The sequence below is a fragment of the Chelonia mydas genome, chromosome 9, assembly GCF_015237465.2.
Source record: "Chelonia mydas isolate rCheMyd1 chromosome 9, rCheMyd1.pri.v2, whole genome shotgun sequence".
NCBI classification, from domain to species: domain Eukaryota; kingdom Metazoa; phylum Chordata; order Testudines; family Cheloniidae; genus Chelonia; species Chelonia mydas.
In genome coordinates, this window is record NC_057855.1 from 10,233,175 (window position 1) to 10,377,353 (window position 144,179).

General features: G+C 40.8%; 1 protein-coding gene across 11 annotated transcripts; it reads right to left on the reverse strand.

Annotated features, from left to right (window-relative positions):
* Positions 1 to 6,852: 6,852 nt before the first annotated feature.
* On the reverse strand, positions 6,853 to 114,664 carry SOX2 (SRY-box transcription factor 2). 11 transcript variants are annotated; one of them, XR_006283978.1, is made up of 7 exons: positions 114,092 to 114,664; positions 95,498 to 95,793; positions 50,287 to 50,564; positions 17,702 to 17,842; positions 12,435 to 12,611; positions 11,403 to 11,473; positions 6,853 to 9,532 (listed from the first exon to the last, which is right to left on the reverse strand). XR_006283978.1 is itself a non-coding variant. In XM_007059069.4 (4 exons), exons 3-4 carry the CDS (start codon positions 38,094 to 38,096, stop codon positions 36,256 to 36,258), a joined length of 978 nt encoding a protein of 325 aa, XP_007059131.2. In that variant the 5' UTR covers positions 38,097 to 38,272; positions 50,287 to 50,564; positions 95,498 to 95,757; the 3' UTR covers positions 36,124 to 36,255. The 11 variants fall into 11 exon arrangements, 2 of the variants coding, with proteins under 2 accessions (XP_007059131.2, XP_037765154.1); XR_006283976.1 differs by lacking the exon at positions 17,702 to 17,842 and having other exon boundaries at positions 11,104 to 11,473; positions 114,092 to 114,662; XR_006283975.1 differs by lacking the exons at positions 50,287 to 50,564; positions 95,498 to 95,793 and having other exon boundaries at positions 11,104 to 11,473; positions 17,702 to 17,835; positions 114,092 to 114,661.
* Between the last annotated feature and the right edge of the window lie 29,515 nt (positions 114,665 to 144,179).

The following is a 144,179-nucleotide window of genomic DNA, read 5'->3' on the forward strand; positions in this document are numbered from 1 at the left end:
TGTTTGCGGTTCTAGTTGGGAAGAGAGCAGTCAGATGCCCAGAAATGCCCCCCTTGACAGGACTCTAGCCAGAAGTCCTGGGCATATTTCAGCAACTCTCTTCCTCTGTGCTCAGTAAGCACAAAATTAATGTAATTCTATTCCTTTACCGGTCATTGGTGCTGATAGCAGAGAAGAAAGAAATGGGCCTCTGTGCTAAAAAGATACTTTTTAGGATCTATGCAGGTGCCAGTCTTACCATGGGCACCATTGTCACAACCTGGCACTTCCACTAGAGGCAGATCTTAGTGATTTCCTAGAGAGATCCAGCAGTCCTTTGGTGGCTAGTTGGTTGGGACACGTTTTTGTCCAAAATGAATTTCATTTAGTCAGAACACAACAGCACTTGGCATAACAGGGTCTGGATCTATGACTGGGGCTCCACAATACAAATAACTAACAATCATTTTTGTTCCAGGCCTGAAATTCATTTTCCGTGATCAAAAGCAAACACATCAAGGGGGTGAACATGGCAAATCCAAATACAGCGACTAATACGCCAAAATAGTCATGAGTATATTTTCTCCACTAATTGTCCAGCTCCTAATATATGCAGTGCTATAAATTCCACTTATTAGACCCATCTTAAACGTGTGCGTATATACATTTTAAAAGGGAAGATAATGGTGAAATTAGATATTTATTAGAGATTAAAAATAGAAGAAAAAATCCAAATAACTTTGCCATAATTTTTTCTGTTTTGGGCAGGTTTTTTTTTTTTTTTTTTTTTTACTAATAAAACACTTTTTAAATCTTCTAGGCAGCTCTACTTCCATAAACATCCTTTTGAACGCTCACGAATATGCTATTCTCTTACCCCTCATGTTTAAGTAAAGTATAGCTCCATTACATTTCTCTGTCTCCTTGCAGTCCATGTGACACTTTGTTTACCCGCTGCTCCTTTAGATATGTGTAACGGCCATTCCACAGCAGGCCAACTTCTTTCAGAACCCACCACATTCTTATGCTGGAGTCTACAGTCGCTGAGTGGCTGCTTTTCTTTCCCTATTCAGCTAGTGTCTACATTTTTGGTTCAAAGTGAAACTGTCCCAGACCTCAGAACCTCCAGAAAGCAAAACTAGGGAAAAATCAAGAAACAGACACTGAGGGCACTAGTGTATTATCAGAAAGAATTTCAATGTGCCTGGCTGCCCAGCAGCAAATTAGAAAGTTTTGGCTCCTAAGAATGAGTTGTGTTGTTTGCTCCTGCACACTGCAGCTGCTCTCCCCCTCCCCCCCTTTTTGGTGGTTTATTACACACAAGCTACTAATGAATGGGAGCCGCTGTTTTACAGTACACCACGCTTACAGGACTTATCTCTAGGCCTACCACAGATTTGACTGATCAACAGCAGGGCTCCGCCATCATAATTCTTCCTAGAAACAGGAGGATAAAAAGGGGTTTGTTGGAGGTTGGCTGGGTCTGCAGAGAATCCTGCCTGCAGGGCCTGCTGATGCCATCGCTCGCTGCTGTGGTCTTTGGCCTAATAAGGTACAGAAACAAAGATTGTTCACTTGTTCAAAAATACTGAAGTACCCGAGTGACGGAAAGTGGAGAAAGCAGGGCACTCATCCAAGTGGGATTAAGGCCACAAGTGCAACTTTATAGGGCTGACTGGGTGGCACAGTGAATATCTGCCACTGAAAAATCTAGTTCAAACATAATTTATGACATGTCATTCACAGTCAGAGGTGGCTGTCATTAAGAGTTAAGTGTTGCATTGTGTTCAACTGATTCTGATAAGAATTCTGTAAGCTGCTTATATGTTATCATAACTCATGAGGAACGAGTGAGAGTGAGCGGGGACACACGGCAGAGCGGAAATTGAAATGATTCGCCACTCTGCCGCAGGAGCAAGCTGGTGGAGAGCTGGATTGCTGCGGCCTGGGTGTAAGGTAGACTGCACACATCTAAGGGATTCTACAGTGGAGTAGGATTTAAGGGCCTGATCCTGAAAATATTTACTGCCAGGCATAGGAGCTGAGTCAGTATTGGTGTTGCAGCCCCTTTGCGCTAGCCTGGCACAAAAGGACCAAAGAGCAGGCGTAACTTACTAACACCCCCACACACATCCAATATAGGAAGCCTATGCCTGGTGCAGAGCTGGCACCCCCAGGTCTGCGTTGCATCTACAGGAACCCTGGGCAGTATGGAGGTGGATTGATGGCATGGCCAGGGTGGACCTGTACTTCAGAAACTCTATACCCCCTTTCCACAGTATGCATCCGATGAAGTGAGCTGTAGCTCACGAAAGCTTATGCTCAAATAAATTGGTTAGTCTCTAAGGTGCCACAAGTACTCCTTTTTGCGAATACAGACTAACACGGCTGTTACTCTGATACCCCCTACAGTGGCCCGTAATGGTCATCATAGCAAAGGTGTGACTTAGGGCTGCCTTAGCATGTGCTGAGGGCCAAACTGGCCTCTCTAGCTCCTGACGAGGGGAGGCCCAAACTGCTATTCCTCAGTCCTGTGCCGTGGTAGTGTGCACTATGCCCAGCAGTAAGTGTTTGCTGGACTGGGCCCTTAAGGGTATGTCTACACTGCAGTAACATTCCTGCAGCTGGCCCACGAGAGCGGACTTGGGCTTGCAGGGTTTGGGCTGAAGAGCTATAACATTGCACTGTAGATGTCCAGGCCTGGGCTGGTGCCTGGGCTCTGGGACCCCGCAAGTGAGTTGATCACTGCAGGTGTAATAATGAGGTGAGGATAAAATGATTCTCTGAAGCGTCATGCAGGTGGCCACAAGAGTACGGTAAGAGTAGAGCTGGGGGAAATAGCCATATTTAGAGTCAGTAAGTTCACATTTGTGAGGCTTGCCAAAACTGGAGAAGAAAGTGGCTGTGCCCCCAAAAGCCACATGTTCTAGCTGGTTAAGCACCCCACTTACATAGCTCACAATTGAATGGAAAGGCAAGCAAAACAACTTGCTTTGCTGCCAACAATATTACTGAATGAGGGGAGGGATAGCTCAGTGGTTTGAGCATTGGCCTGCTAAACCCAGGGATGTGAGCTCAATCCTTGAGGGGGCCATTTAGGGATTGGGGCCAAAAATTGGGGATTGGTCCTGCTTTGAGCAAGGGGTTGGACTAGATGACCTCCTGAGGTCCCTTCCAATCCTGAGATATTCTATGATTCTATGAATGGTTTGACCAGCAGAGCTTTGAAGACATATGACAGTCTCCTCCATCACAAAGAACCCCTGCAAAGCTCCAGTTAAGCTAAATGGATCTGTCCCAGTCTAACTCAACCATATAGCCAGACTAAAAAAAAAGTAAAATTATTCCTAAACCCAAATCTTTCTAGATGTGTAGGGTAGAGCACGGATGTAATAAGAACAACTAGCACTTACATGGTGCTGTGCCTTTTCAAATATGCTCCTTCAAAAGCAACACGTCCTTCAGCTCAATTGTTGTAATTCCCTCCTAGTAGGGCTTCTTCAGTGTAACTTGTTCAGCCCGGCTAGAGCGACCATGATCATCTTATGCTCACCGAGGCTGCCTGTCAAAGGGGTGGGGGTGGTTTGCTTTTTAAAGCCCTTAATGGATCAGGCCCTGGCTATGTTCAAGACCTCACCCACCAGGCCAAGGCTTAAGGAAATTTGTGCTCAGACGCCATTGCTTTTACTTCCCACCATTATTTAAGTCAGGCAAGGATCACAACTTTGCCATGCTGTTGCCATCTCCATTTCATTATCTCCCAATTACATTTATATTAATAGCCACTCCCACCCCTTTACCCTGTCTTTACCCCCACTTTTTTCAGCCCTTCCTGTTTTTATATTCTTACAGAGTGGTCTTTTGACTTCTCTCTGATATTATATGAGTCTGCTGTGCCTTGCTCTGAGAGCTTTGACACAGGGGGCAGGGATGCCTTAGAATTAAAAGTATTATTGTAAAGTGATTTCCAATTATTAACTAATCATCATAACAACCTGGTGTGGTAGGTGAGCATTATTATCCCTGTTTTACGGAAGGAGGCAGTGAAGGTCAGTGCAGCAAGGGCAAAGAGTGGGTCAAGTATAGGATTAGAACTCAGGAGATCTGATTCCTAGGTCTGCGCTCATATGCTAAATCATCATTAGAGGGTTCTGCCAAATCCCACTTTTAGCCAGAGGAGGAGGAACCTGTAAACATCGTTGTTGCAATATATCGTTACAGGGAAACAATAGTGTGTACGTCCCCAAAATGCAACTTTGTCACGCTAATACGGTATCCCCAATATGACTGATGATCAAGGGTCTCCTATCTGCTCATAAGCCACTTAGGATATTGTCTTCAAGAATCCTGCTTCCTGTGTTCCTTGTAGAAATGCAAACACCTGACTCTGAGGCAACAGGTGTGTGTGTGGAGGGAGGGGATGTAGGGTCACATCCCCGCCACAGATTTGCTGTTGGCTTGTACTGAGCAGGCTCACACAGACTGAGCATGCTCAGTAACACTTCTGAAGGTGGTTGCCCTCATGCTGGCCCCCACACCGTCAGCAGGCACAGGTCATCTCTGTACAGTGCTGTATGTATTCCTGACCCTGAGTTCCTTTGAGACTGCACTAGTCAGCTCTTTACCGCACAGAAACCTTGTTAACCAACGTTTTTAAAATGGGCGCCTCATTTGTGCCAGTGTCCTGCTGCAGGGGAATCAGGAAGCGAAAGTATTGTATGTTGGGGGGACACCATCCCAAACCGATGGAAAGGATATATTGCAGCTCTCCCTCCGCGTTACCCTCGCTGTGCTAATATGTATGCATGGCCCAACCCTCAACCTGCTGTTTGAGGTGTCACCTGCTGTGAGTGCTGCACAACAGCAAACCCTATGAACTCAGGAAGTGGTAAGTTACATGATGGCTGCTTCTTTCATGAGCATGCCGGAGGATAAGATGGGAATCTCCTGACTGCACCTCTGGGCTCCCAGCACACCCACACAGAGGCAGCCATAATTTGCCCCAGTGTGTAGGAACGCACATAGACAATTACACATCCAAGCATGCTTATGTACACAGAATAAGTAATTATTTGTAGAACGACATCGGTGTGTGCATTTATCTATTGTGCATTCAAAACAGTGTGTGTGTTGGTGAGCATGTGTGTGCACATATCTGGATCAGAGTTAAGGTGAAATGTTCATATTTTGATGGGGGTAAATTAGGTGCCATTTTTTCAAAAATGAATATTTTTATCACTGATTCCTAAGCCCCTAAAACGATTCCTGTTTTTGCCACTCTGACTTCTACCTGAGTACCTGAAGTATAGATAGAGTAGTAAATTGATTGTGCTTCTATATATAAGGGACAATGGAAGATCAAAGCTAGTCCAGAACTTGCATTTTGTAAAACTGAAGCTTTTGCAAAATGTAAGATTAATTGCAGTTATTTCTCTTTTAAATCCAATGGAAACTGTTTTCTTGAAGCAAACATTCCACTTTAGTGTTTGTAAGGCAGATCCTGTAGCACTGTGCTTGTGCATGAGAACCTGAAAAAGAAATTGACTAAAATATCATGATAAAAAACTGAAATTCACTAGACTATTTCCAGTGTCCAAATAGAGAGCAATGCAAAAAGTAAATATGAAAAATATTCAAATAAATATTTTTAAAAGTAATACTACGTTTTAATAATCCAAGTTATTTGTAACATAAGAGAATGTTTCTTTAGTTTGACCCACCAGTGACACTTTCAGTTATGAGATCAGAATTTACTAGGATTCTTATCCACTGTGTTCATAAGCTAAACTGCCAGTTGCAAAAGAAAATGCAGCTACAACAAATCATTTTTGATAATGAACAGTTTAAAATTTACAAAGAAATAAGATCTCCTTGAAATACTGCACTATAATTCACTTGAAACAATACTATTTAAAAGAACAGCGAGTATTGTATTATTTCTTGTATGACAGAACCACTCTCCAAAGGACAGTTTCATCGTTTAATTTGGGCATCAAGAGATTAAAAGAAAAGTCACATTTTCAGTTGCGTCTCTTTTTTTCTAGGCAGTGAATTTCTTAATAAAACAATCTTTTGCAAAATGTAAAGCAGCAGCAAATTAAGAAAGGAACTAGAATCAAATTTGCTAGGCAGCGACACTACCACTTTAACAGTTTCCCACTGTATTTGGTTTTAGTTGCCAGAGAAGCCTTGTTCAGCCTATTTGGGGGCCCCATGAAATGCTGCAAGCACTACTGAAATGAGTACTTGTCTTTTGTTGTGCTGCATGCTAGCCCCATACAGTGCTGAGCTGATAAATCCACTTTTTCTAACACAGGCATTTTTCAAACAAAACTGCCATGAGACTGATGAGTAATGCCAGCTTGCCAAAAAAAAAACCCCACACACACAACCTCTGTTGACAATGACAACTGTTAAATTCACATAGTCACAAAATGAGATTTGTTACATAACTAGAAACTACAAGACTGTGCAAGAGCAACTAAACAGCAAGAGAAATTGCTAACCAACAATTAGATTACTAGGAACATAAATAATACAATTTGGAGGTGTATTAGCTTGCTAGCTACCATTATAAAAGTAGCACGCTGCTTGGTATATACAAAGGTTATTGGGCCCTTGAGAACATGCATCATCAATCGCTTTGTAGTTTTGTTTAAACAAAGCTGGTGTGAAGGGGGAAGGGAGAATATCTGCACTGCCTTATATGATGTGAATACAAGGGAAACAAAAAGCCAGATGACAATATCTGTATGGAAGAAGTGGTGTCCTAACCCTAAAAGACTAACAATGTGTCTCAAGAACTAAAATAAAGTAGAGGGGACACTTAGGTTGATTTAGTTCTAACAAAATAATGATAGAATGAGTTCCCTCTTACACAGCACCTTTTATTCAATGATCTCAAAGCACTTTATACAGGTAAGCATTATTATTCCCATTAGGGAATAGGGATAGAGAAACTGAGTCACGGAGCAGTTAAGTAATTTGCCCAAGGCCAAACCCAAGGTGAAACAGGAAATCAGAGGCAGAATGTGGAACACCACCCATGTCTCTTGACTCTCCACCATCTGATCTAATCATTGGCTCACACTGCCTCTTACTGCAATCAGTGTTTCTATAATTGTTTTGAAAAACTGTAATGAAGAAATATGGGTCTGGGGCAGGTTTCAGGTTGGGAGAAGAAGAGTCACTGAAAGATTCCAAACAATGGCACACTGTGGAGTTGGTGCTACAATCCAGGAAAAAATATCAGTGCTGGGAAGATGGAAATGCCTATAAGATCCTGCCAACCCACCCATGTTGCTGTGAATGCCAGAAAAGGGGTACTGAATATGGTTGATCTGGAGGTAAATCAAAGGGGGGGAAACACTGGCTGTCTTTATTAACAGCAATTTAAAAAAAAATCCTGTAATTAAACCACTAACCTCAACTTAAGTAGAACTTTTATATATCTAAAATAATCTATACTTCCATTGTATATGCCCAAGGCATAATTTACTTGTGTTACATTATAACGGGGATTTTAAAGTTTGTTTCCTGATCAGGATTTAACATAATGGTGAAACAGCACACGAAGCTTTGCATTAGAAAGTGTGTGTATAATGGCTATAATTCAAATGAGGGCTAAGCTTATATGACATGCCCTCTCTGACTCACTTCATCGGATGCTTATGCTCAAATAAATTTGTTAGTCTCTAAGGTGCCACAAGTCCTCCTTTTCTTTTTGCGGATACAGACTAACACAGCTGCTACTCTGAAACCTCTCTGACTGAAACTCTCCAACTAGTTGCAGAGGGTAACACATCCTTTATAATCTTATATGCAATAAACTAGGTTATGCACCATCAGGATACACAGCTAAATCACAAACCATCAAGAAAAACAGAAGTTAAAGTTTCAAGGGCCGGGTCAGTGGGTTAGGTTGTACATAATGGCTACTCCATGGTATACCTTTGACAACATAAACAGAACATTAAATTGCACATCTAACCACAACCAGAAATAGAAAATACTTCCAATGTGAAACATAGCCAAGTTAATGTTGCTTGTTGGAACCTTAACTTCTGTGTTTCCTGACTCTGGGCTAGATGGTAGCAGGCTCTTAAATGTAGCACAGTAGGTAGGGAGGAGTACCGAACCTCCCACTATTCGGGGCACCTGCAGAAGGGCCAGCCTGAACTGTAGCTCCTGTGTGGAGGCTGCCACTACCTGATATAACCCATGCTAGAGCCAACCCAACATGAGGTGGGGAAGGGCAGGGAGTAGGTGGGGCACCATGGCTCTGCCTACCCCCTACATGCCAGTCAGCAAAGCTGGCCAGCCATGCGCCAAAGATATAGGGGGAGTGCGGAGAAGGAACTGTGGCACCCCTTCCATGATGCTTCCCTGAGCGCAGCCATCTCTGGGAGACATGCTGCCTCTAGTGGTTCCCCCAGGGCAGTGCAGCTCTTTACCAGCCCATACTAAATGCTATGGTTAAATGCCACAATCCTGCCCCTGGTGATTTTGCAGTGTTTCTATAGCTGTGTTGGTCCCTGGATAGTAGACACACAAGGTGGGTGAAGGAATATATTTTCCTAGACCCACTTCTCTTGGTGAAAGAGACAAGCTTTTGAACTACATAGACCTCTTCTGCAGGTCAAAACCTTGTCTCTTTCATCGACGGAAGTTGGTCCAATAAAAGATATTACCTCCCCCTCCTTGTCTCTCTTGGTGTTTTTGACTGTTTATCCTTAACTTTTCATTAAGCCTGTTTGTGTATATAATTCCCTTGCTTTTTGAATTAAATAAAGTGTAAAGGAATAGCCTATACTTAATAAACTATTGCAATGGATTCATCGTGTTTTGAAGTTCACATTGCATTGAAGTAAATGGCATGAAGGAGGTTAGAAATTCTCACCTTTGCTGCTGCTAATATTTGGTTGGAGACGATCTATTATTTGTATGCATGATGGCTGAATCTTCACTATGGAAAAAGATAAAGGGCTTTTTTCTCCACTTCCTGTGTTTTCATTTGTATCTGTGCATTTTATATCCACTTTGCTCAGGTGCACATGACTGCATGACGTGAACAGACAGACGATAATCAGGCCCCAACTCGATTTTGTTTTAAGGAAATGTCCAATTTTTCAGGTTATTCTAAAATGCAAGTAAAATTGCAGAGAACCAAAGATCTTGGTATTCACTCATTTATTTCCTGTGCCAATTATTTTTGCCTGTTCTTGATGGTAAGGCTGGGGCAGGGGTTGGGAGAATTTTGATCTGTGTCCCAGGGAAATACTTACATTCTCCATCATGCAGACCGATGTGCTTGTTAGGCGGGACAGGGAAAATGTAGAATCATGCCACAAAGGAGATGAGGATATAGTAAGCTCTGCTAAAAATCATTTGACTGCTCATAACTCTCATTTTTAAATATGTTTTCTGTAAACCAAGCAAAGGCACTAGTCCTCATTGCAGAGTATGAGCCAGATTCTGCCAGTCTTGTTCCCACAAGGAGTCCCTCTGAAGTCAGTGGGCCTTCTCATGTCATTAAGTTGTTTTTGCTGTAGCCCTGTTTTAAAAAAATGTGTGGTTAGCATTCACTAGGAAAACCATGAGAGCATTTACGGCAGACTTCAACAGGCGCAGGATCAGGCCCTAGCTTATTTGGGGCCCAGCTCTGCCTCCTTTACTCTCCCTAAGTAGTACCTTACTCCACACCAAGCCCAACTGGGCCAGATTCTGCCACCCTTATGCAGATTGATTAATATCTTATTCCACAAATGTTCCACTGATTTAGGGTGACCAGATGTCCCGTTTTTATAGGGACAGTCTGGTTTTTTGGGACTTTTTCTTATACAGGCACCTATTACGCCCCACCCCCGTCCTGTTTTTTCACAGTTGCTATCTGGTCACCCTACACTGATTTCAATGGAACTATTTGCAGAGTAAGGTACTATTTAATGTGAGTAAAGGCAACGGAATCTGAGCCATAGTAACCAAAGGGAGCATTTGCAGAGTAAAGCACTATTTGTTGAGAGAATCAGTCTCAGAACTGAGCCTTTGGGCCAGACTCTGCAACTCTTACTTGCATTTAATATCTCACTCTTTTGGCATCTCCAGTGGCCACTCGAGGGGTAAGGTACTAACCAAACGTGAGCAAGAATATTGGAAACTTGCTCTTAGTTACTAGGCATAGCAAGAATGATATGGAAAAATATTCCTGCTGGGGTGAGTTTATTTAATTTTTCCTAAGAATGGGACAAAATAGTTACACAATTTACTTTCCTCACAGCAGTGTTAAGGTCACATATGAAATTTTAAGAACATTGTTCGACTTGGTAACTGTACTTTTCCTATTCCACATAGTCCCACTTATGCAAATGAATAAGGATTACTCAAGTGAGTAAGGGGTGCAGAATGGGTTCCTTAAAATAGTAATAAAATAGGACAGTCTCAGTAGGAACCCAAAGCAAAAAGCTACTTGCTGAGCAGCTCAGGATTATATACTTTGTTACCTCTGCACAGTAACAGCCCCAAGAAAATTCTGCATTTCTTCCAGTCTTCAAGAATATTTCTTCTTGTGTATAGGTATGATCTTAGCATTGTTAGAATTCATATGTAACCAGATTTGTGGCTTGGCTATTTGTTTTACAAAACAGCAAAGGACATAGCCTTTGAAACCAGCAGGCCTTTATTACAGGCTATTTTTGCATGTTATTTAATTTCCTTCTTTAAATAAAAAATTGCATCTATTAAGATTATTTTGAATCTAAAAAGGCCGCCCATATTAAAGAAGTTACTTCCTTAAATAAACAACCTGCTGTTTCTGTGGTGTTAAGAAAATATCCAGTCTTTATAAACAGTGCCTATTTGGCTACAAATCAGCCAGCCTTATTTACATATTTGAAATCCAGATGCAGAGGAAATACTAGGTTTGCTTTGGAATATACAAAGGGCCTATTTTTCACATGTTAACATTCAGAATATTTAATATAAAATAGCATTGGGGAGAGGGGAAAGGCCTTTGCTGAAAAGGTTTATAACAGAGGTACTTAATGCTAATACAAACTTTTCACCAACAAGGTTTTTTAAAAATTGTTTTTTAATATGCTTTTAATGACCTCTACTCCTCTTACCTACCTCCTTGCTTCCAAAATTGTTTGTACTGTCCCCAATAACACTCAGTGGAAAGCTGTCATTCCTGGCTAAATCCTTACTTAGGTTGGATGCTATGCCTCCGTTAGACAGGGTCAGAAGGTCACAATCGATTTTGGAGACCACCTGGAGAGTCCAGGCCGTGAACTGACTCAAAAAATTTATATCAGAGCTGGAATGGCCCACCTCCCAGGGCTAGGCCTGGCCTACCACTCCAACTGCAGGATGGGGCCTGCCAGGCCCAGCTCAGAAAGAGGCCAGAGTTGTTGACCCTGTTAGCTGACCTCTTCAAACTTCAGGAGAATTTTTCTGGCAGTTACCACGGTGACTGGGCGCTCCAAGCTTATCCTTCTTACTGAAAAAAAATTAAGAAGAAAAAAAAAAATGTTAAAACCTACCTTGTAGAGATGCCTATCACGAATCAAATACATAAATGTTTTAATTGTTTGCTTCTTACTTGGACAACTCTAGCTTTAATTATTACAGTCAAACTCATCAAGAAGGCAGTTAAGCTAAATAAAGTTTTAATGTGCATAAAAGTAATGTTCAACATATCAAATGAGCAGCATTTCCAAAGCCAGTGTGCCATAAATGATACCCCAAGGGTTTAGTGTGGAAGTATAACATTTATTTTCCATTTTATATCTGTCTTCAACCTACCAGTATTTCTTATTGATATCAGAACAAATTGAGAAAAAGATCAAAAGAGGAATCTAGTCTCTCTTTGGCTGCTATTCCCTTTGAAAACCAATTGTTTGATTAAAACATCATTGGCTATTAAACAATGTATTGTTTTAGTTTCTTAAGTTGAAAACGTGATCCATTTCATCTATAATGAAATATTAGTTAGGGAGTGCTAAGAGAAGTTGTCAGACAGTGTTAATGTTATTTATTTAACATGTCTTTCACACGAACTATTTCTCAATTAAAAATTTACCAGGTAAGCAAAATGTCTTGTTGTTGGGGGAAAATGCTTTAAATATGATATACTGAAGGGTCAGAGAAGACAGCAAACAGCAAACTAAGTGTGTTCTTTATTTATAAAACAGTGAGCAAGAAAAATATTAACATTTCTCCATTTTCTGAGCAATATCACATTATACATGAAGCTTATATGTAAATATATGTCTCAGATGTCAACACCAGACACAGAATCTTACTGAAGGGAGCAAAGAATGGTAAACTATGTTATATGTGCAATAAAATCCTACTTTAGGGCTTCTGGTGGCAAACTGTCAGTCAAAATCCCTACTCCTCATTTCTGGAGTACTGTTAAACAGGTTTAATGATTGCAAATTTAATGTTTTGTCTGGCACCTGGTTTTGAAGTATCTTTTTTTGTTGTTGTTTGAAGAAAATAAAATATTAATATTCAAATTGTTGCTCTACAGCTGTTACACACTCATTTAACTGTCCCCTTCCACCTCTGATGGCGATAAGGCACTGGGTGTAAAGCTGAAGAGGTTTCTTCAACATCAGGATATCCTTTGGACTCTACGAGTGGAAAAAAAGGGAAGGAGATTTGGTTTGAAAAGCAAGATAGAGTTATATAACAAACTCAAATGTCTTTTGTCACAGTTTCATTTTTCATCTCCACTGGGGAGGAAAATAGGCAGATGTGTAGTAACCTACATTTTAAAAAAAGTGAATACAAGAAATTTAAAGGACTATTTTAACCAAATCCTCTTTCTTCCCTTCATAACCTGATTCAGCTGCTTCAAAATGTTCGTATGCCAAAAACGCCATAATTTTTTTAATTGTAATAGTTTCAGGTAATTTTAAATTAATAATTAAAACACCACCTCAAGATTCATTTCCAAGGATATGTTATAGAAATGATCAGTCTTTGATTAACTGATTTTTGTATTTTTTTATTGTAGATGTGTAGGGTGGTTTTATTTTAGTTTTTGTTTTTATGTGCCTGCTACAATGTAACAATCAACGGATTGATTAATTGACTAGTGAGAAGAAGGAACAGAGCTACAGGGCTGTTGAGTTTTTGTTTTTTAATCTTTTCTTTCTTTTTTTTCACATTCCTGATGAATAGCACTGTACATGTAAACATGTGGCTTTCAATTAGGTAGCATGATTTATGAAGTCATGCTCAGGGCTAGCCAGGTTGGTGACTCAGAGGAGACTATGATGCCAGCTCATTCCCTGGTGATAAACACTGACTGTCCTTCCCACAGCCAGGCACCCTTGGCAGCCTTATGAAAAGACCTTGTGGTTGGCAGAGCATTGAGTGCTAGCGCAGGAAATGAGGTCCTCTCCGGTTTAGTACAGAGATGACTGAAGTTCCAGAAGGCTGTAAGCAAAGCCAGAGTCTCCTGAGTCACCAACTTTAAACTATAGGGGACTCTACAGTTCTCAGTTTGAGCTGGGCCAAGAATCCTGCTTTCCTTGCAGCCCAGAATCTCCCATTGATTTAACTGAACACTTTGCAGACTGCAGGAATTCATCAAGAGAATAAGGGAGACATGTTATTTGTAGGGTGGAAGGTCATGGAATTTCTATCTCCCGCATTCCTCCCACCGAACTCCCTCAAAAATCTCTGGTCCCGGACTTTATGCTCAGGAGCGTTCCAGCCTGGGAATGTATGTCTTTCCCTAGCCCCTATAGAATTTTCTGTACTTTGCATTATGTTTTGCTAACTATATTACAACAAGCCGTTTATCTCGGTTTATAGCTTGGGGACCTTTCCTATGGCCTCCCTTCTTCCAGGAATTTCACATATAAATCACGGGAAATAAGGAAATCTTTAAAACCAAGTGGGCAGCATTTTGTACTGTAGGTCACTCAGAAACCAAGACACATGAACCTGCAATTGTGGAACCCAACATTTTTGTAAAAGGCCCCCCAAACAAGCAAATAACCCCCTGGGAAGAAGCTAAAATCTCAGGGTGCATTAGCGAGTGAGGATTCTGATGGGGTGGGTGACATTTTTCAGTCTAAATCCCCTCCGTGCTATTGAAACAATAATATTTAGACAATGTGGAGCTCAGATTATTGCTCTAATAAATTGTTTTTATTGGTTCATTGTGGCAAATAAGCCCCCGATTGATTTGTCTCCTAATCAGCATGGAGAATGCACTCCGCTGTAATTAAATCCTGTGTAACAGGGCACTCTGTGTTCGCTTGTCTCTTAGCTTGCAGTGGTATGAAATACAGGACATCAAACGGTATACTGTACGCGATAGGCACCGTGCCAGCCCAGGGAACGATTATGCTCGCTTGCCTTTAGTGTGGTTACAAATTAGTATAGCTTTACGATGCATGCAACAGCGTGCATCGCATGGGAGCAATATGGAAGTTACTGGAGACGGGAAATGACCAAAGATAAGGTCTTGTCTCGCTCCAATTTCCATAAAGGTTTGGCCGCTTGAAAGACTTTAAGTTTCCTAAAATAGCTCTGTGAGCATCTTGTATGGCATCCCTCTCTCCCCTTCTCGATCACCCGGTGAGAACTTCAGGCATCCAAGAAGTTTCCTCTCTGTCCATAATCAACTTTTTAGCCGCTAGAGAAGCTAAATTCTCGTTCTTGCTGGGCTCTGGATGGTGCTAGAAGCTAGTACAGAAAAAAGGGGGGGTGGACGGAGGGGTGCAAAAGACCCTCAAGAAGTAAACCAACTTCCAGATTCAGTTCTCCTTTTCTCCTAGGCTCTGACAACGGATCTGCGCACCAGTTACAGGTGTTATTTGGTAGCGTCACCTGAGGATTCCTCCCCAGTCCCCATTTGTTTGCTGGTCTTTTCCAACACACCTCTTCCCTATTTGATTCCCTCCTGGGGATTTCTTTCCATCACGAGAGCCAAGTGATTTTTTTTTAACCTTCTTAAGCAGTAGATGCAATCTCGCAGTAATATAAAATATAAATCCGGAAAGAGAAATGGGATTTTTTTTTGAAGGGCTGATCGTAAACACAAGTTTAAAAATCCCCTGATTTTGCTTTTACGTTAACACTTCGATGCAGCCTTTTAATGCAACATATTGGATGTAACCGAATCGGAAAGTTCAAACAACATGGACGTGAAGTTTGTTGTCCGATTGGAAACATCCTCTTGGGAGTCGATTTCTAGGCCTTTAAAATGGTTTTGAACTTCCCCAGACTCTCACACCCATCCCCGTCCTTGCATACATCCATTTAACACACCTATTGAGCACCTCTCTCTCTCTCACACACACACACACACACTTTGTATCCCTATAGACCAAGCTAATACATCCAAACAGCAGCAGCACGGAATAACACGCTTCAGGTTTAGACACAAAAGTATATGCGAATAAACTGTAAGTGAAATTAACTAAAGCCAAATAATCTCCGGGGGCGGGGCGGGGAGGGGGGGACCCCATCCCCACGGCCCAAGTCAGTGTCCAAGGTATTGGGAGCTCTCCCTGTTGATTGGAATGGTCACTGCTTTAGGGTGATTGAGGACAGATTAATGCTTCTATACATTAATGCTCTTTTCTTTCTGGCTGCCCTGCTCTGACTACAGGGAAGCAGGCCAGCGGATAATTACTCCTCAGTGCAATCCTCAGAGCTGGCCTAATCCGAAAGCTCAAGTGCCCGTAAGTAAAACTTCGGGAAAAGTTATTGAAACTGACAAATACAGGGTGACAAATAATCAATAAAAGCCCAGTTCGACATCCTTTATTGTTTTCAGGCACTAACAGCAAGTAATGAAACCTCTGCGAGGACAGAGGGAGGGGGGCAGCTAGGGACTGGGAGCTTGTCTTTTCTGTTGGACAGTCCCCCGTTAAAGAACCCGCAGCATATGCAGGCCGGTCACTCATTTATCAATCTCAATAAATGACGGCCTCAGAAGGGCTTCCCCCACGTTTGTATGTGGGTCCCGCAGCTTCAATTTAATTTAATTGGGATCACTTTAATTCTTGTACCTGGCTACCATGCACATAAACTAATATTTAATATTCTGTGTGTACATTGTAGCTACCGCGATATATAGATAACCATATAGATAGAGAGTTGATCTATAAGTGTATTGGACATACACACAGACAGTTACTCTCTGTGTATATCTTTAATTCTCTCTCTCACACACACACGTATTGAGAGAGACAGAGAAAGTTGTTTGCCCTGGACGTTTTACAGAGCTATAGCAACCTAACACACTATATTCCTAATTAAAATTTCAGTCCTTAATCTCCCTAGATTTTCAATGTGGTAATTTCTGAAGGTTTATAAAAGGACAGTGTGAAAGCGGAACTGGTTCTGTCGCCTTCCCGCTCTCTCTGTCTCCATGAATTAAGTCCTGATCTATCAGTTTAAAGACTACATAAAGTTGGTTCACTTTCAGAGCGGGATTTATTTTTGTTAAACTGGAGGCTTCTCGTGTCTTTGAGCTTTTGAGCTGTGTAAATGAACTGCAGTGTCACATAATCGATAGGGAAAACTCAGCTGTCACAGATCCTAAAGCAGCCTCTTGCTACAGCAATAACGTGATTTGGCATTTCAAAGTTTGGGAACGTGCTGTCTGGGCGTCTAGGGGTCGGTGAAGAATATCTAAACAGAGAGATGGAGGCTGTCTACCGGTGCAAACCAATAACGAGGAGCTGGAATGACCAGAAATGCCAGTTTACCATTACTCCCCCGCTCCACATACACCCCCTCCACACTCTCTCGCACACAGATTCATCACTATGTTTTATCAAGCTCTTCCTGCCCAGTTTGCTTGCTGCCGTTATTTCACCAGTAAACACTTTTCCAGCAGCTTCCAAGCTTTTTGATCCAAATCAAACTCAGGTGCAGTCCTGGGCATCGGGATTTAAACAGCGATTACACCCAGAACAACCCCAAAGCCCTGTAAGAATGTATAGCAGCGCCTGTTGCCCATCTTCAGCAGACCACTGAGTTAAAAAGAAAAACCATGAGTGAAAAGAAACAACAAATCTCCCAGGAGCCAGGAATACAATGCGGGTGACACTTGGTTAAATCACAGACTCTCTCCGAATCCTTCAGGAGTTTGAACATGATGAAAATCCAAACCTCTTTTCAAAGCCAACTTTGGCTGACTTTCTATAGGGCTGCTGTTATGCAACATATTCCCATATACCGCGTAACCTTCTGCGCCCTTGACATCACATAGTTGTTAGTGTCATTAGTAGGGAGAATATGTTAATTCGACCATGCATATCAGTGTATTTTAATAGGACACAGACAGATAATCGTGACGTGCTAGATTATAGAGCAACACGAGAGAATATTTCAGAATCGGTGAAAGGTTACTCTCTGAAATAATGATCTAGTTAGCGTGCGGCGAGAGATCCATGTAATTCATAGTTAACGCTCAATGTTCACCGGCCATATCGCCTTGTATCGCAACACTGAACAGCACAAATGTTTGAAGATAAATTTATGAAAGAAGCAGACCTTTGTAGGCAAAGATTTTCCCACTGAAAATGAGATGTTTAACTGGCTATTGGTTGAAGAATGGAAGTGTAGGAATTGAACGTTCAGTACCATTGGCTAACTGTTGTCCATAGTTCATTGCCTATACACACACCAATACTTATCTCTGTATATACTCACATATACTTACATAGATGTACACAAGAAAGTAACTCACCTAGTGTGTTCAGATATAAAGGGTTTTAACTTCATATTAGGAAGCTCGCTCAGAGGAACGATAAACTTCTCTTTGGTCAGGCCACAGTATTTGATCGTATCTTTATTTTATGTTTGTCCCCACCACAATGGAGCCTGTAGGCTGAATCGAGAAATAGGATTCAGATCGTTTGATCTGACACGAGGAAACTTGCGTTTGTAATATTATAACACTCTAGAGGGAAAAAAATCAGACCACTGTTGCTGAGACAAGGAGTGTGCTTAAGTACCACTATGTTTCAATCCCCATTTGGATATAATTTAAGTCTCCTCTCGTTTACAGTAATACACGCTCCAACCCTCAAGCTGTCCAAAAATGGGATTTAATGAGGCCGAGTTTATACACTTATATCATTTAGAGGATTGGATGTAGCAGTAAAATGACAATTGGTACATGTGTAGTGCAAAAGAGGTGAAATCCCATCCAGGGACCAAGTTGCTCATTTCTGAAGGAGCTGTCATTTCCAGCAGGGGGGACACAATGAGAAGGCCAGGAGTGATGGAGCTCTGATCTCCATCAAGGAGAGATAACCACCTGATTAAAATAGGCCTCTTGTTCTCTCGTTACTCGATCGTCGTGTGAACTTACCTTATTTACAATTATAGGCAATGAGTGAGTTCCCTAGATTGCAATACACCTATGGCTTTGGTTTACCCCGCTTTGTTATCAAGATCATCTCTTGGACAGAATTCTGGACAACTCACAATAAAGAAGCAAAACAAATGCTCACAGGGATCCATCTATCTGTCTATCCAGAGACATATATACACATACCAAGATTCATTCAGACACGCATGTATAGTTATATCATTGGAAATGGAACGAGTCAATGCTTAGATGAAATAACTACACAGCTGCTCCAACCAATTTAAATTACTATTGTATGAACTGGATCAAAATAATCTAATGCTTTCTGGGGATTGGTTATTTGGTTTTATGAAATACCATATATTTTTTTAAAAATCCCTTCCCGGGTAGATTTGACCATTCTTTTGATAATTTCTTTTTTCCGGGTCAGTCTGGATCCGGGGCGTTTGACCAATTAAACTGGACCGGGATACACATCTATCCTGAGATGTAATGTACTTGCTTCTCCATTTTATTGTTAAATGGCCCAGTGTGTTTGCCGGATTATTATCCCACCACTGCTTGTGCATTTGTCTCTTATGTCTCTAGTGTCTGTCATTACACAAAGCGTTCTGAAGAGCTCATTTCAAAAGACAGAGAGTATACACTTACTATAAAAGTCATTAAATTAATATGACAAGCATAAAGTTCCTACGTTATAATTTGGTTATAGATCTGAAATCTTCACTGCTAGGATGAAGACTACAGCGAGGCACACTGCAAAGTTAGGACGATGATCTGCAGTGTACAATATGGGAGGATTTAGGAGGAATGGCGGAAAGGTCCTTGTTTCATCAGCCTATTGGTTGGTAATTCACTAAGTGGTAAGAAATTATCTTTGTTTTTCCTCCCACCCTTGGCGAGGATCCGATCAGGAAGTCTTACAGGGAGGTCTTCGACACAACAGGTGTCTGTGCATGTGACCAAAAATTATCGATGTATTTCATGTTCAAGAATATCTAATCTTGAGCAATGTATATACAGCACCAGCCATGTAACAGTCAGCTCGCACAGGTAGGAAGCAAACGCTAAAATGCAGAGTTGTCTTAAAAGCTGTCGTTGACTTTTTGTGCAATTAGAAACCCTAATCAATCCAACTTTTCAAAATAGCTTCCTCTGCGGGAGAAGAAGTGAAAATCCACTCCTAACTGAGACGTGTCTCCATACTACTTTATCACACTAGTCTTAGAAAATACACACAGATTTAGCAGGGGCACATTTACTGCCCTGGCATGGTATGGAATATACCATTTTGCATCAGGATCAGAGCGTGAACTGAGTTGTCTGGTGTTCACGAAGCGCACCAGAGTTTGTGGACGCCTTCCATTTACCTTCTCTTCTTTAACCGTTTTAATTATCAGCACGGACCTGTTGGTCATACCTACAGTATCCACGTCCCTTTTCCAGGCACCTCACCGTTGGTTTCTTTTCCCCTGCATGTGCCTGCTATTCAACACTTGCTACCTTTGCCATTAGCGTCCTAGAGTGACCCCCATGGGTATATCTGAAAGAAAGACCCTCTGCATTCCAACACTGCCTCCTTACCAAAGTAATAGCAAAGGGACCCATTCAGACACATGGACCACACCGAAGCATTAATTAGGCTGATGAAACCCATAGAAATGTATGGATCCAGCATAATCGAGTTTCTTCTACGGACGATAGTTAAGGAATACGTGAGCAGCTGGGAGAATAGGAAGTACTGTTAGGGTGAAGTCATGCATGTAATTGAGTATATTTAACATAACCATTTTAATGATCGGTGATTAAAAGTGCATCTACTTAAATTGTATACCTCTGCAATTTGTCCATATCAACTTTAGAACGGTCACAAAGAAAAGGTCGTCATATAAATTTATAAACAAGATCCCTTACTGGCTAAGCATCACTCCAGCAGGACAGATCCGCTTTGGCAAAGGGGGAGGGGGAGGAGGCCTTTTGCTAGAAAACAGCTACACCAGTGTGATATTAATTAATCACTGTTTTGGCCCTAATGCAGTCACACTATTAGAAGTGCATAATAATTGAGTTTGCTTTTCATCGGCAATTATTTATAACAATTAGATCACTCGAAAAATCCTTGGGGTTTTTTCACGTATTAAAAGAGCTGCTTCTCCGTGATTTGACAAGATTTTTTAATTTTAAATAGGAGGTTTCCCCGCAAAATCTTGCCAGCAATCAAGCAAGGCAATGATCTGGGGTTAAACTTCTCCTTCCGTTTAACTTAGTAGTATCAGAGTTTACATACTGGCGGGGGACGGATGGGAAAGACTTGGGGGAAGACAGAGATGACGGGCATGTATGTGTCTCTTTGCAGGAGATCCCCACAGAATGGGAAATTAGCAGTTGAAATCTGCCAGTGGGGACTGTGTTCCACAAAGCCCACGCGTTTGGAAGGCTGAGTTTCTCTCGCTTTCCTATTCACTCTGCCCAGGCTGGATGCAGCGAATAAATAGATTCATTGTGGAGCCCATACACAAACCAACCCACCCCAGCCCACCCCACTCCCCCGCCCTTTATGCTTAAAAAGCATACAAATCTGCAATCGCTTTGCACTAAACTTTCCTTCTCACTGTACAACGCCTGTTAGAAGGAAGGGCGCGCGCGCACACACACACACAAAAATATACATATAACAAGAAGACAGGGTCCATGCTGGGCAAGTTGACACCAGGAATCTACTAAAGGCAGCACATTTAGCCTCCTGAGCGCACAGATTCGTGTCCCTCTCTTTGCCGAAGATAACGGTTTCAAAGTGGCAAGATGCGTTCAGACTCTTTGCTAAAGGTTGGCATGAGGGGAGGAGGGGAGGGTGAGAAAGAGCGGTTCATTTAAGTTTATGGAGGAAAACGTAAATCAATTCCTAACCCCCTTCTTTCCCTCCCCCCCCCCCCAGTATAGCTGTAAGGGGAATTCCATTTGGAGACATTCCATCAAACCCAGCCCTCAGTTTCCCCATCAGAATCTTACACATCAATGTGTGTAACCTATAAATACTGAAGAGACGAGCCGGGCCAGGGCATTATTCTGTGCAAGAGAATTTGCAACCTTGAAAGCATATTTTTCTTCTGGCTATGGTGGCACTTAGACGGTAATGCGGGCAGTGAAACTGGGGAGATTTATATCTTTTGGAAAGTAGGACGAGCCAGATGGTAATAGCGTCATTAACAAACAAACTTGGGATGTGCAAGTGAAGCTTGAAATTGGGAAAGAGATCTGGAGAACAAAGGGGGCTGCTGTTGAGAGAAAAGCCCCTCTTCTGCCGGCCAAAGCTAAGGGCACATTCTGGAGGGGCTGCTCCTACCCAGCGCTAGATAATAAACGAGGGCTTTTTCCTCCCCTGTTGTGACTGAGAAAGGGCAGAGAAAACTTTTGCAATAGGCAAATGTGGCATTTATTTATGTGTAACCCTTTGTCGTCTCAAGTGTCCCAAATGGGCCTTTAATTCAAATCCCCGGTTTGCTAGGGAGCGATTGAACATCCAAGTTTATTTTATAGAAACAAAGCGCCGCTTGTGCAAGTTTAAGTGCCGAGAGTTCAGTAATTATTGTAAAGTTGTTAATAGTATTAAGTCAATATTAAAAGAGTCGCTTTTTCTGAGGTGGGGAGTGGAAATAGCTGCCAGATTTCTGCGGTTCTCTCTGAATTTTGTTTAGCATTCTTGCTATTGGGGGGAGGTCATGAAAGCCAAACACCACCATACAATACTTGTACATAATGGCAATATCCAGTGCACCGGGTATAGACATAGTCTATGTTTGTATTTATAGACAGTTTACAGTTGTGTTCTATGCCATATCTAGTTCATCTTAATAGTTTCATTCTGTATAATACTTCGAATGCACCGTTTATTTATTCAGCCACCCAGCACACCGGACTTCCACTCACGGCTTATCTATCCTGCGTTCTGTGGGAGTGTGGCATGTGTAAGGACTTCAGTATTTGTGAGTGTCAGTCCTACATGCGTGTATTACTCACCCACAGAGATCAGACCTACCCTGACTCACGGGAGAGTCCATAAGTACGGTATACCCCAGCCTGTACAGCCATCCACAAGGCATATTACAGATAGGAGGGGGGATCTCTATTGAAATATTAATATCCCCCCCCGAAAACAATATAAATACTAGGAGTTCCTTAGGAACCCTCCTCCCTTAAGTATTAAAGTTTTTCCCCTGAGTAGACTTGGTGGGTATTAGATGATCAATAGTTTCATAGTTGCCTGTTAACAGCTCCTAGCTGACAGACATCTGCCCAAGCTTTAGATTTTTATTTATTTATTTTTTAAAATGTACTGGAGATCTTTCAAAGCCCCGAGGACTTACCCTTAAGGCATTATTCAAAGGAAAAAAACCTGAGACTGGCGGTTCGTCACAGGCAATTGTAAAGGGTTTCAAAGGGCCGATCAAACGAGCTGGAGAGTAATCTACATTAAAGTCCGGATGGCAGTGTTACAACATGCACCTGCAGGGTATTTGCTGTCCGTGCCCCCTTACAGAGCTACAAATCACCATTAGAGAAAGCTGCTTAAGCTTCCTCCTTGCTTCTAGAAAGACTTACTCGGGCTACTTCACTTTGATATTTATACATCTTGTTATTGATAAGTACGGTAAAAAAAAAAAAATCCCCCACCCCACCCCCAACTATTCCTAGGCACTTGCAGGCATCCCACAGAACTCTTGTCAATATGGGTTTTTTCTGCAAGACTCAAACGTCTCCTGGCCACGCACATATGCGTATGACTCTAACATTATATCAAATCGATTCCCGATCTGTTTTGCAGAAGCTTCTCGCTCACTTTTGCGAGTGTGTGGCGTTGTTGTCTTTCCACTTGATTTGCTGTACATTGAGCTGCACTTTGACTCTGGAGAAACTGGGAGAGGGGAGAGATGGTAAATGATAACAGACAAATCACACTGAAAAACCTGTGTGTGTGTGTGTGAGAGAGAGAGAGAGAGAAAAGTGCATGGGAAATAATGGATGTAGAAACAATAAAAACGACAAGAGCCTGCTAGATGCCAAGATACGCACATTTATTCGCAGTTTAATGCAACAGAACCTATCAATAGGTCGGTTCTCTTCTCTCCGCACTCAGGCACACGGTGTAACCGAGGAGACCAGGCAGAGGAGGACGTATCGGAACGTTAAATGTCCGGCCGGATTTTCTCACAGTTGCGGGAGGTGCAAATATGGAAATGAGCTCATTATGGAGAGGGAGTGGCAGCCAGGAGTCCCCCTCCGCTACCCCCCAACCCTGGATCATCCAAGTATGAAATAAACAAACCAAATGCACAGAGCACCCACTACAGCCAAAAAAAATTTTTTTTTAGATTTCAATGAGTATTTAGTCTTGTTTGTGTCTTGGTAAGTGATCATTAGTTTTAGCAATGCCGCAGTGGTTACTGGGCTATTAACTATTTGCATGCTAGCAGGGACCTCATGGCTGTTTACAAGTTATCTGGAGACTCAGTCAGTACAGATTAAAAAACAAAACAAAACAAACCCAGAACAAATCGCGATTCTATTTTTAATTTTAAACTCTGCATTCAGCTCCCATTTTCTAGACCTGATCCAAAAGTAGCTGCATTTCGCCCCCCCCCCCCCCCCCAGTTTATGTCAATTTAGGAAAGCAGAGTTGCGAAACAAAACAAACAAAAAAACAGGGAAGGTGATTAACACGTTAGCAAAAAAAGAGACAACATTCAAAGTGCATTGTGAATCGTGTGAAATGAGCTTTAGAACGCACAATACAACTGAACTTTGGTTCTAGGGACTCCAAGTGCTTCTATCTTTGTTTGTTTGTTTTCTGCCTTTTTGATACTTTAAACTGAGTGGATTTTTGTGAGGAAATCTGGTGGCAAGCGGGAGGAAGAACAGCACTTTAGTTAACTGTAACGATTTATTTGAAACGTATCCAGCGCGCCGTTTGGTGTGGCTGGCTTGGCTTTGCTTACAAGCCGGTAGTTGCTGGAAAAACAAAATGCAGTGGTACCAGAGACTGTTTGGGACCCCCTCCTACAATGTGCAGGTGACAGCTTGCCTAGGTACGTGGAGTGAGTGGTAAGCGTGTGGTGCTGAAATTTTAAAAAGTGCCCTCTCTGTCTTGACACATAAGAGGATTTCGCTACGGTTATTCTGATCGCTTGTTATGTCAAAATTTGCAAACAAAAGGAGGCAAAATATTCTGGACTCTGTATCTTTGCTCCCTCTCCTTCCACCCCGGGATGTGGTGCACTGCGAAGAAGAATGCTATACATCACCCTTAATCTCCTGCTGACTGAACTCAGTGGCGCATCAAAGCTCGCATTGTTTAAAGCTTGGGGTGAACGAACAGGACTAGGCAGAGGATTGCCAACTCCTGTTGGGGGAAAGTTTTCCAAATAAACTATTTTCGGTGGAATTACATTTCGGGGGAGGGGGGGGCGATGTGTCACCCCCGAGGAGCTGTTCCCAACCAGGTACTAGTGCCAAGCACAAAGAAACACACACAGAAACGCGTTGGCTATGAGGCTTAATAACATTAAGCTACAGCAAGTGGAGGGGACCATGGGGTCGGCATGGGAAGAGGAGCCACCCTCATGCCTCTACTTGATGGTGCTGTGTATCTCTCCACGCAGCCTACCAGGACCCCCTTTTTTTTACATCCACGCGTCCTGGAAAGAGAATTGGGACCCATCTTGTTCCATGCAGGACTCAACCGAATTAGGGTTTTCCAAACCAGCCCCTGCTGTGTACTTGCAGTGATCACTTTAGGGGTAGGAACCAAGTTTCCTGGTTTATCTGTATACTGGGTTATGGATTTAGGAATTTTAATATCGCGTCTTTGAGGAGCCGGTAACTTTTGCACACACTAAGCGAGGGTAAGAAAATAAAACATTCGCACTCGGCCAGTCCTCAGAAAAGTAGCAGGTAACAGAAATGAACACAGACGGGGCCACACAGTGCCGGCCTCTCTACCGCAGCTGGAGACAGACAGGCATCCTGGCCGTTTTCCTGACATTTACAAAATAATGTCATGCGGGACTTGCAAACTGTCCAAACTCTTACAAAACAACTCTTCCCAGAGGCTGGGGTGCGCGTTTCCTTATTGACAAACAAGGTGCTATTAAACAAAAAGCAAACAAATCAAAAAACCCACCCAAGGCTGGCAGGAGAGAAAACACTGATAACTGGGGCAGAATTATATCTAGCGTCTTGAGGCAGGCACTGATTTGGTGTGCATGCTTATACTTCCCTGTTAAATCTGCCATATAAAGTGCTGTATAGCAACCAAGGGAAAGGGGTGTATTTACTTCGGGAAGATTTAGGTTGTTGCTAGGATGTGAGAACAAAAAATCTTCAATAAGTCTGGGGGAGGTGGGGGAAGGGAGGGGGTTATAAGGTTTGTCACAGGGAAAAGTGCAGACATCTGCTGGAACTTCCATATCTAAGCTGTTCATTTACAGGAGCCAACTTCTGAAATCTCCACAATTAGATCTGCATTGTTCTTTCTCAACAACACTGCCTAGAAAGAAAAGGTCTTCTCTGTCGGGGCCAATCCAACGAAGCGTTTGACGTTATTAAATAATAAAGCGATTGTGATTTACATTGTTGTTCAGAAAAAGGGCCAATTATCCACTGTTATGTTGCCATAAAGATCATATTAACTCGAATTAGTAATCAAACAATACGCTAGCGTTAAAAGTATAGGGGGGACAATGCGAGTGTTAGTGTTGCATCCTCACTTTTACTTGTAAAACCAGCACCATAAATACACTTGAACGATGTGCAGAAGCTTCGGACTAAAAACAACAAAAAGCAAGAGAGGGAACAACGTGTGTGATGAATGGTCTCCTGCGCTGATTGTTTCCAATTAATTCAAAGGCACCCAAATCTCATATTGATTTCCAATTAAAACTGTTTTATGAATTAATTCATGCTCCTAAGTAATATCAAAGGGACATATTCTACCATGGTTTGTGTGCAGTCTGACTCTATGGGTTTTTTTAAGAACTGCAATGAATTTAAAAGACCTTTGTTTTCAAACCAACCATGAGCCCAGATACAACCAAAATATAAATCCAGACGCATCCTTGCACTCGAGTAAATTTACTCTTCCCTAATCAAATAATTATTTTTATTAAGGCCGTTATTAGGTTTATAACTCGTTTCCCACTTAAATTTGTGCAACCAACCAAGGTAATCTAAATAGGTTTGACTTGCCCCATGGGTACAGAATGTAAGCATTAATAAGAAGGATTAATTATGGGTGTGTATCAATAGGACACAAAGGCTATCAAGTAGCACTAGGGGGAAAGAAAGTGGAAAACTATAGACGGGAAGCCTGGATCTTGGAGTAGCAGTAGTTTGCACGTCCTTGTCGCAGACTGTATTTGACACCAGACGCAGACCTAATCCGCAAAAATAATGGCGCCCTAACGCAAATCGACCATTTTTTTTTAACAGCCACGGTTGGGTAAAGTTGATGGTCTAAAGAGCTTCAACTTGTTGGCGGTAAATAAAGCATACATTAGCGGGTGCTTCGGGGAGCAGTCGGAGACCAAAAGACAAAAATCAACCCTGCGATACGATCAGCAATCTGTTTTTTAAAATATCTGTACTACCTTTCCTTTTACATGTACACGAGATCTATTCCCCTGTGATGAGGATGACAGGATTTGACCCCTAAAAACAAATAAGTCACTTATTAGAATCTGATCCTCCCCCTCCCCCCATGCAATTTATTGCAAACACGTTTTGTTATCAGTTTGGGGGTGGAGGGGAGGGAGGGAGGCAGAAGAAAAAACTGGCTTACTTAGAACTCAGTAATATCTGGTTAGCTGTCAAATCCCCTGTTTAACAGTATTCAGCCAAAGAATGGCTTTGCAAAGTGCTCCAGAAGCTGATGCTATTTGTTACCGCGATTTGGAAAAAAAAAAAAAAAAGTTTTACAGTGACATGGTTTTTTTATAAGCAAACACAGAGCAATTTTCCTCAGCGCAATGCATCAGCAAGTATATCCAAAAGGGTCTAATCTACTTCTTGCAGGAGTAGCGCAAGAGAAATCAGCAACACGAGCGAGGAAACTGAGTTCCCAGGGATGCTATGAAAATACCTTCTCGGTGACTTCCCCCCGATCGGAGGGCTAATATTAGATGTAATAGGAGAGGGAACAAAAGCGATCAGAACCGCTTGCTGAAGAGTTAGCTCTTATTCGTTGCATTGTTCGGAGTAGTATTTGAGTAACCAAATGTAACCATCTAGCTTCTTATAAGCAGATCGTCAAAGAAAAAAAAAATACGGAAACAAGCCAGGAAAAACCAGCCCGTGCCGGGTTAGGATGAGTGAAAACTTTTTTTAATCCTTGCATAAAGATAATGTATTACACCAAAATAGGAGACAGGTTATCTGTAAACGGGATTAATAGGAGTTCGTGTATAGGATTAGACCATCTCATCCATTTAGAACGGTGTCTCTCCCCCCCCCCCCCCTTTTTTATTATTATTAAAAAAATCTTTCCCTATTAGCAGCACTTGGAAACCGCGTTTTCTTAATCGCGTTTGATGCAACTGATGCTCTGAATGAGCTGCCTCGCAAGAGAAGGGGACACATTTTCAACCTGTGATTAAAACAGACCTGCCTGCACAGAGAGCCCAGCAGATTCAAATGTTGGTCAGGAGTCACAAATGTTCATTACAAGAGAACCTAACTAGCGCTACTGTATAGCCACTTTGTGAACTCAGGACTGTGGAGGGGGGGGGGGGGGGAGTATGAAAGTGTGAGCTGATGCCATGCTGGCTGGCAGTGTGTGGTCTATTGTAGGGAATGTGCTTTTTCCACTGAACAGAGAGCCCCCCCCCCTCCCTTCCCCCCCAGCACTACTGCACCTGCACTGGATCAGGGAGCTGCTGCCATTCACCACATCAACATAGAAGACATCTCTGACAGCACTCAATTCATTACATTTCTTCCTGCTTTTCAAACCAACACACACACACACACACACAATGAATATTGCCAATCAGGAGCAGGGGGAAAAAAATCTTACTTTATATTTGCAACTCATTTGGGATTTCATTCCTCAGAAAACTCACTTCTCAGCCAGTTACAACTTTTTAAGGTAAAGGAATCGCTCGACTAAGCATTAGGCACAACTGCGACACGTTTCTTCTCTCTCCCCGAATGCAGAGATTACAACTCTAGGACGTAAAGTAAATTAAAACTTTGGGTCAGAGACTCACGCTGCAGAAAGTGAATCGAGAAAGCAGGTGATTTATAGTCCGCCCAAGGGAACGAGCCACAGATTATTCGTAATTCGCAAAGCAAAGCAGCCTGATTTGAGAGGGGAGGAAAAACCGACCCAAACAGATGAAAGTGTTCCTAAACATTTCAAACAATTTTGTCACAGTGCAGAATATTCCCATCTATTCCTTTGGCTTTTTCCCCCATACAAGATTTAAGAATGACTGCGAACTATTTAATACTGAACCGTCAATAAAAGTGTAAAGAAGCTTGGGGAGATAATATATAATCTGTCCAGTAAGAAAGTTATGCAAGGAAAAAACTCTCATGTAGAGACTTAAATTTGGGGGTGTGATTTTTATTTCTTAAAAATCCTTTTCCCAAGTGCATTTGGAAGAAAAAAAGAAAAACCCTCCGGATTTTAGCTTCGAGGATTTAACTCTACTGAATCTGGGCGTCAACTGATTGCAGTGACTCCAGCGATTAAAAACCGTGATAATTCTGATAATTTCAACCCAATTTAAAATAAAATCAGAAATACTGATTTCAAAGAGCTCGTATATCATAGCTTCACCAACCTTTTGTATACTGATTTCCAATTTAAAAAAAAACCCAGACCATGTTTTATTTTAAACCAAAAGGGATATTTTTCTCCCAACACGTTTTTATCTATCGTTGGCTAATGCAAACACCCATGTGTATTTTTCCACGGTTTTGAAGTAGCATATGCCCTAGCTGAAATTCTTAATAAAAAAATAACTTAAAAGGAGCTCTGGCCTACCTTATCGGTCTGAGAAAATCCGATTGTCTTGTTTCAAATTTAATAGGTCTATACTATAAATAATTAAGATACTGTCATTTCAAAAGTCCCTCAACTTAATATTTATGTGTTTCCTCTGAAAATCGGAACCAAGTAAAATGTGTACCTTTTGATTTACTTTTGATTTGACTAGAGAGTCAGCACTAAATTTGTCTATGTTCGTGTATTTCTATAGACCTTCCAGAAGCCCAAACTCGGATTCCAAGAAGGCAAGATTGCTTTTTAAGCTAAATCTAATAATTTCATAACTGATTCCCATTCAATCTGGCGCCGGTGACGTCACGGGGGGTATTAGCATACTAGGAGGAGATGAAGCCAGTGTGGCTGCAGTTGATAAGGCCCCTCCAGAGGAATTCGCTGCTTGTTTTAATACATTAATTATTTCTCTGTCTTCCGCAAGTTTTGCAATTTGTAAGAGCTTAAAGGAACCATCATTGCAAGAAATGCCAAAAGGACACGTTTAGGAGCTTGGTACGTGGCAAAATGCGCCCAGAACAGCAGCACTGGAGCTGGTGATAGCCCAGGGAAGAGTCTATTTCTTGCTGTCCTGGTTGTCTAGCATACAGCACAGAGGTTTGTTATGCATGTGTTATATCGGGCCTAAACTGACATAGCATACAATCGATGTGGGGTTTTAAAGCCTCACAAGGTCTATTTCAAATTAACACGCTCACGGGGCTGACCCTACACATCCTTACTCACGTGAGTAGGATTTAGTCCCCCGGCCAGCCCTTCTGGGCTCTATGGGACTCTTCGCCTAAAAAAGAGCCACTCACGTGAGTAAGGGCTTTCAGGATCGGGCCCATACGCTGGAGGCTCTCGTGTGCTTGCCTCTCCCCCTCCAAACAACCCTATCAGCCTTCCATCACCAACACGTGTTAATATGTCGTTTGCTATCCAGTGACGAGTGGGACGCCATTAATCAAGAATTTATGCAAAGGCGCCCACATTATGTCAGCCGAATTAATGAAGTGAAGCTTAAGGAACTGATAAATGTTCGGCCAATCTGATCGGAGAGTCAGCCAGAACATGTGTGTCTCTTTTCAATACTCACCAGACGGAAATAGACCAGAGGACTGGGAAAGCCCTGACTGCCAAGCCCTGTTGTTACGTGTGATTTTGAAAAGCACCATTCGGGATCCCAAACTTTGTGGATCTGCGGCCTTGGGATGGGGTAGGGGTCACCTTCCCTGCTTAAGGGGTCACCAGGGAATGGAAAAAAACTGCAGCGGGTGCTGTGCACGGCTGGGGAGGAGGTAGCGCACCGAGTGGTTAACTCGTTGTCCCGCAGTAATCATGGGACTATGACTCCAATGTATATGGAATCACGTTGGAAACCGACTTCACACTTAGTTCGGCAGAATGTAAATTCAAGGATGCTCCGGGCCAGCTCCCAGGCTGTTGCCAGCAGGCACCTGGTGCGGGCATGTGGATCCCGGTGTGTAGGGTTTGCGAGGAGACGCTCGGAGTATCGGGCACTTGCTTCGGGCTTTACCTGGAGTCTCTAACCAGCGGCCCTGCCTAGGCCACTGACGTCAGCTGCAACTGGTCCTACCGACTCTGCAGCTAAACTCACCCCAGCTCCCAGATGCCGCCTTTGAATAATACCCCCGTCCTCGCTGGGAATCACAGACCTACGCGCCCGCATATGGAACACAGAAAAACCCCACAAACATACGGGGTGAGATCTCTCTCTCTCTCACACACACACACACGTTATGCATATACATCATATACGCACACATTAACATGGGTAGATGGAAAAGGAGATGTCATCAGTATTTCGTTATTAATAGCCGCTCCCCCGGGAAGGATTCACCCCCTAAAATAGGTGGATGAGGGGCTTTCAAACAATCGCCTTTCAAATCGAAAAGAAATAGAAATCACTGCAAATCGAAAATGCTGCCCTCGCTTGTACTTTATTTCATTCGAGGCGAGAAACAGGAAGGCTCGAAAGAACGCTAAGAACTCTTCCAACTGCGAGTGATCCTGAAACGCAAACCTCCCGATTGTTTTTCCATTCGCACTTTATTCACTGCAAGATAACTCACTACTACAAAATCCTAACCGTGTCACTTTAGATATAGCTTACTCGAATGATTATCCCTCAAACGGTGACTACACCTTAAACCTCTCCTCGTTTTAAACACGGACATAAAAAGGCTCTAACGATGAAGATTTAAATGTACCTGGGGGGACGGGACATCTATAGAATATAAGAACGCTTCCCACATAAAATAAATTTGGGAACTGATTACTCTATGGATGTTTCTAAATTGTAATGAAAATTTTTAGCGTTCAACACACACACCCTAAACGCAAGGTATGTTGAAACACACAACAAATCTGCGGTATATTCGGAAAGCACACAGCTAAAATTCACCCTGAAAGGTTTTTGCAACGTCTATCCCTTCTCCTTGAAGGGGACAGCACCTGCAAGGGAAAATAATCATCTGGTCTCGTGAATTTAGAGCGAGACTGCTACACATGAAATATACAAGCTGAAATTAATCAGGAATATTCTTCAGTTACAAACCTAACAGTGCGCGACGGATGTCAAAAGGAAAGGTTTTAGTATCTTCCGTGGCATTTTGACTCGTTGTACCACAGAGAAATATGCAATTTCTAGCATTTCATTTTTTGTAAAAGGCTGAAAACAACAACTCACTTCTGTGCTGCACCTCCTTGTCAAGTGGACTTGGTTCCTCAAAAGCAAAATATGACCAACTCTTGAAATTCCCCGGGCATCATCAGAAAAGCTGGTTTTAATTACCAAAACTAAAATAGCTGTGGTGCTAACTAGCAGGCGATCAAACCGCAATCAAACTTCAATCTCTGAGCAGTTAGCTATAAACTGTCAGCAATTGAAAAGTAAACCTGGCGCACACAAAGGCTCTGTTTAATTTTCTTGTTGTAATGGCTCTAAATGAGGACCCCATCACTATGCAGTTAAGCGGTATTGCATGTCCCCCCGAGGCGTTGATCAGTCCTTTTTAATGTGAGAAAACTGGCAGCTCGAAACCCGTCAATGGAGCTCCCACAACAAAAGTCCTGAAAAGCTGAATGAATTGGGTTTGTAATTACTGCTTCCCGCTCCCCCCTTGCCGCTTATCTCATTCATTCAAACATATATTATTGTCACCTAATCTCAGTTTCAACATTTTTTAGTATCTACTGCTGCGGACATGTTTGTGGCAGACATTAAACCAAATGAAATTAAAAAAAAAAATCGCCCACAGCAACAAAAACGTTGGAACGAATGTTTCAGGCAAGGCTGGGTCAGCTTTAAAACATTCGCAGGACTAGGGTTTCCTGCAGTCTAAATTGCAGCATTTTGAATACATCATTGCAAATCTCCTCTGTTGCTCAGCATGCCTCTAGATTTTAATATTTGAGTTAGATCAGGAGGGAAATAAATGAAGTGTATCTAACCATACCTATCGCCATGGGCCTCTTTCTTTCATAATATAGAGCGTTTAAATGGCTGAGCTATCTACAGCCTATTCTAAAGACGACTATGCAGGTCTCTTGCATGTTACACATAAAGAGAGATTAATGTTGTGATGCGATACATTGTGATGATCATACGCAGCCCTTGTTGTCTGACAAGAGCAATGGGCATCTTAAAGAAAAATATGTTTTCTGTCAAGAAATGTCACGGAAAAAGACAGCCGTTTTCCCACTTGGCGGACCTTCCCTATTTGTGTATTTAAATCGCAAGGCATTGCTGATGGGGAAGAGTCTCCCGAGGGCTCCTACTGTAAGAATTTGTCGGTTGTAGAAATAAGTACAGCTATTACAACCAAATCTACTAACAGTCTAAATAATTAATTGAACCATTGCTCTTTGACCCTTAGAAAGTCCAGTAGGGACCCGTTTGTAGTAATAATACCCCCGAATGAGCCCTTGTCAAATATTCATTTAGTGGTTAATGTGAGCCATTTCCCCCGGGGACAGTCTGTAATAGCAGCTTCCCAGCCTTGGCAAGAAACTCTGCTAATCTACTTCTCCAGTTCAGGAACATATTTTAGCACCCCTCCGTTAAAATGTTGTAAAAAGAGAGAGAAAAAATCACCGGGGAAACTATAATCTTATCCTTGGGTTCATTTCTGCTCTGTGTAAGGTTAGTGAAACATTACAATAACACTCTTTGACCGGGCACCAAGTGTGCTTGAGAGAGCAGATACAAATTCAGAGGTGAGTGAATACACTGAGAAACTGAGTATCAAAATACGACTGGTCATCAAAGTTAAAAAAATACTGATATTACTCCTGCACATTTCAGCCAGAATAAATGATAGCCTCGGGTAATATTTTAGTTGAAACAAATCATGTGATTGTTTAACGTGTTGAACTGGAAATTAGCAGTGGTCAATGCCATTCTTCTAAGTAGTAATTTAAAAATAAATCCTTCTAGCTTCACATACAAAACGTTTTTTTGGTATACACTTATCTATCTCTATAGATCCAGAATCATTCAAAGAGAGATCAGACTTTAAAAAAAAAAATCTTTACATCATATACCAAAAGCTAAGTTTAAGCAATTTGTCAATATAGAAAAAGTTGCGGAATTCACTTAGCATTCATATGTGGCTTAGTGTCTTTTGTTTACTTGCATTACCTCGCCTTCTGTGTGTATTTAAAAAAAGCACAACATTTCAAACTACCCCCCTCGAATCTTTCTCTTAGCACTTCAAAAAGTGCCCATATTTTATGGCTGTTAATTGGCTAAGATTCACAGTGCGTTTTTAAATGAATTGCGATATCGATTGGGGTTTTATTCAGAGTTCTCTTTTATTCAGATGTGTAAACGAAAGCGGGGAAATGTATTTGTTACCACGTGAATAATCCCTAGATGCATTACAAATGTTGGGAAGCTCTGGGAAATTCTTTTAGTCTTTGCATTGAGTAAGAAGGAGGGGGGTGGGGGGAGGCTTGTAATCTGGAATAATAGCTGTCCCACCAAGTACAGCATGGTGCAAGAAATATAAGAAAAAGGGGCAAATAGATGTAAAATACATAAACAGTGATCAAAACTCCTTATCTTCTACGCTGCAATTTCAGTTTTCATTTGGGCAGGCAGGGAAAAGGTGTGGAGGCCAGAATAATTTAAGATATATCACTACCATATCAAACCCAGTCACCTCGGTAACCCCCTTTGCTGAGCTGAAGTGCAATCCAGCAACCAACACTCAAATACGATACACATAGATTTAAAAACACCTGACACACAGAGACACAGACACAAACAGAATTATAGCTTGTTCAATGCACTGTCTGCTCAGGTTAGACACACAATGTCTTTCCTCACAATGTATAAACACGTTCTTAGAAAAAAAATGCATCTACTCATGCATCACTGTAGTTTAAAGAATCCCAATTTCTTGGCTCTGTTTGTTTTTTAATCCTTCTTATTCCCGAGGTAGACCTGTGCGTCTCTAAGGGACGCATCTCCAGTGTCACTAGTTAATATTAAACGCGTGAGCTTAAAAAGCAATGGACATAAGTTTTCACGTGTGCTTCCCAGAACAACATGCCCCGTGCTCCACAGCCCAACTTTACTGCACTTTGCACACGTGAAGTTATCACCCGATTTTGCTCTACAGATAGATTACCCCAAACTGCCGGGGCCAGAGATTTGTATAGCTCCGAAGCATAATCATTGTCAAATGCAATTGCCATTAGAACGGTACAAAGTAAAAATCTACCTCCGAGAGATGGCTTGTGCTCTTCTTTTATTTGGCTGGCGCGAACGCTTCTCTTTGGGGTTTGTTATCATCTGCAGAGATTGTCCGAATTTGGGCTACACCGCGCTGGCAAGTTAAGAAATAGGATTCAAGAAACAGCTGTGATATAGCGTGAAAGTCTCTGGCGTATGAGTTTGGTTGTATCCTTCCTCCCCCCCACCACACATCACACACCTATTCTACCCTGGAAAAATAGAGAAGTGGAAAGTTGATGAAGCCACAAACAAAGATTCAAAAAACCCTTGTCAGTGCAACCATCACAAACTCCAGTTGCAGTTTTCATTGCTATTATATTATTATCCTCACACAATTAAAGTAAAATACCCTCCTCCTATATATACTGTATTCCCAAAAGAAGAATGCACGGGTTAGAAAATAAATCAAAAGAGCGACGACTCTTTGTTGCCTTTCCAGTCCCTCTAATTATGCTACTACTTTCCATTTAACTTTAAAACTATTACAAGGCTCCTGTTCAGACCCCAGCCCTTTGATGGCAACAAGTGGTCTGAACCAGCAAAGTGCCCAAACGTCCTTTTACCCCTTCTTAAAGGGATGACATTTACACATTGTAAGTTTCAGAGTAACAGCCGTGATAGTCTGTATTCGCAAAAAGAAAAGGAGTACTTGTGGCACCTTAGAGACTAACCAATTTATTAGTTTAGTGAGCTGTAGCTCACGAAAGCTTATGCTCAAATAAATTGGTTAGTCTCTAAGGTGCCACAAGTCCTCCTTTTCACATTGTAAGTTGCAACTTCACATGTTTTAAATCCAAAAGTAGCAGTTCAGTTGGTCAGACCTAGTTATGTAATGAAAGCTATTTCATTTTACAAATAAAGGTTTATATTTTCATCTGTCTATATTGCTATATTATTTATAATACTAAGTTGACCACAGTGACATCTTAAACTGCACGGATCCTTTAAAAAACATTCTGCATTACAAAAATAAATCCAAGACTCAAAGGTAACTTCAGTGTCCATATGTTGAAAATTTATTTATCTCAAACTGTGCATAATGGAATAAAAACTTAAGTTGAATATGTACCTGTTATAAGGATGGTATTAGTTCAAATATATACATGGACTGTCGGCAGACTGATTTCAAATAATACAGAGCCGAATCTTTAAAATACAACTACGGAAAATGAGAAAAAAGAACTTAAAATATCATCACAATAAATTTACAGAAATATTACAAACCATAAGAAAATATTTCAAAACACAGTAATTTCAGGGTTTTTTGTTTTTGTTTTTTTTGTTTGTTTTTTAATCTGAACAGGATGAAGTTTGGAAACAAAAAAAGCTATTATAAATTAGCAAACGGTGTGTGAACCTGCATGGCAATTTCTGCTTTTTAACAATAAGTAAAAAACAAAAACAAAAAAAGTACAATCTAAACTCTTGCCTTTTATAGCAAGACAATTCAGTGGTTTTGCAAGTACTTATCCTACCCTTTTTTGCCTTTTGTACAATTGCTAAAACAATTAAAATGTCCAAATTTTGTAAATTAATATCCACTCTTTCTACAGCTGCTATAATTCAGCTGCAGTTATCACAATGCTCCAAGTAGACTGTTTTTATTTTTATTTTTTGTTTGTTTTTATTAATTGGCAAATCCTCAAGTTTTTTTCTTCTATCTAAACAATGGACATTCTGATTGCCATGTTTATTTTGATAAATACTGTACAAAAGTTGCTTGCAAATATTAAAACATTTTTTCTCGTCGCTTTTTGAGACTAGCTCTAAATATTATTGGTAAAGACTTCTGCAAACTTTCTGCAAAGTTCCTACCGTTTCACTAGAACTTTTTAAAAGTTTTGGGTAGTTTCTTCCCCTCCAGAGCTATACAAGTTCCTTGTTGGTTTTATGTATGCCCTCCCCAGTTTTCTCTGTACAAAAATAGTCCAAAAAAAAGAAGAAGTCCAGAATCTCTAATAAAAGTGTTTTGTTTGTTTCTTTGTTTTGTTTACCTCCCCCCCTCCCACCCTTTTGTCTTACATATGTGATAGAGGAAGCGTGCCATTAATGGCTGTACCAGGAACAGGTGCACTCTGGTAGTGTTGGGACATATGAAGTCTGCTTGGGGCAGCTGGTTCTGGTACTTCAGCACCTGGTAGATACATGCTGATCATGTCCCGAAGGTCCCCAGCTTGGCATGGAGCCCTTGAATGGGAAGAAGAAGTGACTACGGGGGGACTCGAGCTGGACTCCGTCTTGACCACCGAGCCCATGGATCCCAGGGCCATCCCCGGGGTCCCTTGCTGGGAGTAAGACATGCTGTAGGTGGGCGATCCGTTCATATAAGTCTGCGAGCTGGTCATGGAGTTGTACTGCAGGGCGCTCACGTCGTAGCGGTGCATGGGCTGCATCTGAGCCGCGTTGTGAGCGTTCAAGCCTGGGTGCTGCGGATAGCCCAGCTGGTCTTGCATCATCCCATAGCCTCCGTTGGTCCAGCCGTTCATGTGAGCATAACTGTCCATCCTCTGGTTCACCCCAGCTCCCAAGGTGGCCCCAACCCCTACCCCAGTGGTCATGGTATTGGTGCCCGGTGCCAGCAAGCCCCCGGGCAACGTGTACTTATCCTTCTTCATGAGGGTCTTGGTTTTCCTCCGGGGTCGGTATTTATAATCCGGGTGTTCCTTCATATGCAGGGCTCTGAGCCGCTTGGCTTCGTCAATGAAAGGTCTCTTCTCCGCCTCGGATAAAAGTTTCCACTCCGCCCCGAGCCGCTTGCTGATCTCGGAGTTGTGCATTTTGGGGTTCTCTTGGGCCATCTTCCGCCGCTGGCCCCGGGACCACACCATGAAAGCGTTCATGGGTCTCTTGACCCGGTCCGGGCTGTTCTTCTGGTTGTTGGCGGCCGAGTTGGAGTTGCCCGTGCCTCCCCCCGAAGTTTGCTGGGGGGCGGGAGGCTTCAGCTCGGTTTCCATCATGTTGTACATTCAAACAGCTCTTGCCTGGAACAAGCCTTCGGCAGAGAAGCGAGAAGCAGCAGCCGCCACAAAGTCCCAAGCTGGACTTTTTTTTTTTTTCCCTAGGGAGGGGTGTGGAAGGGGGGAGGGGGACTCCCCAAAAACACACACTTGGCTCAGGATTAGCGTCTTCCTCTTCCTCTTGGCTGATGGATTAATAATAATAATAATTATTATTATGATTATTACTGGAGCCTGGGTTTAAAAAAAACCCCAACTTCTTCCTCCTCCTTTCTCCCTTCTCCTTCTTTCTCTTTCTGTCTCTCCACCTCAGTCTTAAAGAGCCAGCAAACTACTTTCCCCCCTTTTGCAAACACACACACTCCCTCTCTCTCTCTCTGCCTTGACAACTCCGGATACTTTTTTGAACAAGTTAATAGACAACCATCCATGTGATGGGGGCTTGTCAGGGAATAAATGCGTTTGCCCTGGCCAATCAGCGCGCGCCGGCTCCTCCACTGAGGACAAGTCTCTACCCCTGGTTTTGCATGAAACGGGGCGGGGGCTCGGAGCCTCCGCCGCCGGGACGGGTCTGCAGGGGGGAGGCGGGTCCACAGGCAGGCGAGGCAGCCACTGGGAAGCCTTTGGATCTCCTCTGACAGCAACAGGTCACGCACGCCTTGGGGAGGAAGTGGGTAAACAGCATTGTTGCTACATTTAAAAAAAACAACAGGAAGAAGAAGAAAAAAAACACCCCAAACCCTAGTGTTGACTCGGGGCTGAGGGAGAAAAGCAACTGGAGGGAGGCAGCCAGGTGCGGGCACAGAGAGCATTTCCTTCCAGAAATCGGCCACAGCTCTGTGCATCGTGCCCTGTCCCCCTGGATGCTCTTCCCCCCGCCCCATCAATGCCCCCACTGCAGTGATTAACACCCGGATCTCTCTCTAGTCACTCACACCCCCGTCGTTGCAAAGGGGGCTGCTCGGCAGCACAGATCAGACCCCTAGCGCTGGGGCTAGGCAGTTTGGGACTCCTCCATTCCAGTCAGTCCCAGTCCTGAGGAAGGTGGCGAGTCTGATCCCGCGTTTGAAGCCCTTTCTTTTGTTTCTCAAAAGCAGGGAAGTTGGATCGCGGTTCCTGGGGCCCAGGGTTTGGCTGCATTCTCCCCCCCCCCCTCACCATCTCAGGCCCTTCTCCATTCAAACCCTGGAAATCAACACAAAGCGTCCCCCACATTCAAATCTCTCAGCTCCTCCCCCCCCCCCGAAGAAAGCTTATTTAAACAAAGGGGGAAAACCAAGTGAAATAAGTGGTATTTTAACGTATCCATCAGCTCCCAAATTGCAGGATCATCCAAAGAAGGGAGAGATTGAAAAACAAAAAGGACAAGCAAGCCCCCCTTCCCCCGCCCCCGATCTGTGCTAGAAGGGGATAGACCCCCTCGCCCCTTATTCCTCCGGTCTCAAGTACTTTCTGTGACTGTCCCCAGCCTGGCCCAGGTGCTGGGAGGGAGCGTGGAGGTGGGCTGGGTTGCGGGGAAGTGGGTAGGAGAAAGGGGGCCAGCTAGAGGAGTGGGGCCTGCGCCTTCGACTCGGGAGGGTAATTTTAGACTCTCCCCTATTGTCCCGATGTAAAGATTTCAATAGGTGGGAGCTCAATGCTGGAGAGAGATGGCAGCACGTCCGTTACAAATAGGTAGTTTTGTTTCCCTTGTTGTCACTACACGGCGCCAAACAAAGCCCCAGCTAAGTTTACTTCCACTCTCTTGTTGGGATCTTTGTTGCGAAAATGCACTTGACTACAAAGCAAGGAAGAAAAGAAGAAGAAGAAGAAGAAGAAAAAGCAAAAGCGTTTCGGTGCTTAAACGACTAGGGGCTTACCCCCCACCCCGGTTTCTTCAAATGTAGCGATTTGTATCGACAGGCACGTTCCGTTTGTTAACTCGGTAAAATAGATGATTTTCTTTCCCCGGTCCCTCTGCGCCCACTTCCCCCTCCCTCCCCTTTCTCGCCTTTTTTGTACCTGTGCTTGTGTGTAAACGTTCTGAACTCAGGCTGTCCAATCCAGTCAGCTAAATCTGCACCCCGATCGTCAACAGACTTCTCCAGCTTTTTAAATGAAATTTGTTTCAACTAAAAGCATTGGGGAGAGGAGGGCTGAGGGCAGGAAGGGAAAAGGGGGGCAATCTCCCCCCATGATAGTAATTTTATTTTACTCTTTAGAGAGACCCACATATTGTAAAATCTTCTATTTTTAAACTGTTCATCCGATTAAACCAAAGAATGACTTGGAAACACACACACACGGAGATGAGATATATTGAGAGGCTGCCCTGTACTTTCTGAGCTAGGGGCTTCAGGTATGGGCCTGCTGCGCCCCCTACTGGTAGATTTACCTCCCCGAGAATGTCCCTCAGTTTACTTTTAAAATGAAATGTTTTGAAATAATAAAGCGAAAGAAAAGAAGAAGAAGAAGAAAAAAAAACCGGGAACCAAATAATTATATGTAATCTAAATAATAAATAAAACCCAACAGCATGAATGCATCTTTTTTATGGATTATGCAAATATAACCTATCAGAGTTAACGTGTTTAATTCGAAAATGTACATCTAGCCCATAGACTGACAGGTTAAACCATAGAAAAATAGGTGCAAATTATGAGATTCAAGATATAAACGAATTCTGATTCTCCAGACACTACCGAGGGCACACCAACTATTTACTTTGTTATTGTTTATGCTTTGGTCTGCACTTGATAACATTATTCCAAAAAATCTTATGGATAATTAAGTTTGAAAAAAAGGGGGTGGGTGTGGGTGGTAGTGGTGTTTGTTTATCGTAATACATTGATCACTGATGGTTGGTGTTATGCAAGTCAGTCTTATTTTTATTCTCGGCTGTAGTTATAGAGACAGAATCCGTTGTAATTTTGTGTGTGTGAGATCCTCAGCTGAGGCAACGCAAGGAGCGATTTTACACATAACTAGATGCATATATTTGTGCCTGAACTCTATAATAACACAGTGAAGAGGTTAAAGTGGCTGGCTTGGCTCTTTCTTAATTGCATTTATCATATAAATAAGGTATGGAAATACCTAACAATTGTGTTATCATGAGTATTTACAGCTTTATTTTAATTAACGGTGTTTTACTTATCAATGCAATAAACTGTCTCAGGCATATATACATAATAATGTGCTATAGAAAATAAGAAAAAAGCGATAGCTCTTTCAGAAAATTCCCCCAGTTTCCTATATATATCTATATGTGTGTGTGTATCTCCATATATCGGGTTACTGGCTATTCCTTTAAACAATATAAAAACCATGAAATCGGAGTACCTCAATCTTAATTTATTAACAAGAATAACAACACTCTGTCGAAGAATATAGACATTTTAAAAGGGAGGCCTGGAGAAGGCTGGTTTAATCTGAATGGATTTTAAAATCGTTGCCTTTGGTATAATTTATGGAAATGAAAAGTGCTTACGTTAAACAAATAGTCTGCAAATGTTCTCAGCGATGGATTGTAAAGCAGTCAGGCTTATTCCTAGGTTATGAGTCTATTAACAAGAAAATTGATGTTAACTACTTGGATTTTTATTTGTTTACTGTTCTGACACAGGCTCTACCCACCAATTTCTTATAAAAGCCCTGAAGATACAACCTATCGTGTTAACTGTAAAAGAAATAATACCTACATATTATTTTTGTACTGACCCCACTAGTAACAAATCCAAAGCAAACTATTAAGCAGTCTTGTGGAGATTGAAGATTGCAGCCCCATTTTTTGTCCTTAGCTGCAAATAGAGGTTTAACTTGCAGTAATTAGGTGAGAACTAGCCAAGCATCTTACTATTATGATGCTTGTTAAAAACGCTTCTTTTCTGCATCTGCATTTGAGTGTGTTCCCCTCCAGTCTTAATCTTCTTATGGAAATGAAGGCGAACGGCAGGGAACCTGCAGAGACTTAGAGAATGTCCTTGTTAACTGGAATTTCTCAGCATTGCTAATTAGCAGAGTTTGACGACCACCAGTATTGGGGAAAGCTCTGTTTAGCCACTCACAAACCCTTCCGAGGAAGAGCAGACTAATTTTATTTTGTAATTAAAATCTGAAAAGGGCCCTATTTGACAGTTAGGGCTATGAGAGTTTTATCTCTCTGTGAAATAATTACTGCCTTGATAACTCAATTTTCTGCAAAATGTCAACTGTGAGCTCCAAAAGTTTTAATTTCATTACGTTAAAAAAAAATCTGAAGACGAAAATGTACAGAAAGATTCCCCCCCCCCCCCCCCTTCCAATTCTGGAACCAGTTAACTAGACAGGAGAAGCTAAAGTTAGCCAATGGAAGTTTTACCACGTTCAGTATAACCCAATCTCCAGTGACTTTAAAATTCCACATGGCAAGTGGTTGTAGTGCTGATGAGTAAAAGGTGGGGGGGGATACCCTAAAATATTTTTCCCCCCAGAGGAAGGTCTCCCAAATAAGAACACCAAGGAAGGTTCAGGCCAATACTGATGTAGTTCTGTTAGCGAAGCTTTGTTCACTTACATCCATTAATAAGGATGGGGGTGGGGGATCATTATCCTGTACTGAAGATATTACAAGTATGAGTTAAGGTGATTAACCATTTTCTTTAAATACCGCGATGTCATGAAATTTTTAAAGTATGATATATTATAAGGAAAACAGACCATTGTTTGTGCATTCCGTGAAGCAACTGATTATATATATAAAAAAAACAACAACTAACAAAGCGTCTAATATTTTGTTTACCTTTTTAAGTTTTCAAGGAGGGGAACCCTCAAAACCTTAATCACAATCTCTGAACAATGAAAGGCACCGGAATAAACTTCAAAACTTGCGTTAGACATGACCTACTTTAGGGTTACGCACCAGCACCCCTCTCTCCAGTCTGAGTCCTGCTTTCTAAGCGACTACGAAACCCACCCCATTTTCAGAATTCTACCCCTAGCCCCGAGGGTAGATTGTTTGTTTCTGGAGGGAATGAGGATGCGTGGAAGGTGAATTATTTGGGGGGGGGGGGGGGAGAGGAGAGAAGGGGACAAGCTGGAGCAAGCGTAATCCACCCTGCTTACATTTTAGATATTTTTTTGATTATTTAAAACTGTTTAATCTGCTTTTTGTTCCTGTCTGTCCAGCAAACAGCCCGATTGTACCGCTCAGAAGTGGTATTATATGTACAAACGAACAAGGGGGTGGCGGGGGGGGGGGGGGTGGATGACAAATACTTCATCCAAACCCAATTTCACCCAATAATTTCATTCAAGGACTCTAAGGACCCTTGAAAGCTGCGGAATGCAGAGCAAGCTCCACATTCCTCCCTTGTCCCTTCTTTCATCCTAATTCTTACTAATGAAATCTAAAAAAGAGCACACGTGCGGCCGAGAGGAAAAACTAACTATATTGAAAGTGTTCACTCCTGCGAGCATTCCAGTTGCGACAGCACAAGAATTCGTGACATACAGAGCGATCAGATTGCCTGTGCTGGGCGCCTGGGACTAGAAAGCGATTTAATTTAAATCCACTACCAGAGGTTCCAGTCGCCTCATCTGCCACTGGAATTTATTTCACCGCAATGCAAGTTGCCCATTACAAACAAACAAAAATCCTATAAGATTCTGATTTGATATTAAACTTGCGTTGCAAACAAACAAGCAAAGCCTTTGAAATTTAAAAAGACCCCTTCAGCCAGATTTCTCCCTTCCTCTAGTGGAACAAGAAACAAAATAAAAAACCCTAAAGCCTGGATATAATTTAAAATAGATAAAATATAAGATCAAGAGACAAGCTTTCTCTCTCTCTCTCACACACACACACACACCTGTGAGAATAATTTTCAAAGGCATCTAAATAAATATCCTACCGTTTGACCAGACACTCCTATGCAATTTATCTTAACTAGCCAACAGCTTTTTAAAAATCCTTCAGATTTTGTCCGCTCACCTGGGAGATAATATTTCCTACCCCCTCTTTCACTAGAAGATAAACATTTCCCATATTTATTTATTCATTCCATAATCCTATCAATACAACAGCAATCCAGCACCAGTGTTTAGCATAAATTCATAGGTTATTGCACAATATAAATGAGTAAAAGCATAGTTAAGTGTAGGCCCTTTACTGTATATATAGACCCTTTTAACAGGATCCTTTTTGGCAGTCTATTTAGAGTTATCTTTCCTTCCTAGTTTTGTAAGAACAAATGAGTTTTCTTTTCCCATTGTAACTGAATGAACTCATGTATATTAAACACAAAAACCTCTCCTGAAGAACGTTAACTGCTTGATTTAAACCCACAAAAACAGGAGCATTCAGAATGAAAGGTTTCCAATTCCTCTTTAACTCTCCCAGTATTGCAGAACATGAAGGATGGGTACATTCTCAGAAAATCTCAACAACTGGGCATGGATGTGTTCAATCCAAATATATTGTCCATTGCTTAAATTTGGGTTTGAGATTTATTTTATTTTCGACTCTTTTCCAGTTTTAAGGAAAATGCTTTTAAACCATATCTGTTATTAGGACCATGCATGGCATCAAAATCAAATGAGGTCTCCTTTGGACCCAGTACAGTTTTGATGGAATTTTTATGGTTCTTCCATTGAAATCATGACTCCCAAAGAAGCTCATGCAATTTCAATGGAAGTTTTTGCAGCACAGACTGAGGTACTTCAAGGTTGCTTTTCTCCTCAGTGCACCTCAACACACCCTGGGAGCCTGGGGCATGGTTTGAAAAAGTACATGGTTAAAAAACAAACAAACTTCCAATAATTCACAGATCACTGACACCATCATCCATAATGCAACCAAGATGGTGCCTTTTATCTCACTGCGTTCTTCATAGTCCTTAATTTGGGGATCATTGACAGGACAGACGATAATGCCTCTTTCAGAACTTTTCAGTACTCCTTTTCTTTTTGGGAATACAGACTAACACGGCTGCTACTCTGAAACCTGTCTTTCAGAACTGTTATGATCTAGAATGACAATCTCTACATCTAGTGCATGGGTTTATTGACACCATAAGCTCATTGTGTCACATTATCCTTGTGATTTCAGAACTCTCCAGCGACCAACTAGTGATGGATTTTAATGCACATTATAGACTAGCTGTCTTTTATGTAAACTCATATTTAAGGAGTATTTAATCTGCAGAGCATAGAGACTGTGCACATTTCCCATTTATAAAGTGCCTTCCATTCAAGGATCTCAAAGAGCTTTAAAAATATTAACGAAGCCTAAGAACCGTATGAGGTAGCATTTCAAAGGGGGGTACAGAGAGATGAGAAGTAATTTGAACAAGGTCTCCAAGCTGAGGGTAGAATCCAGAAGTCCAGACACTCTCCGTCTCTTGCTCTAACCACTCATCCCTCTACCTTCCTTGTTTGATGAAAACAAAGTCTATAAAAGTGAGGGCCCTTGATCCAGAGCGAGGCTACAACTACCATTATATATATATATTAACAGATGTAACAAGCGAATTATTTTTGCCAAACAAAATTATCTGGACATAGAGCTTCTCTGATTTCTGTAACTAGAGCTGTCTGATTTAAATAAACAAAAGTCCCAGTGAGCCACAATACTTACGTATCGATTTTAAGAGCTTAGCACCTTGAGTCAAGATGTCTTTCAGGCTTATAAGGGTGCCCTAATTCCCACTGAAGTTAATGGGGGTTTTGCAGTGAACACACACAGACTGTATAGTGAAGGGTGTTCCACCTGGAGCGACATACACTGTCCGAGGTCTTTGGGTGATACCGATGAGACTTCCCAGATATGGTCCAAATTGGCAAGGATGAGTGCTCTGTGCATGGTTCTCACATAGGGCTCCGATATTCTATTTGTGCGAGAACTGCAAACAGTTCCTTGTTATTGAGGGAGGATGCTAAAAAGCCAGATGAAAGTGGGCTTTAATGCCTAGTCCTTGGGAATTTCTTGTCGTGCCACAGGAAGGGGGCTGAGGGAGAAGGGTTCCAAGGAAAAGTAAGAAAAAACAACCTTGGAAATTGGCATTTAAAGTTGGTTTTAGATTGTGTTCTTACATTATGTTTTCAGAAACACTGGAAATCAGGATCCCTTCCTAACTCCAAAGGAAAAGAAATATTTTCTCTATAACACCAAGAGGAGACTAATAAATAGAGATTATATGTAGAGCACCATTATTCCCAAAGCGTTTTCCAAATGTAGGGCCCAATCCTAACTCAATGGCACTACTCGCATGACTAAGGCTGTATCAGGCCCTTCAACTGATACAGACTATGTCTAGGAAAATCAACCTCTAAAAACTAAATTTGGTTAAAGCAATGACTCCTGAGCTGTGACTTTATAAATCAAAATTTTACTGAGAGAGAGGGGGCAGTTTATGGCTCAGCTATAAACCCCCTTACAATAGTTCTTTGTAAAGGGAACACTAACAGCACCTCTCATAGAATTGAGTTAATCATTCACTTTTCAGTGAGAGCTACTAAAATTTTTGCAAACTGCCTCCTGATGTTAAACATTTGGGTATAAACTGATCTGATTTTTTTTTCATTTCCTGTAATAATGGTCATTGACATATAATATCTCTGTTTATAGCCAGCTTGATAGCTCTTGACAGATCTATATAGATCTATACCTATATCTTTGCTTAGTTAATTTCAAAGTTACATATTCAATGCATACTAACTAAGAAAACAGTTCACAGGAAAAATGAGAATTCTGCTGTACCGTGCCTTTGCTATTGTATGCTCAAATAAATTGGTTAGTCTCTACGGTGCCACAAGTACTCCTTTTTTTTTTGTGAATACAGACTAACACGGCTGCTACTCTGAAACCAGAAAATACACTGTCTTTATTTTAGCCACTCTTACTAGAAAACTGCTTTATTAGGCTTTCAACCAGAGAGCAAACTGAAAAAAAAATGGCGAAAGCATATTCAGTATAATAAACACTCACTTTTTTGGGAGATGCTATTCATATACAATATCTAAAGTGAAAAGCTTATTAGGAGACCAACTAATGTAAGAATCATAAAATATTAAAACTGCTGCCTTATAACTTTGCTCCAAGCTGCCAACTGATGACACAAAATAACCACAATTTAGCAGAAATAATTTGGTTTCAATTAGTGTTTCCTCTCACATGCAGTACAGAAAAACCTGCATTGGGGTTTTGCACTGCACCTTGCAACTACAATAGTTCAATGAGTTACACTGAGCTACACAGAGTCCTATATCAGCCAAAAAGCTGGAAGATAATGTAGCACTTTCCATAGATTTTGGTTAATTTTTTAAAATCATTGAGGATTTTTAATTTGACCAATCAAAAGGAAAAAAAATCATGTCTCAAATGATAGAGTTAAACTAACGCTTCTTCCTCAAATGTATACAGAGTGATTTTGTGTGTGGGGGGGGGAGGGGGTATCCCCCCAGTTTTAAAACATGGTCTCTTAGGATATATTTTCCAAGTAAAACTGAAGTGTTAAATTCTAAATAAAAAATATCTGCCAATACTGGCCTCTTCTAAAATATCTTGAGATGAAAAAGATAGCAAAAGCATATGCCTGCAAAAGGTCTGAATTTTATGATATAATTAGAACTATTGGATAGCAAAATCATTACATTCATTTGTTTAAAATACTAGCAAAGGGATCTGTGTTTTAATGATGATCTGGTATCCTAATATAAAGTATCAGTTAGGGTATGTAACGTTATTGCTACTGCACAGACACTCAGGTTGTCAATATCTAAGTCTGAGTTAAAGCAACATGCAGGAACTAGAAGTGCTAAAACCAGTGTTTACAAATACATAGGGAAACGTCTTTGTTTAATTTCTAGTTATTAATTGTTAATTATTAATTATTATTATTATTGTTTATGAGACTATAAACACAAAGAGTAGGCAATCTCCCTTTAGCGATTTCTGGTTTCGGTCATTTGTTCATCTTGAATTTTTATTGATTTCCATGTACCTTTTTAAAAAAAGAATCCAAAACTTTTTTCGGACAGTTCTCTAACCTTGACTTAAATCTCTTTCACATCATCTCATTTTAATTGCCAGTGTATTTTATCTTTCTAAAGTTTTTTTTTTTTTTTTTTGGCAAAGAAGAGCCATATAAACCCAGATAACAAGGTTCTTGCTGTTCCCATAACTGGTACTGCTCAGCTCCCACCGTGTCCAATAGGGGGCGCTGAGATAACCTGCTCAGCGCCGCCTCACATCTGAGCCCAGCACCAGCCCCAGAAGAAGGGAGGACAGCTTGGAAGCTTAGCAGGGTCGAGTACAGATCTTTAGTCTTCATGGATAAAAAGAGATTAAAGGCTAAATTCTTTTTTTGTATCAATTTTAACCAACTACGAAAATGTAGAGCTTTTATCCTTTGATGTTTCCTAGAAAGAAACTGTTATATCAGTTGAGAAATTACATCGTTTCAGAGCCAACACACCCAGCCACAGAGTGGTAAAATAATTTAATTAAAAAGTAATAATATGAAGACTTGATCTTCTTTAGAGGCACTTAAAAGCTGGCACAAGCAGCCTCCCCTTCCCTTCTCCCCACTGTTTCAAATGTTTTCTGAATTGCCATTACATCTGATTAATTATTTTAAAAAATCAAATAACTCTTGATTATGACTCTTATTAATGGTTAGTAAGTTTGGGGGTTTTTCTTCTTCTTCTCCCCCCCCCCCTCCCCGTCTTTCCTTTATATTATTCCTACATTTCCTACAAATCTACTCTAAAGGGGCAAGGTATCATGGCAAAACCAAACCATTTTAAAATAATAAATTTACATCCATTTATGGTACCAAGCCTAAATAAAATTGTGACTGGTTCCCCACTACAAAAACTCTTCACCTGTATTTAAATAGCATGTCTTTAATTACAGCAGTTGGGGATGTATGAGGCTGAAATGAAATTAGCAGTCATTACCAGTCCTTTAACTCTGTGGTGCTTTTGATCAGCACTAAATTAGCTTTCCAGTCCTAACAAAGGCTCTATAGCAAGCACTGGGCTGTAAATAAGACAGCTCGACCTGCCCTCCACACCTTTTCTCTTGTCAATCACAGCTCTATCATTCAGCTCAAGATTAACCTTTATCTATCCAATTCTTTAAAAAAAATAAAAAAATAAAAATCGCACAACTTTGCTAACAGCACCCAAAAAGAGCTTCTCGCGAAATGGTTTCATAATTAGCCAAAATGTCAAAATCTGCCAATTCCAAATCAATTTTATGGGTATTAGAAGGCAGTAGAAGATTCAGGTAGTTACATTTATTTCTCTATCACTACCTCTGAATGGCCACCCCTCATGTAGTGATCTGCTCACGGAGAATCCCCGTTTCTTTCCTGCCTTCCAAGAATTATTTTAGAGCGCCTGTTTTGGAGGACCGGGGATGGGGAGAAATCTGAGGCTTTTTGTAAAGGCGTTACTCTGCTGAAAATAATCAGTTTGCGCTTTGGGAAGGCTGCAAATCAGCAAGGGGGGAAAACAGCAGCCTTCCGGTAGGAGTCAGGTAGAGGCTAATCTTCACGTTACCATTAGGGGGCGCGAGAGAGCAGGTCCTAGCCTTATACAGCTGGCAGCTTGCCAACGAAGCTAGCCGCTTCATCATGCTATACCTATATATTCTCAGGTAATTTCCCCCACCCACGCCCGTGTATTCCCCTCCACCACACACAACACCCCTTCCGTGGAAGTGGCCCCAAACAGGAGCTATTTCCCGGAAACCAAATTAACAGGGCATCAAATGAAACAGCAAGATCTCTAAACCGGTTCCTTCCAGGTAAATGTACATTCTACAGTTTTGACCAAGTTCTAGCCCAGACTTCCTCTCTCCGTATCCTGCAAAGGGGTCACGCCAAATCAACCAGCATCGTTTTAAACATCCAATAGGTGGAAAGCTGACGATCACCTCTCTTTGCTCAAAGCTGAATAGGTCACAGAGCCATTTGCGCCACATAGGGAGGAGAGGGGGAAGTTTTTGCAAGGCAGCTAGTCCTGCCTAACATTCAGGATGCAGCAAACTAATGCACAATTCATTTCACTTGAGCAAAACGCAGACGTCCACATGCCGTTCCCAACATGTAATGTTTCATTCCCAGACTTGCCAGTTACACGATTGGTAAATGGAGGTACATTTCCAGATTTTTAAAGGTCTCAGGGAAGAGGGGAGGGGAACCGTGAATGTCAAAGTTCTCTTGCAACTACTTACATGTCCATGCCAGATCAGGGTGTTGTCCAGTAAGCAGTTTGATTGGCAGGATACAGCGAAAGTCCGCGTGGACTCTTTGAGTTCTATTCAGCCCCGAGGGGTTGATCACTTTTCACCGGACACAGGCAGTTGAAGGAAGCTTTCACGTCCCCTTCTCTTCTCTTATCCTTCTCCATCCAGGACAGAGAATGAATCCATTTCGGTTTTTCTTCCCCCGGCTCTCCTTCCGTTTGCCTACACATCCTCCAAATCCTAGCCCTAGCTTTTAACTGCAGTCCCTGGAACAAGGGGGGAAAAATCGTTTATGGTTTTAAAAAAATCCAAATGGCTGATTTGTGTGTGTGTGTGTGTGTGTGTGTGCATTATAAGAAAGCACCCACAACAACAAAAAAGTCACTTCTCTGTCCTCCACCGTGAAGCAGAATAATAATAATAATAAAAAAGCTTTATATTTTTGCAGTGGGTATTCAAAGATAATTTGATGCCATTGTTTCTGCTACAGATGGTTCTTTTTAATACAATAACACTGCTCTTTGTGCGTACTACACACAATAAAAATCGAAAGCGTTCTCCTGAATAACCATTTTGTTCTCGCTTGTATAGGGCCAACAAAAGCTACCGTGAGGTAATGGGTTCTGTTTATTGAAGCCATAGAATAGGGGTTTGATAAAGATTTTTTTTATATAGGAGAGGAAAAAATAAAGCCCTCGCAAGGTCGAACTGATCTCTTCATGTTTTTATTATTATTATTAACGTTTTCACCAGTAGATTTATTTCAATTGCAGCTGCAGGGCTTTTCCCCTCGAGTACTAATCAGCCCAAACATCTGTTTATTTTCATTTGGGGAGATCTGCAGTTGTATCCAAAGCTAAACATCTAGAGTTTACGAGGGAGTGGGGCAAAACAGCACACAGGCGAAGGCATGGCAAATGAGTGACGGAGAAACCAGGCTAAGGAGAACCTATATCTAATCTTATCTGTCTATCTGTGTGTGTGTATGTGTGTGTGTGTGTGTAGTTTTTCAATCTGCTGTCCACACACACAAAGGCATAAACTGATCCTAACGGACATCAGGATTAGCATAAAGTATTTTCAATCATGTTAATAGGCAGGCATGTATCTATTCCCCCACACAAGCACGGTGCAGATCCCCCACTAGTCTGATTAAAACATGACGCATTCCCCATCAAAGTTCCTACCTCCTCTTTAATTGTTTCTGTAAATAAGGATATTTAACTAGTCCTTTCTCCGGCGCCTCAGGTTTACCCCGAAGTGTATCTCAACCACCAGAAATGGAAAGTTAAAATGTATCTAGGATGCTCTGGGATCTACCAGAGTTCGTTTCAATTGCTAACTTCTGCTTAGTAATGAATACATTAGCAACACTAAAAATGATATTAGAGGGAAACACTAGGAGGCAGCTTTTTATTTGCTTGTGAGTTGTTTCATAGGTCACGAATTCTGCATCCTGAAATCGCCCTCGTTCACCTCATTTTTGGATTTGGTTACGGCTGAGGTCTGTATCAAGTGCAAGAAAACCCCAAAGCAAAAGAAAGTGCTTAGACAATAGGTCTCTGCGGGAAAGTTGTTAGTCAGGGCCTGTGTTTGTCTACCTTTCTATAGGAATTAATGCCACAGCTCTCTGTGCCTCTGTAGCCCGGACTGACAGTAATCCACCTCTGTGACTTCTGCCCTTTGTGTTTTCATAAAACTGGGCTCACTTGTAGCAAGACAACAGCCCAGAATAATGACTTTAACCTTCAAACGTTCTTTAATTAGCTTTTTCAGCAAAATAAAAGATGCTCAAATGAGCCCTTTGACAAAAATGACCTGCGCCTTCAAACTCCACTTTCCCTCTTGGAACTAAAACGTTATTGGTTTAGAACTCATCTGAAGTCACCTAATAAGGGATTATTTGCGAACTGTTACTGACACGCCAATTAAAACTTTTCCGATGGAATGATGGAAGCACAGATAAGCATCAAAACGGAAACTTAAACTACAGTATTTGCACATGGCTTGTTTTGCACCAAGCAGTTTTATACCTCAGGATAAACATCTTAGCACCAGCTTGCTGAGAACTAAAGGGGGAAGACGGAGGGGACCAGTTGAAAACTGGTTTGATCAGTGCAAACACCTAATGAGAAACGTGAAATGTTGCCCCAATATTTACAAAGATTACTACCATATAATCGTGACTTCAATAGTTCAACAGTTTTAAACAGAAATATAGACACACATCTATATTTCTATATTATACAGATTCTCAGAGGGTCTGCCTTCCGAATGCGATATGGACAGCTTTTATTTTACAAGCTTAATACCGATGAGTTCATTTGCATATAGCTTCGATCCGTTCACCGGCAGCTGCATTTCGCTGAGTCTTATGTAATTTTGCAATAGCATTTAAATACTACAAGAAAAAATAATAAGTGAACACAACTCTAAAGTGCACGAGGCTTAGGAAATCGTGTAAATACTTCACTGAACTGTAAAATTCAGGAAGTAATTGAGAAACGTTATTTTATTACTCAGGCCAGTGAAGGAAGTAGCCTACTGGCAAATATGGCATTTTTTTCTATCTACAATGGGCCTTTTGGTTAACTCTGAATCAGACTCTGAAAGCCTGATTAGCTTATCGAGGAAACATGATTCACTCAGACAAAACCTCCTGGTGACTCAGATAGTCAACGTCGTGGTGAGATACTGTGTACAAATCTTGGTAGGGGTTTACAGGAAAAATTAAAAAGGCACGCCAAATAATTATGACAAAGAGATCACCAGAAACGTAGGCGGGAAATATGAAAGCATCTCTTTAGCCTTAAGCACTCATTTGGTTTAAATCTCAATTTGTACATAACCAGAACTGAAACCATTAGTTTATAGGGACAGGGTGGCCGCAATTGATAGATATGTACCAATATATAATACTTTCTGGAGAAGAGAAGAACCACAAATTGGATTGGCTTCTAGAAAACAGGTCTCTACATGTATTTTCATTCCATCCAGCTCAGGTTTCTGGCTCAGACACATACTGGAAGCATTCACTGTGAACTAAAGTTTATTTCCCGTCCTCTGTAGTGTTACTAAATAATTTACCAAAGTTTGGCTTTTACAGCGCACGCTTAGTTCGCAATAACCCCGCGAATCCAGGAACGCAGATAAGACAACAGATCACTTCAAGGCTGCGTATAAACGTTACACGTGCAAGCCCAAAAGAAACGAAACATCTGTTTCATATTTGTGCTCTTTTCCTTGCTTGAATAGCTGTGAATGAAGAGTATCTGCCCAATACCGCTAATATGTGCCAAGGGAGTGAATAGATCCGCGGGGGGTTTACCTGGAGTGAAAATACTGATCTCTAAATTAAAGAATGGAGGAATGTGTTTCTGTAACTAGTTCCTTGCAAAGTCGTGGGGGTTTTGCACGGCCAGCATGTTTTTGCTTGTTTGTTTGTTTTTGGTAGTCCTTTTTCCGTAGTTTAATCGAACTCATAACCACAGGCAAGACTGTTGTATAAAATCTAGTCCCACAGCTAATCTTCCCACGGGGAATTAAGTTGAACGTTTAACGGGACAAACAGGTCATTCTTTTTAAAATGTGGATCGGTGACAAAGGGGTTGAAGTTTAATACCAGCGGATTTCTCTTTTAATCGCAATGTGCACATTTGTTCTCCACCATCCTGAAAATTACACACTGCAACCAAATGCAGATTTCCAGTAGTGCGGTTTGAAATGCCGCTTTTTTGACTCGTTATGTGCAACGGAGGTGGCAGCAAAAATAGCCGTAGGGCACCAATAGTGCAGGGAATTTGGGGCACGGTGGACGGATCTCCCTGCCTGGATTTTCGAATCAAGAGTTTTCCAGGAGCCTGCATTCAAAAGCAAATCAGCCTGCTGCAGAAGGGTGCCCCAGGTTTTAGTTTTAAAACTTCACATAACATCCCAGAGGGAGACTGCCGAATTAATAAGGTACAACTTTAGGGCGAGACATAAGAAGCCAACCTTCCCGAGTCCTCCCTCAACTTTCTAAGCACAACGAGGTCCTCAACTCTTACAGTCATAGGACCATAATTTGGACAGGAAGTGTGTGTGTGTGAAGGTTTGCTGCAAAACTAGGAGCTGTAAGAGCAGTTTGTGATCAGATAACATGATTAGTCTTAAAACCCAAGGCACCTAAGACTCTAGGCATTTTGGAGCAGAAAAAAGGGAAGATAAATACTTGACGTCCAACCTAACTGTACTGGAAGCCGTTTTAAAATATGCCGGAGATAAATGCTAAGGGAAAAGCATGACCAAGGGCTAGATCCTGCTGCCTATATATACCCGAGTAATCGATAGGCAGGACAGGGGCTCATTGACTACTTCAGCGAGTAAAGATTACTCAGGTGAGTAAGGGCTACAAGATCGGATCTCCAAAGTATTAGTCGTTATAACCTGCACGTGTATGCGGCAGTAGGATTCGGCATCAGAAATGGGGCGGATATCACAGTTTCTAGGCATTTTTTCCCATGCTGAAGTTCACATTGTGTTTTAGAATGGTTTTGTGCAATATCCACCTTCGGTTGTGTGTTGGAGGGTGGCTTTCAAAATACAGTCATTAGCGTGATTATATTTCCTTCACTTTCACAGGAGACCGAGAGATTAAAAGTACTTTTAATTGTATAACCTAAACCTATAACTCCACAAACTGCAGCCGAGGGCCTTAATGCTACTTTCCCATTCATTTCTTGAGGTGCTTAGCGAGACATTTTTTTCATAGATGGAAAATGGGCCCCAAATGATCACTTCCAGTCCTTCTTAGTTCACTTTTCATGAAAGTAGTAGATTTCCAAAGAACCAGTCTCTCTCTGTCGCTCTCTCTGTGTGTGTGAAAAGCCACAATCCTTGGCAAGGTCATAAAAGCCCGCCACAATCCTATAGTGTTAAAATAATATTTGTGAAATACCGAGAACGCCCTTTTGTCCCATAATATGATGGCAAAAATTTCCAACAAATTAAAGGTAAAGCACATATACAAAAGCAGCTTTTGTAGGGCTGTCGGTTTGAAGACACAGACATGTCTTTCTCCGTGTAGAAATGCAAGGCACAATTTTAGAAGGGTTGCCGAAATAAAGCAGAGTGCAGAGTTTTTAAAGGGTTCGGTTTTCCCCCTGATTGCTAGGACATACCTGAGACGTCTCATTCTTTTATTACCACAACATATTCTTCGCTATAAAAAATCTTGCCACCAGTTGCTATGGTTAGCTATAGGGTCAAACGTACCATTAAAGAAATGTAACCACTGACTGCAGCACAGAGTTTCTCCTGGTAGAAAGACGAAGAGGTCCGGAACGCTCACCTACTGTTTCAGCCTTTTAGCACGTTCATTCCAGGCGTGCGATACCTTTACAGACCAGTCTCTTTAGATGTCAGATACTTGTCTCTCTAGATATTTCACTGCGAATGCTTGGGCTTGTTTTGCAAACTAATAATCGGCTAAAGTTTTCAAGTGAGTGAAATATCGAATGAATTCCTATAAAAGTCTGCATTAAAGAGATGCTCGTTAATAGACTCCTGAGCTGTGTATGTGTCTACATAGGTAAACACTCGTTATATATTGTATATATCACATACACAATATACACTATACATAATCTATGACACATATGATATATAGTATTATACATATGATATATACATATATACACACAGATATACACACACATATAACACACACACACACACACACACACACAAAGATATACAGAATGTATATATGTGTGTATATTGTGTGTGTGTATATACATCTATATATATACACACACACATATACATGTGATATACATATATATGGAGCAGATTATTATATATTAGCCAGGAGGAAACTTTCCCCCTGGAATTTGCAGGGAAGGATCAGACCTTAGTTGGAAGTGGAAAGCACTTAATTGGTAGTGTCATATTTGGCTTGATCTGTCCACCTACCTCAGTTAAGAGATAACCACAACACGGACAGAGTTCTTTCACAGATATTTATCTCTGTGGTTTCATATAGTCTCCCATCATCAATATCCCATTATAGGAACATAGATTGATCTTTTACATGGATCCCCTAAACATTACATGCTCCATGACTGGCTGCTTGTGAAATTCAATTGGAAACCTCACCTACCAAGCCCTGCTTTGGAGAGCCTCTCCTCATGCTTGCAGTCAGATTGTTCATTCTCAGTTTTTCAAGGACTGGGGTTTACATCCAGAGACTACAAGGCCAAGAGTAACAAACAAGGACTGAGCACGTATCCAACGCACTGTACACTGCCTCCCTCCCTCTGTCCTTCAAACAGGTGAGAGACACCAAATGGGAATCCTACTTAATGGTTTGAAACCCTCCATCAGTGTTAATCGTACAGTAGCAACTTCCAGGGTCCTGATATGTCACGCTATCTAGATTACAATTGCTTCAAAGAATATTTGATAATTGAGACTGAACAATGTGCAACCATGAGGAGGCTCTCCAAATCAAGGCATGGGACATGAGGTTTCCAACTGAATTTCACAAACACACCATCTAGTCAGCAAGTCATGGTGCACACAATGTGTAAGAGATTTATGTAAAAGATCAATCTATGTTACTATAATGAGCAAATGAGTAAAAACTAAAGGGGCCATAGCTGGCACTGAATTAACCAAGTATACAGTGGGTTAGGCATCAGCCACTGCTGTCAAATGCAAGGCACAATAACCTAGGAGGAGGCAGCTATACAAGAACAGATGACTGGAATCCAGAAAACCCCAATTAACCTCATTACTTATTACAAAACTCTACTATTTATAGACTGATTTTCCAAAAAGTTAATTTAAAAAAAAATCGGTTGGACTATTATATTACATGTTTTGCTCAAATCACCCAAATCAGCATTGCCCTTCTTAAGGTCAGAGGAATGTATTTTAAAACATTCATATATTAAATAAATATGTATTGTTATTTTAATAGGCACTGTGGATAGTTTAATTTGTATCTGTATTAAATTAAACATATGGTGAACAGGGTATAATAGATTTTCTATAATTTAGCTGCCAATGTGGCAACAGAAGCCAGTTACTCTCACCAGCAGACTTGTCAGTGGTTTGTTTACTAGCTTATTTGAATTAAAATAAAGCTTCGCTTCTGCTGACTGCACATCATTATCTATGAGACCATAATCCTGCTAGCAAATCCTATATCTTCCAGAACTGGCTCTTTTGTTTGGGATTACTGAGAGCTTAGCCTATAACAAAGAGGAATAAGGCATCCCTCTCATCCTGGTAATTAAGTGTGGGGAGTAATTTAGAAACAAACCCAGAAAGATGTACAATTTGGAGTTATATTTCTATACAGAATTGAGGAACAGGAGAGGCCAAACACTGATTATGTTAACATAATGTTTAAACTATTAAACTACTGTACTACAGGAAGCCAGCTTTTAAAAATTATTAGCAACTATCAATAAAGTATTAAGTTGCTTTACACAAGAATGAATTTTTTTAACCGATCTAAAGGTATGTTGGAAAACTTGGGTGGGGCTTAAAAACTGCAGGCTATTTAAAATCTTATATTTTATATATTATATATACACACCTTTTACAACATCTCATTGAGCAATTAAAGAACATAAGTTAATGTGTGTTAAGATGGTATTTTACTTTACAAAATCCTGCAGCTGATTAGCTGGTTTTGAATAAGAATATTGGTTAGGAGACATTTTGAGCACACTTATTAAAATGCTGTATTTTCAAACAGCAGGGATATGTATTTTCTTTTGGATAAATGAAGAAGTGGTTCAAAATGGTCAGCATTTTACACCCATCTTGGAAATAACCCCAACATTCAGGAAAGAGAATGGAGTATATTTTAGCCAAGGCGTAACCAGACAGTCAAAACTAGATCAATAACATATAGATTGTGCGACTCTGGGTACATTCCTGTAACCCTGTTCTCTCTCTTTCTGAAATGTTATACATAAGTTGTAGAATTTCACAACTAGGTAATGAAAAAAAAAGGGGGGGGGTGCTTGGTACTACATAGATAAACAATGTCTATTTGCAGAAGACAAGTAAAGACAGGGGTTGATTTATGAAAGTCTTCAACATTAATTGTCACAGATGGGAATTCTGAGGACCTCTGTGAGCCCAAACCAGGCCCTAGTGAATTATAAAGCAGGTCCTTAGACTTTAAAAACATTTAGGCAAAGTGACAGTTCAGAACATCTGTTAGCCTTCTGTCTGAGTATATACTGGATGTCATGGAGTGCACAGCTGTAGCCATTTTCTGTTTCTTTTTGCAACATCTGTCACAGCAGTACAGTAATATAGGTAATTATCAACACCTCATATAAACTGCTATTTTAATTTTTTGAATAAGTAAAATTAGCATTATAGCCTTTTGCAAAAATAAATAAAATAGAGAAAGATATCTAATATTTTTCCCTTTTAAGACTGAATGACAGATCTGATCACTTGAAACAGTGGAAATTCAGAAAAATTCTTTGCAACAAATAAGGGCCTTAGGGTAACAAAAAAGAATTAGGTGAGAGCAAGAGAACAAGTTTAAATGCTCTTTCTCTCTCTCTCACGACATCTGAGTCTCATCTGTCATAAACAAAGAAGATCAGTAACAGGAAAAGATAGGAAACCACTAATCATCTATGGTTTTCACCATGCAAAAGCAGCTGTCAAATAATGCATGTTTTACCACGGTAACAAAGTCAAAGGCTCATCAGTTCCAAGCAATTTTATTGTCAATTGGTCATTCTTTTTCTCAACATCTGCAATAAGAAAAAGATCACCTTGCAATGATGCAGAGGACTTCCATCCCCCTGGCCAGTGATGAACTGGGCAGAGTAATTATCAGCAAGACCTGTCAGAACTGAAGCACACATTCCAGAAACAATTGAAGAGAAAGAGTATGCTAAGAGAGAACCTTTAAAAAAGTAACAGGCCATCAAGCCATTTTTTCAAGATCACATCTGGTAATTTCAAATGAGAAGATATAGAGATACCATTCTTATGGACCACTGCCAATTACTGAAGATCGTATACTTCATTGCAGGCAGCATGGGGAGGCTTTTCAAAAGTGACTAGTGATTTTTGGATGCCTCAATTTTTGGGTGTTCAACCTGAGACACATTACAGGAGTCTGATTTGCAGAGGGCAGGTGCTTAGCAGTTTTTGAAAATTAGGCCCCTTTCAGGTGTCTCAAGTTGGGCATCCAAAAATCAAGGCACCCAAACTCACCAGTCACTTTTGAAAATCTTGGCCAACATATCCAATTTTAACCAACGTACTAGACAGTATTTTACTCGTGCAGTATACAGCTTGGTCTTGGAGCAATAAGGCAACACTATCAAGCAACAGTTCTAAAGAATATGTCAGTCTGTAAGTCTATATGTAAAGAATGAGCCTAGTGATAGAAAATAAAATAATAATGTTGCAGACAGATTTAATTATCTAAACATGTAAGGTAATCTTAACCAACTCAATATGCTTCCTTTGTTTACATAACAAAAAGAACAGCACTTTCGTTAGAAGTTGTAATTCTAGTGTGTTTTCTAGTATGTTCAAGACTGGGAAAGTGCTGTCATCTCCTTTTAGAAAGATGAAGTGTATGGAACAAAGTGGTCACTAATGTGCTCTATTTAGTTCCTGTAGTATAGTCTAGAAGAAGACCTGCAATTGCTAGATCCACTATGCTACACACATTCTAAAACATCAGCCCTGGAATAAGAGGAAGGAAAAGGCCTTGGGCAGTAAGTTTCTGATTTCACATTTTGAATTTACTCCTAAAAAGGGGGACTTTGAAAGAGATAGAATGTTGTCCAGCTTGAGAGAGGGGCTCTGCAAGGAAGTCAAAGGGAGATTTTTTGGGGGGCGGGGGGAGAGTGTGTGTTGATCTATGAGAAAAGAAATAGCAAGGGAAAAGAAACCTAGAAAGGAGAGAGGGAGAGAATGTGTGTATCTGAAGCAAATACTCACCAGGAACTATACATCACACCACAGAAACACTAACCCAGGAACCAATCCCTGTAGCAAACCTCGTTGCCTACTCTGTCCCCATATCTACTCTAGCGACACCATCAGAGGACCCAGCCACATCAGAGGCTCATTCACCTGCACGTCTACTAATGTTATATATGCCATCATGTACCAGCAATGCCCCTCTGCCATGTACATTGGCCAAACCGGACAGTGCCTACGTAAAAGAATAAATGGATACAAATGAGACATCAGGAATGGTAACATACAAAAGTCAGTAGGAGAACACTTCAATCTTCCTGGACATTCTATAACAGATTTAAAAGGAGCTATACTTGAACAAAAAAACTTCAGAAACAGACTTCAAAGAGAAATACCAGAACTAAAATTCATTTGCAAATTTAACACCATTAATTTGGGCCTGAATAGGGACTGGGAGTGGCTGGCTCTTTACAAAAGCAGCTTTGCCTCTCCTGGAATTGACATCTCCTCATCTATTATTGGGAGTGGACTACATCCACCCTGATCGAATTGGCCCTTTCAAAACTGGTTCTCCACTTGTGAGGTAACTCCCTTCTCTTCCTGTGTCAGTATAATAATGCCTGCATCTGTAATTTTCACTCCGTGCATCCGATGAAGTGGGTTCTAGCCCACGAAAGCTTATGCCCAAATAAATCTGTTAGTCTTTAAGGTGCCACCGGACTCCTGGTTGTTTTTGTGGATACAGACTAACACGGTTCCCCCCTGATACTTGTATCTGAAGTAGGCAGTCAGGAATTAGCACCAGTGGACAAGTGAGAGAGTGAACCTTTTGAGTGTGTTTGTGTGTTTTTACAGGGGAGTTATTCTTTCCATATGTTCCTCTTTAGAGGTCTCTTTATTTTACCCAGCGTTAATGAAGCTGTGGTAGTTATATATAAGGCAGTGCTCAGGACTTGCTTTAAATTTCTGGACCATCTAGCTAGGTCAGCAGTTCTCAGACTTCACTGCACCATGACCCCCTTCGGACAACAAAAATTACTACACAACCCCAGGAGTGGGGACTGAAGATCGAGCCTGCCCAAGCCCTGACACCTGAGCTCCGCCGCCCTGGGCGGGAGGGACAAAGCTGAAGCCCAAGGGCTTCTGCCCTGGGGTGTGGGGGGGAAGTTACCTTAGCCCTGGGTGGTGGGGCTTGCGCTTCGGTCCTGGGCCTCAGCAAATCTAACACCCAGCCTTGGCGACCTCGTTAAAATGGGGTTGCAGCCCACTTGGGGGTCCTGACCCACAGTTTGAGAACCCCTGAGCTAGGTTGATCTTGGGATCCACAAGCCCAAATCTTAGTCTCTCCTCTGGATCCTCAGCATCCTTTCTTCCCTTCCCCAGTTACTCACATCTCTGTCTTCCTTTTCCCAGGTCACTCACCCCTTTGACATCCTCAGGTTTCCCAGCTTCCTCTTTTATTGACTCCTCAGCGCTCATTGCTTGGCCCCTGTGCTTCAGCTTTCCCCCTCCCCCTTTGTTGCCACCCCCACCCCCACCCACACACCTTGGCCCTACGTCATACAATCTGGGGCCCTGGAGAACAAAATTAAATGCCAGGAGACCTTCTCCAGCCTGGGTTCAAATCCCTGTCTGTGGTTTTTGTGGGTCCCCAAAAAGCATCCTCGGAGCACTACCATCCTCCCAATGAGTCATTACCACTGTGGGTTTCTCTTGCTCCTCTTTAGTGACCATGCAGATGGATGTTTAAAGGGATTTTGTCAAGTTAAAATTCATATTGTAAACATTTCCTTCCTTATGTTACTACTATCATCTTTGATTTCAATGAAAAGATTTTTAAAATACTAATTTATTTTTCACCATTTATGCTTTTGTTCACTTTTTGCATTCCTCTCCCTTGATAACGAAAACAGCCCATTTAGTTCCACTTTTCTTTATAGGAATTAAGTTTCTAGTCAATTGCATTTTCAGGTTGTCACCTTCAAGTACTATACTGAAATGTATGGATTATAAATATGGTAGGAGAATATGTTTCTGTTTAAAATGTTGCTTCCATTGGTTTTCTTTTAGAGACTGAAATATTTTTAGTGGTCTTGTTTTATTAAATTTAAATTGAATAAATTAAATTGAATAAAATTTGATATGACAGCATACCTTCAAAAATCACAGATCGTGTTTTAAAAACATTCAGATGCTAATGTTCTTTGGCTAATATTACACACTTTCCTCTCCCCCTCTCAATAAAATTATCTTATATGGCCCCATTACCTTAGCATCTGAACGCCTGATTCAAACGTCTAAGGTTGTGTGAGCTATTGCAGATCACATAATAGGAGATAGGTTTGCCCACATATTCACTATACTACTACTCTTTATTTTAAGAGATTGCTTTGTAAAGAGCTTTGCGATATCGAGACTATAAAAAGTGCTATATAAAACAACATTCTATTGAATTCAAGAGATGCAAAATAGGAAAAAACAAACAAACCAACTTAAATTTGAACCATTCCTCCTCCCCTTAATCAACAAAAACAATGGTGGAACAGTCCATTAACACTCTTGCATTCAGCAATATCTGTCTTTTTAAAAGAGGCAGTGGAATGTTAGGCTAATAGAGTGATCTGATTGGCTGAACATTGTTAGGTATTTTATAATTGATACTTTTCAGCATCAGCACAGAGGTAAGGGCTTTAGCCTTGAATACTGCCTACTAACAATATGCCCGCATGCAGAAAAAAAAAGTACTACATGTATTTATTAAAATAAACACTTTAAAACAGTCTTCTTTTCATACAAATTCATTATCTTACAGTATATGTAAAAGGTACTTTTGTCATCCATGTATACAATCAGCTTCACACACACAACACACACAGATACACACAGAGATGCCCATCATATTGCATGAGACTGATTCATCTCATTATGTTTTGTAACTTAATTCTCCAGTTCTTGTCATTTCAGTTGGAATGCATCCAGATCAACCCTCTTTTCTAAGATGAAATAAAAATATTTCAAGGCCAGAGTCACCATGTAATACAGTCACATCCAAACATCGAACAGGATGTTTCCTACGTTTTAGAGGCTCATAGTTCATGTTCTAATAGAGCCAGGGCCATAGGGATGGTCCTTTTGCACTTCTATGCCACTTACAACAGAAAAGACAAGAAAAATCTGTTGTGGGTATGAGTGAATTTTACAACATTCAGAATAGGAAGCAGTAGCCAGATGGAGAATTCCAAGCGCTGTGGCTTTCACAATTCCTGGCCAAGAAGCTGTTCACTAGCTACCTACCATGTTAATATTTTTGATACACTTGAAAATACAGACATAGATAAGGGAGGAAAAAGGAAGGGGGAATAAGGCATAACACCACCACAGGTTGTGATTTTTGCACTGAAGCAGAGAAAGGGAGAAAAGTAATCCCACTAGTAGAACGAGGTGACTAATTAAAAGACTTAGAACTTTTTAATGAATAAAACTGGTGAGTTTAGTTCTCTGTTACTTTTGTTTTGCAAGTATTTGGATGACCACCAATTTATTCATGGGAATGTTAGATGGAGGCTTCACAAACTCTAGTAGCAAATCAGAGATAGTAGATGATCTCCTTCTGGAGATGGATGAAAATCAGGTGCCCATCTTTGATATCATTGATCATAGTGTGTTTTTTACTTGCCTGGAATGGATAGTGCTGATCTTAAGAGACTTTGTTTTTACTGGATGAGTATTCCCAGATAGTGGTGCAGGGGTTGCTCTTTTTTCCTCTAGGGCAGTATCATGTGGAGTCCTTCAGGGACCTATCTTGTCTTCCCTCCTGATCATTGTGTGTATGGGGATCTTAGATTAGCAAAGGGCTGCAGGCTGCTGTGTTTTCAGGAAGCTGATGACCATCAGCTCTATTTCTTTATCACAACTGACTTAGCCTGTCCTGCTGAATGCTAGCCCTAATGACTATGGGAAATTGGGAGATGGAAGGGAGTTAGCTGGCTGAAGCTCAATCTAGCTAAGACTGAAGTGCTGCTGGTAGTTTGGGGGAAGCAGACAAAAGATACGATGATGATTTCTACCTCTTTGACAGAGGTACGTTACTCTTATTAGTGATGAATATGTGTAATATTGGATTCCCAGCGGCTGTCAGTCTATCATGTTGTGGCAGTGTTCCAGATCACTTTTTACTGTCTGCACCTGGCTAGAAGAGAGGAGGGGAGTTTTATGCTGTGCTGGCTATTTAATAGTATTTTTTGTTTGTCTCATTTATGACAGGGATGCCTAGAGCCTTGGTTAGGCAACCTTTTTTACTTTTGGAAAAAATCTAAATAAATTAGTGACCTTTCACCAGAAAATTTGTACTGGGGGTGCTTAAGCAGTGAGTTGAGCCAAGTTAGAAAGGAGAACTCTCTCTGTCCTCTCCATATGATCAACTCAGCCCTGGTCCTGCAAGCACTTAAGCATGCGTCTAACTTGAAGCATGTAAGTAGTTCCACTGACTTCCATGGGATAATTCATTTGTATATGGTTAAGCACATGTGTGTAAGGATTGGGGCCCTGATAGGTAAATCTGATGTGCAGGACTGGGGCCCTGATGTGTAAATCTGAGGTACTGCTCTGACAATAGCAAACATCAGAAATTTCTCTGCGTGTGTGTTTAGCCACAGCTTATCCATTCTAATAATCTAATATCCTATGTCATGCCATTTTGGATTTAGCATTAGGCAATTTTATAATCCAAATGAAAATTCTTGTTATTGTTCTCACTCATTCTGAAGAAGCAAAACACAGTATATTGAATGTGGTACGTGTATATTACATGTATAAGATATTCTAAAATGCTGTGTGAATATATTGTTTATGAACGGGGTCAGAAGATAGCCTTGGAGACTGAATTACTTTTCCACAGAACAGCCTCAATGCCAGTGCAAACTTCTACACGCTGCCCCTAGCAATGTACTTCAGCTCTGGCCTGGAGGGTATTACCTCTGGGTAATTCAGTCTCTTATAACCCATTCACTATTTGGCCTCTAATATGACAATCAACAAGGGTAGTAATTATTGTCAGTTAGACTCTGTGCCCAATTATCAATCCCTTACATCATCCACTCTTTCCTTACCTGATTGCCATGACATTTTTCATGTATGAAGATGTTAGCATGAATCAGGGAATGCATTTTGCTTGCATTTTTTGTTCTTACATTCCGTTTTCCTCCCATTTGCCATATTCCCATTGTATTAAAGGAAAATATATATTTCAGTAGATGAGAACTGAAGATTGTGTAGTGTAGTGGACAAAGAATCTACCTTATATCTCAAAGATACTAAACTCAAACACTGTTAAGGATGTACAAGTTTTAAAATGTCTATTTCCTTTTTTAAAATCAATAGTTGTAATTAATGAACTCACCACTTTTCTGGAGGAAAAGTAAAAAAAAGAGAAATTATATTTGATTCTAAACTTTTGCCATTTAAAAAGCCAAGTTAAAAATATAACCACACATGTAAACAGCATATTAGAAAAGGGTCAGTCACTTAGAAGCGTGAGTAACAAGGGTGATGTCGTGGTGGGAGTCTGCTATAGACCACCGGATCAGGGGGATGAGGTGGACGAGGCTTTCTTCCGGCAACTAACGGAAGTTACTAGATAGCAGGCTCTGATTCTTATGGGAGACTTCAATCACCCTGATATCTGCTGGGAGAGCAATACAACGGTGCACAGACAATCCAGGAAGTTTCTGGAAAGTGTAGGGGACAATTTCCTGGTGCAAGTGCTGGAGGAACCAACTAGGGGCAGAGCTCTTCTTGACCTGCTGCTCACAAACCGGGAAGAATTAGTAGGGGAAGCAAAGCCCACAGTATTCTTACTGAGCCCACAGTATACTGAGCCCACAGTATTCTTGCCAGTAAGTTAAAGAAGTATGGGCGGGATGAATGGACGATAAGGTGGATAGAAAAATGGCTATATTGTTGGGCTCAACGGTAGTGATCAATGGCTCCATGTCTAGTTGGCAGCCGGTATCAAGTGGAGTGCCCCAAGGGTCGGTCCTTGAGCCAGTTTTGTTCAATATCTTCATTAATGATCTGGAGGATGGTGTGGATTGCACCCTCAGCAAGTCTGCAGATGACACTAAACTGGGAGGAGAGATAGATACACTGGAGGCTAGGGATAGGATACAGAGGGACCGAGACAAATTAGAGGATTGGGCCAAAAGAAATCTGATGAGGTTCAACAAGGACAAGTGCAGAATCCGGCACTTAGGACGGAAGAATCCCATGCACCGCTACAGACTAGGGACCAAATGGCTAGGCAGCAGTTCTGCAGAAAAGGACCTAGGGGTTACAGTGGACAAGAAGCTGGATATGAGTCAACAGTGTGCCCTTGTTGCCAAGAAGGCCAATGGCATTTTGGGATGTATAAGTAGGGGCACTGCCAGCAGATCGAGGGACGTGATCGTTCCCCTCTATTCGACATTGGTGAGGCCTCATCTGGAGTACTGTGTCCAGTTTTGGGCCCCACACTACAAGAAGGATATGGAAAAATTGGAAAACGTCCAGCAGAGGGCAACAAAAATGATTAGGGGACTGGAACACATGACTTATGAGGAGAGGCTGAGGGAACTGGGATTGTTTAGTCTGCGGAAGAGAAGAATGAGGGGGGATTTGATAGCTGCTTTCAACTACCTGAAAGGGGGTTCCAAAGAGGATGGATCTAGACTGTTCTCAGTGGTAGCAGATGACAGAAAGAGGAGTAATGGTCTCAAGTTGCAGTGGGGGAGGTTTAGGTTGGATATTAGGAAAAAATTTTTCACTAGGAGGGTGGTGAAACACTGGGATGCGTTACCTAGGGTGGTGGTGGAATCTCCTTCCTTAGAAGTTTTTAAGGTCAGGCTTGACAAAGCCCTGGCTGGGATGATTTAGTTGGCGATTGGTCCTGCTCTGAGCAGGGGTTGGACTAGATGACCTCCTGAGGTCACTTCCAACTCTGATATTCTATGATTCTATGGTCGAGTCAAGCAAGACATCATTAGGGCTAACTTGGCCTCCCCTTCTTGTGTTCATTAACCCACATATGGGAGTATTAAGTTGGGGAGGCAGGGAACCAATTTAGTCATAACTGTGTCTAGCTAAACTTAAGCATTTAAGGGAGCTACTCTCAGAAGTGCTGAGCATCCTATTAATTCCAAGGGAAGTTGAGGAGCTTGTGACTTCATAGGTTCAGGTTTTAAACGGCTTTAAATTTGTCTGCTTATAGGTCCACAGTGCAGACTGAGAAGAGCTGTATATCCATGTACTCCTACTTCAGGCCACAGCTACACCACAAGATATGCTGAAATAGTTATACCAGCAAACCCACCTAGTGAAGATACAGCTTGTTCTGGAAAAAAAGTCCTCTGGCTGGTGTAGATTAATGGTTTGGTGAGAGAAATGAGATACTAGCAAAAGCATTTTATGCCGGTGTAACAGCATCTACACTAGAGCTTTTACCAGTATAGAAATGCCGCAAAAATATCACATCCCTAACGGACACTGTTTTACCATACTAACAAACTTCTGCTGAAGGTCTGGCCATGGTTTATCAGCATTTCCCTTTTTAAAGGGTATATTATTCAGCCTTAACATGGATTTAGAGAAGAAATGTAGCATACAATATCTTAGCAACAGGAATGATTTAAAAAAAAAACCCCACATATCAAACCATCTCCACCTCTTCTTTCAAGCTATCTCCTGCTTTGGTTAGCAGAGGAGGGCACTAGGAGTCAGAACTTCTGGGTCGTAGTACACATTCTGCTACTACATGGGAAGTAGATGGATTTTTAACAAATCTATTTCACATGCATTTGTGGAAGCCAAATAATTCAGACTCACTACACAATATAATTTGGTAAATAACATGTGATTTTAAATGCATGCGCGCATGCGCGCGCACACACACACATAAATATATAAACTAATAGCTAAAACAGAACCATTATTACTGAGCAATAAAAATATGTCAGAATGTTACAATTCCAAAGTCTCAAAAATTACGCTGAAATAACATTAGAAAATAAGGGACAAGACATTTCAAGCAGAGGTTGAAATTTAATTTGTAACTGTATATGGTAGAACTTGTAGATATGGTTCCTCTCTGAGATGATCTTACACACCAAGGGTGCAATCCTAGCCCTACTGAAGTCAATGGGAATTTGGCCATGGACTTCAGCGGGATCATAATTTCACCCCATGTGAACTGCAGTAGCGAGGAACAATGAAGTGATCTAAGGACAGAATTTCAGATGTAACTTTGTGTTACACGGCTGTTTACTGATAGACCTTTAACATTATTTAGTGTATGAGGTCATGTGGACATACCAATTGCTTGCTAATGTTGTGACTTTAGAAGCCCAGCAATCTGTTACAAAGAGCCACAGACAGTGTCACCCTCTCTCTCCCATAAAGACCATCCCTGAAATCACTAAGCCTCTGACTCTTCCGTTCTCTTCCTGGCACCTATCCAATCAGAGAGTCTCTAATCACCTTACTACCACAAATCCACAAACCACTTTGTATCACTTTATATATAACACACGTATATAGGTAAACACTGAAGTTTTTTTCTACACTTCAGCATTTTTTATTGCTGCTACTGTCAACCTGCACCCTCAGACATCACACAGAAATTCGCATGCATCTCTCAGCCAGAAACAAAGCTGCTTCATTACATGACTACAAAGATAATCATTCCCCCAGCAAAGGGGCCACCATAAATTAAAGGGCTTCTGCCTTCTCATATTTATTTCCTCCTTTTTCTCTGATAAGCACATTAGAAGTAGGTGGTGCTGCCTATTAATTCATTCGAAGTGCCCAGAAGCGGGAATGTAAACAATTAAGTGCTATTTACTTTCATTTTAGGCAAACACCTCCTCCCCAAAGTCTGGAGGAATGCAAATTATTTCTAAACCATTTGGAAAAGCTCTTGGAAGTGTCTTCTGCATTATCTGTCATTATAGCTATGTGTGTGTTATGCAAGGCAGTAAAAGTTTGTCAAAAGCTGTGGAGACCCCACGCTGGGGGCGGTGGGGGGGGGGGCGCTACTCATGGGAGCTGGAAAGGAAATCTTTTTGGTGGTTCTCTGCAGCTCACTGGGTTGTGAGGAATGTGGCCCAAGGGGCTCTGGAGTCCACTCCTGACTAGCTAGCCAGAGCTATAATGCATTCATCTACTCTGGTCAGCTGCCAATAGCCTCTAGCCATGAGGAGTTAAGGCAGATGAGCAGAGGAACAGCTATAGTCCATGCAACTGTTAAATTCACTATACAGCCCAGCAGAGGCATCAGTGCTCTTAAATTATCTGCTACTAAGAGTGGCCTGCACAATCCATATCGTGCCTGTGTCTGGCCAGAAGTTCATACCCTGGAGTATCATGGCTGGATCAGAGGGACTACAGGGCTTTGTAGGGCAGATAAAGTGAGGGAGAGATGGAGGGAAGGAAAGAGAAATGAGGCTAAAGGAATGGGAAAAGATCAATGAAACAGTGAAGTGGGAGGAAGCAGAGGTTGGGGGGAGGGGCAGAAATCAAGAGAATAAGATTGAGGCAGGCTGGTAAGGGAAAGACCTCAGGGAATTGGGGAAGGCTGGAGGGGAAGAAAGGGAGAGACTACATCCCTATTTGTCAGTTTGAAGGTCAGCAGGATGGCGAGGGAGGGAGAGAGACACAGACACTGGTATGCCCTGCAAAATCAGGAAGCCATGAGGAAACAGGCTAAAGGGGACTCTTAGAAATGACAGGTCAAGAGGAAAGAGAGATGCAGTGTACAGGGGAAAGAAGGAGAGAGAAACGTGAAAGGACTTAAAGAGAGGGGAGCAGGCCCGCTAACAGCAATTCTGGGCCCTAGGGCAGAACAGACAATGAGCCCCCAGGCACCCACAAGCCGCACCCGCGTGGACACAGTCTGCCTGACATTTGGGCGGTGCTGTGCGTGCACTGGCTGGTGCCCAGCGACCTGCCGGCTGCACTACTGGGTGCGCTCTTGACTTCCGGCACAGCCAGGGCTTCCACATGCCCGCCTGATAGGACTGTCAACTGTCTAATCGTGCAAACCCAAAGACACTTACCCTGCCCCCTCCCTTCCCTGAGACCATGCCCCTGTCCTGCCCCTTCTCTGAGGCCCCACCCCCTGCTCACTCCATCCCCCCTCCCTCCATCACTCGCTTTTCCCCACCCTCACCCACTTTCACCAGGCTGGGGCAGGGGGTTGGGTGTGGGATGGGGTGCAGGCTCTAGGAGGGAGTTTGGCTGTGTGTGAGGGTGCGGGGTGTGGGCGCGGGGTGTGGGCTCTGGGAGGGATTTCGGGTGTGGGCTCTGGGAGGGAGTTTGGGTGCGGGAGGGTGTGTGGGGTGCAGGCTCTGGGAGGGAATTTGGGTGTGGGTGGGGGGCAGGCTCTGGGAAGGAGTTTGGGTGCAGGGTGCGGGCTCTGCGCTGGGGCAGGGGTTTGGGGTGCAGGAAGAGGTCAGGGGTTCGGTGCTTACCTTGGGCGGCTCCTGAAAGCGACCGGCACACCCCTCTGGCAGCGCTCCTAGGTGGGGGCCCAGGGGGACTGTGCGCGCCACTGCCTGCAGGCACAGCCCCCGCAGCTCCCATTGGCTGCAGTTTCCGGCCAATGGGAGCTGTGGAGTCGGTGCTCGGGGTGGGGACAGCACGCAGAAACCCCTACCCAGGGGCTGCAGGGATGTGCCAGCCGCTTCCCGGAGTGGTGTGGAGCGAGGGCGGGCAGGAAGCCTGCCTTAGCCCCACTGTGCTGCTGGTGGCAGTAGCCAGGGTCCCCCAGGACCTTTTAAATCTCCAGGGCCCCTGGGCAGTTGCCCCCTTTGCTTCCCCCCCGCATCAATGGGCCTGGAGTGGAGGTAGGGGAAAAATTTGGAGAAAGATCTGCAGGAAGGGAAAGAGGCTTTTTAGTGCAGAGTTGGGGAGACTCAGAGGAAGTAAACTGAATTTTGGATGAAAGAAACATTATGGGGAGAGTCACTGGAGAGACAGAAAGTGTGGGAGCAAGAGGGAAATCCATGGAGTCTCAGGTGGGGGTGGAGGGCATTCTTGCTGGAGGGCAGGAACATTGCTCATAACGTTCCCTGGGGTAGCAGAAGAGGGGAGAAAAACTGGCATCCTCACATGGAGGTGTGTACCACCTTTCCAACACTATTTGAATATCAAGATTGTTTGCTCCCCCTAGGGATTGTCAGATGTGGGAAGCCTTATATTGGAGGGATAAGTCCATTGGTCCTTGATCCAAAATAGCCAAAACCTGATGAACTTTAGGGTATGCTGCATCACCCAGGTATTTACCCAAGCTTTTGGTAAGAGAGGGACAGGATAAGGATTAGCAGCTGTGGATGGAGAGGGGTTTGATTTGGATTTGAATTTTATTTATGGTACGGTTCGTTTTGGGGGGAGCTTTGAGGTGAGATGCTGCTGGGTTTATACTTTATCAGTATCCAATTATATTTCTGATTAACATTAAAGGCCTACGGACATTTTATATATAATGTTATGCATTGTAATAAATACAATGAGCAAGGAAGCTGGCGTGTGATAAGAATGGAGAAGTGAAAGGGTATGGTGGACAGCTCAAATAAAGCAACAGCATCACTTGCTCAACCCTTTCTCCCAACTCTCTTTGGACATTTTCCTTTTATTCTTATCTTTCACCCTTTCAGCCAGCCTTTTTCTTGAAATTAAGTGATCTCTCACCAGCACCTGCTGGTATTAAAAGGATTTTGAAATAAGAATATGGTAAAACAATAGTAGAACATTTGTCTTGCGTATTAGTTTTTCTAATACAATATTCGGCACATCTGTACATGGAGATTCAGGAAAACTAATCCAAATTAACAAAAAATGTGAGTTTAAAGTATATTAGTTAAAGTGAAATAAACACCTGCATGGACACTCTCAGTCAGAAGTAAAGTGGCTTTAATTCACTTTAGTTTAATTCACTTAACTTCCGAGTATGTCTACACTACAGAGATTATACTGGCATAGCCCCGTAATGTAGATGCAGCCTACATCAACAGAATGTGTTTTTCTGTCAGTGTAGAATCACCACCTCTGTGGGAAAAGTTAGCTCTGTCAATGGAAGACCTCTTCCGTCAACATAGCCGAGTCTACACTGCTACGCCCTGACCAACATATCTATGCTGATATAACTGTTCAGTGTAGATCAAGCCTCTTCATAAGAATATACAGACAGGGGTTTACTGTACTTTAATATGTTTTAAATTCATACTGTTAGTTAATTTAGGTTTAACTCTCCTAATGTCCACATGTAGATGTATGCTGCGGCATCGACTTAGCAGGTCTAGCGAAGACATGCTCAATCAATGGGAGAGCGCTCTCCCATCGATTTCTGTACTCCACCTCAACGAGAGGTGGAAGTAATGTCGGCGGGAGAGCATGTCCTGTCGACATAGCATGGTGTGGACCTCGCGGTAAGTAGATCTAAGCTGCATCCACGTGAGTTACGCTACTAACGTAACTCAAATTGCATAGCTTAAATCAACCACTAGCTGTAGCGTAGACCAGGCCCTAATTTCACACCACAACTATTTTGACTTATAGCAATTAGAGATGGAAAATACTTATCAGGCCATCTAGTGTAGTCCTCTTGCATGTGTAAGCAGGGTCTGAATGAGCTCTCCCCTATCATCATGAACCAGGGTAAAAGACTTCAGGAGCAGACTGTAGTTTCATGGACACACCTACTCTGCCTAGACGTTCTGCAGACAGAGCTGCTTTGCCCCAGTTGGGTAATGAAATTTTGTTATCCTTCTTGTTTGAGGAAAGGGCAGCAAACTGTACTTAGCAGGCCCTGATTGAGGGGGTCATCCTAAACTGGGCCTTACTTGGTAAGCAGGGGGAAGGGATGCCAAATCCCAATGAAAATCAGAGGGGCTGGAGACAGGTGTTCATATCTGAAGGTGTGGACTCTGCCAGAAGATTCCTAAATACCATGTGACCTTCCCCTCTCCAGCGTTCACAGGAAGAGCTCATTGGACCTGAGAGTCCTTGTTTCTGTTCAGTGATGACTAGAGCTGAAAGCACTGACAAGCAGGTCTAGGGGCGAAGTGTTAGATCTAGTGTGGGGACAGTGCTGCAGTGAGAGACAATGAAAAGGGCAGCAGCCTAGAGGCTCCTCACTCCCCGGTGAAAACACTAAGAGCTGGGCTAAACGGTGGAACCTCAGGACGTGGAATCACAGAAGTGGCAGTGAGTAGGAAGCTGCAGCAGTGATAAGAGTGGCCAAGCTGAGCAGTAGCAGAGAGAACAGCAGCAGCAAGTGGCCAGCAGCAGCAGAGATAACAGAAGCAAGTGGCAGTAATGAAAGCAGTAGCAGCAAGAGTTGCAGAGTTGCATTGGTCAACACTGCATCCCCATCTTTCAGGGATGGGAAAGGAACCCATGTGAACCCACCTCTGAACTCTGGATCTTTGCTGATGAAGGACAACCACGGTGAGTGGAGTGCAGCAGATAGACAGGGGAGTGGCATGGCAAAGGGACAGTCGTTCTTTGTAATTTCACATCACAATGTGGGACACTGAGGCACGGGACACTGCCCACCGTACTGTGGGGGTGAGGGTTTGCTTATGGTTACATGCTTCTGGATTGGGGTTGTGGTGTTTTTCCAAATTAATGCTGGGTTCCCTTTCCCTTTTATTAAAAGTTTTCTTTTGTTATACACAACCTCGGTGCTTGCAAGTGGGGAAGTATTGCCTCTGAGAGGTGCCCAGAGCTGGTGTTTACTTTTGTCAGACTTCTGGGTGGAGGCTCAAGCCAGATCTATTTTGTATTAAGAGGAACCCCTACATATGGAACCAGGCCCTTGTTAGGCCATCTCCACCTAGCATAAGAGTTTTTCATTGTATTGTCGCTATCTAAATCCATGGTACGCCCACATCTTGAATACTGCTCGCAGATGTGGTAGCCTCATCTCAAAAAAGATATATTGGAATCAGAAAAGGTTCAGAAAAGCGCAACAAAAATTATTAGGGGTATGGAACGGCTTCCATATGAGGAGCAATTAATAAGACTGGGACTTTTCAGCTTGGAAAAGAGACAACTAAGGGGGGATATGATTGAGGTCTATAAAATCATGAGTGGTGTGAAGAAAGTAAATAAGGAAGTGTTATTTACTCCTTCTCATAACACAGGAACTAGGGGTCATCAAATGAAATTAATAGGCAGCTGGTTTAAAACAAACAAAAGGAAGTATTTTTTCACACAATGCACAGTAAACCTGTGGAACTCCTCACCAGAGGATGTTGAAAAGGCCAAGACTATAACGGGGTTCAAAAAAGAACTAGATAAGTTCACAGAGGATAGGTTCATCAATGCCTATTAGCCAGGATTGGCAGGGATGGTGTCCTGAGCCTCTGTTTGCCAGAAGCTGGGAATGGGCAACAGGGGATGGATCACTTGATGATTACCTGTTCTCTTCGTTCCCTCTGGGGCACCTGGCATTGGTCACTGTAGGAAGACCGGATACTGGACTAGATGAACCTTTGGTCTGCCCCAGTATGGCCGTTCTTATGTTCTTAAGAGTTACATTTTTGGGGGCTCATGCAGGGTGCTGTGTCAGTACCCCCTTCAAGCACATCTTGAATAAACCATTAATTTGGGGAAACAATTTTGTTATAATGTTGGAAAATTACAATTTGTATAATGGCTGTATACATCTTAGAGGATTGGTGCAAGGGAATTAATATTGACCCTAAGAACTATCTTCTACTAACAGGGATACCTGAGTCATTTGATGAGGGCTCAATTGAATCCACTTTTCGGGCAGCCACCAAAGCCTCCGCAAGTGCAGAATCAATGGGCACATGTTTATGAGGGAAGATGGCGCCTTTGCAGCACTGTGTGAGCTGCCAGTGCAAGTCCTACAAGATCCAAGTGAGAAAGCCGTGGTGGGCAGCCTGTGAAAGCTGGTAGCCTCTGAAAGCCAGCCCCCACCACTTCCTGCCTCAGATGCAGAGTTTTTAAAGAAAATGTCAGCCTTCCTAGGCAAAGAAAGACAGACCCTGGCTGATATGCTGAGTTTGTTGGGCCTTGACCCAGCAGACCCAAGCCTGGGGCTACAGCCTCACCCTATGTGTGGGCAAAAATATTGGGGCAAGCAGGAGAAACGGTTGTGCTGTCCCATCCTGAGTCAAGCTCCTATCATAAGTTAAAGTTATTCTCTGGGGGTGCGATCCCAATGCCTGGGGAGGAGGGGTGTGAACCATGGTTGGAACACACCACTGAACTGCTGCAAGAGTGGGCAGTACCAGATGCAGGAAAGTGAAGGTGTCAAGTTGAGAGCCTCAGGGGCCCAATGTTAGATGTGATTGGGACTCTGAAGCTCAGTTAACTCTGGGGTTAGTGTGAAGGACTGCCTACAGGCCCTCGATCACACTTTGGGAGCACAGAGGGCTCTGAGGACATTTATTATCAGTTCCTCAACGTCCATCAGCCAAGGGACAAGAAGGTTTCAACTTATATACTGAGGCTGGATAAGCTACTACAGTGAGCTGTCAGGAGGGTAGCTTTCACTGCAGAGCAAATGGACCAGACCAGACTGGCCCAAGTTATACGAGTAGCTCACTATCAGAAACTGATTCTACTCCACATTTGGTTTAGAGAACCACAACGGAGTCCACTGAGTTACTCCCGGCTGATAAAAGAGGTCAGAGATGACGGAGACAGGCCGGCAAGCAGTGAGTTTTGGGAAGCCCCACCATCTGAACCAGCCAGCACCTTTGCAACAAGCTAGTGTTCTGATGCAAGCACCACAGAGGAACTTGCCCAACAAATGTGGTTCCTGATAGACTAGATGATTGAACTATGAAGTATGAGCAATTGAGCCAAGACTTCAGGGTATAAGGAGCCCCTGGCTGCGGTGATGGAGAAATCAGCATTGAGAGCCACCACCCCACCAGAGCAAAAGGGGGAAGGACCATTCTTTTTCTGCTACAAGCATGGCCAGGATGGACACAGTGCTGCCAAGTGTCATAATGAAGAAAATCCCTCCTTGGTGTATGAAAAGCTGAGGACCAGTTGGGAGGAGTCCAGGGACTGCCAAAGGGGCTTGGGAAGGAAGTCATCCAGGACCTCAGGATTTGAAGGTGCCCTTGGAAAGGACTGCCCAGCTGGAATCCTATCAGGACTGATAGGGCCTCTGTGAGGTCACTGTGAGGATTGAAGAGACAGAATGTAAAGCAGTGCTTGACACCAGATCTCAACTGAATATTATATTTCAGTCCTTCTACCAACAGAGGCTTAAGCACCTGCCTGTACAGATACTGATGAGACTCCGTCTGTGTGGCCTCAGCATGGATGAATACCCCTACCAAGGGTACGCCATAGTGCATCTGGAATTTCCAGAGGAGGTTGCTGGGGTAAGGAAGAGGTGGACATGGCTGCATTTATATGCCCTGACCCTAAAGGAGTCTCTGATGTGTCAGAGGGAACAACTCCAGTCTCTTCAAGGTACTTGCTAGCTACTGCAGATAGTGAGCAAGGGGCCAATATCTAAACACCCTGATGATACATAGGCTTTGTTCTGCAGCCTATACAAAAATTGAGAACACTAAAAAGAAGATATCTGAACTACCAATGAAGTATGTGGGCATGACTCCCTTAGTGGTGCCTGCAATAAAAGAGAGAAGTGCTTGTCATGAGTACCCATCCTTTGCTCTGTACGCTGACTTTCCACAAAATATCAAATCAAATTCAAGGTCTGAGTTCTTATCTTCATGGTGCTCAATGATCTGGGCCCTGGATACCTAAAAGATCTCCGGAAGCTCTGGAATGAGGACCATGGTCAACAACTCTGCTCCTAAGGCACAATGGAACTGTCCATTGTACAGGTAAAGTTATTTTGTGCAGAAGACAGCTTTCTCAAGGGTCTGTCCAACACTGTAGAAAAATTCCCTTAGGATCTGAAACCCACCTCAAACATCACCACTCTCCATTCCTACTGCTAGGCACACTTCTTTGACATTGCTTTCAATAACAAACACAGCAGACATACAATAAATAAATAAAAAATAAATTAAGAAACCCACTCACATACTTTTTCCTTAGAGAGAAACTGGAGAAGGGGGAGAAAAAGAATCAGACGTGACAAATGCTAGTCACATCATTTAATGCACTACTGGAAGGCACTCAGATATTATGGTGATGACATCGTATAAAAACCTGACTAGAATAGAATCCAATGGGAGAGGCTGAAAGACCATGCAGGAGGCAAGAGCTAGTGATGAGAATATCTGAAGACATCACCCTCAGCTCTGGTCCAAGGAAAAGATGGTTTCTATGTTTTTATCAATTTAGGTACTTATGTAGGCCCCCATAACTGTGGCGTCATAGAGCCTCACAAATATTAATAGTTTATCTTCAGAACATCCCACTGAGGTAGGGAATTGTTATTATTCCATTTTTTCAGATGGGGAAATAAGGCAGAGAAAGACTAAGTGACTTGATCACAGTCACACAGAAAGTCTGTAGCAGAACGAGGCACCGAACCCAGATGTATCGCAAATGCAAGACTGTCCTCTCCCCCTTGTAATTGAACAACTACCTCCTTTTGCCCCCCTAGCACTAATGTGCACAAGACCATCCTGGCTCTTTGAAACAAATATATCTTTAACATATTGCATAATTGTGATTAATAATAGGAAATGACACACTTAATATTATTTCCACTATTATAAAACTCTTCTGAATTACAACACATAATAAATGATTATAAATTCATTTTTATCATACACTTCAAATCTACAAATCTGCCCCTACAGTGTTTTTTGTTAATATGAGCAGCAGAGATTTGGAATATATTTATATAGTGTAATGTTTCTTACATGTAATTGGAAAACAGTGTAAAGATTCTATTCAGTTTATTTAATGAAGCATTTCTGAAATATTATATACACAGTTATATGCATAGTCACACACAATCCGGTATTTACTGTTGATAAAAAGCTTTCATTGATGCAAAAAACATAGCTGTACATAAGTGTACATCTATTTTTAATTTTCACTAGAGTCTTGTTTCCAAATGAAGGGGAAAAAAACTTTTAATAATGTATCAAGCTTTTTTTACTCACTGAGGAACTCAATGACATACAAATACAAAAGTTTGTGTCATATGATCACTCCACATATTTGGCACAAATGACTTTTAGTTTAGTTTTGATACAGCTACCAAAACATTCAAGATTCAACTTAAAAATTGAAAATTCTGCAATATCTGAATCCCTCAAAAATCAAAATAAAAAGTGTGAACAAGATCTATTATTTTTTCTTTGATCTGGACACACATCCACGTGGCAGGCAAGCCTATAAAATGGGAATAATAGGCCAGATTCCTTGGTTTGGCTGAGCTTGGCTCAAAAACGGAGGTGGTAGGAGAGGCAAAGAGAGTGTTAAGCTGCCCTTACCTTCTTCCAGTCCCTGGCCACAAATGTTTGTTTTCGCAACCAGGGATTGTTGAAGTGTAGGGACTTTCTGGTGAAATTTCTTTCTCCTGGGAATCCTCGCAACTGGATAAGGGGTGCCAGGATGCCTGATCCACACTACCCAAAGATTGCCCTTGCAAAAAGAGAATCCTCAAAGGAACAACTCCATAAACTTTCCTGCTGTTTTTTCCTGCAAGAGAATCTGGCCCAAGGATTGCAATACATTTAAGACACATAAAGTGAAGAGAAAGTGGTAGGTGGTGTCCAAAATAACAGGTGGGGCTGCAAGAAGCAAGCAAGAGCCCCTCCACACTCACCTCCCAGCTCTTACTCTCTCCAAGTAGCCCCCCAAGTGTAAGTAGAAAAATCCAAGAAATCATGTGCCCTGAGAAACAGCAAAACAGTTCTGAATACACTAAATAACATATTTAATCCTGCAAGGTATTGAGCACTATCAACTATTGAAGCCATAGGGCAAGGGTGGCCAAACGGCAGCTTGTGAGCCTCATTCTGCTCTTTTACAGTTAAAGAATGGCTCGCAGAACCCCTCACAGTCCCTCATTCTCTGCCTACAAGACTGGGGGGCAGGGAGCATGGAGCTAGGGGCTTCTGCCCACAGGGAGAGGGAGTCTTGAGGCTTCAACCCTGCAGGGCATGCCTGCCGGGGCTTGGGGCTTCAGCAGAAGCGAGGCTGAAGCCCCGGCAAGTGCCTCCCGCAGGGGGCAGAAGGCCCGAACCCTGGCAAGCACCTCGCACAGGGGGCAGGAGCCGTAGCAGGCACGTCCTGGCTCTTGAAAATCCGAAGATTGCCATATGCAGCTCATAGGGTCAGTAAGTTTGGCTACCCCGCCATAGGGAGTTGAAGGCACTCCGCAACTCACACGTGGCATTCAGCAATATGGAGTGGCTAGAGAACAAGAATTCCATCACAGTGAAAGATTTTGAAATTAATTTTTGTTCCACACCTGACAAAACCAAGATCTTTCAAAAAAAATGTTTTAAATAAACAGGAGAGAGACACCCACCCAGTGGTGAGGGCCTTCAGCTGGTATGTGGGAGACTTAAGTTCAAGTCCCTGCTCTGCCTGATTCAGTTTCTCTCGTTCTCTTCTTCTTCTTCTTCTTCTTCACAAAACCACTGAAAAGATTCTGGTTTTCTTTTGATTCAGAGCAGGGATTTGAAGCTAAGTTTTCCACATCCCAGGTTCTCCTGATTGAGAGAGTGAGATTGACTCTTTAGCCTGGTGGCTAGACCACACACCTAAATCAGGCAGAGCAGGGACTTCAACTTAGATCTTCCAAATCCCAGGTGAGTGCCCTAATCACTGGGGGTGTCGCTTGCTCTCCATAAGTTCCATCCTGGACCTGAGGAAAATTTCATCGAAATGAATACATCTCCATGAAACATTTGTTTCAACAAAACAGCAGCTCTCAACAGGAAAAAGTTTGTTGAAGATTTTTTGACCCTCTCTTCTCAGCTCCTCACAGAATTGGCCCTGAGCCCTACAGGATGTATAGCCAAAGATAGCGTGAGAAACTGCCCCCATGTGTTCACAAACATACGTTTTACAGGCACTTCATAGCTGCAGGATACAACTTCACACTGGAATATTCTTAAAGAGAAAGAATTTGTTTTAATATATAATATTTTAAAGGCCATTCAAGGGGTAACACTATTTTTAAATATTACAAAAATAACCATAAACACAAACTAAATACTCTTCATGAGTACCTCTACCCTGATATACAAGTTTAGGCAGGCACAATTCGCAAGTACAATATTTTAATTAGTATGCCCTTCTGTTCATAAAAAAGTCACTGGTAAAATACAGATGAGGTGCTAGTTATACAGGGTGAGTGACAGAATGGAATATGCCTGAGTCCAATTGTGAACGCTATTCTGTATTGTAACCTCCATTTTGTATTAGGACCTCTATTTTGCATTATGTGCTGCACACATCTAACCTTGCCTAAGGCAGGTTATTATGGTATATTCTAGACAGCTACCCTACCCTTCCCAGGAAAGGTGTATGATACCTCAGTGAAGGATCAAAGAGAAAATATCAAATCAGATGTCTAGGGCCATCAGCCTGGATTGGCTCTCTTGACTAATGGCCTATCCCCATGGAACAATGTCCTTTCTACATAGTAGCCCACAGGGAGGTGAAGCCTGACTGGAGGAAAGGACTGGAATTTCCCATCCAATCATATGGGAAAGACTGTTTAAAAGTGGGGTGCTGCTCAGATTGCGGAGGCATTCATTGCCACATGCAAGAAGAACTGGCTAGAGAAGGCAGGAAAGAGATTCTGCCTTGCCTGAAATGCTGAGAAAATTTTGGATTCACAGAAGGGATGAGATCAAAGTAGGGGAGGACACATCTCAGGACTTTTGTTATTTTGCAAAGACTTATAACACACTAATGTTTTTTAAGAGTAAAGTGACTGTGGTTAAGAAATTCCTTTGCTCAGCCTATATTCCTTGCATCTCTGCCACATTGTCCCAGAAGAGACTAAACTACAAACCAGGAGTTCCTGCAGCTAGGTGGAACCCTGGAGTAGTGTATAAAATGACAGGAGAGAGGGGGCTTGGGAAGTCTGAGGCATTGGTTTAAGGACTAGTGTGGCTAGAATGTGGAGTCACACAGGGCTTAGATATGAGGTCTGTGCCTGGGAGTGCACCTTAGAAACCCAAAGGTAGAAACAGTGACTAGACTCTATCCAGACTCGGAAGACTTAGAAGCATGTGGGACCCAATGGTTTGTGACCATCCGGAGAGGGACTGGGACAGGTTGTAACAGAGCTTTGCAATTCTCACCAGCAAACATGTGTCAAGCTATCCATTACATTGTTTGCAAATATAGTTCCTTCTGCTTTCAGTGCATGGCCTGTAGCTTCTAATGGGAAAGACAGTATAATTCCTTCTCCTTATTACATCAAGTCTATTCCTATTGCTTTGCTTGAACTATATGGTTAATCTACATGACCATTGGGGTGCATTGCCCAGCTTCCATGGCATATGACAATGTCTACAGGGCTTGATTTTTTAAAATGAGCATGCAAATCTGTGCATGTATACTAGTCTGTGGTTTGTGTACACACATGCCTGTATACATGTGCAAATCAGAAGCTGTGGTGCAGAAGATGATACTGTACGAGCAGTTTGTTTCTGTGCCTATAATGTCTAAATAACTCAAATGTGAGTTGCAGTCACATTTTAAATCTCTATTTGGGTTGTCTTTACTGTCTCATTCAGAAATATGGTTTATATCTTTAAATGCCAACTCACTTAATTACCTGTGCAGAGCAATTGAAAACAATTAAAAATATTCTTTTTTAAAACAATCAGTTTGGTTTTAGAGGTTGTGAGCCAATTAAAGAGAGGACTGGTAATTAACAAGTTACCAAAGATATTTCACATCCATCAAGGTGAGAATAGGTCCATCTATCTTTTTGGGAATTCTTATGTGTACATGTGGTTGTCCTTTAAATCCTAGCAACAATCATAAACCTCTGAATTTATATAGTACCCTTTACCTATGGATCTCAAATTGTTCAGCCTCACAACACCACTGATGAGGTATTTTGATACCAATTTTGCCAATGGGTAAACTGAAGTACTGAGAGGTAAAGTGACCTGCCCCAGATCACACCAGGGGTCACTGGCAAAAGCAGGAATAGAACCCAGCAGTCCCAAGTTTACAGTCACTGAAGCATAACAAGGGTGAGAGTGTGGCTGGCCATGTATAGGAAACTGATCCCACTGCCAATAAAGTCAATGGAAAGAATAACACTGACTTGAATGAGAACTGGATTGAGCCCCAGGTGTGCAGACCATGGCCCAAGGCACCTGCCCCACCTTAGGTTGGTCCCAAAAGGCCAGCTGCAATGCAGCTCTAGTTCTCCTAGACCACAAGGACTGTCCAGGCTGATAGAAATAGTGGGGCTCGCCACGCCAAATGAGGAGGAGAGGACATCAAAAGAGACAAGAGAATAACCACTTCCGTGCTAGACTATGTTCAAAGTAATGTTGCCAATAAAAAAAAGAAAGGCTCTTAGTTTTCTGTTTGTGATTACATTGTTTTGTCACCGCTCTCGGATGCTCCTATGCAATATGAGCCTCTCTGATGACACCTGCCTGTGTGTTTCATTTTTAGTTGAATTGAATGTACAGCAGTTAGCCACTCATTCTTCTTGTCTCTTCTCTGGGTTTTGTGCAGCCTCTTTCATTTACTAAATATCGGCAAGCCTCTTAAGTTTTGGACCATACCTCCATAAAGACAACACTTATTGCAACTTTTCCTCCCCCCGTCTAAAACCCCTGTATCAATTTTCTTCAGACTGTGCTTTGGGAGATGACAGTTTATATATTTGTACACACAAGCAAATATGCTAATATGTTCCAAATATGGACTGTGCAATCATATTATCATGAGTTTGGTGCAATGCTTTTCTGGGATATTTCTTCTAAAAATAAAACACTCCAATTGCAAACAATTTATATCCAGCAAAATATTGTTTGAACAAACATATGACATATTTTGTTTTTTGTATTCAGGCTGGAGAATTTTTGTTCCCAAGCGCTTTTTCCATTAAGAACTGTTGCCTTTGGGATTGATTCTCAGCTCTGAACATGACCATTACTCTCATTGCCATTAATGTGACTTACACATGAATATGGAGTGGAGAATCAATTGTCCTTAGGTGCTTCAGACCTATGGAACAATTTCATGAAACAGTTAATGTTGCACAGCGGCTTCGGCTGTTTTTATTTCATCTTTGAACTTTTACAAATTTAGCATCTGATTCTGTGATCTTTACATGAGTACCCACATGATGAGTATTCACATGAGTATGGGATGCAGGATCAGACCCATGGTCCATTAGGGACACTATTTATGTTAAGAAATGGGTGTAAGCTTTTTTTTTTTTTTTTTTTAAAACATGCAGTTTTAGAGGTGGGAGAAGAATATTTATTTGTACATTTAACAAATGACTCTTCAGAACAGCTCCATCCTGAGGGGAAAACTTAAAATAATAATAGAAGAAATCTTTTGAGATTTTAAGAAACTGTATAATGTAGAATTGTGCTTGGGTTTGGTCCCAAGATGCTTTAGGAAAAGTGCAGTCAATGTTTTTCCTCTTGCAAGATCTGGAAAAATATTGAGATCTGCCTTGCAGGAGGATGAGTGAGTCTTAACCCAGACCCCTTTTCTGAAAATTGTTCCATTTTGCCGCAGTTGGGAAATATGTTCTAAACATGCGAACAGAACAGACTATTAATTTTTCTTTTTTGCTTTGGTTATTTCCACTAAAGACCAGAGAAAAAGCAGAAGAATCACTTGGTCATTTTGTTTTTGATGAACAGTGAGTGAAAATGATCCAGCAAGAACAAAACAAAAATGCCTTGGGGAAGAGAGAAATTAAAAAGAATATGAGTTAAACGCTGAACCTCCACTTCAAATGTAAACTTTAGTGTGGCTTTGAGCATGCATTTTGTACTAGGAACCTGACACCTATTATGTCTGGGAAGCCACAACAGAGCAGTCAAGAGCTAGTAACACTGATTGGCTCTACCCCAGTGAAACAATGTGTTTGCTACCGGCAAGGCAGGGCCACTGACTCTGAACAACTCTGCCCAAGAGCCCGTGGGGGTGAGTGAGTGGGCAGCAGGCCAGCTGGAGCATGAAAATTCCCCAGCGGAAGCACAGGGGCAAGAAGAATGTCAGAGGTAGTTTTAAAAGGGGAATGCTCTCTAAGAAAGAGAGGCCATTCCACTGCCAGAAGCAAGATGATAAGAAAAAGAAAGCCAGAAAGGGTGCCTGGCCTATGGTCTTGGACCAAACCCAAGACTCCTCAGGAGGACTGCATTCAGGAGCTTGTTGTTTTCCATAGAGCTATAACTCTCCTGTGTTTTTAAGAGTAAAGTGTATGTGAATAAGAACTCCCTTTGCTCAACCTGCATATCCTTGCTTTACTGCTCTGTTGTCCCTAAAGTATGTCACTAGAAAACCAGAGCTTCCACAGCCAGGTGGACCTGGCCGGAAGAGGGGTGGAATGTTTCTAAGCAAGTGGGGGGGTTGGGAGGGCTGTGGCACTGGTTCTGGGGTCTAGATGGCCAGACAGCAAGGATGTCAGACATGAGGCTGGCATCTGGGAGCCAGAGTTAGGAACAATGATCAGTAGCTACCCAGGCAGCTTAGAAGTATATAGGATTCAGCAATTGGGTCCAATCGCAATAGACTGGAGTCCATCCAGAGAGTGGAATTGGATCAAGCTGGGACAATCAGCATGCCCACTAAAAGGCCTGTTAATACACTGGGCATTAATTGCTGTGATTACAAATACAATTGTAAGAAAAGTACATAATGCCGGAAAATAGTATAAATACAGAGAATAGGTAAAATGTATTGAGACAATTTGCTTAAGAAAAGACAACTGAACCTCAATAACCTTTCTTTGTAATAATGCATGAGATCATGTGAACACATACTACGGTTGTTCAACAATTTAGATATAGAGCCCCAGGATTAGAACTCATGATCCTGAGCTGTGAAAACAGAGGTCTCTACTTGTTGAGCAAAAGCAGCAGCTCTGCTTACACAGCTTAATCATCCCACAGGGTTGGTAGGTTGACTACTTTATTTTACGTCTGAAAGATAATGACAAATAATACATGCATCTTCTTCTACAGTTTATTCCCAGATATGCCAGCAAGGCTGTCTAGATGCTAGAGCATTTTGAACCATAGGTCCTTGGGGCTTCATGAAGCAGCTCTCACATTTTCACTAATCTCTTTTTTCCTAGTGCTATACATTTGTAAAGAGATGCCATATGGCACTTATACAGAGAAATCATATGGTACGATGCCCTTTCTTTTTTAATTTCACTGGCTTTCTTTTTACATCTCTCAAGTTGCCTTCACAGTTGATGAACAAAGTCCTTAACCTCTTGAGTGCTCCTGGACATCCACTAGATATCCACCAACATGACACTTATGATGACTTTTTATATATACTGGATGTCAAGAATGCTACTGTCATTCACTTAAGCAGCTGACTGATTAGCATCTAGACACAGTGCTGGGGAACATGTATTGTGGCACCTCAGAGTAAAGTGAATATATAACATAGCTACTTTCTAATATATGAAAGAATGAGTTCTGCATTGGCATCTAGTGCTCAAAAAGATAGAGATCTCAATGCATTGTATTATATGGTTAAGAGTGCATAAGTAGAATTGAACTCTGTGAAACAAACTGCACTTTTTTGTTGATTAAATCCTATTTGCTCTCATTTTTTCAAAGGAAGCTGAGTAACTACCATGTTATGTAAGCGCCTTTTACCACCTAAGGAACAGAGCTACATTGGTTTTATGCAAGTTAAAGTTTTTTATTAATGTTATGAATTTGTTTTTGATGAACGCGTGGCATCAATAGCATTAGCTCCTGCCAGAAGTAGTGTACGGATTTGGACAGGCATTTAATTAATTGGGAATTTCATATGTGATCATGGTCTCTTTCATAAGACCACATGAGATACATGAGATGAATGTTAAGTGGAAGAGGTGGAATTTACAATCTCCCCTTTTCTCCCCCACTGTATTTATTATTATTTTTATTTTCCCAAGGTATAGAAATGTTCCTATTACATATCTCTAATTCACTTAATATTAAATATTGCCAACACCATGCAGCTAGATTCATATAGGTCCATATTCAAAATATGGTCTTCATTTGTGCCTGGGCTGCTTTGCCTACAGAAACAATACGGAAGAATGTACACATAAGTGTCACTTGCACATGCAAATAATGTGTAAGTGTGATCATTTTGCATATGTAAACACGTGCATGTATTTGTGCATATACAAAAAGAGGTTGGGTTGAGGCCCCTTTGAAACTATGACTCATAGTATCAGCAGTGACAAAATAATTCCCCCTCAAAACCTTAAAAAAAACAACACATGATTTAATAACTCTCCTCCCCACCCCGCAAAAAAATCTGAATAAAGAGAGGCTTTGCAGAGTGCCCTGGCAATAATAAAACCAAGGATTGACAGACCAAGATGGCACAGAGTTCCAAAGTTGAGGACCCTCTACTGAAAAGGTCCTGTCTCATTCCCTAAAGATATAGTTTTAAGGGCTGGTCAGCATGAATACCACATCTGATTTCGACGGTCAAGTAAAAGTACTAGTAAAGATGCACAGCCAGATCCTCACTAGTGGAAATCAGTGTTCCTGTACCGGCATCAGTGGAGCTAGGCCAATTTAGACTAGCTGAGGGTCTGCAGTTTTCACGCAGGCCACAAACTATTAAGAGATTTAAAGTTTAAAAATCAGAACCTTGAACTGCATCTGGAAATGAGTTAGAAGCCAAGTCTACAGTCCAGGGAGCTCAAATTAAATATGCTCCATGAATTTAACAACACTAAGTAGATAAATTGAAGTTTCCAAGGGTATGAGGGTTTCTAAGTGTCTACACTGCAATTAAAAACCCATGGCTGTACCATGCCAGCTGACTCGGGCTCATGGGGCTCAGGCTAAGGGGCTGTTTAACTGCGGTGTAGACATTCGGGCTCAAAATGGGAGGGTCCCAGAGCTTGGGCTTCAGCCTGAGCCCAAACATCTACACCACAATTAAACAGCCCTTTAGCCTGAGCCCCAAGAGCCCAAGTCAGCTGGCATGGGGAAGCTGCAAGTATCTAATTGCAGTGTAGACATACCCTAAGTGGCCTACCAGCCTAGCCCCAGGTATAGCACAAGACAGTGATCCAGGCTGGAGGTGACAAGGCATGACCAAACTGTGCTGGTTATTTAAACGTGTTCCCTTGTAATTTAAGAACTGCATTCTCTCCTTCAGGTAAGTGATGATTAAGAAAACAGAAAACTGAGTTGTAAAGGAGAGAGGAAAATATTGTATAGGTAAAATATATAGACATCCACAAAAAGTTTTTACTTCATTTTGGCTCTATATCTTAATGTATATAATCAGATAAGTCTGAGGCGTTCCTTACTACACAGCTGACCAAAAGCCACTTACTGCAGGACCCGTATGTTGTACATTTTTCACTGCAATCATATTACATTTCAGATTGACGGATGTGCTCATATTTCTTGGGCTATGTTGTGGCTTCAGATGTGCACGCAGGATTTCAGTGGCAGTTGTCTGGGAACAGCTGAAGCCAGAATGATCCATTTTTACATACAAATTAAATATAGCTTTGATTCTTCTCTAAAAACTTTAGCAGCTGTTTCATGACTATGATTGAATGCCACATTGGGTCTTCTCTGAGTAGCTGCATTTTAAAACTGTGATTACTTTAAAAACATTTAAATGAATAATTTAATATTAGAGATGTAGTATAAACTACTCTTGAATGCCAGAGAGGTAAGTTAACCACTTCTTATGCTTCCCCATTCATATAGAAATTTATACATTTTTCCTGGATCCCAGAGTGCAATTCTTACTTGTTTATTTTTAAAAGCCTCAAATATATTTGCTTTCTCCCCATACACACATACCATATTCTCTTCAGAAGCAAAGTAGTGTAGAGTGTCATCCTCAGTCCGTCACACAAGTCTGTTACCCAGAATCCAGGAAAAAGTTTAAATTACGGTGCTTAAAGTTAAATATCTAAGGGGGAGATTTGCAAAGGCACAAAGGACAGTAAAGAACCTTACTCCTCATTATCCATATTTGGGCACATAAATAAAGGTGTTGAGCACCCAGCTGAAATTTGGCCACTTATTTAGGTGCCTAACTTGAGGCAGCCAAGTTTGAATTTGACCTTCCTTGCATATAATAAATTTGATTTAAAGTGACTTGGTCAAGAAATAGCTACAGGCTGGAAAATGTTTCTTGGTGCTAGTAGTTATATTTTGGACCTAATAAGACATCAACTGATAGCTGCCTTATATCCAGAATATCTTTGTTTATCACTCTGTATGTTCTTTTGGAGTTAGTATAAATAAAAAAAATTATAAAAGAAAAAAAATCTGAAGCTAAACCAATAAAAATATAATACCAGGACATCTGTATTTCTTAGTTTAGTCAGATTTAGCCCATACGGTTTTGAAGTAATACCAGGAGTTTCCAAACATTTAGTAACATTTCTATATTAATGCTGCAGTTCTTAAGTTCCTGCTTGCTTACTATGGAGTTCAATTCAAGCTCAGTTAAATCTATAAAAATCAATATTGAGTATATGTATTATGTGATAGTTCCATCTACAGTTCCATCTAAAAGTATCTAGTATAGAATATGGGCCAGATACAATAGAGCAGCCAAGCACATGTAATTTATCCAACAAATCTAAAGCACTCCCACATTGATTTTTGCAGTTTTCTAGCCCCTAGTCACTGAGCAGAGAAAAAAATGGCTTACTCAGAGTGTACTAGTACTTGAGGCTATAAAATGTTCGTCTTAAAGCTCTCTGAGTCGGGGTTGTCTTTTTGTTACCTTTGCTGATGGTTTTTTTAGGTCATTCTAGTATATTTCTCTATTCTGAAATGTTTTCTACTATGGCAAGAAAATAAAATGGATTTTTAAAAATGTTCTTATCTGTTGATTATTTTTTCCAAATTTATATTGTGCTAATGAAATGTATTAACTATTTCCAAATGAAATCATATTGTAATAACCACGAACGGAAAATTGTATATATCTAAAAAGATGAGCTTTCAATAATGTACTCAAGTGCATAATTTAGCAACTAGAATAAAAGGGACACCAAAACATTTTTGAGACTAGAATTATAATTTAAAAAGTCATTGTTAAAATGACATATATATATATATTTGCAGTATAAGATAATTAACTTTTTAAAGTGCTTTCCATCATAAGAAGATATAAGCAAATGTATAAGGTCACATTTATTCAGAAATGATAAATGTGAGAATTCTTCAGGCTATATCGGAAGAATGTATTTTCTATTCTATTCTTATTAAAGTAATAGGTACAATTTAGGTTTTTTTAAAAATAGACCTGGGCAGCAGGCTATGAAATATACTCAGATTAAATACGTGAAAACCCAAACCAATAAAAAAAAAATCCCGCAGTGTCTGAACATACCCAAGATTTACGCATGTTGCATGTCTGGAGCTTTTTTCTATTTTATTTACTCATAAGTATCATTAATACCAAAGATCTACAACCTTTGGTGCCATGTATGTCACTCTCTCTCTTCAAGTCTTTAGTAGTTGCATGCTTATCTATTTCAGTCAAATGTATTTCTTATCGAAAAAAAGAGTGAGCAACCTGACAATACACTGTTATCGAATTTTTTCAGCTGAGACCCACATGTCATTCAGCATTCAGACATGCTTGTGCTTGATTGATGGATGGGTTTGTGACAAATAAAACTAGGATCAACAGCTTTGCACCTTTTCCCCCATCAGGAACCAGAGTAAAGCATAACTCTGTAACAATGGCGGGATTAGGGATGCATTAGCTCTCCATCGACCAAAACCATCCATTCCCATCAATACTTTGCACTTAATAACCTGAAGCTATGATAAGAAAACAAAAGAAGGAGAAAGGGACAGGAGAAAACAAATCAATAGAAGAAGGGAATGTCTGAAAGATGCACTGTCCAAATGAAGAAAAATTTTTGCTGAATTGCTAGGATAATGCCCCTTGACAAGAGAACAATGTACTGTCAAGGTTTATCAGTGAGGAAGCCAATTGGCACAGCGTTAAACACAGGTTTGGCATTTGAGTGGTGGCACTTACTGTGAATATAAACTACCTAATGCCAGCATGCAGATAATATCTACAGATATTTGTTTAATATTACCAGGGTGTCATATATCCTTAAGGATCGCAATTACATTTCACAGTTTTCTGAGCTGGATACAAACACCGGGTCCGATCCTGCTCCCATTGAAGGGAATGGGAACAGTATTGGGCTCACAACATTTTCGACTTGAACTCTGTGTTAAAAATAATATCCATTTCTATATGTAAATACATCTTTTCCTCTTCAGTACCTATACCTTATCTGCTCTGACAAAGCTGATGTGAAAGACCATGAACTGGACTGGTATTAAGTCCAAGCAGACCAAGAGACATCTTGTGGCCCCACATCCCAGGCAAGCTGTGAAGCCCATAGGCTGGCCCGGGGACCTGATGTGAAGGAAAATAACTCACTGACAAACCCATTCTCCCATACTGGGTCCAGAGCAGGAGGACACTCATAGCTTGATTTTCCTGTCTCTGGAAATTTAGGATCCTACTCAGGAAGCTAATGAAATGCATGTTAAAAAAGAGTTTATCTACTTTATTCTTCAGAGACTGCTTTTTTATTTCCAAAGCATTCCCATGCTGACAGGGTAGTATGGGAGGAAACTGGGAAATAAGTTTCCTGTGGTCCCACTGTTAAAGGAGGGAAGATTTGGGGATCTCCTCTCTTTCTGAGACCTTTGCCATAAGGAGAGATTAGGTCAATCCTGGAGGTAGCACATAGCCCCAAGTGCTCAATCAAGCACGCTGCTTCTGCCTAAAGCCAGCAATGAATGGCTGCTGCTTTCTATACTTTACACCTGAACAACATGGATGGTTGCTCTTTTGTTCATCCAGGGTATGTTTTGTCTTTCATCCACTAATACATTACACTTTTGTTCTTCCATTACCTATTCATTCTAATTACATATTTCTGAATTTGGTGGGAATAGATAGCACAGGAACAGAGGCTGTAGATTACCACGGCTGACATTCATGTTTCCTTAATCAAATGACATTTATTAAGGTAGAGCTCTAATTGCCTATAAGGTCCAAGCTACAATTATACTATAGGGCATCCCCCCAAGCCATCCAATCATGAGAAGTAACAGAAAATATTTTGACAGTTTCCTTCCCCCACCTTTTTTTAAAAGAACTGTTTAATAAACGAAGATTGTATCTTTGTTTAATAAACGAAGATCTACAGATCAGTCATTATGCTTTTTAGTAAACCCACACCAGACAACTGATCTTCTACCTTATGCCTCACAATATATGTTAGATGTGGCTGGAGGATAGTCCAATACAGGCACAGGATCTGGAACTGTGAAAATTGGTTCTATTGCCAGTTCTGACACACACCTCATGTCACCTTGGGCAAGTCACTTACCCTTTCTTTGCTTCAGCTTCTGTGTCTGTAAAATGGAGGTTATAACAATTTCCCGCCTCATATCAGTCTATTCACCTAACATGATGACACACATAAAACACACAACCCATAACAAATGTAAAGAAATTTCACAAGGGACAGGCGAGGTTCCCAGAGGTCAATACATTATTCTTTACAAAGCCCTTGATGACTATGTGAAGCTCTTGAAAAGATGTAGAATTAAACAACCAAACAAAAAAAAGCCATTGGTTTCTACAGGAGTCGAAAGGGAGCAAAATGAAGTGGAAGACAGTAATGGCATATAGAGGCATAAGAGAGTATTACAAACAAAGGAGAGTTCAAAAGAAGCAGGTAGAACTATGAGATGAAACAGATGACAATGAACTTTTCAGCTCTGTCAAATACGGAAAGCTGGAGCTTTGGAAATTTAACAGTTAAATTAATTATATTCTTCTCTGATCAAATACTTTTGCATTAGTAGCAGCATCAGGTCTATGAAACTATATTATTACGTGTCATGTACCAGACCCCATTATACGAGGCATTGTGCCAACATATAACAAAAAAAGAGTCCCTCTCCTAAAACTGCTTACAAAACCACATAGGTTTTCCTTTTCCAGGTGCCTTGCACCACGTGCACACCGCCAACCTACCAGACAAAGCACTATTCCTCAATCCCATCTACAGTTTTGGCTAAATCTGTGCACAGTAAATATTGACCCTCTCAACTTCCTCTCTACTCTTCCTGGAGGGAAAGGTGGCAGGATCCGGTAATGGTTACTTCCACATATAGGGCCTTACAAAAAGTAAGGCTAATTCTGCTTGGCATACAACAGAAAGCATCAGAATGAATCCTCTCTAAAGTATTTCTGTATTCCCTAGTTCAGAAAACATCATGAATGAAAAGTCAATGTAGTATAATGTGTGTAACATAAATAAGTTTATAAAAATATGTAGGAACTCCAGCATCTATTTGTGGGGGATGGGGTATACTGAACTTTCACTTTTATTTGTACATCCTTGCTTCAAACCCAACCCAGGTCAGGAATGATTGAGAGTTACTAAGTTGTGATGGCTTGCGTGAAATGGGTTTAGTTATCTCACTCTTTTGAACAGATGTTTACTACACAAAAGCCATGAGAACTGGTGCACTTTGAAAGACACTGTTCAGTGGCTAGATTGGAATGAATTTGAATTTGCATGGAAAAAAACTGCTCTCCCTTCTCAGTCTAGAATTAGTCCCTCCAGGTCAGGCTTTAGGCATCCTGCCGGAGCAGCCTGAAGAGGCTTGTTCCACCACCAGTCCTATTATATTTGTGCGATACGCTCTTTGGCTATCAATCCAGCACCTTTAACAAGCACTAAATTCACATCAAAATTATTTTTTTAAAATAATCCTTAAAAATTCCATATTTGTCAGTTTTAAGTCTAAAAATCCTAAATATTTACACTTTAAACATTTTGTTTGCCAGGAGAACTCATGAAAAACACTAACTTTTTTATTTCTAGAAATAATTTTTACTTAGTTCCCCAAATGCACATTCTAAATAGAACACCTAAAAAAAACCCTACTGTAAATAGGTACTAAGATAAAAATCTCTTTGATTGGGTTTGCACCCTTTTTGTGGTTGTTTTCTATGAAGACTGAAGAGAACAAGTTTACTGGCAGCAAATTTACTGTTTCCTGAAACAGGAAATACTGGAGAATATTCACAGATAGCAAATTTTGGGTTTGTAAAGAACAGCATTCATATTGGAAACCTGATTCTAAGAGTTACATTCATTCATTCAGGAAACAGGAAAAATACTATGTGATTTATGTACCTAAAAAAACCTACTATCAAAGTTTAAATTTTGGATATTAAATACAACAAACTGTCATGAACAATCTTCAGAGCAAGAAATATTTACAGAAATTATACAATGAATAATTGTAATTGAATAAATTTAAGAAAATGGTGAGCTCACTCACATGCACACACACTTTTAATTCAACAATACTATCACCTTCAATGTGCATTATCAAACCATTGAAAAACACACTTCAATGCACAACCTTAATGTCAACAATGATATTAAAATTTCAGTCTCAGACCCAGATCCTGGAACTGATTGTACACGGGTCAATCCCTGTATTCGCACAAAAGCCCGACTGATGTCAATGCAGGGATGTGCTTGCCCACAGCCAGCTGCGGGATTGGGGCCTTACCATGTTCACATACAACACAACTGACAGAAAAAGAATGCAAAGTTAAGTCCCAGATAGGTGATTTTTAACAATACTTTTATAAATCAGAAACAGACAGACACACTCAGTATTTCTTACTAAAACATACCTTTCACCTTTATATTGATATGTCTTTCATAAGACCTCCAAAAATGTATACATCTTATCATTTGCAGTACAAAACTGGAGGGGCAATGGAGACGAGCAGCAGCAGGACAGCATAGTGAACGTGTAGGGGGACACTTGTTGGGATGTGGGGACAGTGGGCAAGGGGACCTCCTAAGGCCTTCACAAGGGCCAAGAGAGGAGCACCTGTCCAGCTCTGTACACCTGAGGGGGCTTAGGAGGAGAGCAGTTCTTCTACAACTCTTAAGTCAATAGGAAAGGAACTCCCCACTTACAGACTTCCCAAGGGCCAGAAGCCTGTCTCTGAGAGCTGATTCTTGCTAATAGCTTAGACAGGGGAGTGCCGAATCAGGAAAATGGCTGAGCTCTAAGGCAGTCCTTTGGAAGAAGAATGCTTTCTCTGTTAGCTTCCCCACAGGCGACTTATCCAGAAATAATAACTTGTATAATCCATTCCCCATCAAAAAGTAAAATCAACCACAGGCTGCTCTATTCATCATAATACACATTTTATAACTGGCAAAAAAATGTTACATGACAAACACTGCAACATAAACTGAAGTAATTATGACTAAGACTTTTCACAAATTTAAAAAAAAAACACTGATAAATGTTAAAGGCACCTTATGCTTTAGGTTTGGCTACAGACTAGAAAAGAGTTTTTAAATCTCAAAATTTCTCAAGGCTTTCAGAAACTGCTCTGGAATTTTTCTGCTAAAGGGATCTCAAACCATTTAGATTAAACAAAAAAGAAGTCTTAACAGGCTAATTTTAGTCCTTATAACTCAAATCAATTAACAGATTTACTTAAAAATTCTTTACAAAATAATTCTCCTACTACAAGAGGAAGTGCTGTAAATTTGGGGAGGACACACTATGCTCTTCATACATAATAAAGAGGTTAATCCCTGCTCTAAGTGCAAATCTCAATGTATCTTTTACTATGGAGCTGCTGGGGCACTTCCATAATTAATTGCTTCTGCTGTTTATTTTGTACAAGTGATGATAATGATCTCCTTGTGATAAAATCATTTCCACAACAGCCAATCATTTCCTATCTCACAGCAGATAGGGAGTGAGCAAGAAGGATTAGATAACCAAGATCCCAACCATGCTGTGACTTATACAGAATGGAAGAGGGTGTGGAAAGGCTTTGCATACCCTAGCAGATGAGCACCCAGGCAACTGCAGAAATCTCTGCACAGTACATTCATTGCACCCCAGTCTTATGCTTTCACATACAGGGAGAAAAGAGACAAGGTGTGGGCAGGAAGTAGGTGTGTCGAGAAGCTGTTTTAGATTATTTCCTTATTTATACTCACCTGAAGCAGCTGCCAAAATACAGCACGGGGAATAGCACTGCTAGTTGCTCCAGTGAGTAACTTCCTTCCTGCTGTGAGACAGCAGACTCAGGTTTTTGCAAGTCCAGGATTGGGGGCCACGTTTTCATCCAAATATCATTGATTAGGCTAGGCCAACTTGATGGTTCACAGTGGTTCAGACAAACCTTTTTTCTAGTTTAGTTTAGTTGGATTTACACACCATCTCCAGGCATCAGGTTTTGTCTGGTTTCTTGCGGGACCCATATAAAAATCACTGAATCTCACACGGTTTCCACCTGAAATCAGAAATTAACCCAGATTTGCAAGAAACTTGACCAAAGTTTGCAAAAAAGGTTCATGAATTTTGGTGAACCTGGCCCAATTTTTGAATTTGTAAGAAAACCTGAAACAAGGCAAATGTTGTTTTGTTTCAGGATTCAATATGTAATTTTCCCTTGGCTCCAACCATTAGCAACTCTTAAAAAAACAGAACAATCACACAGTACCAATACAGGCCAAGTTCCAGTCTGTTGAATTCAGACAAAGAGTGTGACTGTTTTATGATACTCCCATAAGTTCCAAGAAGACACTTAATGGGCAATTTAAAAGAGCAGGCTTACAACGGGTGTTAATTTGAGGTTGTGGTCATTGATATAAACATTGGACCTAACCCTGTGAGAAGCTACACATCCCCTCTACGCTGGGACTTGTCTGACTGTAGTATCTGAGTGCTCTCAACTCCCACTGAAGGCAGCTTGATGGGCATAGCTTTTACCAAATGTTCACATTTTCTGTTTTTCTCCCGTTGCATGTGTCAGTACAACAAAACAGCAAGGGACTGCGTGATGCCACAAACAGAGAATCATGCCTTACTGGTGTAGATTAATATGGAAAAATTGGGAAAAGGGAAAATTCCTCTTTGTGCAAGAATTTCTCAATACCCCAATAACTACTTCTGAAGCGATAGCTAGGAAAAGTCAATGGGTTTATATACTGTTACGTTTGTAAGGTATCAGGTTGAATATAAGAATTCATTCTTTACATGAACAAGTTAGAATCCAAAATAACATTTTGATAGCCACAGGGCATGGTCTAGCAGTTTACGATATATTAGCCAATTGATCTGCAAGTCTTCATTTGGAATTAATTTTTTTTCTTAAGTGGAACTAAATGCATATGCTCTAGAGGGTTTACCCAACTTCTGAAGGACATGTGCCTATAATAGGCCTTTCTCATCTCTGTCTTGTTAACAAGTATATAAATAAGAGAAGGCTTCAGTAATTGGCTCAGAGTTACTAATGAATTAATTAACTTCAGTCTATTTTACCTAACCTTTAATAATAAGAATCCCTTTTTTTTTTGGGTCTAGCAATAGGCCTGACAGGCTGAAAAAACAGACATGCAGGAAAGCTCTTGAAAATTAATGAGAATCGAAGAAAGAATCAATGTACATTCTGCTTGCAGAGAACTGACACAAAAAAAAAGACACAATAAACCATGAACAAACACAGTCAGTTTAAAAAATAGGTTAGAAAAAGTGGGCAAATTCAATTATAGAAGTAATTAGAAGATACAGGGCAAGGCTGCCTTTTGGGACTGTGCCAGAAAACATGAATTAATAAGAGTGAATAGAAAGCGCCCATGTAGTAATTAAGAGGCAATCACCTATGGCAATGAATACCTTAAAACACGCTGCAAACTATTAATTCAGTGATCAAAAATATTTTTAGATGATTAATATGGCAAATTTGTTTTAAAAGACTATTTTCTGGAAAGATATCAAGACAATAGCACACTATTTGTGCCTCCGGCATTTATATAGCTAATTAAATTTTATAATTTGCAACAACATTCAGCATTATCTGAAAACAGTAAAAGCAATATTTCCTTCACTAATTCTTTATTATAGCGGCTTCAAAATCAATAAGTTAAGACTAGATCAACTTCTTTTTTTCTTTTCAATATACAAGTGCCCAGCTCTGATTGTTTCATTTCTTCAAATTGATTTTTGTTGTTGTTGTTGTTTAAAAAGATACATTTACATACTAATTTTCAGCAACTTCACATTACCTGTACCTGGAAAGAGATTCCAACTATAATTCACTGGATACTAAGCAAGAAAAATGCTGTTTGATGGGTTATTTGAGCATTCAAGGTGTTTATGCTTGGTCAACAGAGGCTGTTTCTTCAGTACAGCATAGCCCTCTTCTTGGGATCCATTGAAAGGGGAAAGGTACAGTAAAGTGTATTATAAAGTCAACAGCAATGATAATGATCTGCTAGAGGGGTGGTATCCAGAGCCCTATAAGCTAATTTTACAGCAAACCTGTAAATGTTTTTTTGTTTTTTTGTTTTTTTTTTTACATAGGACCTTTTTTAGGGCCTTATTGCCAACCCAGAGCTTTACAAAAGTTAACAGAAGTCCTGCAATAGTCCTCTGAAATGGTTGTCACTAGTGGTTGCTTCCAAAAACTAAAACTACTGAGATAGCTACTGGCTAACTGGTAGGCCTCAAAATGTAATTGTAAATGGGGAATCACCAGTGAGAAGGTGTGCTTCTAGAGGGGTCATGCAGGGATCAGCTCTTGGCCCTATGCTATTTAACGTTTTTGTCAATGACTTGGAAGAATACATAAAATCATCACTGATAATGTCTGTAGAGGACACAAAAATTGGAGGAGTAGTAAACAATGAAAAGGAGAGGTCACTGATACAGAGTAATTTGGATCACTTGGTCAGTTTAGCTGCACGCAAACAATTTATGTTTTAATATGGCTAGATGTAAAGGTATACACCTAGGAACAAAGAATGTAGGCTATACTTGCATGATGAGGGACTCTATCCTGGGAAGCAGTGACTCTCAAAAAGATTTGGAGGTTGCAGTGAGTAATCTACTGAACATGAGCTCCCAGCGAGATGCTGGGCCACAAGGACTAATGCAAATCTCAAAGGCATAAATAGGGGAATCTTCTTTAGGAGTAGAAAGGTTATTTTACCTCTGTATTTGGCACAGGTGTGACCATTGCTGGAATACTGTGTTCAGTTCTGGTGTCCACAATTCAAGAAGGATGTGGATCAATTGGACAGGGTTCATGGAAGAGCCATGAGAAAGATTAACGGATTAGAAAGCACGCCTTATAGTGATAGACTCAAGGAGCTCAATCTATTTAGCTTAACAAAGAGAAGGTTAAGGGGTGACATGATCACAGTTTATAAGTATCTACATGGGGAACAAATATTTAAAAATGGGCTCTTCAGTCTAGCAGAGAAAGACATAACATGATCCAATGGCTGCAAGTTGAAGCTAGACAAATTCAGACTGGAAATAAGGTGCAAGTTTTTAATAGTGAGGGTAAGTAATCATTGGAACAATTTACTAGAGTTTGTGGTCGACTCCCCATCACTGGTAATTTTTCAATCAAGATTGGATGTTTTTTTAAGAGATATGCTCTAGGAATTATTTAGGGGAAATTCTGTGGCCTGTGTCGGACTGAGATCACAATGGTCCTTTCTGGCCTTGGAATCTATGAATCTAAGAGAAACAAAATCTATTGAAAGGTTTTCATGTTGGAAGCCAAATAACACTGGGGAGGACCTTTTTTAAACAATACTTCACCATTTTAAAATTGTAGATTGCAGATATTTATGACTTTTAGAACAAGATTTTTCTCTAAAGTCTTGTTTACGCTTTCAGCAGTGCAGCAGCGCCGTGCCGCTGTAGCGATTAGTGAAGATGCTACCTATGCCAATGAGAGAGCTTCTCCTGTTGGCATAGGCACTCTACCTCCCCAAGAGGCAGTAGCTGCTTCAATGGGAGAAGCCCGCCCATTGACATAGCGTTGTCTACACCTGGGGTTAGGTCGGTATAATTACGTGGCTCAGGGATGTGGATTTTCCACATCTCTGAGTGATGTAGTTATGCTGACATAAGTTCCTAGGGTAGACCAAGCCCAAGGTTACTGCAGCCTAACAAAAAATGGAGATTCAAAACAATGGCCTGAGAAACAAGGCCTATTAGGTTGACAATGGGTTTCTAAGTGAGTTTCTAAATTAAGACTGGGGTTGCAGGGTTGTTTTGTGGGTTTATTTTACTGGAGTATAATCATTTTGAGGAATGATTATTTTACATAGGCATGTTGATGTTGCTCTACCACACAAGACCATTAGACAGATACTGACATTGGTCAGTTGTGACACTGGTGGACCAGGTGCCAATTCGTGCCAAGGCTGTAGGTGTCAGCTGAGCACTGACAAATTCATAGCTGGAAATCAGGCCAGCTCATCTTTATGAGATAGGTGCTAGACTTGTAAAGATGTGTTTAGACTCTAAAATGCTTGTATGTTGCTGCATGCATTAATCTTACTTGTTATGTCTGAATCCCAATCCGTAAGGTAATATGTAAGTTTTGCTTTATAGCTGTAAAAATACCTACTCTGAACTCAGGCAGGAGGAGTGGTTCCCCGCCCATCAAGAAGGACTAACAAAACTGAGTGGGTCATTGTGATGCATCACAATACGAAGACTGGGCTAATGGCCATCTCACACCTGTAAAGGTGCTCCATGCAAGGAAGCTTGTTCCACCAACTTGAATTCTGGAAGAAGGAAATAGAGATAGCTGACATGAAAATTCTTCATCTCTTTGCTGTTTGGACTCTCAGAGGGCTGGAGCTAGGAAAGAAAAGCAGAGATCCTCAAAGTCAACCTGAGTTAGCCCAAAAAGACATTCAGTGCTAACAGATCACTACAACTCTGCACCCTTTCCAGCCATAGACTATAATTCATACATGTGTATATGTTACCTACTTTAACCTGTAAATAACTCTCTCAATTCTTTTTCGTAGTTAATAAATCCTTAGTTAGGTTACTATCGGATTGGCTACAAGACTTGTCTTTGATGTGAGATCTGAGGTACAAATTGACATGGGGTAAGTGGCTGGTCTCTTGGGACTGGGAGCAACCTGAATATTTGTGATCTTTGGTGTAAGTGACCATTTATCACTAAGTCCAGTTTGCCTAGGTGGAAAGATAGACTGGAGAGCTCCAGGGGACTGTCTGTGACTTCATGGTAAGACTATTACAGTGCTTTAGGACTTCACATTTGACACTGGGTTGGTGAAATCTAATTATAGAACATACAACTAGTTTGGGCTGTCTGCCTGCTTTTTGACAGTCTGCTCTGAGGTTGGCACTCACGGTTGTGAACCACTCCAGACAATGTGACACCAATTATCTGATGTTTTTATTGAAAGCAGGGCCAGATTAAGGCATAAGCACTGAGTGTAGGAACTTGATTTGTGGAATCAGATCAAAATTTCAGCTTTCATTCAAAATATTATCCTTCTAGTCATCATGGATACAAAGAAAAGCTTGAAAACATGACCTACCTGTAACTGATGCCTGTCTGAGTACGTGGGTGAGGTAATATCTCTTACTGGACCAACTTCTATTGGTGAGAGAGACAAGTTTTTGAGCTTACACAGAGCTTTTCTTCATGTCTCTCTGAAAAGCTTGTCTCTGTCACCAACAGAAGTTGATCCAGTAAAAGGTATTACATCACCCACCTTGTCTCTCTAATATCCTGGGACCAACATGGCTATAACACTGCACACAAGCCTGTCTGAGTATGCAGACAGCTTAAAACCATAGCTCCAAGAGGTGTAAATGGCCCTATTCATCTTAAATCGGAACCTTCTGCCACCCCAAGGAAGACAGATGCCATGCTGCAGGGCTGGGATCAGTATATGGAGGTAGGGTTATGGGGGGCCCTATGTAAGGTGGGTCTACCATCCCAGATTGCCTTAATATGGCCCTGATTGAAAGGTGAACTCCCCCACCCCACTCTCAAACAATATACAAAACAAGATGCATAATTCTATCATATGGACGGGAACCTTCTGGACCCTTGCTGGCAATTAATGTATCTTGAAGCATTAAGGTTTACTTCTCTTGCATTTTTGTGAACTTTCTAGTGTAATTTTAGGTATTATTTAAACTCCTAATGAACGTTATCTAACTTTCTATCTAACTATCAGAAACAGTGAGTGCTGTAATGTATACTTAAATGTATACTTAACTAGGTACAGACAAAGTTCTTTAAACTCTGTTAAAATATTCTGATTTCATAGTTCAAAAATTTGACCTGAACTCAAACCTCACCTCCTTACCCTCATGTTCCTCCTAGGGCAGATTGTGTATCATGGAATGAAAGAGAGACCAGAGGGGAAGACAGAAAAACGCAAAATATAAGAGGTGGGAATGTGCTGGGATAGGACAGAGTCACAAATAAACAAACTGAAAAAAGGAGTAGAAAAATATTTCTGAAAAAATAAATGCCATCTATGTTATACAAAGCCAACTCACTTGTGTCAGTCTAACTTCTGGAGTGTTCTTTGTTCTTTAATAAAAAGCAAAGTCTTCTCTGTAGTTAAAAAATAACTTTGGTGAAGTTGAATTTCCCTTGAAATATACACAGATTTAATCTACAAGCAAAAAGTTAGTGGACTCAAAATGGTTTAGTGAATGCCGCAAAATACAGTTGAAGAGGTTTGCCATGCCTTTAACTACAGGTAGTCTCGATGGTTCTAGTAGTGAGTTGTTTTCTTCTAATATGCTCAGGAAGAAAATAAAACTGAATGTGTTATAAGCTACCCACAATATGTTAATAATTTATAATGCTGTTGACAAGAACTATTCTTGAGGAATGGAGTATGAGCTCAAAGCCGCACATGGACGCTGTTTTAGAAGAAGGGATGAATGGTCTAACTTCCTGATCAGGAGGTAACTGGTGAAGTTGAGGGGTGGTATCTTCCAGGGTTTGACAATGGGTGACCCTGGTATAGGTTTACAATGTTATTCTCCTGGGGCAAAATCTTGGATTCCTTGGCAAAGCTGAGTAAAAGGGCCTTCTGCAGACGACCCTACATGGGTTTGGGAGTTCTGAATCCTCCTCATCAACCCACCGACAAAGTGCAGGACACCTATGCAGTCACTAACTGCTTCCTCAGTACTCTCCTTGCAGGGATGCTTTGGCCAGCAGATTCACACAGCTGTCATGTAACTTTATTTAGAATCCTAAGAGATTTAGGAAACTTTGTACAAGGTGATGTGCCCACACACTTGAAAATAAATATAACTATAGGAGGATCCAACGTTGGAGCCCCCCAAAAATGAAGTCAGTCAAAAACATACTTATGGTCAAAAAGAGAAGCAGTTTCACTCTAGTTATAGACACCTATAGAGAGTCCTCAGCCATCATCTTCATGAACTGGCAGTCACATTTTCCATACTCACAACTACATTTCCTTAATTATATACCCTGACCTGACTTCTCATAATGCACCTGGCAAAAAAAGATACCACCTTCCTTCTCCTAGTGGTAGATCTTTACAGATGATAAAATCTAGAAAGGGACTCTGTCCCAGATTCTCAAAGGGAGTTAGTTATCATGTTTTGTTGAATTAATTTTATGGGAACTAAAATACATTTCCTAACCAGGAAGTTGAGCCAGAGGAGAGAGGGAATAGGAACCAGTTGCAGACAAGTCTCTGTCTCAGGCACAGAGCAAGGAGGTAAAGGTGTAGCAAGGGTCTGCATGAGCAGCTGTTTGTTCAGGAATTCCCTCTCTACTAGTGAAGCAAGTGGGAGCTGGAGCAGTTAGGTATCAGGAGCCAGTTTGGCTTAGAAGGTGCCCCCAGGGTCACAGCAATGAAATGGAGCAGGAGAGGATAAAGCAGGAACCAGTTTATGGTTGAGGGAAAAGAGCTGAATGGGGGCTGGTACAGGACTCCCACTTCAACAGCTGCACCCAACATCAAGGAGTTTTCAGCGTAGAGACCAGACAGAGCTTTCATGTTAAGGACTGTGACAAAGAGTAGCATGAATATAAATGCAGCCTAAAGCTTATGGCCAGAACGTTGAGTGAGATTTGCAGAGAATACAGGTAAGGGAAGTGGTCGAGGAGTAACTTTAAAGCTCTTCACTGATTCTGGTGCTGCGCAGTGCAGTACACCACTCTCTTGTGTAGTGTTAAAGCTGTTTTAACCTATGCCATGTGATGACCCTCACAAGAGGGGCTGAAAACACAGGACTGACATAGCATAGAGATGACCCGAACACGTCCTTTTCTTTTCTAGGGCAGCAGCTGGGAGAGCATATGGCATAAGTGCCCTGTGATGGGATGGGGCCTGAAGGAGTTAAGGAGAGCCTGTGGGTGCAATCAGCCACATCTCACTACACCTGCAGTAGATGTCAAGCCCGGAGGGAGGAGACAAAGAAGAAATCCCAGCTCAGTGGTGGCTGACTGGGAGAAGGAGTAGACGTCTTGAGCTAGCTCTGGAAAGGAAGGTGTGTCTGGAGCCAGAGTTTAATTAGAGACTATCCAGAAGCTGCCTGGAAGGAAGGATCCCCTGGGGCTAGAGCCTACTAGACAGTCCTAAGTGTCAGAGCCTTCTTAGGGCAGATAGGCCTGGCACAGGACCTTTATGTTTCTTTTGGTTCCTCAGTTAGTTTGGCTCCCCTTTCTTTTGGCTCCTGCAGAAGAGTCAGCCAGTGAAGAGACTGCAAGAAAGACTTAGCTGCAGGCCACAGTAAGATACAGCAGAGGGTCTGAATGAACACAACTTATCTGTTTTATACAGGGTCCCTGGACTGGAACCAAGGGCTGACAGGCCCAAAAGCCTGAAGTTGGATTGAATCTCTGGGGTGACATTGCCAGACTAGTGGCATGTTGAACCTGGGTTTCCCCAGTAGGGGTAGGATTAAAAGTGATCTGTCCAGAGGGCCAACTCTCAGGAAGAGGCAGACCACCACAGGGCCAAAGCGGCTGTTGACAGAGGGCACCAAAGGAGGAGAGCAGCCACTACCAGCCCAGCCAGCAGGGGGTGTCCTGGCTGGTGAGTTACATGCTTACAAGCCCGTTTGGCTCTACAGCACTGTAAGATCACCTTGAGGCTGGGCTGATCCTCCCTAGGCCAGGTAAGATGTCTCTGTGTACAGATTATCCCACAAAGTGGCCAGACCACAATAGAGGATCAAACCTAAGATCTTCTAGTTACACAGGAAAAGCCCAATAAGAAGCCAGCATGGTCAAGGGCCTTTTTTCAGAAATTTCTATTCCATGTTCCGTATTCTATGTACAAAGTGCTACATTCAAACTCATCAGATTTCAAGGGGTGCTCATCCCCTCCACCATACATTCTTTCATGCTCCCTTTTCCTCTCAATACCCAGCTAATACCAGTCAATCTTCCATAAATTATTTTTTGTAAACCCAGTTTATAAGGGTTTTATACCACATTACGCTGAGCAACCTCAGATGACTGACATGAACAGAACTACTAGTTTTAGCACATTTTGAGACAAATTCATATCTAGTCAATGGCATTAAACCAGGGAGGAACTTAATCTATTTACTTTAAGAAGCAGATCTTTCCTAACAAATTGTGTGGTGTGCTTGCTGTCCTTTTTATGTGCCCAGTTTCTTACAGTGTAAGCATCGCTGCTGGATCCTTTCCTCTCCTGAACATAACACACAATGCTGGCACTCAGCCAGAAAACAGTCAAACTAAAGCTTTCTTTAAAGGGCACTCAGGAATGCTTGCAGGATGTACTTTCCCCCTCGTAAAGGTATATCCTAGATTTCCAGTTTGGGAATAAATTTAATGGGGAAGGGGAGGGGAGATCAGGGACTGAAGAATTGTTCAACACCATCACTTAAGGATAGAAAGCTGTGTTTTGGGGTATTTAATCCTGATCCCTCACTCCCTGTCATCAGCTATGCCCTACTCCCCAATGGGAACATAAGGAGAGGTGCAAAGCTGACAGACTTGACAGAGATAAAAAGATTAGAAGCAGAAAATACAAGTCTCTGGAGAGTTTGCTAAACCAATATATACTGTTAAGTCTTCAAACGGATTTGGCCAGGCTTTCAAAAATCAGATTAATCCGAAAACTTGGAACCTTAAACACACGTCTTTGGTAATCATTATACCTCTGGACTTCTCAATAAACATATTATGGGAGATGGATCATCTTGCCTGGACAAACTGAAAAGGCAGAAGCAGTAGCAGTGGAAGAGAGACAGAAATGGATTCCAGACCCGATCTACTCCTCCAATGCCTAATCTATTCCTCGTTTGGATAAGAAGAGAGTGGGTATGCTCAGGAGGCAGGTCCTGACAATGAATGCCATCAAGCCCATGGGGGGCAGCACTGAGGCACTGCCCACATGCAGAATCTCTTCTTTTGAACCTGAGCCTCCAAGACTTTTTTGTGGATCCCAAGTGGGAATCAGAAGGACCACAGTATCTCCTCCGTTTTATCCTGCCTCCCCTTTACCAAGAGGGGATAGGTAGATCTGAGTCCTTATATCTGGGCTTTTTAAACACATTCAGACCCAAACTTCTTTTGATTCCAGCCCTCAACTTTCCTTTATGCTGGACAGTTGCAAAGCCCCAAGTATTGTCTCAAATGGACACCATGCGTCAAACAGTTAGGCCTTCAAAATCTCCTCCAATTGGAGGACACAGTGTTAAGGCTCTCAGTTTTTCCTCACAGGAGCAGTGAAGTGAGAACAAACAGTGCATCTCCTTAGTACGTGACCTCTTCCCAGCAGCAGGTACAGGAGTCAGTGCCAAATACCAGGCCACTGGAAGAAAGGCATCATCTGAATCCAGTTTTCTTACCAGATTCAGCAATTCTATTGGAGTGACACATGCCCAACAATAAACACTGAATGTGGGTAACTGATAAAAGCCCAGTAGCCGTGGGAACCTACCTGCAGAACCATCCAACAGTACGGATCTAACCAAAACCAAACTATTACCACCACACTAACCAGAATCATAAAACAAAACTAAAGCTAACTCCGCACTCTACAGTAAAGCTGGTTGAAAAATGAAAATTTATTTTAGCAAATAAGTAAATAAATAAAATTGAAATTTAAAAGTAGTTTCACTTTAAAGTGTCTGAAATTGAAGCATTTTTTCATTTTTGCAAAATATTTCATTATTTTGAAACAATTATTTATTTTTTATCAAATATATTATCCAAATGTTATTGAAATGGTGATTGACCTTTCTCATTACTTACTGAAAACTGGGTTTTTAGTAAATCAAAAACATCAATAACCTTTTGATAATGTTTTCTATAAATATGTTTTAGGTGGTTATTTTTTTTTTAAAGCAGGATTTTTTCCACAAAAAAGAAAAGATTTCTGAAATGTCAACAATTTTTTGTGAATAACTTTGATTTTTTTAAAAAAAGGTAATTTTGAATTAAAAACACTTTCATTTGGAAAATTTCAACCAGGCTTCCTGTACAAGAAAACTAAAGCTAACATGGGCAACACAGGCATAAAAGAAGTAGCAGATGGAGTACCTGCAGCAGGTTAGGGCTGATGCTCCTTTCACAACCTCACACCCAACATTCAATTCTGCTATGGGGCACAGGTGCGGTCTCAGTGATCACTGCTTCCCATAGGTGCATGATTTGAGTGTTGTACAATTAGAAGTGGGTAACTCTACAGAGCCTAGTCGAAGGAAAAGTTTTACATGATGTTCACCCCAAGATGGTCCCAGATCAAAACTCCTAATCTGAACTCTGCACATGGAAGCTGAGCAGGAGGAATCAGAACCGGATCTGAATTTCTTAGCTAGCCTTATTTTCATAATCAGCCAAATGAAAAAGATGCAGGGACCAGCTGTAGTTCCAGTAGTTGTTAGTTTCTTAACAAAGCTTTGCACAGTTCAAGCTGTGAAAAGGAACACATCAGTTAACAAGTAACTATATTTCCCCTAAATAATTCCAAGAGGGCTGTTTTTGCTTTCCCCCAGTCAGAAACAACATAACACAAATCAACAAGGCTCAGTTGACCTCTTTAACTCTCTCCAAACTTCAGAGACTAGCATGGGAGGATTTCTTCTGAATGGGCTGGCTGATCGGAAAGAACAGTATACAATAGGTAGACTATAGTGAAAAATGAAACAATACAAACAAGCAGGAAGACCAGAAATCCATAGCAGCAAGTTGAATGGATAATTAGAGGGGCAAAAACAAATGGTGATATTACTTGGTGCATTGCTGCTAACAAAGGAGGCTGCAGCAGACAAGAGAAATGTAGAGTGTGCTACTAAGAGAGGAAATGGAAATGGTTGATTTGTTAGCTCTAGAACCTTAGTCCCCCTGCAAAACATCATAACTTTCACCTTAGTACTGATCTCTTCCCTTCTCCCTACAAGAAACCTGACCTGATCACCTGCTCTATCCTCTCACAAGACACTTCAACCCAACCTTTTCCCTCCTTGTTGGTTGTCACTTCCCACTAACACTCAATGTGCTTTCTCACCCACCCTCAAGCACGTAGGGGGAAATTTCTAAAGACACAAAGGGGAGCAAGGTGGTCAACTCCTCCTGGGTTTCATTTTGCTGCCCTTTGATTTGAGCTTTGACTGAAAGTCAACAGCAGTTGGGGCCCTAACTCCCCTTTGTTTCTTTGAAAAGCTCTCCCACAGTCTGCTCAGTTGCCTGATCCTGAGCTGGGAAACAGCAACTGACAGGTAGACTGAGAAAGGGAGCATATCTGTGGGTCTAGGAGAATGTTTCCAGTAGCAGAAAATCTGGTGGGACTTGCCCTAGGGACAATAGGCTTGACCTCTCATCCTTCTAGAAACTGGAAATCCTCTGTGATCTCTGGATAGTGCCTCTTAACAGACCCATCTCCCAAACCTTTAGACCACCTCGTCTCTAACTGTCATCTACATCGAACTGGAATATATGGATTAAATAATTAATCTACCCTCCCCCATGAGGGGAGAGGGACCCAGAGCCTGGGCTCTAGCCCAAGCCTGAACCTCTACACTACAACTAACCAGCATCAAAGCCCAAACCCCATGAGCGTGAGTCAGCTGACATGGGCCAGCCACAGATGTTTAACTGCAGTGTAGACATACCCAAAGAGAGTGACAAATTAGTAGGAGAGACACTCATTAAGCACCTCATAACCAGCCTCTATTTCCTCAGAAATTAAAGGACAATACAGATACTGTTCAAATCATATAACAAATAAAAGCTTCCTTCTTTCTGATGATGATAATAATTTGTTCTTCAGTCATTCAAAAATCTCAGAGTTGTTTATACTAATATTAACTGGGTTAATTTTGAAACCCAACTATGTACACAGATTTGCTCCTAGTGTCACAACAAATCAGTAGCAGAGCCAAGACTGGAAGCCTTGTTTCCCATTCTCTTGCTCTAACTACTTGCCTCCCTTATTCTCCTTCTCTTCCCTCTTTTCTTCAGTGCAGTCACAATCCGGTGTTTGTTCGCATCAAAATTACCTTCGAAGTGACTGTGATATCACAGGCAGATTTGTGGAATCAGTGAATGAATCAAAGAGGTAAAGTAAAAAGCCACCACAAATATCTTGATAATCAGCAAGATTAAGAAAGAAATTCAGAAAATATACGTAACAGTTGAATGAGGGGTTATTAGAACCTAATATTTAAATCAATATAAGTGCAGAGATGGGGCTTTTTAATTGCTATTATTAGATGTGGCACTTTGATAACTTGCCAGATTCCTGAGGAAGACAGAACAAAACATAAAATTGGAAGTCTCTTAAGATTGCTTAAGGGACAAGCAAAAGTCAGTCTGTGGATGGAAGTCACTATCCCTGGAGGATGTAGATCCTCCCACTTTAAAAAACAAGTAAAACTTTCTCAACTGGTGCAGCTAAATTGGGGAAGCCTAGGGGACGGAGTTCAGAGACTAAGGTATTTCCCTGCTCTTTATATGATTTGGGACATTGTTTGCAGGTGTCCAGGTATGGAGAGGAAGATCTTTCCTTCTCTCTCTTCCCCATGTCTTGGTCTCTCCAGGCCCAACTCTCTCTTCAGGGCCAATCTGCTATGCATGATGTGCTGTGGAGCTCTATTTCTCCCCCTCTCTTTGACTCTAAGGTTCCTCATGGAAAAACTCAGGGATAGTGGCTGAGATGTCTGGCTTGGCATCCTCTATTTCCTCCCCACAGCATAGGCAGAAAGAGGACTAGAGGACTTGACCTAATCCAGGAGGAAAGAAACCTGACAGAATCATCACAGTAATTGAGAAGCCAGAAATAGGGGAGGATGTCTCTGGTGCGAACGTTTCCATGTGCTAATTTGTGGCACACAGAAATCCCCAACTGGTCTTTCTTGACTGTCGGCCTGCTCCATGTCCCAGTCTTCCTGAAATGATAATGTGGCCAATATTTCACACCAAACTTCTTCAACAGAATGACAGATAAATCAGCCAGTTGGACTGAAGGAGTGAGGAACAGGGCCTGATCTTGCTCCCTTGAACTCCATGGGAGTTTGGGCATTGATTGCAATGGCAGTAAGATTGGATCCCGCAAGTGAAAAGAGATTGTGATAGTTTAAAATGGTCACTTATAATTGAGGGTCATCCATTGGAGGTAGGTGTTAGTGGTGGTTCCAATACAGTTTAAAAAATAGCCTTGAGTTATAGCACACAATTATGCATTGGGTAGTTTAAAGTCATGGTGAGGTGCTTTAAAAAGTCTAGGAGAGTCAGGAGACCTGAAATTCTATTCCAACCCTGCCACCAAATTGAAATGAAACATTGGACAAGTCACTTAACCTCTGTGCCTCAATTTCCCCAAGTGAGAAATAGGGATAATAATATTTATCCACCTCTGAAGGGTGCCTTGAGAGTGAAGTATTATTTTTTAATTAAAAGTAATATCTTATATTGGGAGTGGAGAGATGCTCTTGGAGGGAGAGTGGAAAACACATGAATAAAATATACAATTATTCCACAGAAGCAAAGTGCTGAAAGCAGGGCACAGTTAGTTAACCAGCTGGGAACGTTATGTTGGAATGCTAGACCCACTGAAATTACAATTTGTAGTTAAAGCTCATATTCAAACATGTTTATATGGGCATTTGACCTGTTGGCCATGATAACATAGCTGAGTGACTAACAAATTAAAATGGGGCATTCCTGGTTCCACACCAAATATGCTTACATATTGAAAGACAAACAAAATTACTACGAAGTGAAAAATAAATGCAACAATCACCAGAAGTGTATTTGGAATTTGTATTTGACAGGTGCCACCATTGCCTGAGTGTTAAACTTTGAACAAGGAGAACTTCCCCTTGTGCCTGATCCTTACATAAATTAAACCATTTATTTTAACAAGGTGCAATGCACCATCATTTTCCCTTTTCTCTCAGCTTGAGACTAGGCCACCATTTTGTTGTTGCTATGCAAAACAAACAACCAGCAAAATGGTAGCTATTAATAATACAATGAATAATGATCTACGTAGAAATCCTGCCATAAGCACCAACAGCCCATCTATTGCCAATGTCAGTGTTTCCAGATAACCAGCTTTGAGTTTAATCCACACGGTGCTACCAATCCCCAGGCACAATGTACAGAATGTCTTTAGTTCTGCATATGCTATATGCATACTGACTATCCTACGATTGCAAAAAGAACCTACTAATTTGCTGCTCTATATAGACTTTCAGTAAAAATGACCTATTATATGGACATCAACAGCAGTGCTGACAGCCTTAAAGGAAGGTCTTATTCTCCATAACAGAAGTAGGATAATGAATGACAGCCATCAGTCAGCACGGAGGAATGTCTGATAAATACAGAAACAAGTAGTACCAGAGTGAAGTGGGCTACATGTTAATGTTATCATCACACATACAGTCCCCTACTACTAGACTTCTTTCCACTGCTATAGCAAAAGTAGTATCTAACTACTGAATGGAATATTCTGCTGTGATGTGTCTGAAGCATCCTTCAAGAATTCTTACATAACTGCTACACAGAAGGAAAGAGAGACAGAGAAAGAGAAAGAGAGAAAAGAAGACAATGTAAAATAGTTATGTATAGATTATATATTGATGCATATAAACATTAGTTTGCACATTTGACTTTTTAACAACTTCACAAAATTACTGGATTAGTACAAAAATCAGTATCCAAAATACATAACTATCCAAGCACAAAAAAGAAACTGTTGACTCGTGTAAGGACAATAACTCTCACAAAAAACCTTAGTATAGTTATGCCTGAATGCCCAATGTTCCTGTTACTCTGGCCACTGCCTGTACAGCTATCTAGTTTGGAGTTAAAATCATTTTCAGATTGAATTTTGCTTTTAAGAATGATGTAAATATTTGTTTACTTTTCATACATCTAGTCAAGTTACCAACCTTCTCATATATAATCATTTGAAAACTTTATTTTCAAGTAATTCATAAGCACAGCACAGCTCATGGACTTCAACCTACATTTACAGTTATACTGGATGTTCTCTCTTATGCTTTATAGGAACTAGTTTTTACAAACTCAGTGACAACCCTTGAAAAATGCTATAACTTCATATGAAGATTTCTCTTGTAAAATACATATTATATAGATTATAGAAGTATTAATTTTCAATTTTCTATTTAAATTTTAATTCTTGTCATTTTTGTTTTACAGCATCAAACATTAAAAATAATGTACTTTTATTTAATCTTTCATTAAATCTCTATACAACTTGTCCACAGTTAAGGTTTTTATGCATACAAGTACTAGTGAGCTTAATTAATCATACTTCATTGTATAACTTTAAAATATCTTGTTAAAATTCTTCTTGTAATTTATTTTGAAAAATGCTAGACAGGTAAAAACAAAGGTCAAAAGTCACATTGGATAATAGCTGATGGTTTTGATAATGCTAATTATATATTACTAAAGAATAAAGGTAGAAAGGGAAATATGAGCACTAAAAGAAAGATAAACATCCCAATGCTGGATTTAAAAGAAAAAAATAATACATTTTTTTAAATCTCTTTGTAGCTCACTGTCATAAATCAAAGACATAATGAAGCCTGAATTAAAAATGTCAGTTTCTGTGAATGTTGATAACTTGGTTCTTTGTTGTGCAAGTCAAAATGTGTCTGTTTGATGGGTTAAAATGACAGTCTGAAAATGGGAGAAGCTGGAGCTAAAAAAAGGAGAAAAAAAACAAAACAAAAAAAGACTTATAAAAAGTAGGCCCATAATGTAGTACTTTAAGGGGAAGACCTGTAGGGTAGGAGCCAGTATCTTTAGGAAGTAACCAAGCAGCACTAAAAGGCAATGTCCATGGCCAATCAAAACTATTTCTCTAGCTGCTGGGGCTCTTGCATCTCTGTCTTCACACTAGACTGGAAACTCTTTGTACTAATTGCCAGACTGTACCAGATTTTCTGGTTCAGTTCCATCCTATAATTGACTGACAATGATGGGCAAGGAAGGGGAAAAATTCAGGCTCACCAATGCAAGCAGAGGGTCAGAAATGGTTTCATAGGGAGCACATCATTGCTTGGCATTTAATGCAGGGTTAAGAAAGCATCGTCTGCACTTTCTTCTAATTCCTAGGTTAAAAAGGGATGGAAAAAACATTCAAACTGTAGCAGGGCGTGGATAGGATCTTGTAAATTAATATACCCTCTGTAAAAATCTTTCACAAAAAAAGGAAATGCACGAAAAGGTCAGGCATTTTTGGAGATTGGGCTACAGTCGCAGATATTTTTTTTTAATAATAAAAAGGAAAAAAGGTATAATTTAAGAGTTGTAAAATTATAAAAATGCACTCATTCTACAACAGAACACACTTGTCTCAGTTATAATCAAGTATATGCTTATAAACCATAACTTTACCATGCAAGTAAAGCAATTTACAAACCTAAGCATTGAAAATAACCAAAGTGCAATATAACTTTTAAAGAAAAAGCTAAGAATCTAGTAATATAAAGTAAAAACAAAAGATTTTAAAATCTTTTAAACATGTAAAATCCACATACATTCAATATGTACATATTTCACTATTGTGCATCTTAGTGTAATTCACTACAGTTAATGTACATACTTAATTTTACATTTTTTTTCTAATTGTTGAGCCTATTTAATAAAATATAGGGAGAACACAAAACTAGAGACAAATAAATGAGGGTTTCTTCAAGATCAGAGCTGGACTAAGGACAGCGTCTTTCAGACCATGTATCTTATTTATTCCCAATTGTTGCCTGCCCACTTTATTTCAAGCAAACAGCACCCCCAGCAGAATATCCATCAAAATATTTAAAGCACAGCACCAAAATAAAAAATGGAAAACAAGCCATTAGTTATGGCAAGGCAGTTCAGAATCATATATGATCATCTGAGCTATAGATGTACCGGAAATATGCCCTCAGGTCATACAAACATTTTCCACATACTCTTACACTAGTTTTTGGAACATACAAATGTGCAGAACACCTGTGCCAGCAGCACTTCATTGTGCAAGTCACATAGCATCCACTTCAGTTTTTAGTTACAAGTCAATTACTGTACAAGGAAAGGTACATTTCATTCAAATCCATCTCCCCTAACCTCTGCACCCCTCACTCCAAGAATAGTTAATTTTCCTGGTAACCTGAAACTTGCTACACTAGCTTGCCCTCTACAAAAGTTACAAATAAGTGATACACTGCAAAGTTTCAGAGCTAGGCCAATAAAGTTAGCATCTTATAATCACAGGGAGCAGAGGAGTTAGGCAGAATCTTACCTTTCAAACCCTGAACAGAGCTGTCTTTTATGAGGCCTATACCAGCTGACAAGTCCTGGGACTTTCTCAAACACAGCACCCATACAGGTGAAATTCTAATAGGTGGTAAACACCTGAGAACAGGACAAGAAGACTATAAGAAAGAAGAAACCAAATGAGTAAAATGTCTTCCCAGAGCCACAGTCAGCTCTTGTGCATGGGGAGTTACAAATGCACTGGCTATAGACTTTTGTCCAAAGCTGTAGTGTTTTTTTTTTTTTTTTTAAGTGAAGCTAGATTAGTTCATACAAAACTCAACAATACAGCACTGAAACCCATTGTTGATATTCAACATTTTTCACATAGCGGAACAGAATAGACAATACGGTATCTAGGAAACCATGGGCTGGATTACCAACTGATGATATCTCATCCTTCTGGAGGGCCTGTAATCCTTTTTATTACCTACCACAGCAAAAACAAAACAAAACAAAACAAAAAACAAACAAACACAAACATCTCCACCACAGCATAAACCATCCAAAATGAATATTATTGCAACTTTGACAAAAAACAGAATGAATTAAAAGGAAATCTTTTGCCTAATCCCTAATAAAATGAAATAAAAAGGAATAGATGACTTTTAGACAATGTTAATAACTGCGAAACATGCAGCATTTGGATACCAGCATGTACCCTGGAACTAGTTTTAAAAATAACTTCCTAATTATTTATTTTAAAGTAGTGCTGATCCCTGAACTCAGCCTGATATTATTTCTTATTCAGCTTTTGCAATTTAAATGTTGTAATGTATTTCATTAATATCTTAGAGCATTACAAGACTAGCTATATTCCCTTTTATAAAAAATGTTATTTGTGACTGGGATTATTACTGCATGTATAGTAACATCTGAAATAAATGATCAGACTGGATCCTGACACTGAACAAAGAATTATTCCAACTCAAAAGTCAGTTTAACAGTCTACCCTAACCTGCTTAGTTTTCAACATTCATGGTTTCAAGATGCTTCAGTACTGACTGCGTTTTAACCTGTTCCTGCAATGCTTTAACTCATCAAAATAATTATAATTAAATTGATTATCTGTGTTATATTTACTTCTCTGTTAAACCTTTTAATGTTATTAATCTGCCAGACTCATTCCATTTTTACACACTCCAGTTCCCATATTTTCCTTAAAACCCCAAATAGTCTAGGTAGCCACAGAAGTGATTGTTCCTACCAGTTTCTTTTCATCACTTCTGCAATTGACCAATTGACAACTGATTGATGGTTATCTTTTCACTTCAACAATGAAAGAAATTACCATCACTATAGCTATGTACAGTAAATGCCGCCAGAGTAAATTACATGATTCTAAAATTCTCCTTAGCTCACTTAGTAAAACATCAACACAAAAAGTTTCTTTTTTGCCTCTCTTCCTGTACTGCAGATTTGGCCTTTCCTGTCAGCTTCAGAAAAGAACTTGACAGCTTCTTTAAAAAGAGGAGTATAAAAGAACTTGAATAAGGGATGGCACAGGGCCGGGCTAAGGCTTCCATTCTCCGCAAGTGGCTATTCTTTGCACTGAAAAAAAATATATTAGGCATGTGAGCATAGATAAGCCACATAAGAATACCCCAAAGAATATTCCCAGTGACCTTGAGATTCTGCTGCAATTCCTTAACCATGCTATGTTGGAACAGCTTCATGAATTCTGAACTTTAGAATGGCTAACTTATTTCAAGTATGTGGAATGTATTCTTTGTGATTGTGTGTGTGGAGGGAGAAATACTCCCACAAAATTAGGGGAAAAAAAAGTTTGGCACTATGGAAAAACAGAACTTCAATTGTTGCAGAAGTACAAGGATAACTTTATGTCATTATGAAAGAGTCAAAATTGCATAGTGCTGATGGACAAGAGTTTTAATTTTGCCTAAAAATGAAAGTTTTGATTTTTATCTAACATTCTTTAGCTCCAGCATAGCAGGATATTGAAGATTTTTTTTATCACTGTACATTTGAAATATATTTTAGGTAGGTTAAATATACTGTTGAGAAAGAGAATGAATGATTTATTAAATTTTATTCCTTCTCTGAGGAGAGGTTTAAAACACAAACAAAAATAAGAGAATTATTCCCTACTGAGGCTTTGTATGTCCATAACGTTTATTTTAGTAAATATCAAAAGATAATTCTAATGATATTTTTGTTGCCCAAAGAGATTTTTACAGTGATGTAAGAGTCTTTTTTTAACAGTACAAAATTAAATCATAAATAGATCCCTTCCAGTCTAAATTATGTCCTTTAAAACTACTTAGAATAATTATTGCAGCAAGGGTCTTTGGCAGCACATTGCCCTTAGCCTTTAAGTGTAATTCTTCTATTGTTTTGGTTGCAAAGAGAGTCAGACTGGTCAGTCTTCAGGCTTTTCCCATTAATTTATTCTGAAGACATAATTCCATACTAATTTATTCTCTTCTCCCTCCACGTACTCTCCTTCCAAAGAGCTAGGTGCATAACGGGGAATACTGAGGTTCACCTTCTTGTAAAGTATCAGTCATAGGCCACTGCTGGAGGCAAGGTATTGGACTTGATGGACAACAGGTTATATATGGTATGACAAATCCTATTCAAACTTCCTTTATGCCCGTACATCCCTCCTACAAATAGCTGCTAAGTGGTGTTTTACCACAACCCAAGAGGATGGAATATATTGTACGATGGACACACCCTTCCAAGAAGTGTCCAGCAAAGAGTTATGATAGTAGAATTGCCAGTCCTTGCCTTCTGGCCCTCAATTGCATGCTTGGCAGGAGATGCCTCAGCTCCAAGAGCTGAAATCCCAAGCCTGATTCTACTACGTTAAAATACAACATGCTACTGTCCCTGCCATCAAATTACCTCATCACCTTAGGTATGTAGTCATATATGAGTAACCTCTTTTCCCTCTAAACTTACAATCAGCATTAGTAAAATCATTCAGGACTACTGCGTCCAGTTCCAGTATCCACACTTCAAAACACACCTTGAAAAATTGGAAATGGTTCAGAAGAGATACAAGAAAAAGTCAAGGTCTGGAAAACGTACTTTATAGTGAGAGGCCTTATTAAGATCAATTTAAGAAGCGACTTGATCATGGTCTACAAGTACCTATTGTGGAGCATATTGCTGATAGAGAGATCTTTAATCTAGCAAACAAAGGCACAGCAAGATCCAAGCGCTAGAAGCTGAAGCAAGAAAAATTAAGACTAGAAACTAGGAACAAATTGTTAACAGTAAGGGCAAACTCCATCACATGAAGTCTTTAAACCAAGACCGGACATCTTCCTAGAAGATATGCTCTAGCTCATCAAGAAGTTATTGGCCTGATGTCAGAATTATTCGGTGAAACTGTATGGCCAGTATTATGGAGCAGGTCAGACAAGATGATCACGATGGTCCCGTCTGGACTTTATGAATCTACATATATTAAGGGGTTGATCCAAAAGTCACTGAAGTAACTTTTCCCCTAGTAATTTTTTCCTCGGATAAGAAAAAAACTAATTGAGATAATGCACTCTCTATTGAAAAAAGCTTATTGTATTGAAGAGTGTGTTTTGAAGTCCTAATCCTTTACAGTTTTCACTTACATTTTGCATTTAATTAATTAAATACATTAGCAAAAGCAACTATATAATGATGTAATTTTTACATTAATCATAAATATCTATTTAAAAAAGACAAATGGTGAAATATAAGTATTCTGTGATTCTTCCTTGCAGAGGCCGAAGGGAAAATGGGACATTTAAATAAGCTACTTATTCACTATTTCTTGAACAAGAAATGTACTCCTTTGGGGTTATCCTCCTCATGTTGTACACTGAAAAGTCTGCTCTCAGATCTGCATAGCTGATCTTGTTACCGCTATTTTGCTCTGCATACAAGAACAGATATCCCACCCCAGAGATGTCAATAAAAGTTCCATGCATGCAGGCAATGTAGAACACTATATATTAAAATCTTTATGGATTTGCAGCACATCAGAGTTAACCAGATCTGAGAGCAGAATTTTGGTTTTAGTTATGCCCATATGAAAATCTGGAAACCCAACACAGTTTACATATGGGAAATTCTAGGGCTGGATGAACATGTTTATAATGTGCAATTTCTATGAATTTTTTCTATGAAATTTAAGTGAAAAGACAGCCTGAAATCTTCATTTATTTTTTTTGCAAAAATTATGTCCCATTTTCCAACAAGCTCTGGAAAGTTCAGTCCAGAACCAGATGTGAATGTTGCAGTTCTGGTCTCTCTCTCTAGACTAAACCACACATAATTATATTCTGTTCCTTTAATGGTATCAAACTGTGATAACATACAAAGGTTGTATGATGATAATGCAGTTGAGGAGACCTTTGGAGAAAAATGACTTAATGCCATCTCCCTGGGCTGCTATGAAAGACACATGCTTCATTGGGATATTGCTGCGGACACTGATAGTGCAGTTGGGAGGTTTTTGATGATGCCACCTCTGTGCACCAACAGTTTCCAATGGTGAATAGCTGGGATCTCATCACCGAATAAAAAGATTAAAGAATGTTTATGCTAATTAGGTTCAATAGAGGAAAATTGTCATAGACAGCAAGTTGTGTGTGTGTTGTGGGGGTAGGCAGAGATTGAGTAACAGCTAGGAATGATGAGGGAAGAATGAGAGAATCAGGCTCAGAAGGTGAAAAATTGACAGTCTTAAACTGTTTACTGGTATAATAATAAACTCATACTGAGGAACATTAAAATCAAAGGTACAACTGCAATTGAAACATGCCATATCTTAGATAAGCATTTTTCAGAACAGTCCTTTGCCCACTTTGAAACTTCCACAAATCAAGAGTCTTGAACACTCCTAAATGAAATATACTCTAGACTAGTTATCTTTTTAGATGTTAGTGAAATATAAATAAATAATAATAATTTTGACACTAGAAAGAAAACTCCAGTGATTATTTATAACGCTGATACATACTTTAACAAATAAACATTTACTTACTAGAATAAAATAGTCACTAAATTATTTATCTAATGTATAAAATAAAATATAAAAAATAAGAAGTAAAATATAAAAAAGACGATATGCTTCCTAGACAGAAACAAGTTTGATGATGCAAAGTAGGAATGACACATCTGGTTTTCCCAGCAGAAAGCATTTGAAATCAGAGACTTTCAAAAATGTTATACAGTAATTGTATACTTTTATTTAAGAAAATATTTTCATTACTCTGAAAATTAGTTTAAAAACTTAAGTTAACTAATAAGAATGAATATGATGGAATTTATTCTTCATAGTGGTAAATCTCTGATTTCCAGTCCTTTCTAATGGAAAGACAGTTATATCAATATTACGTTGCATCACTGGATTGTCGAGATGGTGGCTTCTTGTTTGGTTATTAATTATTAATTATTCTCTTTTATTATATTTTAAGACACACATCCACTGCATTGGCTACTTTCTTGTAAATACAGGAAAAGTGGGGCGTGGACCCTCCTGTAGAAGTAGCCGTATACACAACTGAGATCAACAGAGGCTCGCTGCTTCCATCCACTCTGGTCCCTTGGCAGCCCAAATCCTGTATGAGAGGATTCTATACTGTGGAAGGTGAAGGTGGCAAGTTAATGTCAACAGAGTTATTGAAATTACCTTCTAATACCCTATAAGATGTTATCACACAGAGATTGTTGTTTCTCCCCATACCTGTATCTACCCATTACCACAGATTAAAGCTTCTTCAGGATCAGGGAATTATGCCATTTAGGGCAGCATTCCCTCCTTCCACATAAATCCCTGCCTGACCCTCATTCCGCCTCAGAGCCGAGGAACATGTTGCCGCTTCCGGGAGCTGTCCAAGGTAAGCGCCTCCTGAAACCCTCGTTTCTCCTCCCCTCCCGCGCCCTAACCCACTGCCCCAGATTGGAACTCCCTCCCACACTCTGAATCCCTCAGCCCAGCCTGGAGCCCCCTCCTGTACCCCAATTCCCTCATCCCCAGACCCACCCCAGAACCCACACCACCGACTGGAGCCCTCATCCCCCCCGCCTCCCAACCCCCGCCCCAACCCAGACCCCCCTACCACACCCTGAACCCCTTATTTCTGGCTCCACCCCAGAGCCTGCACCCCCAGCCCAAAGCCCTCACCCCCTCCCACACCCCAACCCCCTGCCCCAGCCTGCAGCCCCTTCCACACCCTGAACCCCTCATTTCTGGCCCTACCCCAGAGCCCACGCCCCCCCAACCCAGAGCCAGTATCCCCTCCCAAACCCCTGCCCAGTGAAAATGAGCAAGTGAGTGAGAGTGGGGGAGACTGAGGGACAGAGCGAGGAGGATGGATGAGCGGGTGCAGGGCCTCGAGGAAGGGGTGGGATGGGGCAGGGCCTCAGGGTAGGGGCAGGGCAGGGGGCGGGGCAAGGGTGTTCAGTTTTGAGTGATTGGAAAGTTGGCAACCCTAATGTGTATGCCTATTCTCTCTCTGTCTCTCTCTCTCTCTCTCTCTCTCTCTCTCTCACACACACACACACTTCTTTGTAACGGGACCCAGTGATTAAAATATATTTATAGACTGAAGAGAGATTTTCCTTTTGGTATTACATATTAGTCATGACTGTTCTACACCAGAAAGTGAATTTTGAAAAAAAGTCAAAAACCATCATCATTTCATGACTTCTGGTGGGATGTTTCATTTGGTTTCATGGTTGATGTGAAACATTTCACAAATCTCCTATAAAATAAACACCTAATTCCTGTGCACACCCTTGATAAATAAAGTTTCATCACCACATTTGAAAAAGCAGTTCCTTTATTATTTTAACATACAGGTGTGAGTTAGCCTTAAGAATTCAAGTGTCTTGTGTTTTTCAAGCCATGGGAAACATATTGACCCACATCACCAAAGTAAACTCAATCTATAAAAACCCTACGTAAATAAAAATGTTTCATTCTTTAGTGACTGCATGTGGGGGCAGGTCAATGTGGAAAAGATGAAAATTATCAAACAAGGAAAGTGTCAGCAAGTGATCTTAAATCTACTGTATCTTGGTGGGGCAGGTTGACAGCCATCATAATGATTGTTCCTAAAATAAATACTGCCACCCAAAATGCACTATCAGCAACACATGTATGTCAAATAGATAGACCTACAGAAATAAAAGTCTATATTATGGATCTAAATTATAAGCGTAGATGAGACAATGCACTGCTCTTTGGAAGCACAAAGCTATTTATAAATGCTACGTACTGTATTATCAATGCAGTATTATCATCAAAGGTTCCATTTATCAAGGCCCTTTTATTAGCACTAATCAGCACAGTTTCTGAGAGCCTGAGATACATTAGACAAACTTCTTCAAGTGCTGTATAACTCAGTGAAAGAGTCTGCATAGAAAGCCAATGCAGCCTATAAAGTAATGGGTTCATGCAGTACCTGCCGCTCTCTCTTTCACATGAACTAGCTTTTAAAAGTATTTACATGTCTTTAAAAATAATCTATCCTTAAACCCTCATCCCCTTTATGCTTTTGAAGATAGACATTACAAATGCATTGATGAGATGATTAAATAAAATATTTTCATGATCTCCAATGCTACTTCATTAAACACTAATGTTTTGTCAAACAGAAAAAAACAAGGTGATATAGAATCTAAGATTTCTGGAAAGATACCCGTTCAAAAACTGGGTGCACCAGTAAATTACCCAACACCTCATAGCTATGTCCAACTCTCATTCACCCAGACAGTCTTCCCAAGCTTTCACCTCAACATTTTCCTCCTCTTTCAACACTGACTCTCACAACACATGGAGCAGCAAGTTGAACCATAACAGTATCAGGCAAGAACTACTCTGCTTATTAGTTGCACAGCAACAAAACCCCAAGTTATATCTTCCAATGAACTGACCGGGAGAAAACAGTGCGTCACAGACAAGCACTTCTGGAACCAAACAAAATTCCTCCATCACCATTGGCTAAACAAGTAGATAGAACTCAACCATTTTCAAGAAAGATCTAGTCAAACCGATGTAGGAAAACAGACAAAAGCTGCTAACACTTTCAGGAATCTGAATGTATCCATGACATGGCATTACTGCAATTAGAACTAAGGGTGGATGATAATAATAAATCAGTACTAAGTAAAGACCTGATCTAAAACTCACTGAAGTCATTAGTAAGACTTCCATTGACTTCATCGGTCTTTGGACCAGGCATGATTGATGTAGGTGGAGGGTCTGACATCTTAGGCAAGAGAAATTATCAGCATTTTGAACAGATTTTCTTAGATTTTACCAGTCTTTTCTGCAAAAAAAAAAAAAAAAAAAAAAAAAAATGGAGAAGCCTCTCCCCTCTGTTATTTGATTCTTTTGATGGTTCTTTGCACACCTAAATATGCACAGAGAATGGCTAGATTGTCTGCTCAGAACTGCTAACCTAGATAAGAGAAATTTCCTCAATAACTTCTGAAATTAAGTCCCAATTTCTGATTCAAATAAGCCTTCTTCAGCTTCAGGTAGATATTTACAAGTGAAATCTATGGAAGAACAATTTCATTTGTGCCGGAGACCACCAGAATGCTCCCCATGTGTAAAATGGGAGCAACACCTCCTTATCTCACAGGGATACTGTGAGGATAGTCTCTTAATGTTATTGGAGTACTCAGATGCTATGCTGATGGTGGTCTAGACTGAAAACATGTTCCCCATACAAACCGGGTTGAAAGATACCACTCTAGCAGCACTTTACTATAATTTCCACTTGAAAATGCTAGTTACTCCCATAAAAAGCCATTAACTTTAGGAGGACAACATAAAAAGCAGTCAGCCCAAGAGATATATGAGAAGCAGCTTAACATCCCATTGTGGCACAACTGCTTATTTTATGGACTCAGTGATGCCACAGTTGCCAAGCAGCCAGTCATTCATCTCCCAGCACTGACAAACCCACCAGAAGATGGCCTTGGCAGGACTTGGCTCAGTCTGTGCTCTTGGTGTAAGCAAAAGGAGTAAACAACTGGTAACCACAGGAAAACCCCTAGGCAGGGTTTGAGGGAATGTTCACTGTCCAGAGCCCTTGTCGGAGTCAGGGAGTATCTCTGGTAAGCTTATTAGCATGTGGTGTAGTTTCTTTTATTGTTTCTAATATGTTTTTTCTGTATTGCTTTTACCTGAAGAACAAATGTACTTGCTTAGAAAGAGCAGTGTGGTAGTTCAACTATAGGCAATTACACTATTTACCATCTTTGAGGAGAAAAGTGAAGCAAGCTGGCTTAGACAACCTGACTTTGTCAGGGAGGTCACAGCATTGACAGGGAACTGTGCAACCTGGAAATACTCCAGTGAAGAGGGAGAGAGACGCACATCTCTTACCAAGAGTGTTGATGGCTGAGGAGTCTGGAGCCCAGAGTGGGGGCTCCTGTGGGGCCATAGAGGAGGAATACAGGTGCAGTTGCCCTGAACTGTGACAAATAAGAAAAAAGGCCCTGATTCAGTTTAAACTCTGGCTATTTATCCACAAATCCTTTCTTTATCTGTTGGCCCCTGGAGAATCCAGTTTGAACCAGTATATGTGAGCCTCTCTCCAGGTGATGCTAGCTCTTTGGAGGTGTTATAACCTGAGTGAATTTGCCTAACCACCCTGCTCTGTTCTTAGTTCTGGACGGCTGTGGTCCCTCTCCTGCATAGAATTACATACCGTCCCTGGCCCACAATGATACATGAAGTTAATTCAATAAGATTTAACTTAATTCAGTAAAGTTTGTCCAGGATATTGCTGAATATTATTATACCTTTCATAAATTCCTATTTCAACTATGCACATAATAAACATTCTGCTAGCAGGGCAGCATACATCCTTCAAAAATCCATACAGCTCACACATTTGTCAACCATCTTGTATAATTTTTCTCTTTAGAACTTCTGGTGACAAGCTCTCATATGCTCCTTCTTACTTTTGTTACCCCCCAAAAAACCTTTGGTGTAAACTTGAGACCTAGTCCTCCTATTCCCACCTCCCATCCAGTTTCTAGGGAGTGTGTGTGGTGTCTCTTTGTTCTCTAAGTGGTCAGCTGCTTCATCAATGGGTTGAAGTTCCCCACTCCCCATAGAACTATTACAAGCAGCAACTCTTTGGACCAAAGGGAGAATATGTTAGGGCTGCCTCTCTGTGAAGCATCTCTCAACCATGCACTGCTTTTAACAGCAGAGGGTCAGGCAAGAGAGATTCTTCAAACCTTCCCCATAGCCAAATTCCCTTTTCTTTCCCTCCTCCCTTGGGGGTTGGGACCCAGAGACTCCAGTGGCCTAACCTCAGCTTTTCTTTGGGAGGGGGAGAGAAATACTGATCTCCCACCCCACTGGGATGGCCTTTTGCTCCCCATACACTGAGTCAAGGCGAGCAGAATCCCCTCTCCCACCCAGCTCAGGGTTTTCTGCATTTTCACAGATCATCAAGGACTCAGAGACCACAGAAAAGAGTTCCCCCTCCTTCCTGGCTTATGATCTCTCAAGCAGCTGTCTTACATCCTGCTGGGCATTTCCCATTGTGGGATGGGTGCCATCGATTTGGCAGTGCACCACAGCTGTCTCAGTGTCCCTACTTTTGGGTGGAGACACTGTCATCACCATGCTCTGAACTGCCTTTGGGTCCCTGGTGAGGGTAGGAAAAGATCTTATTTCCCTGATTTGGGCTTTAGGACCCTGAGAATTGCCCTTCAAGTTGGGAAGTCTTGTCACTCACTCCCCTTTCCTCAGGTATTTGTTTGCATATACTGAGAAGCTAACTTGATTATTCTTGGATACTGGTGAGAAAGTGCAACCCCCCTTTCCCCACTATTCTATTTGCATTTTGGCTCAGACAGTTTCTTGCCCATCTGGAACTGAGGGGACTTGATTTACCCCTTCTGCTTTCAAAGCCATAATGTCATTTTGAAAAAGCAAAGAATATATAATATTTGACAGTATTCCTCCAACCAGGACCCAACCCTTCCTGGGGTATAGAAACCTGTGCTGTAGGTAGAGTGAAGACTTTTAACCATGGAACTTTAATCCACATTTCACACCCAGGGAGCATTAGATGCGGTTTGGAGACATGGGGCTTAATATAATCCTAGCAGTCCCAGTATCCCTCCATTATCTATCACCTTCCCCTCCCACTGACAATCTGATGGATCTGCAACCAGGAGAGTGAAGCATGACACGTAGGCGGTGGTTTGGGGTGTGAATGGTTCAGCATGACCATTATATGACATTATATGACACCCTCCCTCTGGAGATTCAGCCACGCAAGACAACTTTCTGAAGTTGGCATGCAGCTGGCCTTCACATCACTGCACTGGTACTCAGTGAGTGACGTGGGCATTCACAGGCAAAGTAACCCCAGTTGCCGCCCTACTTTTCCTCACCCATCCCAGAGCTTTTCTGAGGCAGTTTCCTTTGCCACTGGGTGTGGGTCTCAGCTTGGGCTTGGTTGGTTCTGCTTTTCTTCTCTCTCATACTAGTACTGATGTTCCCGATCTGCTCTCTCTTGTTTTCAGTCTGCAAACTGCTGGGTTTCCAGACACACTTGATCCCTCTCCAGCTGCAGCTTCTCCTGCTCTAACTGCTAATCTGTCCACATAGGCGCCGCCTCTGTGGGTGCTCCGGAGCTGGAACACCCACGGAAAAAAATAGTGGGTGCTTAGCACTCACCAGCAGCCCAGCGGATCAGCTCTTCCTCCTCCCTCCCAGCACCTCCCGCCCACCACAATTAGCTCTTCAGCAGTGTACAGGAGGCACTGGGGGGGTGAGGAGGCGGAAGAGCAGGGGCAGGAAGAGGCAGGGGGAGGGGGCGGAATGTGATGGGAAGGGGCTGGAGCAGGGGTGGGAAGATGTGAGGCAGGGGCTTGGGGCAAGGGTGGAGTGGGGGCAGGACTTGGGGCAGAGCACATGTCGAGCACCCCCTGGGAACTCAGGAAGTCAGCACTTATGTCTGTCCACATCTCCTGTTGCAGCGGTGTACTTGATCTGGACAGCATATGGTTACTTCCTGTCCAGGGGCTGGTTCCAAGAGTTTCCTCGCCTGGTGGACCCTCTGCCAATGGGCTGGAAGTTCCCTAAGAACCTGGATCATTGTTCCTCTTCTGGTCATCAGAATATAGCAAATTTATTAGCTGTGTTCGTCCAATCCTCAGTGTTGAAATGCCTTTCTCAACCAGCTGATTTCTCTTAACAATTCAAAATTGATTGTCCCGTTTCTCTTTTCACTATCCCTTTCCCGAAAGACTACTGACACTTATCTCTGGGCATTTCCTTTCTAAGGTACTTGCTTTCACCGCTGGCATGCTTCACTTTTCTCCTCAGAGATGGTAAACAGTGTAACTGCCCACACAGCTCCTTCTAAGCAAGCACATGTATTCTTAAGATAAAAGCATTACAGAGAAAACATATTAGTGACAATACAAGAAACAACACGCATGATAATAAGCTTACCAGAGATCACCCCCTGACTCCAACAAGGTCTCTGCCCACTAATAGGCCTTCAAACCCCACCCAGGGGTTTTTATATGGTTACCAGGTCATTACTCCTTTTGCTCAGAACACGAAAACAGACTGAACCAAGTCCTTCCAACTCTTCCAAGGAATGACGGGGGCTTCCTTGGATAGTAAGTCCTGTCTGTTTATTGGATCAGAAAGAAGGCCCTGAGTCAGTTTAAATTTATGCTATCTATCCAAAAATCCTTTCTTTGTCTGTTGATCCACGGAGAATCCAGTTTGAACTAGTATATGTGAGTCTCTCTCCAGGTGATGGTAGTTCTCTGGAGTTGTTACAATGTGAGTGAATTTGCTTATTGACACCCCTTCGCCCACACATTGTTTTTAATTCCTGGAGGGATGTAGTTCCTCTTCCTCATGGAGTCACATACAATCCCTGGCCCACAATGATATATAAACTTAATTCAATAAGGTTTAACTTAATTAGGTAAGATTTGCACGTGCTATTGGAGGATATTGTCATATCTGTCACACCGTGGTTGCTAAGCAGCCATTCATTCACCTCCCAGCACTGATGAGGTCATAAAGACAAACCCAATAGGAGCTGGACTCACAGTTGCCATAATTATCAAATTAGCTACCAGATTAGCTATCTCATCCGCTTTGAGCTGGTGTCAAGAGGTCTTCAGAAACCTTTTGGTTCAAGTGGGGCAGTCAAGGCTCTGAGGACCTAAATGGCAGTTAATTTTTTGTATTTTTTATTTTTTTAATACTCAAACTTGTTTTTTTCTGTTTGGGAGCATGAGTGGGACTGGTGTCATTAGTGATGATTTAGCAATGTCAACTGCTAACATGGAAGAGTGTGAGTGTCTTCAGGACAAAAGCAATTCCTTTAGGATCTTAATGTTCTGTTGTGTTTGCTGCTTTCGGAGAAGGTAAGCATGGCTGCAGTCACAAGACTATAATTGCCCCACAAATATGGTGAACAAAGGGATTTAAGCAAACAGGCAATAGACCATTCTATTGCTGACCAGACAATAGAATCCAGTGCTTAGATAGTGAGAGGAGGGGAATTAGGCATATTATTTGAAGTCACTGTGTGGTTATTAAGCCATTAGTATATAGGATGAGGCTGGGACAGAAGTATTTACAGCTGCCATCCATCCTCAGTTCCTAATTCCCCCCTCATATCTCTGCAGAAATGAAACAAACTCTGTACAAAGAAGGGGGAAAAAGAAAACAAATAAGAGAAACGAGGAAGAGGGCCACATTGGAGCCATGCCCCTGGATAAGTCTGACAAGGAGGAGCAGCAGAGAAAGGGACAAGACCACTGGAGCACTGTGTCCCTGGGTGAACACGACCATGGAGATGCTGTAACTCTGGCTGCTAAACCATACAGAATGGAGATTCAAGACAGCTTAAGTACTGTGCACTTAGATGTGCACCACAATGAACAGAAGCAGAAGCAAAAACATTTGAGTGCAGTGTCCCTGAAGGTGCATTGTGAGGAGCAACAAAGAAAGGACAGACAGGACTACCTCAACAACTTGTCTCTGGGTGCACAGTACGAAAGGGGAAAGCAAGGAGGACAAGACCATGTAAGTGCTGTGTCTGAGGGAGCAACCACCAATGAAGAGGAGGACTACCAAAGTGTACCACAAAAGGAGAAGCAACAGCCTGTGGGAACAGAACACCTGAGTATCTTGTCTCTGGGAGTAACCTATGAAAAGGAAAAACCAGAAGGGCAGATCCATGTGAGCTCTCAGTGCGAAGGTGCAGCCTACAAGGAGGAGCAGGACTACCATGGTATACCATACAAGGAGGAGCCTATGGAACCAGAACACCTGAGCAATTTATCCCAGGACGTAACCTCTGAAAAGAAAAAACAAGAAGAACAAGAGCATGTGAGCACTGAGTCTGAGGGAGCACCCTCGAAAGAGGAGCAGGATTGTCAAGGTGTACCATACAAGGAGGAGCAGCAGCCTGTAGGACCAGAACACCCGGGCACTTGGTTCCTGGGTGTAACCTATGAACAGAAAAAACAAGGAGAAGACTATGTGAGCTATCAGTCTGAAGGTGCACCCTCCAAAGAGGAGCAGGACTGTCAAGGTGTACCATACGAGGAGGAGCAACAGCTCATGGGATCTGAACATTTAAGTGTCTTGTCTCTGGGAGTACCCTACGAACAGGAAAAACAAGAAGGAGATCATGTGAGCTTTGAGTCTGAGGGTGCAGCCTACAAAGAGGAGCAGGACTGTCAAGGTGTACCATACAAGGAGGAGCAGCAGCCTGTAGGACCAGAACACCCGGGCACTTGGTTCCTGGGTGTAACCTATGAACAGGAAAAACAAGAAGACTATGTGAGCTTTCAGTCTGAAGGTGCACCCTCCAAAGAGGAGCAGGACTGTCAAGGTGTACCATACGAGGAGGAGCAACAGCTCATGGGATCTGAACATTTAAGTGTCTTGTCTCTGGGAGTACCCTACGAAGAGGAAAAACAAGAAGGAGATCATGTGAGCTTTGAGTCTGAGGGTGCAGCCTACAAAGAGGAGCAGGACTGTCAAGGTGTACCATATAAGGAGGAGCAGCCTGTAGGACCAGAACGCCTGAGTACTTGGTTCCTGGGTGTAACCTATGAAAAGGAACAGCAAGTAGGAAAGGACCATGTAAGTTCTGTGTCTGAGGGTGCATCCTGCAAGGAGAAGCAATACTACCGAGATGCACCACACAGTGAGCAGCAACAAGTTAAGGGACCAGAACAGCTGAGCACATTGTCCCTGCCTGGAACCTCTGAGGAAGAACAGCAAGTAAGACAAGACCACTTAAATACTAGAAGCCTAGGAGCACTCTATGAGACGGATAAGCAGGTGGGACAGAATCACCAAAGCAACCTGTTCCCCCTGTTTGTGCCCTGTGATGAGGGGAAACTGCAGGATGGACAGAATCATAAGAACACTATGCCTCTGACTGTGTCATGCGACAGTGAGAAGGAACTGTGGGAGGGACAGGATTCGCAGAAGATCATGTCCCTGTATGTGCCATGTGAAGAGGAAGAACAGCAGGAGAAACAGGATCTTGTAAACAACATGATCCTGTGTACGCCCTGTGACAAGGGGAAACAGCAGGAGGGTCAAAATCTCCTTTATACACTCTATGAGAAAGAGATGAAACAGCAGGATGGACAGCAGGATCAGTTGAACCCTATGTCTCTGTGTGTGGCCTGCAAGGAAAACGAGAAGGAAGAGGAGGAACAGGATCTCCTGAACATCACGTTCCTGTATGAGCCCTAGCAGTAGGAGCAGCAGAAGTAACTTCATCATCTTGGACACAGCTGGACTGTAGAAAGCAGAGGACCACAGGAGGGATGAAATCACTTGTATCTTTATGAGGAAGAGGAAATATAAATTATTTCTGCTGAAATATGAATTGTTTGAAAGCTTTTAGCCCAAAAGCACAATATAGAAAGGATGGAAAGTAAAACAAATTGGAATCAATAGTTCCACAGTTATATGCTAACTGATCCATACCTTAATGCCCTACAGCAATATGGTAAAATATTAAAGGACCTGTACCACAGGTCTTTGGTAGGGATGTATTTCTGCATTAGATAATTACAAGACCAACATTTTCAAAAGTGGGTTCCCTAAAGTTAGGCACACAAAAAAGGTGGCCTGATTTTCTGTACTGAGCAGTTGCAGATCCCATTGATGTTAATGGAAGCTGTAGGAGCTCAACAATTTTAAAACCTAAAGTTAGGCACCTAAATCCATATTAAGACACCAGTATAAGTGTCTGATCCTGCACCATTAAGCTGATGAGAATTCTGCCCTTTACTTCAATGGGAGCAAAAGCAGGCCCCTGATTTTCAATGGTATTAGCGTCCACAGCTCCCACCGATTTCAATAGGGGGTGCAAGTGCTCTGCACCTTGGAAAATCTGGTCACACATTTAGGTGCTCAACTGTGGATTGAGGAATCTAACTTTTCGAGAGACAAAAAAATTAAAAATGTGAAATTTCTGCAAAATGTTTTCAAAAACCTGTAAAAATGTTCAATGATAAATTGTCACCATTTCCCACCAACTCTACTGACTTTAAGGCCAGTATTTTCAAAATCAGGAGCTTAGAGACCTGATAGTTTTTCACTAAAATTAGAATGTCCATGTTTCTCTGGAAAGGGAAACATAGAAAAAGCTATTTCATATTTCTGAAAATAGGCTGCTTTGTTTCACAGCTTATCTTTAATCATAAGGCCTCTTATGCTGCATGATATTTGCTACAAAACATTACACAGCATCTTCACAAATACAGTGTAGAAGCAAAAGTCTAGAACACTTTTCAACCCTCTCTCGTTTTTGCTATTTACATAAGTAAACATTATAATATGTCTGTATTTTGATTAGAAAAGGCTTGAACCAAATACCAGATCAGAACATCACAGAATGTCTGAGGGTGAGGAGTTAGCTAGATCCAGATTTGAATTTTGTAATCTTTATATAATGAGTTGAACCAAAACCTTGGATCTAAATAACCTGAAGTTTGGGGTTCTAAAGATCTAGTTCTGAATTTTGTGGCTTGGGCTAATATTTGACTTGGATAGACTCTACAGATGATGTACATATTCAAACTAAACAAGTAATACTGTGTTCATAGCTCTGAATGTGGTAAAAATGTCTAGATGATAGATGGATAAGCCTATATGCAAGTAAACTGTTAAAAACAACAGAACAGTTCTAGTCAGCGGCATTTTGGCAGCAGGTCCTTCATTCCCTCCCTTCCACTTCGGTGGCAGCTCAATCGTGGTTTGTTTTTTTTTCTTCCACTGCTTGGGGCGGCAAAAAAGCTGGAACCGGCCCTGGTTCTAGTCTAACCATCCTGTTTTCATTTGTGCAGCACTATATATATATATATATATATATATATATATATATATACACACACACACACACACCTTAAAATTGTTATATATAAAATATTCTCATTTTATTTGCTTAATATTATGCCAGTGTTCAAGAAAGAAATGTGGTTATAATGACCAAAAGGTTAGAAAGTACCAACAACACTCCAAAGTTTATTTCTGCCATTGTTAATTGTGGTCTCAATCCTGCAATTTACAACATGCTGATGAACACCTGCAGCTGTGCAGAGTCTGATTAATACCAGTGGAGCATCATATTTGGGGCACAGATGAATTTTAAACACAATCTGGTACAAAAGCTATACAAGATCACACATTAAAACAGTGCAGTTTTCTGGTAGGAAAGACTACTAAACATGAAATATGATTAGAGCAAGCACTAAGGATAGTCAAAAAAAATTATATATATATATAAACACAGATATCAGATGAGAAATTATAACCTTTCAACAATGATGGAACAGTTGAAATTATATATATTTCAAAAATAAAACAAAATAGTATCAAATAATTGTGTACATCACATCCACACAAATATATACATGTATGTACAGTATATATATATTCACATACACACACTAATCTCTAGACAGAGAGGCACTTAAACTGAACTTTTTGAGGCATGCAAAATTAGAGGCTATGTCTGAAAATTTGTTGCTAATCCAGCAAAGCATGGATGCACTTCAGTGGAACTATTCATGTGCTTACCATACTTAAATGCTTTGCTGAATCAGGGACTGAGGGCCTGATCCTGCACCAGCGAAATCAAGAGGGCTTTTGTCATGCACTCCAATGCCTGCAGGATAAGGCCCTCAGTGACTTGCCAAGGTCATACAGTAAATGGCAAAATTAGTAATAGAACCTAGGTATCCTGACCCCCCGTCTGATGCTTTATCCACTGTGTCATGTTATTTCCCTATACAAGTGTTTATGTGATTATTACAACCACATATACGATGATATATACAAAGCCACACAAGCTGAGATTTAGTTCTTAAAATATTATTTTGTCAGAGAAAATAATGCATATTGTGTAAATATATACACAAGACTAAGGGCGAATTTTTTGTTGTATATTTTGGAATTAAATTTCATATCAGTACTAGCAATATAGATTTTAAGAAATTAGGTTTGACTTATTAATGCATATAACTTGCAGAGGATAAATGGGATGTAAAGAACTGTTATGTGTGTCTAGTTTTATAAATAAAATTATAACAATGGCTCATAAAACTGCAGGAACCACTTGAATCCTAAAACTTATATATTTCAATTTTAAGACTCCTAGCTACACATAGAGTTTATTTTACTCAGTTGAAATAATTCATACAGCTTGTATTGCAAAAAGAAAAAGAAAACAAACAAACAAAATATGCAGGACTTTATTTCATATTTTCACCTCCGAGGCACTGACTACATGATCATTGGATTTCTTTAGGAATATTTCATATCCCTGGGGTGTGCCAAAGAGTAGCTATAACACAAGACATAAGAGTATCATATGATGTGTTTATTATAGCCATTTCCCTGTAGCTGCTACAACAGAACCCCTCTGAGGCTTGATAAAAGTTTGCCAAAAATAAAATTCAATATAATTTTAATCAAAACAAGATAAAGAGGAGATTAGTGCCACCAGTGTCAACACCACCACTTCCAAAACATATGCTCAAATAAAACATGAAAGCTTCAGGGGATTGGTTTTTGCAAGCTTCAGTAGTTTACACTTCCTCTCTTCCCCAACTCTATGTATTATTAAAATGCTGATGATGTGTGTTAATGACAAGCTTCATTCTCAAAGGGCTCATTCACTGAAGAGGCACCATCAACTTAAAATTCAATGCAACTCAAAACAAAATGTATTTACCTAAGTTACTTATATTTTATTGTATTTTATTTATTGCAATTTATAAGATAACATAAAAAGGCATTCATTTACTACTCTGGGTGCCTTTGACATTATTTAAAACACCTATATAACAAAAGAAAAGAAACCCCACCAGCAACCCCTTTAAAGTTCCTAGCATAACTCCATCCCCAACACAGCCTACCAGAAGAGTTTTTCTGTATCAAACCTTCATCCCCTGTTTACAACCTAGATGATTCAAATGGAAATATTTTTTACATCAAATTTACTTTTTCCAGACCCTGGTGTTTCTTCACCTCTTTTTTTCAGTTTGAACAATGAAAATAATTTCAAATTTAATTTTTGTTTATAGTCTGTTTCACTTTCAGATTCCTGAGGAGAATGTAGGTGAAAAATGTGCTCAGAAATAATTAGCTCACTTGGATTTTAAAATATGAGGAACTTTTTAGACCCAGTGACATAGCCACCCCCATAAATACTCCCTAACTTTACCACCAAGGTCATTCTCTCAGATGTACAAAATACTCTGTAGTCCATTCAAATGAGAACATGTCAGATATTACACAAGCTAAGAAAAAGTTTGGACTGTAAAATGTTCTTATCATATAACATTAAGATACACAGATAAGAAATACACACATATATAAATTAGGGACATGAGATAAAAGACAAATCCCAGAAAACTTTTTTCCAAAATTCCAACAGGTCTCAGACCAAAGCTTTATAATACATTATAAATATTATAAAAGGTTTGATATTACTTATTTTTCCAATTTTCCATTTTCATGAACCTTCATGCTTCTGACAAGAACTAGAAACTGAAGTGCAAAAATAACACCAGAAAAGCTTTCTTCCTGTATTTCAGAAACAAAAAAGCTCAGAAAATCTTAGGAGAAAACCTCTTTCTCATAAGAATCCCAGATGACTTTTGCCAATCTAGATGGTTCAGAGTATTTAGGAAAATCTGGAGTAAACAAACAGATGTTGGATTTCTTATTCACAATTTGAGGTTCACCTATCAGTAATATACAAAGCGCAAGCCTCTCACTGTGAAGATTCATGGTCCTCTGAATACTTTTGCAAGAAACATGTTTAATGGGATGCAGAAAATAACTAACCCACAATACTTACATGTAAAAAAATTAGTTCAGAACATTTTGATATATGTTTTGTCATGTTATATTTAAATCCAACAATTAAAAGGTTAAAACTAGTTCTGAAGTTGAGAATGAGTTAATCAGAACACGACGTGCTATTTTCTCCAAAAGTCTAAAGTGTATAGGAACAGACAACAATGATCCATTGTTGCTATTACTGTTATAACTTGCACCTGTATCTATTTTCATCTGAACACTCTAAGAAGAGTGTTGATGGAGAAGATTGATGGTTTCTGAAATTATTATACTGCTCTTTCATGTTTCACTCTTTAGAATTTCTCTTACTAAAATAAAAGCATTTATTAAGGAATTCTCAAGAGAGTGTCAAACTCCACAAACCAAGCAAAGAAAAAGTTAGTCAAACCCATGCAAACTGAACCTGGCTATTTACATACACCTCTAGTTATTTGGTACACATTGCCTGCCTACCAGAAATAATTGGAAGATGATAGTGTTAGGCACTGGGAAATTTACAGTTGTGTTAATGCAGTTCAGAATATGCATTCCACTATTGAATGGGTTTCCATCAGTAACTCTGACTCTAATAAAACAGCCATTTAAGAATGTAGATGAAAATCCAAACTTCTGGCTCCAGATAACTTTGTGGTTCTGGAGCATCTTTACATTTAAAAGTGAACCACTTACTTAGTCTTATGCTGTTAATTTACCATTAGACAGGGATTTGGGGAAAGGGGTGTTTGTTTTGTTATGTTATTGTTCCATTAATTGCTTGAAAACTCTGGACCCGTATTATATAGTCAACGGCAACAAAATATCACACCCACCTATTATTTCCTTGGGAAATTCAACCAAGAGCCTGTATTTGCTCTCTAGAGAGGCAGGCCAGGGTGGCTGTTAGAGATATGTTTTACTCTGGATGGAAGGGGACACTTCCCTCAGCCATCATTGCTAATGAACATATGGTAGTCTGAAACTACGCAGAACTATTTAGCGCCAGTGTTCAACTTAAGAGGAATGAGGAATCATAGGAATCTCAGCCAAGGTAAACCAAAAACAAATAAAAATCCCCCCAAATCAGTAGGAATGTAAGCTACATCAAGGGTCTTGTTCACAGCCTCTTCCCTCAGAAAAAAATCCCATTTTGTTCAGTGACAATTTTGTCTGTGTAGGAAGTGCTCAATCAAGCTTTCACATTGCATCTTCCTGAACTTCTGTGAAATAGCAACACTCCTCTTGCTTTGTATGTGACTGGTTGTAAAAGCAAGATTGTGGGCCTGTTTTTCAGCCAAGGCCTATGAATTAGTGTCCACTTACATTAGATTATAAACTTTTTGGAAGAATGCCTGTTTGCCTACATGCTTGTACTATGCCAAGTACAACGGAGCCCTCACATTAATCGGGGCCTTTGGGCACTAATACGATGCAGATAATAATATATGTGCGCATGCCACTTACTAGGTATACAAAAGTGGATCTGTAGCCATCCATTTGTACAGGGAACATGTAGGGTTTGTGCATGAAAAATGGATACACAAAATGAAAGACTAGCTAAAAATGCTGCCCTTTAAAGAAATATTTGTTATAATTATATGTATACATGTATGCATTATTTATATAATGTATTTTTCTGTCAGTATTGTCATTATTCCATATATCGTTATAACATGTATATGTATTATATACAGGCATGATGTAACAACTCCAGTAGCATCTGGCATGGCCCATTGGTGTGGGTGGTTAAAATCACCACAGGAGCAGAATTTGACAACTTCCTCTAGCCTACTCCTCTATAAGCTCCATTTCTTGAGCCAGCTGCCCTTGAGAAAGCCAGCTAGATGTGTCCATAACTGGAAGAATTAGCCAATAGGTTTTGTCAGGTGCTCCTAAGCAACGTAAGACTGAAGCTGGACTCCTACAGAGTTGAAACATGTGGCAGTGAAGCTTCATTTCCACACAAACTAGGAGCTCAGCGAAACTAAAGGTCTGCTTCTGCGGTGCTCCAAAAGCCAAAGGAACACTGATTCAGGCTCCCTCCATCACTCCATTTCCCCAAGAGCAATCCTTGCTCAGCTTCAGTTAACTAAACAGCTGAATACTTCTATTATCTGAAGTGTGGCAATATCCCCAGGTAAAGTTGACCTAGAGGACCCAGCTTGGGATAATGGGGTTTTGGATAACTGAGGGTTGCACTGTATATTTACAGAGACCATAGGTACCCAACCTTGAAAATGCTGGCATTGGTTTTTAAACTCCTAAAAGGGTGTTACAAAGGGAGAAAAGTAAACACTCTAAATAGAAACAGTTCTATTTTATGAGTAAGGGATTTTAGACACCCAGAATCAGGATTCATACATATTTAATAAACAAGCAGAACGTTATTAAACCACTTCACTTTTTAACATCACCATTACTCATGTTGCCCTGTGGGCCTCCAAGACAAAAATAAAAAATTATAGGATGATTTCTGTATTAAACACTTTCAAAATGCTAAGAAAAGACATTATGTTAAAATAAAGCAATACTTTGGTGTAAGTATAGCATTTTAACACAACATATAATTTTCACTGTACTGAAATGATAAATGAACTGGGCTAGTCATCTTCACACAAAAGAGAGATCAACACCAACAGCCTTTATTCTAGCTCATGCAGTGGCATTGATCAGGTACCAGTAGTTGCCTCTTGTGATAAGATTATCTTCTGAGTGTTTTGAAATACTATATTTTGACTGTTTCCATACTTATACAACACTCACTTTCATCAGGGTATGAAACGGATTCTAATATGGAACCCTCAGTCATGAATTATCCGTGATCAAAGTCATTATACCGGGAGAATCAAGTTCAAACTCTGAACTGTTACATTAAGAAATTATTGAAAGACTTTCTATTCATTGAAAGGTTTTCTATTCTTTTCAAACATGTTTTTCACAACACCAACATTTATGGAAAATAACGCATTAGAAAAAAGCTCAAAGCACACGAAACTGTTTTCCGAGGAGCATGACCTAAGTAAAATAGATACATCTCTGGATTGGCAGAATCAAAGTATATGGTTTATTGCAAAACAGAAGAAGCTACTTCATTGTAAAGCAGGATTTTGTGTATATGTGACAATGAAACTGTATATCAGGCAGCTTGTTTTTGGTGAAACAGATGCAGAACTAATTTGATGGTTTATTTTGCAAACATTTGGGTTCTTGTTTATTTTCCCAGAATTTGAATAGCATCTACTATTCTTGTTACAGTGAATACATAGAGCTCAAGTATATCTCTTCTGATAGACAAGTTCATATATGCAAAGCACAGCAGATGCCCGATCACCAGAAAGTCTGTGAGAACTCCTTTAATACCCAGTATATTTGGAAGAGTTTGCAGCGGAAGTGGCTAGAGGGGTTATCAGGTTTAGCCTGACCACACGGCCATAGCTAGGACTAGATTTAAGCACATGCTGTTAGTTCATGGTATCTCATTCTAGTTACCAAACTCTTGACTTCATAATTATTCCCTATCCTGAATTTACCAACTCAAGTGAAAACTCAAAATGTTCTGGAGAAAGCTGACACTTTTCATGAAAAACATCTTTAGTTGTAAACCCCATTTTCTGCCAACAAACAATTTTGATGGAAAATTTTTGACTAGCCCTACTTACCTCTTAGCTTCATACTGGACAAAGTTAGTGTGCCGCATGTGTGCTAATTTGGTAGTTCAATCAATGAGTTATAGAAGAGAACATATTTTTCAGTATTGTAATTTACCCAGTTTATGCATGATGTCAATGTCATGCTGGCTGGAATGGCTCGTGAGCAAGAATATCAGGGCAGACTGTTAAGAAGCAGGGCACAAACCCCAAACTGAGTCGCAAATGAGTTGCAGTCTTAGGTTTCAGATGGTAAGAGAGCTGCTGAAATATGCCAGCTCTATAAATCCTTTCGGGCTAACCCAGGTTAGTCCTGGGGATCAACTGTTTATGTTTAGGAAGCATAGAATTGTAGGACTGGAAGGGACCTCAAGAGGTCATCTAGTCCAGTCCCCTGCATTCATGGCAGGACTAACTATTATCTAGATCATCCCTAACCTGCTCTTAAAAATCGCCAGTGATGGAAATTCCACAACCTTCCTCGGCAATTTACTCCAGGGTTTAACCACTCTGACAGTTAGGAAGTTTTTCCTAATGTCTAACCTAAACCGCCCTTGCTGCAGTTTAAGCCCATTGCTTCTTGTCCTATGCTCAGAGGTTAAGGACAACAAGTTTTCTCCCACCTCCTTGTAACAACCTTTTATGTACTTGAAAACTGTTATAATGTCCCCTCTCAGTCTTCTCTAGACTAAACAAACCTATGCCTAGAGACCTTGGCATGAGCGGATACGTGGTCTACCAGCCTCACAGTGTAATAACCTTACTCTGCTAAGTATTTTGTCAACATGCTCTGTTCTTCTTTAAATTTAAATTTTATTGTGCTATGTTGATAATGCCATCTTGCCACACACACCTTGAGTAGACAGAAAACACATGATCTTTATTCAGAGAAGAGTTGGAAGAGCAATACATTCTACAGCTTACACTTTACCTTGCAGATTTATTTAAGGGTTTTTTGGCGGGGAGAGAAGAAGCAAGTTGCATTATAATCATATCACTATAAAATGTCAAAAGCATCAGGTGAATAATCTGAATTCTTCTTAACCAACAGAAATACAATACAACTATGTATGGAAGTTGATTGGCTTTAAAGTCACGACAATAAATTAGTGTTAGAACTTGCTTTAAAAGCACTGTTTATGATTTCACTACTGTGTTGCAAAATTGAACATTAATGAAATCATTACAAATGCTAGATAACTTAAAATACCACTACTATGCACTTCTCTCACACTTGTCATCCAAGGTTCTCAAAGAACTTTTCAGAGATTAATGAACTGAGCTTCCAACCAGTCTTGGACGTAAGGACGTTTTATTACATGTTTTACAAAAACTCAAAATGAGGCAGAAGGTCAAACACCACGTAAAGTACAGAGCTGAGAACAGACTTCAAGAATCCTGACTCCCAGTCCCCTGCTTTGACTTATAGTTATATATATATATATATATATCTGTATTAATTTCACAGGCAATATTTCAAAAACTGAAACCTATCTTACAGAGAAGGCATTAGACTGTTGGACTCAAGTGTGTATGTAGGGCATTACTATACATGAACCAGCTGAGTGACATCCTTGATCCCATATCTATAGTCTTGTTTAATTCTTGGGCCAGTAAGATATAACAGAGATTTAATTGTAAGTCCCCTTGGGCCAACATGGTGGAGCAAATAACTGGTGTACAGAAATAGTTTGGTAGTTCTTTATTTGTATGAGGCTTCCCATGTTTACACTGAGGTTAAAAACAAGTTTTCAACAATCCTGAACTATTGAAAAACAATTTTAAAAAGTGGGAAAAAAGCCAAAACAAACCACCACTACCGCTCACCACACACACACCCCCTTTGCCCTAAACCGAAAGGCAATCAGAGACTTTGATACATCTACCAATTTAGAGATACAAGTACATGTTTTACTATTAATTTTAATTACTGGATGCGGAGAAAATGACTTTTTTTGCAGGCAGGTGATGGGGCAACTGCTTGAAGGACCCATTTCCCATGAAACCAGCTTCCAAAGATTTCATCAGCCTAAATGATAATGAGCCGTTTTGGTTGAAATGAACTGATTAGTTCCTTCCCCCTGCTCTCCCTCCCCCCCTCCCCCAGCTGCTGTTCAATTAATGGACCACTTTTTAAATTTACAAAATGAAGTTCATGACTCATCTATTTTTAATTTTTTAAATTGCAAACTGATAAATACTTTTGATGAATTCAGATGCTTGATGACACAAACAAAAATAGTTTGAATTCCAGATCTGGAAGGAGTCAGTGATAACACTTAGTAAAAAAAAAAAAAATGCAGCATGAAAATTTAGCACTAAAAGTATTTCTATAAAAGGACTAATAAAATACTGATGATTAAAGTAACAAATTGGGGGGGGGGGGGAAAGGATGAAGATGGCTCTTAAATTAAAGGTGAGGTGTTTAATCCCAAATAACAAACTATTGTTGTTACTGAAAGATCTTATACAAACCGATTTAGATAATACAGAAAAATAAACACACAATTTGACAGCCACCTTGGATTTATAGAATCATGGGATTAAATGCTTTCCACTTATTCAAAGAGGATTAGTGAGGATACATTTATTTATTTAAAGCAGATCTTTTACAGAACTAAAGAGTTTACAATGATATGGAGTGATGGAAAATAGAAAATCCATATCAGCTTTAGCTTCTATCATTCAGCCACAGATGGGAAACTGCTTACAATCAAATATGCGACATACTGTATTAGCAAAAAGTACGGAATAATCTTAAACTACTTAGTCATGGAAACAGAATATTGAATATGAAAAATATTTGTATACACTATTTGTACTGAAATCTAATAAAATTTGAAACTAGATTTAGGACACATTTGTAAAACAATCTGTGACATTGGTGTAAATTTGGAGTAATTAAGATCACCGAAAATATAGGAAAATAAAAACAAAATCTAACATGAGGAGGAAGATGTTTAGAGGCTAAAAGAGAAGACTGGAGATCAGAACTCCTGAATTCTACTCCAAGCTCTGAGAGAGACTCACTATGTAGCCCCAGCTAAGTCAATTAACCTGTCTACCCTGACTGTACATCTGTGCCCTTCTGACTGACAGTTCTGGGTGCTACCCAAATAATATTTGTAATGATAGCAACAACAAATTTTAAATATGTTTACTGCACAATATGACATAAGTACCTACAGCCCACAACAGAATCAAGCACTGTGAAAAGTTATCATTACACATTGGTGAAAAGATCTCACACATTCCAGAAGACTTCTCAAACAGTATATATCCACTCCTGCTATACCAGCCAGCAAACAGCCCACCTGCATTCCCAGAATTAAGTATATACTCTTTTTAAGAAGTACTGGAAAACCTAAAGGAGTCTCAAACCAAACCTGTGAATGTGACCTACACCCTTCGTGGCTTGTGAAAGAATCATGGGAACAGGTGCTACTCCTGACTGAACTAGCCAACACATCATTCAGAGAAGGGATTTTCCCTTACTCCTTCAAATACGCAATAGTGCAACTGGCATTGACAAAACCCATCCTAGATATCAGGTTTCTAGCCAGCTATCACCCAGTATCAAACCTGTTCCTGGAGAAGCTCAGAGAGGAGCTAGACAAAGACCGACAAAAAGCTCATCTAATTGCAGCTAATGTAGTAGACATGGCACAATGTGGATTGAGTCCAGGACACATAGAATGAAAACTGCTTTAGTAGCACTAATGGATGATCTCCTGCAGTCAGTGGATGATAAGTAGTCAACCATTCTCATCCTCCTGATCCTCTCAGCAGCATTCAATATTGTTGACCCTAGCATACTGTAACGTTGCACTCCATATGCTTTATGAAAATATGCTTAGAATGTGAATATAATGTAACTGGAATATGCTTTATGCAAAAGGTCTCTTGTAAGGTGTCATTACAAAGCTTATAATCTACTGAGTGTGTTCATTATTAGCAGTTAACTCTGAGGTTCTATTGTACTTATGCAAAGTGTGGGCCATTAATGGTGGTTTAGAATCTTGATGACTCTCATTGACTAGGACAATTGGCTGTAAATGGCTGTTTACCTGCAAGCCTTCCTGTGTACCTGAAGTGGGTAATGAAGAATGAGGTCTCACAGGACATGTGACCAGGTCACATGATACTGGAATCCATCTTAAGCCTGGTGCTTTCCCATTTAGAAGGAGGAGTGTAGACCCAGAGAGACAAAAGATTTCCGCCTTGTGCCAAAGCTATAAAAGAGGGTGGAACAGAACAAAGGGGTCCCAGTCATGTAAAATCTCCTGCTTTTCACCTAAGATGCCTGCTTGAACTAACAAGGTCTGAACCAGGGGAAAGGATTGGGTCCAGACTAGGAAGGAGTCTAGTCATGAAAGAAGCTTATTGGAACATCTCTAAGGGTGAGATTTACCTGTATTCAGTTTCTTAATGTATTAGGCTTAGACGTGTGTGTTTTGTTTTATTTTTCTTGGTAACTTACTTAGTTCTGTCTGTTATTACTTGAAACCACTTAAATCCTACTTTTTATAGTTAATAACATCACTTTTGTTTGTTTATTAATTCATCCAGAGTCAGTGATTACTACCTGGCGGAGCAAACAGCTGTGCATATCTCTCTCAGTGTTATAGAGAGCGGACAATTTATGAGTTTACCATGTATAAGCTTTATACAGAGTAAAATGGATTTATTTGGGGTTTGGATCCCATTGGGAACTGGGTGTCTGGGTGCTGGAGACAGGAGTACTCGCTGAGCTGTTTTCAGTTAAGTTTGCAGCTTTGAGGGCGTGGTTCAGACCTGGGTCTTTTTGCAGCAGGCTAGCATGTCTGGCTCAACAAGACAGGGTCCTGGAGTCCCAAGCTGACAAAGAAAACGGGCTCAGAGGTAATTTCAGCACATCAGGTGACAGTCCCAAGGGGGTGTCTGTGACCGAACCCATCACACAAACTATTGTCCTGCTCAAGAAAGATGGCAGACATCCAGGGGAATGAGCTAAAATGGTTTAAGTCATTTCTGGAGGGATGCACCCAAACAATAGTGATGGGAAATTGCACGCCTCCACTAGACTTCTCACGTTTAGAGTCTGTCGCCTGGTCAATTATTGCAATTATAAAATAATTTATCAAATGCTCTTTATTCAGATGGCCACTTAGAGTTAAATTAAAAAGATGAGAAGCGTGGAATACACATATAAACTTTATAGGCTTTAGTTAATACAGGCAAATATAACTGAAATCATAGAAGCATATAATAAGTATAAGAATATGATAAATTCAGTAAAGTGTTTTCCTGAATTGTTCATGCTTCCAACTCTGTGGAGACCATTATAAACAAAGATGGAAGAAACAGTCAATGGAGAATGTCAGAAAAAAGGTCCTGATCAGTTTGCACTGTCTCAGGATCTGACAAGTGCAAATTATGGGGCCAAAACTTAGATCTTTATACCCTCATCTTAGCACACCACCAGATATCCATGGCCATATTTGACCTATTCCGTAAACTGGAACTTGCCCTTTGCCCATGTGTGGTATTCCGGGTGCCCAGAGTTAGACTTCCAACCACTGACATAATCTATTTGCACCAATCACATGCTTAATAAATCTCATACATCAATGGGGTCACCACTATAGTTACCTCATTGCAAAATACCCCAAACATTCTGTTATTTACACAGTTTTGTGATGTACCTATTCTTCTATAGTTACTTACTTTGTTATGCAGCATACCAGTATGAAATTTATAACCTCAGGTCAAACCCTGGGGCTTACTTTGGCTAACTATTTATCAGATCTGTCACCCAAGACTGCACTCTAAGCCCTTAACACATAACATTTAATAGCCAAACCTATACACACAGGTTAGTTCTTCGCATGCTGTTACACCTTTAATAAAATTCCTTATTATTTCTATAAGCATGCTTTGCAGATAGATTATAGTTTGATCAGAAATACAGACCATCACCGTAAAAATAAGATCTGGTCAAAGTCAACAAGTCCCATAAGGATAAATTATTTCACTGGTCCTATTCAACATCTACATGCAGCCACTAGGGGAACTGGTCAGATGATATGGACTCAAATGCCAAC

Excerpts from the sequence above, each read along its gene's own strand:
- SOX2 (XM_007059069.4), bottom strand. The coding sequence starts at position 38,096 with ATGTACAACATGATGGAAACCGAGCTGAAGCCTCCCGCCCCCCAGCAA. Across the intron at positions 36,290-37,152 it reads ACGCTTCCTCTATCACATAT|TTGTATTTTAAAGATTCGGC; the intron begins GTAAGACAAAAG and ends CATTTTCCGTAG.